At 49.8% G+C, this 121896-nt stretch overlaps 1 protein-coding gene across 2 annotated transcripts; it reads right to left on the bottom strand.

The window, feature by feature from the left end:
* Positions 1-725: 725 nt before the first annotated feature.
* On the bottom strand, positions 726-73163 carry LOC127580761 (DENN domain-containing protein 2D-like). Of its 2 annotated transcripts, XM_052034594.1 has the most exons (14): positions 73043-73163; positions 57513-57618; positions 43295-43383; positions 30631-30782; positions 28515-28627; positions 26372-26441; positions 25077-25154; positions 24671-24811; positions 21974-22122; positions 15131-15308; positions 11389-11430; positions 10304-10388; positions 6255-6491; positions 726-2923 (listed from the first exon to the last, which is right to left on the bottom strand). In XM_052034594.1, exons 3-14 carry the CDS (start codon positions 43371-43373, stop codon positions 2868-2870), a joined length of 1380 nt encoding a protein of 459 aa, XP_051890554.1. In that variant the 5' UTR covers positions 43374-43383; positions 57513-57618; positions 73043-73163; the 3' UTR covers positions 726-2867. The 2 variants fall into 2 exon arrangements, with proteins under 2 accessions (XP_051890554.1, XP_051890552.1); XM_052034592.1 differs by lacking the exons at positions 57513-57618; positions 73043-73163 and adding an exon at positions 43564-43799.
* Between the last annotated feature and the right edge of the window lie 48733 nt (positions 73164-121896).

The raw sequence follows: 121896 nt of genomic DNA, 5'->3' as shown, positions 1-121896 counted from the left end.
ACTTTTTGAATATATAATTAACTAATAACTGAATAATAATTTTTGACCCCACCCACCCTGGACATTCTTGCTTCTCCCCCCTCTCATCGGGCAGAAGATACAAAAACCTGAAAGCACGTACCTCAAGGATGGCTATCCCCAGTTATAAGACTATTGAACAGTCCCCTAGTAGGATCAGATGGACTCTTGACCTCACAATCTACCTCATGATTGGCCTTGCACCTTATTGTCTGCCGGCTTTGCACTTTCCCTGTAACTGTAACACTTCATTCTGCATTCTGTTATTGCTTTTCCCTTGTACCACCTCGGTACATGTGACAATAATAAACCAATCACCAGTTTATGAATTATGTAGGATCAGTGTCCAGGGTATTGGTATATTATTGTCACTTGTACTGAGGTACAGTGAAAAGCTTGTCTTGCATACCGATCGTACAGGGGTGGTCGCTGCAGACTCGGTGGACCGAAGGGCCTGTCTCCATGCTGCATTCATCTCTGATTCGAGAATAGGACACTGCTCCTGATAAGGTACTCCCATTATTCCTGTGGATTTAACCCTTAAGAACAGTGTTTAGCTAAACAGCAGCATTTTTACCATGCTTCACAGCGAGTTCTACCCTGAATGCATAATCTGAAATCCTGAAGTATGAGAGGAGGCAGTTCAGAACAGAGACTGAACCAGGAATTTTCCTGGACAGGACAAGATTTCCTCTTTTTTTTCCATTAACAAAAATATGCCGTGATGTTTGAATCAAGCCTTTTATTTCAAATCTCCATCTGTAATTCTCTTTACAAATATGTACAAACCAGTGTATCATGAATTAATAAAAAATTCATATTATACTCTGAAAACAAGTCAATGTTGATTGTACAACTAAAACAGTCTCATTATTTATATATAATAATTAAAAAAATCACAGCATTTTTGGAATTTGAGGAAATATCACCACAAGGCATCAGCAGCAACAAAACTGCGAGGTCACCATTTCAACAAAACTGCAAGGACCAGGCTTCAGGCTCGAGACATTCTGGCTCGTGCTCCAATTCCCACCTGCATCAGGTGGCTCAGGAAAGATTTGTATTGAAATAGCGCCTTTTCCCACCCTGGGACATCTCAAACTGCATCTCACCATTCTGACAATGAGGTGTTCTCCGAGAAATAGTTCACTCAATATCGGTGTGCTAAATGGAGTTAGCACTCGTATGTTAAACAAAATTATGAATGGAATAAAAATATTCCCAAATTTCTTAATAGAGGCCCCAGCCCCACATTAACAACACAGTAAAACACACAAAAAGAAGTTGAACCTGATTTAATTGCCCCTTAACTGCCACATTAGTTGAGATATTTGCCTTGTTCCACACATCTCTCCTCCCCCACTTTCTCTGCCCGGTTCTGAGGAAAGGTCCTGAACCTGAAACGTGAACTGTTTCTCTCTCTCTCTCCACCACTCCCCCCCCCACCCCCCCCCCCCCCCACAGGTGCTGCCTGACCTGCTGAGTCTTTCCAGCATTTTCAGTTTTTATTTCAGATTTCCAGCACCCGCACAATTTTTGACTTTTGAGAAAAAAATATTAGTGGTTTTCGCCCTGTGCTGTGTAAAAGCATTAGTGCATGGATCATGGATCCCACTGGCAGGTGCTCGCGGAGGTGAGCAGGGTGTAATGCCTCATCCCTGGGGGGATGTCACCCCCAGCAGTGCTGTACTCTGCCAGTACCGCACTGGAGTGGCAGCTCGGATTGAAGTCTCTGAGGGAGGTGTGAGTGACACCACAGTGCAAATGGGGAGGAACTAACATTTAAAAGGCAGCTCCCCAGGCTTCTGGGTAAGTGGTGCTGGGGCAGAAAGGGTGGGATTTTGTGTTGGGGTGTTGCGGTTTTCCAGCTGAACCACAGAACTTTTGGAGATCCTCACACTGTCCGTCTTCCAAGCTTCTGCCTTCGGACGTGTCCGTACCGGAGAGGGTGCAGAGGATGTTGCCTGGGATGGAGGGTTTTGGTTATGAGGACAAACTGGGCTGGCTTCCCTTGGAGCGATAGGGGGTTACCTGACAGTAAAGTTATGAGGCGCACAGGAAGGATAGAAGGTTAAGATAAAATCCCCCGTTGCAAAGATGTCTGAATCTAAGGGCCGTTGGTTTCAGGAAAAGGGGAAGAGATTTCGAGCGGATGGGAGGAAGATTTTTTCCTCACTCAGAGGGTGCTTGGACTCTGGAATGCACTATCTGAGGGGGTGCAGGAGGAAGGTACACCCACAACGTTTAAGTTGTGTCAAGGTGAGCACAGGGATCGCCAAGGCAGAGCAGGCTGCAGACCAGTGTTGGCAAATGGGACTGGTGTGGATGGGTCAGCATGGTGAGGGTGGGCTGAAGGGCCTGGTGCCATGCTGTGCTGTACCACTTTCCAAGAGTATGCTGCTCAGCTCCTGCAGTGTGGTGTCTGAACAGGACCCTGGTTTTCCTAGAAGATGATACTTGCTCCAGCTCATCAAGTCCAGAGGTTGGCTCAGGATTGGAGCAGGCACGGTAAACAGGAGCATGCAGGGAGAATCCAGCGCTTAGTCTACGTACAGCTGTCGTTGATTCCAGTTCCGCAAGAAGTCTGAGGACAGCGGACAACCACCACTGCCAATGGTATTTAAAGTCCTCCCCAATACCACATCTTCCTTTCCTCACAGTTCTTCCTGAAAATATTCCCAGTTAAATACAGGCATTAATATTTACAAGTCACCTTTTGAGGCTCTGCCTCCTTGTTTCAACACCAATTCCCTCAGTGTTGCTGGACCTGATCTTTCAGTTACAGGCAGAGGTCAGAGACCAACATCGGACGGCCCACCAGATGTCATCTGCTCTGTCGGATACGAGACTTATTTCACCTTCTTTTTGTTCTCATTGTATTCTTTTATCTTCTGTTCAAAAAACCCTGTGGAGAGAGAGAAAGTGAGAGAGAGAGAGAGAAAGTGAGAGAGAGAGAGAGAGAGAGAGAAAGTGAGAGAGAGAGAGAGAGAAAGTGAGAGAGAGAGAGAGAGAAAGTGAGAGAGAGAGAGAGAGAAAGTGAGAGAGAGAGAGAGAGAAAGTGAGAGAGAGAGAGAGAGAAAGTGAGAGAGAGAGAGAGAGAAAGTGAGAGAGAGAGAGAGAGAAAGTGAGAGAGAGAGAGAGAGAAAGTGAGAGAGAGAGAGAGAGAAAGTGAGAGAGAGAGAGAGAAAGTGAGAGAGAGAAAGTGAGAGAGAGAGAGAGAGAAAGTGAGAGAGAGAGAGAGAAAGTGAGAGAGAGAGAGAGAGAAAGTGAGAGAGAGAGAGAAAGTGAGAGAGAGAGAGAAAGTGAGAGAGAGAGAAAGTAAGAGAAAGTAAAAGAGAGAAAGTAAAAGAGAGAAAGAGAAAGTAAGAGAGAAAGTAAAGAGAGAGAAAGTAAAAGAGAGAAAGTAAAAGAGAGAGAAAGTAAGAGAGAGAAAGTAAAAGAGAGAGAAAGTAAAAGAGAGAGAAAGTAAGAGGGAGAGAGAGAGAAAGTAAAAGAGAGAGAGAAAAAGTAAAAGAGAGAGAGAAAAAGTGAGACATATATTCCTGATGTTACCATACAGTTCTGATGAAGGGTCTATGGCCTAAAACATTAACTGTTCCTTTCCACAGATGCTGCCTGACCTGCTGAGTGTTTCCAGCTTTTGGGGTTAACTGACAGAAGTATAGAAAATTATGAGAGGCATAGATAGGGTAGAGAGTGTCTTTCTCCCCCAGGGTGGGAAATATCAAATATCAGAGGCCATAGCTTTAAAGGCAAGAGGGGGAAAAGTTTAAAGGAAAGGCGTGAGGCAAGTTTTTTTTAAAAACACAGAGTGGTGGGTGCCTGGAACTTGCTGCCAGGGGAGGTGGTGGGAGCAGCTACGATAGCAATACTTGAGAATCATTTAGACAAGCACATGAGCAGGCAGGGAATGGAGGGGTGTAGACCACGTGCAGGCAGACGTGCAGTTTAAATTGGCATCAGGGTCGGCACAGACACGGTGGGCTGAAGGGCCTGTTCCCCTGCTGTTCTGTGCGCTATTTCAGATTTCCAGCATCTGAAGCTTTTTCAGAAATTGGCTTGGACCCGTTTAGGGGCTCAGATGCACCCAATGTGTCAAGAGATTAAATGACGGGCTTTACAAGGGCTCCACGGTGGGGAGAACCCGTGATGGGGAGACCGTACTTGGGCAGCGGAAGGAGATGCGCCCCAGGATAGGGGGTGTCACATTTATTCAATGAGGCCACTTATTGTCTCTTCCTTTGCTCCTGGGAATCTCTGGCCCATGACCGGTTGCAGCGGTGGAGGAGCGTCTCCGGGGAAATTGAGAGCCATGGGACACGCGTTGGGAGCACACAGAGGCCGGTGCGTGTGGTGGGAGGGAGGCGATGAATCACAAACCCCCAGCTGCCCGCCCCATTCATGGAAGAGTCGGCTGTTCCAACATTGGTCACCTCGAAACCCAGAGAGGCAGAAGGGGAGCAAGTCACCCCCTGTAAATTGCCCCATGGTGTGTGGATGAGTGGCAGAATCTGGAGAGAGCAGTTGATGGGAATGTAGGGAGGATAAAACCAGAATTACTGTGAAAGGGTTGTCGATGGTCAGTGCTGACTCATTGGGCCAAAGTGCCTGTTTTCGCACTGTGTGACTCTACGATCACTCTCCACTGACACCCCTTCCACTTTCCTGGCTCCCTGCTCTATAAATGTTCAGTACTGCCTATTGGCTCAACAGGTCTGCTGCAAATTTGATTGAGGAGTTCTCCTGAATGCATTTTAAGAATCCTGCACCTTCTACAGCCCTAACTCTGCTGCCGACCCAGTTAACGTCAGACTGGTTGGAATCCCCTACTCCTGTCTCGGTATCTTTGCATTCCCCGGAAACTTGCCTAATATCTGCACCTCGATGTCCGTCCGACTACTCGGGGGATCTATGGTTCACTCCCAGGAGATCGCTCAGGGAGCTGGGATTGCTCCCAGGAGACCTGCTGGGGAACTGGGGTTCACTTCCAACACCCCTTTTCTTTGCCCTCGCAAGTTAATTTTCCTGCCACACCATCCCCTCTGTTTCCTGAACCAGTATTGCTACAACCCCTCCAGTTATCCCTCCAGGCACAAGGGACCCCCTCCCACAAGTATACCAGCCCTGGCCCCGCTGAGCCACAGTTTGTGCAGTCTGCACTGGTCCCACTTTGCCCAGAACTTGTCCCAGCGCCCCAGGAATCTGAAGCCCTCCCTCCTGCCACACGGTTAGCACCTGGCTCCAGGAGTAATCCAGAGATCAGTGGCTTTGGGATGGAATCTGGTGTTTAATCTCATCCCTGCCTTTCCTGTAATTCTCCGAGGGACCTGAATGTTCCTTCTTCTCGTGCCATTGGTACTGATGCAGACTCACAACCTCTGGCCGTTCACCCTTCCCCCTCAACATGGCTGCAGAACTTGGCGATGTCCTCGAGATGCAACAAAACTACCCACCCACTTCCTCAGTGGCCGAAGCCCCAGCCACCAGAGGTCTCCTATTCGGCCCGTTGACTCCATGCCTTCCCTCTCCCTCCACAGACACTGCTCGACCTGCTGAGCTCCCCCCAGCGATTTGTTGTTTGCTCCATACTAATCCCAGCCCAATTCTGAGCATTAGATGGGGCGGCTTCGGGATTAGGTGGGTGTTGGATTCGACTGTTTTAAGTAGTTTCTAAGACATGTATAGTGTTTAACACACCTCAAGTGGCTGCACAAGGAATGGCCGCTTCCTAGCCTATTGGTTCGTCCATCGCATTTTCTCATTGGTTGGTTTTGATACAGGTATCTAATAGGTTTCCTGATTGGACTATTGCTAGCTAAGGAGGACCTTTTATCTCAGGTGTAAAAGCTGAGGTTTTTTGTTAACCTCTCTCTTGCTTATCTCGCTTGCTCTCTTGCCTCTCTGTCTTCCCCCCACCACCCCCCAACCCCAGCCCGAGCTCATCTTTAACTCCTCTTGTTTCGGCTCATCTCCCAGTAGTAAAGCCAGTGCCACGTGCTCTGTGACTGTTTCTTTGTTTTAAACTTTTCCAATCAAAAAAACTTGGCGAAGCGCCAAGCTGTTTTCAACTCATTCTTGGCCTCCTGAAAGAACCTGTGGATTCGAAAATAGCTGGATCCGACAGTGGGGAACAGGACAGTAAAAGTGTGGAGCCAAAGAGACAGATTACCCGAGGACTGGTGGGAGAAGGTATGGTGCACAGCCCATGGTTTGGTTCCCCACTACTCCTGCCTTACCTTCCTCAGCGAAAGGGTGTCCCTGAAGCTCCTCAACAAACAACGAGAACATCTGGGTCACCATGAAGACCTTGAGGAATCTCCGTATGGATTTGGACGTGACGGATTTCTGGAAATCCTTCTCTTGAAAAATGGTGCGGTCCCTGTTTCGCTTGAGGTGTGCAGAATAGTGGCCGACGATTTTAACAAAGAAAAGCACAAAGGTGTTTGTCACCAATTCATTCAGCTCTTTGCTGGCTGTCAGGAGAGGAATGCAGAGGCACGTTAATATCATCGCTGTGGAGTCACTGCAGGCTCACTGGGAGCCGTCGTCAGAGAGCACAAGACCATTCCCGTCCCCCGCAAGGAACATGCCGCTTCCCGATTTATCCCATCTCCACCCACAAACCTTGCTCCTGACTTGCAATGTGGTTCTAAACAGAAGCAAAGAAAACGTTGGTGGTGCTGTGGATGGTGTAGAAGGTTGCTGCAGATTACAACAGGGTATTGAGAGAATGCAGAGCTGGGCTGAGAGGTGGCAGATGGAGTTCAACCCGGATACATGTGAAGTGATACACTTCAGGAGATTGAATTTGAAGGCAGAATACAAGGTTAATGGCAGGACTCTTATCAGTGCGGAGGAACAAAGGGATCTTGGGGTCCACGTCCATAGATCCCTCAAGGTTGCCACACAGGTTGATAGGGTTGTTAAGGTGTATGGTGTGTTGGCCTTCATTAGTCAGGGTATTGAGCTGCGAGGTAATGTTGCAGCTCTATAGAACTCTGGTCAGACCACACACTTGGGAGTATTGTGTTCAGTTCTGGTCGCCTCATTATAGGAAGGATGTGGAAGCTTTAGAGAGGGTGCAGAGGAGACTTACCAGGATGTTGCCTGGATTGGAGAGCACATCTAATGAGAATAGGTTGAGCGAGCTCAGGCTTTTCTCTTTGGAGAGAAGGAGGATGAGAGGTGATTTGATAGAGGTGAACAAGATGATAAGAGGCATAGATCCAGTGGACAGTCGGAGACTTTTTACCAGGGTGACAATGGCTAACGTGAGGGGACATAATTTTAAGGTGATTGGAGGAAGGTATAAGGGGGATGTCAGAGGTAAGTTGTTGTTGTTGTTTTTTTACACAGAGAGTGGTGGGTGTGTGGAACGCACTGCCGGCAGAGGTTGTGGGGGCAGATACATTAGGGACGTTTAAGAGACTTTTAGATAGACACATGAATGATAGAGAAATGGAGGGCTATGTGGGAGGGAAGGATTCAATAGATCTTGGAGCAGGATAAAATGTCGGCACAACATTGTGGGCCCAAGGGCCTGTACTGTGCTGTAGTGTTCTATGTTGACCTCTCTTCAATAGGAACAGCTTTCATTTAGAAAACCCTTTCAACCCACTGAAATACCCCAACAATCACGAGAAGGGCCTCACACAGTGAAGGAGAGAGGCTGTCCCCAGCAGGAGAAGCAGCAGACAGGCAGCCAGAGGATACAAGTGGAGGGTGAGCAGTGAGAGGGCCAGAGGTGGTGTGACTTGCTGACGGGGTGTGCTGATGTGATCAGTCCAGGCAGTGTGGTGACAGCAGATTTAATAATATTTTGTGGGATAAATATCAGGGGAAAGAACAGGGCTCTGGACCCACAGGATGGCTTTCTCAAAGGCACAATGGGTCGTACAGCACGGATACAGGCCCTTCGGCCCACTGAATTCCTGTCAACCCATTACCCTAAATACCACATTTTTTTTTATTCTCCCCACATTCCCATCAACTCCTCCCAGATGCCTCATTACACTATGGGATTGGTGTAATGAGGCATCATTACCTTAACTAGTTCAGCACAGCATTATGGGCTGAAGGGCCTGTTTCTGTGCTGTACTCTTTTACCTTCTATGTTCACTCACCTATGCAAACTACAGAGGCTAATTAACCCACTAACCCACACATCTTTGGGATGTGGGGGGAAACCCACGCGGTCACAGGGAGAAGGTGCAAACTCCACACAGGCATCGAACCTGGGTCTCTGGCGCTGTGAAGCAGCAGCTCTACCCGCTGCGCCACTGAGCTCAGTGCTGGTGGATGTGACCTGTGTGCCCAGTCCACCAGAGTGAGGCTTTTGCCCAGTGGTACCGTCCCCACCTGGGTCAGAATGTGCTGGGATTGAACCCCCATTCCCTCCTCCCACAGTGGCCCAAGGAGCAGATTCCGCCGGTTCAGCATCGATTAGTGGGTTGACAGCCAGCAGGATACCGATTCCAGTGGACACGGGTGGTCCGGGGACAGGTGGTCAGAGACTCCCCCAGCAGAGCACCAACCCATTTATCAGCTAGTTGGAAGGAAAGTGCACAGTGTTAACCAGCCTCAAATCCTCCCAGAACCAGAGGAGATAAAACAATAGTAAACGCAAGAGGTAAACCATGATAACTCTGAAGCAGACACATGGACAAATCAATGGACAGTTGGTTCAACATCAACTAATCTGTCCTGGTGATAATTTCAAGCTTCCCGCCGGGTTCTTTCCCAGTATCCGATGCAGGCTCCACCTGATAAGGGACCAGTTCACAATCTGGTTCTTTGCTTCCAGCAGTGAATCTTTGGGGTTATTTGGTAAATACAGCACTCACATTTTTGCTTCAAGACACTTGGTTAGATTTGACTCTGAAGTCAACGATTGGAAAGGAGAGAAAGTCTGGGAAATCAGGAAACTGCAACTGAGGGAAGGCTGGGCTCGTTTCCCATGGAGCAGAGGAGGCTGAGGGGGACTGACTGAGGGACACACAGTTCTGAGGGGGCATATATCAGGGAGGTGGTGAGAAACCTTAGCAGAGGCATCTATGACTAGAGAGTGCAGGTTTAAGGTTAGAGGCAGGAGATTTAGAGGCGATCCGAGGAAGAATTTATTTCACCCAGCGGGTGTTTGCAATCTGGAACACACTTGCCCAAGGGTATGGTGAAGACAGAGCCTCTCACATCTAAGCAGCATCTGGATGAGCAGTCACAAGGCCAAAGCACAGAAGGCGACAGACTGGTGAATGGGATTATTATAGATGGGTACTTGGTCAGAATGGACTAGTGGACTGAAGGGCCAGATACCATGACTTCAAAGTTTGAGCAGAAGGCAATGCAATGAATTTTCATTTCAGTACAGTGAAAATGCGGAAGGTGAAGAGTAAAGAACATTTACTTGGAACCAGATAGTTTCAGAGGACTGTTCCCAAGAGCACAAAAGGAGACTAGAAGAAAGCACACACAACAGAACAGAGCAACTGATTTGCTTTTTCCACTCAGCGCATCCTGTGGGTGAGATCTCCCTCCCACAGTCTGGCAGCTGGAGTCAAGTCTAGGGCAGCAGAGGTGAGAACAGGGAAAGAGATGATACAGAGAAATCCAAGCTTCTTGGGGAACTTTTCAAAGGTCACGCAGAACGTTACTGGGGATCAGAGGAAACCGCGAGACCAAGACTGTGTAGCAGGGATGTCAGTGGGTTTTACTGAAGAAATGAAATAAGACCACCGTCTCTCTCACTTGTTTTACTTCAGAAGGAGGCTGAAAGCTCTGAAGAAAGACAAAGAACGTTGAGCGAGTCCGCAGGTAACTGGATGTAGGATGGAGAGGTGCAGGAAAGGTCCTGGTGTACAGGTGGGGGAGTGGGAGGGAGGGGATGGAATTAACCCCAGATCATTAACTACCAGTTAAAGCTGATTTGATTTCGGATGTGGAAACTGGAGTTGACCAACCAAAGGTCATCGGAAAGTGTGAAAACTTTGACTGCAAACCCGGATATTGATTCAGACAAGACCCAAGGCATTTGGTTCTCAAGTGCAAGAATGATCTGCAGATGTGAAGTTGGAGAGAATGAATAGGCCAAGGGGGAAAAAGCTGAAAAATCCCAAACTATGATCCGTCAGTAAGACAAGTGACATGAGACCATTAAAGAAGTATCAAGAAGGCACTGGGCCAAGTAGGAATACCCTCAAAGTAGAGGAAGTCAAAGTATTAAAGACCAGCTTCCCATTGCTTGAGGAATTGATAATATTGGAGAAAGATGAGCAACTGGCCCTCTTACACTGGCAGGTCTTCCTTTGGTTCTGCAGGGTGGTCAGGAGCTCCTTGTACAGTTTGTTGGGCAGAACTTCGTGCTCATCTCCAACCTGCAGTGAGAAAGGCTGAAGTGGTGAACTGCCCTGGATCAGCCCCCCCCCCCGCCTCGGGGACACGGTACACTGACCCTCCGGGTCGGTTCACCCACTGGAGGCCCAGGTCTGGCCGGGTGGAATCTCCCCACTGGTTTCCCGGCTAACAGATAACGTTGGATTGAGTCAGAACCCTGCACCCACCAAAAGGTCCAAACTGCTCATCGGCCTGTCACATCCCACACTGTACCGGCCACACGCGGTATCAGCTTGGGAACATTCGCTGCTGAGTTACTGTCACCCATGGCCTTGGGAAATGGCTTAATATTCTTAATTTGTACTTGACTGGACATTTTCACACCACCGTTCCCCCCCCTAATCCAATGGGGAACTTGGGCAATCCCCACCCCCCATCCAATAGGGAACTTGGTGCAATTCCCTCCTCACCATCCAATGGGGATTGGTGGAACTCCCACTCCTCCCCCTCAACTCCCCCCCCCCCCCCCCCATGAACAGACACATCTCCCCCGTCCCAACCCACAGGGTCCCATGGACACGTTCCCTATCCCACCCCTGTGAGGAAGGGCCTGCGTCGGTGCTGCAGCACTCCCCGACTCTCAGTGCGGGCCGATGTCTGTCTCCAGTTGTTCACCAGTGAGCCACCAGCGGTCGACGGGACTGGCAGCCAGCAGCCAGAACCTTCCTCATGGCTCGTCCGACTCCCAGCTCCCTGTGCCAGCTCCCGGCTCTCAGCTCCCTGTCCTAAGCTCATCGTGGCTATTGGGGCCCAAATGTAGTAAGCAGGGAGCCAAGGGCTGCAAAGAATTAACCAGACAGACCACATTCTCTCTCTCACTTACATCTCACTGTGGGTCTAACTATTGCCTGAGACCAGGCTTAATTGACCCCTCTTTCATGGAAGGGAGCAGGGATACTGGCCAAGATAGCGACCCAATTTAACAAACATTGAAACACCCGGATACCGAGATCTGCTTACAATCAGAAAACAGCTACTTACTTTTTTCAGGAACGCCCCTGTGTGCAGGTCCACCATTAAACCCTAAAACAGAAGAGCACATTTAAATTAATCAAATCAGTCAGGCCAAAGACTTCACCAGCCCTGCTCTAGCTACACAGAGCAGCTCAGTGGTGCAGTGGGTAGAGCTGCTGCCTCACAGTGCCAGAGACCCGAGTTCGATCCTGACCTTGGGCGCTGCCTGTGTGGAGTTCACAAGTTCTCCCTGTGACCATGTGGGCTCCCCCCCAACTCCACACCCGCGCCCCCCCCCCTCCAGTGTTCCGGTCACCTCCCACATCTCAAAGACGCGCGAGTAGATTAATCGGTCCTGAGAGCAGCAAAATGACAAAAAGAATCAAAGGGAAGTTGAGGGCCGTGTGGGAGACGGGGAGTTGCAGGGCTGCAGGGAAGTAAGGAAATGGGGGAGGGGACCGTTGGGATTGTTCCCCTGGGAGCTGGCACAGACCTGATGGGCCGAATGATCTCCTACTGTTGAGTGAGTTGAGTAATTAGGTACAAAAAGACGCGTCAAGACCCTGCAACCCCGGACCATCACGGTCACTGATTTATCTTTGGTTCATATGCCATTTGGCCCATCAAAGCTGTGCTGTCTCACAGACCTACCCCATCAACCCACATATTTCCCCGTAACCTATTCTCTCATGCAGGCTCCCAGGGTATTACATTGGGGGTAGTTTATAGTGGCCAGTTCATCTACCAACCCACACACCTTTGGGATACAGGGGAAGCTCACGCGGTCACAGGGAGAACGTGCAAACTCCATACAGTCAGCACCGGAGATCAGGCTGGAACCTGGGTCGCTGAAGCAGTGAGGAGGCCGTTCTACATGCAGCAGCTCTGGGCCAACCATTGAGTGGTCCCAAGCGTGGGCTTCACATGCCGGGGACGGAAGTTAGCTGGTCAGCTCACTGCAAGGGATCGGGTTTGGATTCAGTGACCCGGTAGTGCGGAGGGGCAGGGCAGTGGGGTGTCTGGGATAACAGGATGGGAGACCGTGTCTGGATAATGGGTGTCGGACAAGGCTGCTGAGAGTGGGCAGCTGGGAGTGTGGTTTGGTGGAAAACCAGGGGAGGGGTGCGGATCTGAAGGGAGACCGTGACGGGCAGAACTGATTGAAGTGAGCATGGTGGACCGATTGGAGTGTGGGGTGGGGTGGGGTGGGACTAATATAGAAATAAAACTATTTCATTGTTGTAGAATCAAAGTCGAAACTTGGTTTCCATCTGCTGTCAGGACACAATACTTAGCTGCAGTGACTAAATCCTGCCACAGGTAGGCAAGGTGGTGAAGAAGGCATTTAGCACACTCACTGCCATCGATCAGGGCACTGAGTACAGGAGTCGGGACGTCATGTTACAACGTGCAAGTTGTTGGCGAGACCACACTTGGAGTATTGTGTGCAGTTCTGGTCGCCCAGCTAGAGGAAGGATGTCACTAAGCTAGAGAGGGCGCAGAAGAGATTCACAAAGATGTTACTGGGACTGAAGAGATTAAGTTAATAGGAGAGGCTGGACCAGCTGGGGCTTTTATCCCTGGAGTGTAGGTTATAGAGGTTTATAAAATCATGAGATGCATAGATAAGGTGGACAGCCACAGTCTTTTTCCCAGGGTAGAGGAGTCTAAAGCTAAAGGGCATAGGTTTAAGGTGAGGGGGGGAAAGATTTAAGGAGCAGGTTTGTACATGGACCTGCACATAGCCGGGCCTGTATATGGACCTGCGCGTAGCAGGCGTGTACGTACATGGAATGAAAAGGATACTGGCAACTTGGATTTGAAATCTTCTAAAAACAGAGAGTAGTGTTGTGACAGGTTGGCTTTTGGACTGGAGGGAGGTGATTCACTGCATTTCCCAGGGCATCGGCGTTGGAGCCACTGCTTTTTGTTTGATCTATATTAACGACCTCCACCTGGGGGCTGCAAGTCACAATCTGAGGACGGCCCAAAACCTGTCGATACTGTGAACAGTGAGGAGGACAGAGGCAGGTCGCAGAAGGAAATAAGCAGGCTGCTGGAAGGGGCAGACACATGGCAGTGAACCTTTAATGCAGGAAAACATGAGAAAACACGTTTTGGTAGGAAGCATGAGGGGAGGCAAAATGGGATACAGGATGGAGTTCCAAAATGGTGCACAGGAGCAGAGGGACCCTGGGGGTATGTTTGCACCTGTGGATATGGCAGGGCAGGTGGTGAAAGTGGTCGATAAGGAATCTGCAGTTCTGTGGTCTGTCAGTGAAAGCATAGAGGCAGGGAAGTCACACTGAACCTTAACAAAATACTGATCTGGTCTCAACGGGACCATTGTATTCTGTTCTGGTGACCACATTATAGGAAGGATGGGCTGGTGTTTGAGATGGGCCAGAAAAGATTTATGAGAACAGTTCTTGGGATGTGGGACTGCAGTTACAAGGACTGATTGGAGAGGATGTGACTATTTCCTCTGGAGGAGAGATTTATAGGTATATAAAATATGAACTGTCAGGATAAGTGTGAACAGTGGGAGCACAGTCCTTCTGGTGGAGGGGTCGAGGATTTGAGGTCACAGGGAAGAGAATTAAGAGTGACACGAGGATTTTATTTTAACCACAGTGCAGCTGGAAGGTGGATCACACTTCCTGCAGATGTGGTGAGGGGTGGTTCCACTGTGGCCTTCCCGGAGGGAATTGGGTGGGAAAAGTTTGCAAACCCACAGGGAGAGGGCTGGGGCGTGAATCCAGTGAGCTGCTCTGGTCTGGCATGGGAACAATGGGCCAAATGGCCACATTCCATGCTGGAACCATTGTGTGACCGTGTGTGGGGGGGGGCAGGGATCTCGTTCTGGAACTGCTGGGGGACGTGATAGCGTCATAGGGGTGAGCGGGGGGGGGGGGGGGCAGTGGGAATGGGCGTGAGGATCGGCAGAGGGGGCAAACCTGGGGACAGGCGGGATGGGACCACGGAGCTCAGGGACAATGGCCCCTCTGCAGTCCCAGCAGTCCGCCAGGACCCTGCCCATCCGCACGTTCATCAGTTCCGTCCTCTGCTCTGCGCCCCTTCAAACTCTGCATAGCGTAGCAGTTAGCGCGACGCTATTACAGCGCCAGCGACCCGGGTTCAATTCCCGCCGCTGTCCATAAGGAGTTTGTACATTCTCCCCGTGTCTGCGTGGGTTTCCTCCGTGTGCTCCGGTTTCCTCCCACATTCCAAAGACGTACGGGTTAGGAAGTTGTGGGCGTGCTATGTTGGCGCCGGAAGTGTGGCGACACTGGCGGGCTGCCCCCAGACCACTCTACGCAGAAGATGCATTTCACTGTGTGTTCCGATGTACGTGTGACTAATAAAGAAATCTTATCCAATCTTTGTCCTGAAACTTCCAACTGACCACAGTGCCCCTTATCCCAATAAAAACTTGCTAATAGAGGCTTTTTCCCGTGTTCTGGATACTCTGTGAACCTAATCAATTCCTTGTACACACTTCAGGTAGATCGTCCTCTGATCCTCCACCTTCAGGAATGCAATCCCAGTCTATCTGACCTTCCCTCGTCTATCAACCCCTCAGGCCTGGGCTGTCAGCCAGGGTGAAGACACGAAGGTCCACATCTCCTCAGAATTAACCACCGTGCTCCAGGTAGTCCTCATCCAGAGGCCCCCATACCCCAACCCGCTGGAGTGTGGACCCTTCCCCCGTATGTAACGCTCACCTTTGATCCGGTTCCCCCTACCCACCGACCGGAGTCACACTCACCTCCTCGATGGGCAGCTCCTGCACCTCTTCCAGGAACTGCCTCTGCACTCCCACCATGAAAGGGGTGGGGGAGCAGACGGTGTCCAGCATCACCTTGGGCAACACGGGGATGTAAGTGTGCTGCCAGGTGAAGGGGTAGAGCAGCGCGGCCAGTCCGTGGATGCACTGAGACAGGGTGCTGTGGGAGAGCAGGGAGAACGATCCCAGTTAGTCACGCCTTCCCAGAGACAACAGCCAGAGTGGGGGAGAAGGCGAGGGGTGGGGGTGGGGGGAGAAGGCGAGGGAGAACCCGAAGGGCAGAGGAACGACCGATCACACTGCCCGACACAGGAGCCACGGTGAAGCACGTTCTCCGACACGACGGCGACAAATGCTTCACCGGCTTCTCACTCCAACTAGCTCCATCCACCGCCCGCCCATCCACACACAGCACCCGTGGCCCAGCCGCCCTCCACTGAGCACCGCCCCTCCCCCGGGACCTCTGCACCCCCATCCCACTCCCTGCACCATCTGACTCACCGCTGCCGACCCTCGCGCCCCCCTGCCATCTCTGACACTGTTCACATTGCCCACACCGCTCTGTGTCACCCTGTTCCCCATCCCCCCACCCCAACTGTGCGTCCCAACCTTGGAACCCCACACCCCCAAGCCACCCTCTGCCGACCCCCACGTCCTGCCCTCCGACCCCAACCCCGTCCCACCCTCTGCCGACCCCTACATCCTGCCCTCTGACCTCCACACATCCCCCGTCCCACCCTCTGCCGACCCCCACCTCCTGCCCTCCGAGCCCAACCCCGTCCCACCCTCTGCCGACCCCCACCTCCTGCCCTCCGAGCCCAACCCCGTCCCACCCTCTGCTGACCCCCACATCCTGCCCTCTGACCTCCACACATCCCCCGTCCCACCCTCTGCCGACCCCCACGTCCTGCTCTCCGACCCCCCCCCGTCCTGCCCTCCGATCCCCAGACACCCACCCCCCAACCCCGACTACTCTCTACAACTGCCGAACCCCAGACCCCGTCCTGGTCTGTGCTGATCCCTGCCCCATCCTCTGCTCATGCCCACACCCCGCTCTGCACCTGTGGGCACTGCCAGCCCCCACCCTCCACTGAGCTCTGCCCCAGTCTCTGAACCCTGGACCACCCGCCCCAGTCTCTAGACTCCCACCCACCTTCCTTCCACTGAACCTCGCCTTAGACACGGCCCTGGTGCACAAGAACAGACCGAACTCCCAGTGAGCCTCTCATTGCCTGGAGGTGGATGCCCACTGTCCTGCCCGCGGACGCCCACTGTCCTGCCCGCCACACAGTCACCAGGTGAGGGAAAGCACAGAGATGGAGTAACCCTGACTTGTCCCTCCCCCACACACCCTGCCTACCACACGTAGTGGCCCTTAGATCATGTCCCAGAGTAGTATCTTCTGACAGAAAGCCGTCTAATTGGCATCCAAATTCACCAGCACTTCCCAGACAGATCATTGTTTGCTGGGCAAATGGGACTAGCCTAGATGGGAACCTTGGTCGGCATGGACCAGTTGGGCTGAAGGGCCTGTTTCCGTGCCCTCTGACTCTATGCATCATTTCCACAGATTAGTTTTACTCCTTGACCTTCTGTGTCTACTGCTCTGAACGGAGTGAAGTTCATCCGGTTCAAAGCCCAATGCACTCTTCAGCCAAAAGAAATCACTTCTCCTCGTCTCCTACATTAAATTATTTTCTTAAACACTTCAATTAGATCACCCCTCAAATGTCCACAGCCAAGTAGTTGACCTTTCTAAACTCTCGAGTCACAACCTCAGTAACCCGCACAACGGTGGCATGACTGCACGTCAAAAGATGCTGGCAACAACGTACACCAGTTTCCCAAGGATTGGCCGTGCAAGTCTGGTGTCCCCGAGAGGAATTGGTCTTGCACGTTGTCAAGCTGTTTATTGGGAGCTGGGTTCTCGACTGACAGCACGTTCGCTCAACCTTTTTCAACTGCCCGCTGCAGTGACTCCCTGCCCCTCCCTGTGCTCTCTCACACTCTGGCTCCCTGTCTCCACTCCTCCCCAGAGCCCAACTGACAAACCTCGAGCCAGTCCTGTTCCGTGTGAGCTGCAAAGATTCCACAGCTGATAACTGCAAACACTGCACATAAAAACAGGTGATTCATGCTACTTCCTGTCTCTTTCTGAATGCTTGTTTTGTTCAAAAGACTTCACTTACAATAACACACAGGGAGACCATTTGGCCCATCAGGTGCATGCCGGCTCCCAGCACAGTCTCACTTCCCTCCAGCCCTGTAATCCATTCTTTCTCCCACATGGCCGTCCTCTCCCCTTTGTTTTTTTTGCCAGTCGCGCAAGGGGCTCTGTTAAACTTGCCGTACAAAGGCAAGGTGTTATCGGACATGGTAATGAGACACAAGGTTAGCTCCATACCAAAGCACCAGCCTGTCACTGAAATAATACGGTAGAAAGTTGAGGGGAACATGGGGAGAATAAAACGGGGTTAGTGCAGGATTACTGTGAAATGGGTTGATGGTTAGCATGGACTCGGTGGGCCGAAGGGCCTATTTCCGAGCTGTATGACTCTGTAAGATCTACATCCCTGGACCTGCAGTCAGGCCTGGATCCCAGAAACTGTTCTGGTTCCATCACTTCCCCTTGGATTATCTCTCATTAGACTGGCTCTACCCAGTATTTTACCGATACGTCTCCTATCTAACACGTACACCTTTTGAAAACAGCCAGCACTCTGTCTGAAATGGGTTGTTAATGTACCAGTGTCACTGGTGCCTCGCTCTTGTCTCCTGTTTCCCACTCAACAGGTTCATCCAACAACTACGTGACTTGACTTCTCCTCAACAGTGAGGTAAGAACAGGAGCAGCCAGTTTGCTCTCTGGTTGTGCTATTGCACATTGACTTCTCTCTCCAGAACACAACCGGCCCATTCCAAACCCTGCCCCATATCAAACCCTGCCTCCTCAATGACACAACATTCTCCAACAGGACAGCCTCCCCACCTATGAACTCTGCATTCCACCAACCATGGACTCTTCTTCATCCTCTCTTCCCCCATGCCTGCCTCTGGCCTGGGATCCTTTCATAGAACAGTACAGCACAGAACAGGCCCTTCGGCCCACAATGTTGTGCCCGACATAGCTAATCCCTTCTACCTACAGAATGCCCAACAGAACATACAGCACTTGAATCACTATGGCAGAGAAGGCTGCCTTTAACAATTCCCCTCTTCTTAAAAGGCTAAGCTTTTGATCAGCTACCAACATTTCTGGTGCAATGTCTACTTTCCGTTATGTGTCTCTGAAGGACCTGGGGGCCGGTGTCCTGTTCTAGGTGTGATATAGATGCCACCTGGATATAGTGAACTTGCTCACTGCTTTATGCAACGTCAGGGTCCCACCACCAGGCATACGTTCCTCCCTGCTCCCTTTCAGCATGACCACTTTGCACTAAAATGGACTTGTTTTTTGTTCTAATTGTGTTCTTTCTTGTAAAAAATTGTGCATAATTTACATTTAGTTTTTCTTGTGAATGCTGCCCATCTGATGCTGTGTCTGTGATGCTGCAAGTTTTTCATTGCATCTGTTCACACATGTACTTGTGCAGATGACAATAACCTCGACCTTGACTTTTCAAAGAGTACTGCTCCCTTCGTGACTCCCTGGTCCACTTTTCCACCCCCACCAACAACTCCCCCATCCTTCCCACATTCCCACGCAACTGCCTGATCTGCAGCACTTCCCTTCCCACTCCGTGTTCACAGTGCGGCCTCCTCTACGCTGGAAAAACTGAAGCCGACTGGGTGACCACTTTACGGGGCACCTGCGCTTGGTCCACAGCGCTGACCCAAAGCTTCCGATTGCCTGACGTATTAATTCTCCATCCCTCTCTGCCTTGTGCTCGCACACTTCTTTTTCTCGTCTGTCTTGTGTAATTTATATTCTGTGCGTTGTCTGTACCTGCCTGTGATGCTGCTGCAAGTTCTTTGTACCTGTACCTCGCCGTACTTGTGCACACGACAGTGAACTCGCCTTGGAACTCGAAAAGACTTGACCCATCAGTCTGTGGCCTCCTGTAACGTTACAACAAGGCCCAATGCAAGCCTGAGGAACAGCACCTCACCATCCACCCGGGCACCCTGCAGCCTTCTGTACTTAACATCGATTTCTTCATCTTTAGGTAACTGACTCGTTCTTTCTATCTGTATACGTGAATGACAGAAAAATAGGGGGCTATGTGGGAGGGAAGGGATAAGATGTCGGCACAACATTGTGGGCCGAAGGGCCTGTACTGTGCTGTAGTGTTCTGTGTTCTATGTTCTATGTATCACCCCTATCTGATTCTAGCATAGCTCTGTCAGAACAGCTTGACCTGCTGGGCACGTCTCACACCCATTAGCTATACATAGACAGAAACATAATGTGCTTTTAAATGCCACATTAACTCAAGCACAGCTCCAATGCCGTCTACATATTCGCCAACGCCTCCACTGTCATTGGCCGAATCACGGGTGGTGATGAGTCAGAAAACAGGAGTGAGGTACAACACCTGGTCGAGTGGTGCCGCAATAACAACCTCTAGCTTAACGTCAACAAAACCAAGGAGCTAACCGTTGACTTCAGAAAGGGGAAGTTGGGAGACCATGTGCCAGTTCTCATTGGTGGGGAGAGTCAGCAGCTTTGAATTGCGGGGCGGTAACATCTACGATGACCCGTCCTGGGCCCAGCGCATTGATGCAATCGTGAAGAAGGTGCACCAGTACCTCTGCTTTCTTAGGAGCTTAAGGAGGTTTGGCATGTCAACAAATACTCGAAGTCTACAGACGGATTGGTGAAAGTATCCTGACTGGTTGCGCCACGGCTTGGCAAGGCAATTCCAATGCACAGGAATGCAAGGGGCTGCAAGAGGTTGTGGACCCAGCCCAGTGCATCAGCACCACAGCCCTCCCAGCCATTAACAGCATCGACAGGAGGCGCTGCCTCAAGGAGACAACATCTATCATCAAGGACCCCCCACCATCCAGGTCATGCCCTCTTCTCGCTGCTCCCGTCAGGCAGGAGGTACAGAAGCCCAAAATCCCACTCCACCAGGTTCAGGAATATCTACTTCCCTACAACGATCAGGTCCTTGAACCAACCTACATAACCCTAACCCTACCTCGGCAATGGGCCACTACGGAATACCTTTTGCACTACCATGGACTTATCTTCCATTGTGTCTTTGGTTTTTTTTGCACTAAGGTCTTGCTTTTTTTTCCAACTCTATGGTATAACTTTATGCATGTTTTACGTATAATTTATAATCTGTGTGTTGTCTTTACCTAGGTGTCTGTGATGCTGCTGCAAGTTTTCCATTGTACCTGTACCTCACCGTACTTGTGCACACGACAGTAAACTCACCTTGACCCTATCAGAGGTATTTCCCATTGTCCTCCTCCTCCCTCTCCCACCTCTCCTACAGCTGAGAACTAGCTTGCTTTCTCTCTTTTTTCCCCCACAAGTTTATTCAACTAAAAGCACTACAAAAAGACATACTGTACATGCCTAACTACATCAACTATTACCATAATCACTACAACAAAAAACCATGCATATGCATAGCTACGTGAGATGCAAACTAAACTACAGCAAAACACACTACTTCAAATTAAAATACCGCTAACACTGTCTACAACACACACAATCCCCTAGGGGGCCCAGCAATCCTGGATTTCTCCCAGGGTGCCTGTGGATACCGCGTGCTCCCTCTCCAAGGACACCCGGGTGTGCACACAAGTCCGGAAGAGGGGCAGGCAGTTTGCTCAAAACAGCTGTGACAAGACTCGAACCTGCAATCTTCTGACGACTTTACATTAAAAGCCGAAGTCAGACGCCTTACCCATTGGGCCACAATGTCCCTTGCTTTCTCTCCTTCCCAGTTCTGACAACCTGAAACGTTAACTCTCTCTCTCTCTCGCTCTCTCTCTCCACTCACCGACTGTTTCTGACTATTTTCTGTTTCTTTATTTCAGGATTTTAAGTGTTGTTTTGCCATTCAGCCAGATACTCTGAGCCAAGAAAGTTGTCTACCCAGGTCTCTGGTATGGGAACTGACTAACAATCAACCACATCAAGAACCACAGACACCAACTTTTATCGATGCACCATAGAAAGCATCCTATCTGGATGTATCATGGCTTGGTACAGCAACTGCTCTGCCCAGGACCGCAAGAAACTGCAAGTTGTGGACACAGCCCAGCGCATCACAGAAACCAGCCTCCCCTCCATAGATTCTGTCTATACCTCTTGCTGCCTTGGTGAAGCAGCCATCATAATCAAAGACCCCACCCACTGGGGTCATTCTCTCTTCTCTCCTCTCCCATCAGGCAAGAGATACAGGAGCCTGAGGACACGTACCACCAGGCTCAAGGACAGCTTCTACCCCACAGTGATAAGACTATTAAACGGTTCCCTTATATGATGAGATGGACTCCTGACCTCACAAGCTACCTTGTTTGACCTTGCACTTTATTGTCTACCTGCAATGCACTTCCCTGTAGCTGTGACACTTTACTCTGTATTCTGTTGTTGTTTTTACCCTGTACTACATCAATGCACTGTGCAATGAATTGACCTGTACGATCGGTATGCAAGACAAGTTTTTCACTGTACCTTGGTACAAGTGACAATAATAAACCAATACCACTGGGCAGACACATGAAGGTGCCACTTAGCATGTGCACACTCCCCCGCTCACAGACACACACTTGCACACACCTGTACACTCATTGACACGCACACCCTATCCCCAGAATAGCGTTTACGCCTTGTGCACTGGATCTTGCTTCCCTCTCCTGTACCTGAGTTCCTCGGCCAGAAATATCACCCTCCTCTCCAGCAGCATCGATGCAAAGATGTCAATGATGTGCTTCTCTGATAGATATTTGAAGAGCGAAGCAAAGTCCACATGCTCGAGGCGGGAATCTGAGGGCCGGGTCAGTTCAATGATCTGAGGAGCAGAGGAACGAGAACCCTCAATGAACGAACAGCAGAATGACAGGAACACCCAGTAGGTCAGGAACCGGTGAAGGGTCCCGGAACTGAAACGTCAACTCTGCCTTTCCCTCCACAGACGCTGCCCGACCTGCCGAGTGTTTCCAGCAAATTTTTTTGGTTTTTATTTCAGGTTTCCCAGCATCTGCAGGGTTTTAGTTTCAGCTCCCACTGCCTCTTCGCCAAAGAGCTTCAGAATCAATGCAGCTTTGCCCCATTGACCAACGCTGTGATACACCCTCCAGTTGTCTGTTAAATGCTGTTCCAAAGGCCTTTAAGTCCCGACCTCCCCACTTTAGACAGATCCCTGCAACACTGAATCTAATTTAGTTTCTCCTCGTCATTCACATTTCTTGCTCTAACTGAATCACAAGTGTGTGGGACCCTGGATTGAAGGAGCCACAGGTTAGGGAAGGTCATTAAATTACCACCACCCTGGCAGTGAGTCCCAGCTGCTTTATACCCCACCACCTTTGAAGACTCCTGGGATACACAAGCTGCTAGAATTCTATTCCCTTGAAATGCACACTCCTGTTCCGGTGTGAGGATCTGACTTGTCCTCAGTCCGTAGGGGTTGAGCTGTTCCGCCCTGTTGCTATGGGAGCTAGAACGATGGGCCAAATGGCCTGTTGTCCCACGGGCTGACAGGCTGCACGCGCCCCCCCTCCCCACCCCCCCCCCCCCCGTTAACACCGACCATTACACAATCCGAGAGTGGGACAGAATTGGAGGCAGGATGAGGGGTGGGTGGCGGATAGTGGGGAGTGCGAGGGCTGTGGACATGTTGCAGCTAAGGCCGCCTCCGTTACAGCTTCTCCACTTGTAAAATGGCCAGCGTTAGAGACTGCCCTGGGGTTATGAAATTATACGAACAGAGAGTATTAATTAAAATGAGAATCAGTCTTCAGGAAGCGAAACCCATTCACAATTCAACTCCCACTGAAACTTTCAGGCCATTGAAACCAATCATTGGGTTTGGGGCATTCCCATTCTGTCCCATTGAACCCACACAGGGGAAGACAATGGATTCAGACGCTGGATGTATCTGGAGCAACACACAAAGTGCTGGAGGAACTCAGCAGGTCAGGCAGCATCCGTGGAGGGAAATGGACAGTCGACGTTTGGGGCCGAGACCCTTCATCAGGACTGGAGAGGAAGAGGGCAGAAGCCAGAAACAGAAGGTGGGGGGAGGGGGATGAGCACACGCAGGCAGGGGAGAGGTGAGTTCAGGTAATAGGCGAGTTAATTGATGGTCATTGAAATCTTCATGATGAGATCAGGGAAGGTGTGACGTGGCCATCTCCTGTATTAACTCATTGTTAAAGGGTGTATCCCTGCACTTAATGCACAGTTCAGGACAGGTCTGTCTTATCAATTAATAATCAGGCAGCCATCCCTCAACACTGTAACAAAAGAGAGATATTGTGGGTGTCTGGATTACGGCTGACCTGCCCCAGGCCTCAACACCTCCTCTGTGCCGGATTCCCATTGAGCTTCAGGTTCCTAGGAGTGAACATCACCAACAGCCTGTCCTGGTCAAATCACATAGATGCCACGGCCGAGAAAGCTCACCAGTGCCTCTACTTCCTCAGGAGGTTAAAGAAATTCGGTATGTTCCCTTTGACTCTCACCAACTTTTACAGATGCACCATAGAAAGCATCCTATCTGGATGCATCATGGCTTGGTACGGCAACTGCTCTGCCCAGGACTGCAAGAAACTGCAGAGAATTGTGGACACAGCCCAGCGCGTCATGGACACCAGCCTCCCCTCCTTGGACTCTGTCTTTACCTCTCGCTGCCTTGGCGAAACAGCCAGCATAATCAAAGACCCCACCCACCCGGGTCATTCTCTCTTCTCCCCTCTCTCATCAGGTAGAAGATACAGGAGCCTGAGGGCATGTACCACCAGGCTTAAGGACAGCTTCTACCCCACTGTGATAAGACTATTGAACGGTTCCCTCATGTGATGAGATGGACTATGACCTCATGATCTACCTTGTTGTGACCTTGCACCTTATTGCACTGCACTTTCCTGTAGCTGTGACACTTTACTCTGTACTGTTATTGTTTTTATCTGTAGTACATCAATGCACTCTGTACTAACTCAATGTGACTGCACTGTGTAATGAATTGACCTGTACGATTGGTTTGCAAGACAAGTTTTTAACTGTACCTCAGTACAAGTGACAATAATAAACCAATATCAACTTTTCAAGCATTTATCCACCTCCACTTCCAATGATCTGGCCGCCACAACTCTCTTGGGCAGAGCATTCCAGAGATTCCCCGCCCTCTGTGAGAAGACGACATTTCCAGCACCTCAGTTTTAAATGACCACCTCTTCACTTGGAACGGTGTGCCCCCGTTCGAGTCTGGCCTCTCCTACCAGCGGCATGTGTTGGGGACATTGGCAAACTCAACAGACTGAGGCAGCATGGAGTAAAACACAAGGCAAAACTAAGTTCCAAGCTTGACCCCCGGCCCACAATTCCTGCAAACTCACCTCTGTTCCCGATTCTGGGATGAAGCTCTTCACACAGACAGTCTTTCCTGGGGCTGGGAATGCGGCTTCCCGGAGCCCCTGCATGAAGGGGTAAATCACAGCCATGCAGATCTGCCTCCGCTTCTCCACCTCATCCAGGATCTGGGGAGAGGCACCGGGAGGGTCCGGTAAGGAACGGCGAGGGTCCAGTAAACGATGGCCCCACTCCCCAGAAATGCCTCACACCAGTCCACACACCCCAAAGACATCCTACACAACAAGTTCACACACCTGCAACCCATACACCCCACGCGCCCCCGCCTGTAGCCCCACGCCCCACGCGCCTGTAGTCCCCAACACCCCACACGGCCCCCGCCTGTAGCCCCCAACACCCCACGTGGCCCCCGCCTGTGGTCCTGAGTCCTACCTTGGAGAAGAGGCCGAAACAGCCCAGGCAGCTGATGATGCAGAAAACCTCCGGCAGCTGAGCTCCTCCCCCTCGGGGCTGCAGACAGGGAAAGCGACTCCATTACTCAGGGAAGGTTTCACCGGCTGAGAACAGCACACCTCCTCTACCACCCAGGCCAGAGTTCTCACTCCCTCTGATACACCATCTCATACTTCCTCACAGCACGGAGGACGCCATTCAGCCCACGGACTCCATGTTGGCTCACAGTATTCCCATCAATCCCTTGCCCCAGTTATTTGCCTGTAACCCATTCTCTCTCATTCAGTCCAGGTGGGGACCATAGACACCAGCACTGTGCTGATGGGCCAAATGGTCTCACTCCAGCTGTGAATTCTTTGCAACCAAGCATGGCTCAAGGAGGCAGTTCCCCACAGAGCAGAGGTGCACCACCGAGCAGTCAACACTAACCACAACCAGAGGTCAGCCACAGAATTACTAAGCCTGTTCCTCGTAAGCCTGAAGACTCTCCCACAAGTGTAATTATCTCAACCTCTACCCTGTTGCACCTCCTCAGGGATCCTGCATCTCAGTAAGGTCACCCCACCATTCTCCTGAACTCCAAAAGACAACAGACCTAAACTGTCGAGTCTTTCTTGATGGGACAACCCTCTCATCCCAGGAATTAGCCTGGAGGATCTCCTGGGGACTGCCTCCGACACTACTATATCTTTTAGGTAAGGGGACCAAAACCATGTGCAGATCACTTCTCCCAGGGTGTCTTTATAACTTAAAACACTGTCATAATTCTCATTAAATGAATAAACAAAAATTCTCTGGTCTCCTCTTAACCAGGCAAATACAATTCATAAGGATAGTTGAAGATGAATTCACACGGTCCATTCAAGATAAGTATCCCAGGATAATATCTGGATCCAGCTAACTTGTATTAGATTGGATCACATCTACTAAAATGGGATGAATTAATGATTTCATATTCAAGAAGCCTCTGGGGAATAATGACTAACGTAGATAATATTCTACCATTTGACAGAATTTCACTTTCATTTTTGAGAGTGACAGACTCGAGTCTTAAACTTCATTTGGTCTTTCGCTAGTGATTATCGACTGTAATACATGTTAATTGAATTTCCCCATCTACTTTGGTCAAGTCACCCATCCCAATTGCTTCAATTTAAGACCTTTGCTTTGGACTCGGGTTTGTCACTACTAGGAGGGGGAGCTAGGCTGGGTGGGGGTGGGGGGGGGGTTAGCAAAAAAATCTAATGAAGTCAGAGCACAGAGCCAGCCATTACCAGGAGACGTCGGCAGTACCCGAACTTTCTGCTGCCGTCCACGTTAGTCAGGACAAAGGAGAAGGTTTCGCTAAAAAAGAAACAAAAACCTTCAGTAGAGAAAGGCACAATCACTGCCCGACAGCAAGGCACATTTCTGGTTCAGCTGTAACGCAGTAAAATGACCCAAAGCTCTGGGATCTGGCTGCTCTAGTCTAAGACAAGAGGGTGTTGGTTTAAGGCGAGATGCAGGAGGTTTAGAGGGGAGCTGAGGAGAATGTTTTCACACAGAGGCTGGAGATTGGAATGAGGCGAGAGGCAGGAGGTTTAGAGGGGAGTTGAGGAGAACGTTTTCACAGAGGTTGGAGATAGGAACGCAGTGCCTGACGAGGTAGTGGAGGCAGAGACTCTCGCAACACTTAAGAAGCTTCTAGACAAGATCACAGAAGACTACAGACAAAATGTAAGTAAATGGGATCGGTACAATGGGCAACATGGGCATGATGGGGTGAAGGGCCTGTTTCTGTGCCGTGCGACTCCATGGCCACTAATGGTGCAGCGTGGAAGGGCAGTGATGCTGGGCAGCACCGAATTAGGGGAATGCAGTGATCTGGAGGGGGTGGGCAAGGGAGGGCGGAGTTAAACCACAGCGGGATTTGTGAACAAGGACCAGGATCACTGCTGGACGGGAGGCCAGGGTTGATCAGTGACCAAAGGGCTGACGGGGACGGCATGGGAGGCAGAATTTTGAATCGAGTTAGAGGACGGGAGGGACAAGGAGATCACTGAGCAGTTGACACAAACGGCAACCAGAGGTCAGCGGCGGGGATCACTGAAGCAGGGCAGGGAGGGGCAGGATGGGCAGTGAAGTGGCCATAGGAGCAGGAGGAGGCCACTCGGCACCGCAAACCTGCCCCGCCATTCAAACCAGTCGTGGCTGATCTGCCCCAGGCCTTCACCTCCTCTTCTGTGCAGATACCTGGTTGAGGGCTTATCCCAGAGTCAAATATCTCCCCCAGAGCTGCCAGAAGTCTGGCTCCAACCCAGGATGTCAGAGGAAGGGACAGAGCCCATGGCAGCGAGCTGGAGCTTATGAGACGGACGGAAGGCGATGGATTCAGACTCACTGGAAGAAACTTCACTTCATCCAGGACTGGATGTCGAGCAAACAGCCCGACATTTTTGATGAGAGAGACGTATATAAAAGGGACAGGAAGAGAACGAATTGTTGATAAGATCAAAAGAACATCCTTCTGATACAAGCCTAGGCCTCTCCACTGTCACATAAAACAGGTCGGCCAAACAGGGCTGGGATCTCTATTAGTCAGCTTTACTTTCTATCTAAAGTTGTTCTTCCTGCCCTGCGAGCATGTGTGTTGGGGCAGTGTAGAGAGAGAGCTTCACTGTGTAACTAGCATTATACCTGCCCTGGGAGTGTGTGTGTTGGGGTGGTGTACAGAGAACTTCACTGAATAACTAGTATTATACCTGCCCTGGGAGCGTGTGTGTTGGGGGTGGTGTAGAGAGAGCTTCACTGTCTAACTAGTGTTATACCTGCCCTGGGAGCGTGTGTGTTGGGGCGGTGTAGAGAGAGCTTCACTCTGTCACTCACTCTGTGAGTATTTCCCTCCATAGATGCTGACTGACCTGCTGAGTTCCTCTAGCATTGTGTGTGTTGCTTCAGATTCCAGCATCGTCAGAATCTCGCATCTTCACTCTGTAACTAGTGTCGTACCTGCCCTGGGAGTGTGTGTTGGAGTTGTGTGGAGAGGGGCTTCACTCTAAAGAACATGGTCGTACCTGCTCTGGGAGTGTGTGGGGAGAGGGGAGACACTCCCTGTGGCCTGGTGAATAAGCCTTTAAGCTGTGGTCTACTTGCCCTCGCTTGCTGACATAATTGAATCGTGACATGATTCACAAGACACAAGAAGGGCACAGGCTCAACATCCACCCCTCAGTCGACACAACTACACCTCATTGCTATTGCTGCGATGTTGCGGTGCACAGATCGCTCACCAAAGTCACAACAGCGACTACGCTTCGGGACATCCTGAGGTTGATTAAAGTTCTTTATTCCAAATATAGGCACTAGAAGCACAGGAAAAGTGAGCAATTGGTGTCACTAGAGTCGTTGCAATGAGGGGAGAATGAGATGCATACTGACCTCTCATACTCGGTGAGTGGGGCCCAGGTGTTGCCGTCGGGGAAGCAAAACAGTGGAATTGCCTTGAGTAAGCTTTCCTCCTCCTCCTTCTGAGAACGAATCAGATTCTCCCTCTGAACAGGACACAAAAAAACCCAGTCAGCAATCTGAGACGTGGTCCCCTGCAACCCCCTGAAATTGGGGCTCCTGATACTTGGGACCCACCCCCAACAAAATGGCCCCATTTGGGCACACTGGCCTTCTCCACGATACGTGGCCACCCAACAGTGCCTCCCACTGCATTGATCGGCCTCCCCAGCAATCTGAAGCTCCCCTTGATCCTCCGGGCCTCCCTCTCAACGTTAGACCACAAGCCTCTCAGAAGACACCAGGAGTTGGCCAGAAATCCTGCTGCAGGTCTCTCACCTTCTGGCTCCTCAATGACATTCCACCATCCAATGGGCTCAATAATACTGTACAATGGGATGCTCTTCACTTGCCTGAATGAACGCAACCCCCAGGAACCCTTAAGCAGCTCAACGACAGCTTCTTCCCCACTGCCATCAGGTTCTTGAACCAACCTGAAAAACCCCAACAATACCTCGGACTATACCTTCCTCAACTTGCACTAACGTCGTTATGTTTACTTTGTTTATTTTTCCCACATGTGCAAGTTAGGCAGGCACAGTAGTGTAGTGGTTAACGTGAGGCTACTACAGCGCCAGCGACCCAGGTTCAATTCCAGCCGCTGCCCGTCAGGAGTCTATACGTTCTCTCCGTGACTGCGTGGGTTTCCTCCGGGTGCTCCGGTTTCCTCCCACATTCCAAAGATGTACAGGTTAGGAAGTTGTGGGCATGCTATGTTGGCGCCGGAAGCGTGGCGACACTTGTGGGCTGCCCCCAGAACACTCTACACAAAAGATGCATTTCACTGTGTATTTTGATGTACATGTGACTAATAAAGAAATCTTATGTATAATTTATGTTAATTTTTTTATGTTAACATGTTTTGACATGTGTAATGTACTGTGCTGCCACTGCAAAAAGCTAACTTTCATGGCATATATACCCTGTGTACCTATGCCCATGGCAATAAACAAACTCATTGCTTGATTGGTTCCTTCACTTGATTCGGCCAACGTTCATTCCCTCTATCACTGCCGTGTACCATCTTCGGTGCATTTACACACCCAGGCTACTCTGACAGCTCCTTTTAAACCCGCTACCTCTACCATCAAGGAAGACGAGGGTGGCAGGTGGCTGGGACCCCCACCAACCGCAGGATCCCCTCCAAGTCATGCACCGTTGTCATTTGGAGGTCTGTCCCGTTGTCGCATTGCCAAATCCTGGAGCTGCCTGCCCATTAATTGCCCGTCCCTAACTGCCCTCGTGGAGGTGGGGGTGAGCTACCATCTGGACCACCTGCCACAGAAGGTACTCCCCCTGGTGATGAAAGCTCTATCCTGAAACATGAATAACAAAACAAATGACTATCTGGCAGTCCCCATACACTCACTACCCAGGGGCAGCGGTAGCAGCTATGGCACACTACACCCGTGATAGTCCGACGGACACCTTCACCAACATGTGGACCCTCTCTTCGCCTGGACATTGGAGGTCCCAGGACTCTAATCCCAGACCCCCACCCTCCCCCAACTCATGATTCCCAAACACCCAATGAGCAGGATGCTCTGAATGCAGACACGAGGAAGAAATGCCAGAGAGGGAGTCGAGGAAAGAACAGGCAGCATAGAGGTATTCCTCTACATTAAAACAGGCCCTGTGGTAAATACAAACCCCACCAACAATTAGTGAAGTACCAACATGAAACTAGCTTGCAAGGGTTAGATCTGTCAGCATCACCACCTACAATAAAACATACCCTAACTGAAGCTCAGACTATTTATCTGCAAAACTCAGTGTTTCTGTTACACACCAACATGTACTCTCTTAAATATTGCAAATGTTGACTGAGACTTCCGCTTTGCTCAAACCCATTTCAAAAGAATTCACACCCAGGAGGAAGTTATCGAACAATCTTCACTACACAGATTACTCAACAACACAGTCCACTTCCTCCCTCAATCAAGATGAGGGGTTGATTGACAAGCTGTGACTACGAAATGCAGGAACGTACCTTTGGAAACTGGTAAGCGATCTGTGGCTCATACACTTCTCCAGTCTTCTTTAGCGAGACAACCACCAGGTATTCAAAGAAGAACTGACCGGAATACCGGGACAAATCTTTTTCTGGCTTCCCTTCTTTCTCAGAGATGCTCCTTTCGATACCTGCTTTCGAAACACAGCTCATGTATTTGGTAAACTTCCATCGGAAACTTTTTGATTTTGCTTCTGGCATTGTCCTGGTTCTCAAGGATCTTCTATCTGACTAGGTTGCCCCAGCCTCTGCAATCTCCTGCCCGGTCTCCTAGCCTCTGCAATCTCCTGCCCAGTCTCCCAGCCTCTGCAATCTCCTGCCCTGCGCATTTCTTTTTTATAGGCAAACAACACATGGGGTTTTCCCAAACCAAGCAAGGAAATAACCCGCCTCTTTCCACAGCTATTTGTTCTTTGACCTTTGCCAACATTACTGCAGAATTAATCATTCAACAAAGTCCCAAACAGCACTCAGTTCAGGGTGAACATTCCTCCAGTGCGGAGGGTCTGAGGGAAAGAGAGCAGGTGAGGTTGGAGTGTGGGGTGTGTGTGGGGAGGGGGGAAGAGGAGGGTAGGAGGGGAAATGTGGTAGTAGGCAAGGGGAAGTGGACTAGGGATTCGGGGATTGCCATCCTCTGTCCACACATATGTAGACATCTCAGGTTATAGGGAAAAAAAAATCAGCGGGATTGCTCTATGAGCTGGCAACTTTGTTTCATCGTTTGCCAGGACTGCTTCTGCTAACTCCCTTATACAGGTTGGTATTCAGATGAAGACCCTCACCCCAAAGTAAATCCGAAACACATTTATCCACAACATCTGGAGCGCTGATCTCCCGTGAAAGACCACATTAGTAGCTGCAACGGTGAATCTTTGGAAAACAACCAGTGGACACGGCAAGATGGCAGGAGCTGGACTAGGAAGCCCTGTCATCGTCAAACCAGACGGTGCAGCTGCTGCCTCATAGCTCCAGAGACCTGGGTTCAATCCCAACCCCGGCTGCTCTTGGGGTGGAGCTTGCGTTGTTCTCCCTGTGACCGCGTGGGATCGCCCCCCGGCACTCCGGTTTCATAGAACAGTACAGCACAATACAGGCCCTTCAGCCCATAATGTTGTGCCGACCTTTAAACCTCACCTAAGACTATCTAACCCCTTCCTCCCACATATCCCTCTATTTTAAATTCCTCCATAGGCTTATCTAGTAATCTCTTGAATTTGACCAATGTCCCTGCCTCCACCACCACCCCAGGAAGTGCATTCCATACCCCAACCACTCTCTGGGTAAAAAAACCTCCCTCTGACATCCCACATCCCAAAGGGGTGCGGGTTGGTGGGTTAATTGGCTGCTGCAAATTGTCCCCTGGTGTGTAGGTGGCTGGTAGAATCTGGGGGCAGTGGATGGGAATGTGGGGAGAATAGGCTATGGGGAAAATCAGCAGGGGATAGAATTGCTCTGTAAGCGCAGACCCAATGGGTTGAATAGCCTCCTTTGGTGTTGGAAAGAAGTATGACAGGAGGCAGCGAGCCACTGTCTGTGGGCGCTGACACAGGGAAGGTTAAGAACCCACAACCTGGGACGTAGGCCAGGAAAGAGTGCCAGCACAGAGGAGTGTCTGACCATCAGCACTCCAGGGGGCACAGACACAGTCTTCTCCATTCCCCTGCCTTTCCCTTACCGGATCCTCCTTATCCAATTATAAACAGTGCGCTGGAGGCAACCCAGTGGAGTTGCAGACCTTTCACCTCAGAAGAGTTTAAATCCAACCCAGAGGGACCCCATTCTCTCTTGTTGCCTCCACTGGCTGAGTGGAGAATGTGATCGAGTGGAAGCAAGGCTCCTCAAAGAAAGTGGTCCAAGAGGGCACAAGGACGCAACCTCAGCACTAAACTCACAATCTTTCCCACCGGAGAAAGAGGAGAGAGAACACAAGAAAATAGGAGGAGGCCACTCGGCCCCTCAAACCTGCCCTGCCATTCAATATGATCTACACGGGCCTCTTCCGTGCCAGTTCCCCACAACCCTCAGCTCCTTGATCTTTCAAATATTTATCTGTCTCCACCTTAGATATATCTAACGATCTGGCCTCCACTGTCGTTGGGGGGGGTCAGAAAATTCCAGAGATTTGCTACCCTCTAAGAGAAGGAACTTCGACGCACCTTAATCTTAAATGACCAGCCCCTTATTTTCTAACTCTGTCTCCTTTTTCGTGACCCTCCCCCTACTGGAAACGTATCAACCTCCACCATGTCAGGGCCCCCTTAGGATCCTGTATTTTTCAATAAGGTCACCCTTCGTTCTTCTAAACTCCATGGAACACAGCCCCAAATTGTCCAGCCTCTCGTGATACGACAATGCTCTCATCACAGGAATTAGCCTGGTGAATCTCCTGTGGAATTAACTCCAGTGTTCCTTTTTGTTTGAGGCAAGGAGACCAAAACTGTGTACAGCATGGGACACCCTGTGAAACTGTAAGAAAACCTGCCTTTTCTTATACTCTAACCCCTTTGTAATGAAGGCCAACATGTTGTTTGTCATCTTAACTACTTGTTGACATCTGCTAATGTTTTGTGATTCATGCGGCCAAGGACCAGACCCCTTGCAAATTAAACACTGCTGCCCATGCACCAGGTTCTATTCACCCTTCACCTCTGACCAACGCTGACTCACAATTCAGCAAATGACTGATCTTATCATCCTCATTTCTTACGTTCACAGCCCCTTCCTGCCTTCACTCTTCGTCTTGGCAGGACCGTGAGGGGGTGGAAGATGTAAAGAGACTTCATGGTGACACAAGAAAGCAGAGTGTGTGGGAAGATGTAATATCTGGAGTTATCCACATTGATGTACCAAACAGACACACAGAGAGCAGTCATTCTTTGCAGATTCCCCAGCAAAGAGGGGAGTGGAGGCACAGTTGCTGAGTATATTCAGATTGTTTGGCCATTAAGGAAATGGGACTATGGATATGGGATCTGGCCCAGAGAAGGTGTTCACTGAGAGTTCGTCTGAAACAAAGATTGACGTTGAGGGACTCGGGCAAGAGCAGGTAGATGGTGTTGAAGTGTAAAATAAGCCGTGGTCCCGATGAAAGGCTGAGCAGGCTCGATGGGCCAAATGGCCTACACCTGTTCCAATTTCTGATGTCCTCTCCCTAACCTTCGGCAGCCACCTCCGATCTCCGCACCCCTCCAGTTCTTGCCCCACACGCTCTATCGCCGGCAAAGCCCTGCGCTCCCTCCTATGGTTGCCTTCTCTGTCTCTTTCATAAAGAGATAGAGAGATACAGCAGGGAGACAGGCCCTCCGCCCACTGGTGGTGGGCTCAGTGGATGCTGGAAATTGCCCTAGTGTGTGGGAGACCGGCAAAGTCTGGCATGGGGGGAGGACACAGTAGCATTGGTGTAGATGGGTCAGTACAGACTCCATGGGAACATGCTATACAATTCTAATGAACAACAGAGCAAGTCAAGGATCCAAGTGGTCTTATGAAAATAGACAGTCATTGAGATATTTTGCTCATTACAATAGTGACTACACGTCAAAGTGAGGACACAGGAGACCGCAGACGCTGCAATCTGGAGCAACAGACGATCTGCTGGAGGAACTCAGCAGGTTGAGTAGCATCTGCGGGGGAGAAGGAACTGTCAATGCTTCGGGTCGAAACCCCACGTCAGGACTGGAAATGTCGACAAATCCTTTCCCTCCCACAGACGCTGCCCGACCCACTGAGTTCCTCCAGCAGATTGTTTGACACTTTTTCTTCCCCTTTTCACTGTCTGGAATAATTTATGTAGAATATATGGATATTTATGTTGTGGGTTGTCTAAACCTACATGCCCGCAACGCCGTAGCAAGCAAATTTTTCCACTGTATCCGTATCTAACCGCACTCGTGCGCTTGACAATAAACTCGACTTGTGACTTCAAGGTGAAGCACATCTTTAGAATTCAGCCTTCCCTTCCTTCACTAACCTTCAAGTATTAAGTTTTAATCACAGGAGCTTACAGCATGAAGATATCTTCCAGAATTCCTGCCTCACTGTTTTGCCAAGTATTTTAAACCCGTGACTTCTGGGATCCAGCCCCTACTGGGGCTACAGAAACACATTCTCCTGAAGAAAGCTCATGGGTTCAGGAGCTGCTGTAAGTTTGCTGGAAATAGCTCCAGGTCCTGGCTGCAGGAACAGGTCAACACAGGGATCATCGGCACAGTGACATCTATTTCTGGAAAACTCACTGGCTGCCACGGCAACACTTCCGATATTCTGGCAGTTTCCAGCCGGTCGTAAACATTCTCAACACTGATGGACACCAGCTGTGGAAGCCGTGGGACTTTCTACTGTTGTGGGCTGCCCAGTTACCTTAGCAGCTCAGCACGGATGTCGGCTCCGGTGCTGGGAGGGGAGGGTGGGAGCTCCGTGACCCTCGGCACTGATGCCGGCTCCAGTACTGAGGGGAGGGGTGGGGGATAGAAATCCCTCGGAGATTCTTGGAGAGCGTCTAACTGTGAACTGCAAGCTCCCACACAACACCGCAACTGTTCCGCAAACCGCTCCATCCTGGTCAGGAAGTAACTCTGTTCCAATCACTAGATTCCGCACCCCCACCCCACTTACATTTGGCAGATACCCTCCCTTTCTCTCCTTCCTCCTGGTCTGTTAACGTGTCAGTGCCAAATACCACTCACTTGGCCAATTGACCGCACTCCATCTGCCCTCACAGCCAATCTCAGGATCGCTCCGCACCACGTCCCACCCTCGATCTTATGTACCCCAACACTCAACCCCATGCCCCTCCTGACCCTCTGTCCCGTCAACCCCGCATCTCCCCCCAACACGTGACCTCTCGCTCCCACAGCAATAAACCAAACTCCACAAAGCCAGTCCTATTTGGAAACCTACTCTGTTGTACAGCATAGAAACAGGCCCTTCAGCCCACCACAGCCATGTTATCCAACACTAATCCCATTTGCCCACATTAGGTCCACTTCCTTCTATGCCTTGCCTACTTGTGTCCATCTAAACATCTCTTAAATGCAATGATTGTATCTGACTCCTATATCTGAAAGCCAGCAACCCTCCATGGATGCTGTCTACACTTCTCGCTGCCTTGGTAAAGCAGACAACATAACGAAAGACCCCCACCCACCCCGGATGTTCTCCTGTCTCCCATTGGGCAAAAGATACAAAAGTCTGAAAACACGCACCACCAGTCTCAAGGACAGCTTCTATCCTGCTGTTTTAAGATGACTGAACGAACCTTTTGGACAATAAGATGGACGCTTGACCTCACAATCTACCTCAGCATGGCCCTGCACCTTACTGTCTGCCTGCACTACATTTTCTCTGTAACTGTAATACTATAATCTGCATTCTGTTATTGTTTTCCCTTGTACTGCCTCGAGGTACTGATGTGATGAAATGATCTGTATGGATGGCATGCAAAACAAAGTTTTCCACTGTATCTCTGTACATGTGACAATAATAAACTAATTTCCCATCACCTCCTTTGACAGCAGTTCCTGATATCAACCATTCTCTGCGCTAAAATAAAACTTAACCCTCAGATTCCCTTTAAAGCTCCTCCCTCCCATCTTAAAGTTCTGCCCTCTTGTTTTTGATACATCTACCACAAGGAAAATAAAGGATTATGACTATCTACCGTATCCGTGCCCCTCACAATCTTATATCTGTCCATCAGGTCCACCCCTCAGCCTCCTTTGCTCAAAGGAAAGCAAGCCCAGAATATCTAATCTCTCCTCATAATCAAAATATCCCAGAATCCAGCCACATCCTGGTGAATCTCATCTGCAACATCTTGAGTGCAATCAAATTCCTCGTGTAGTGTGGTGACCAGAATTGCACTCAACGTTCCCGAGTGCCGTCCAACCAGTGTTTTCCAAAGATGCACCATAACGCCCAGCTCTTATATTCTATGCAAAAAAACAAACTGCTGGAGGAACTCAAGTTAGTCAGGCAGCGTCTGTGGAGGGAAAGGATGCAGGGTTTTGACGCAAACTGTTGACCATCCCTCTCCCGCCGTAGATGTTGCCTGGACCCACTGAGTTCCTCCAGTTTATCTTTTGCTCCAGACCACAGTGTCTTGTGTCCCTCTTATATTCTCTGCCCTGATCTATGAAGGCAAACGTGCCAAATGGCTTCCTCATCACACTATCGACCCGTGTTACTTCTTTCAGGGATTATAGTGTCTGTCAACCCTCCTTAGTGCCCCACCATTTACTCTGTATGCTCTACACCTATTTGGCTTCCCACATGCGTCACCTCACGCTTGTGGGGATTAAATTCCATCTGCCAGTGCTCTGTCCAACTTTCCCTCCGATTTATAACCTGCTGTAGCCTTAGACAACCTTCCTCACTATCCACACCACCCGGTCATCTGCAAGCTTACTAATCATACTTTCTACATCCTCCATGAAGGCCACAAAATTCAATTCCACAAACTACTTAATCCTGTTCCGCAAACTCTTGATCGATGAGACCCTCCCCCTGACCCCCACCACCCAATTCCACACCAGAGGTGCAAACGGTAGAGCCGCTGCCTAAATCTCCATTCCATTCCCTCAAAGGCCCTTCCTAACATGCAAGACTAGGCAGGCACTATAGTGTAGCGGTTAGCGTAATGCTTTACAGCACCAGCGACCCGGGTTCAAATCCGGCCACTGTCTGTAAGGAGTTTGTACGTTCTCCCCGTGTCTGCGTGGGTTTCCTCCCACATTCCAAAGACGTACTGGTTAGGAAGTTGCGGGGCATGCTACATTGGCGCCGGAAGCGTGGTGACACTTGCGAACTGCCCCCAGAACACTCTACGCAAAAGATGCATTTCAATGTGAATAAAGAAATAATAAAGAAATCTTATTTTACCTTATTTGTTCACATCATCCAAAATAAAACAGCAAATTGCAATCAGGGGGTTCTGTTGCGGGGTCTCGACCCAGAACGTCGAGCATCCCTCTGCTTCCACAGACGCTGCCTGACCCGCCGAGCTCCTCTAGCAGTTTCATGTTTTCCAGAAATCAGGCAACTTGGGAGTTGAGCAACTTTGCTCGGTTCCTAGGTGCCCATTGGGAGAGCTGTTCCTCTCATTTCTCAGCTGGGATTTTCACCCTCCATTGCATCCTTTCCCTCCAAAATCACATCGACGAGCAAACGGCTCTCTGCAGTGACGCTTTCAGTCTCACTGGTCTGAGAAGTGACCGAACAAATTGCCCCTTTCCCCTGTAAAGGGGCCAACATTTAAATAGAATTCTTTGTCCTCACTAAGCCCTTTGACTCCCTGCGATCAACTGGTAGAGCCGCAGTCTCTCAGCGCCAGAGACCTGGGTTCCATCCTCCCCTCGGGTGCTGTCTATGTGGAGTTTGCACGTTCTCCCTGGGAACGTGCGGGTTTCCCGGGGTGCTCCGGTTTCCTCCCACAAGGACGTGCAAGTTAGTAGGTTAATGGGTCGCTATTAATTGCCCATAGTGGGTGGGTGAGTGATAAATTCTAGGGGGAAGTTGATAAGAATGTGAGGAAAATAAGATTATTGCAGGATTATGTAATGGGTGGTTGGAAGGCAGCACAGACTCGATGGGCTGAAGGGCCTGTTTCTGAGGCTAGGACTCCAGATCTTCAAAAGCGACCTCATACACGTACCTGGACTGCTTAGCCCATGGAGGTCAGGGAGCCGGGTCACTCTAAGCTTCCCCGCCAGCACTGCTGATCGCTACTGCACCTAGCGGCTGCGGTTTACTGCAGTCCCTCAAACTCTGCACTCGAGGTGAAGAGATTTCATCCGCCTTTCCTCTGGCCCACAGAGTGGCCGCAGGCTCTCACCCTTCGCGTGGACCGAAGCCGAGGCGAACCCCGCCCACGACTCGATGAGAGACACACCTTGGTCTGCCCGAGGCGTCTCTGGCCTCCAGCCACATCGCGGGAAGCCAGTGTCCACCATGTGGCAAAGAGATGCCCGCGGGTGAACTCTGGCCACCAGCCCGAGAGCTTGCATCGAAAGGGCACGCTGAAGTCCGGTGCGGCCACTGCAAAGATTCCACAGGGAAGGACCACTGACTGATGTCCGGCCGCCATTGGACACTGAGGAGCTTGGCCTGTGTGACAGCATCTCAGACACTTCACGGGTGTATCACTTAAAGAGGAAGCCCAAGTGGTCTTGACATATTGTAAGGGAACGTGTTGAATTGCTGATACAGTTAGTGCAGAGAACCACATGCACTGATTGTATTTATAATCCAGAAGAATCAGGAGCGGAATTAGGCCATTCGACCCATCATGTCTGCTCCGCCATTCAATCATGGCTGATTTCTTTTCCCCAACCCCATTCTCCTGCCTTCTCCCCGTAACCCTAACCCCCTTACCAATCAATCTCTGCCTTAAATACACCCAATGACTTGGCCTCCACAGCCCTTTGTGGCAACGAATTCCACAGATTCACCGCCCTCTGGCTGAAGAAATTCTTCCTCATCTCAGTTCTAAAGGGACGTCCCTTTATTCTGAGGCTGTGCCCTCGGATCCTCGACTCTCCTGCTAATGGAAGCCTCCTCTCCACGTCCACTCTCTCCAGGCCTTTCTGAATAAAGTGTATTCATCGAGAGGAAAAAATTTGGCATTTTCCTGCATTGCAGGCTTGCCCGAAGTGCATGCATTCAGAGACCGCATTCATATACTGACAGAAACCTCCCTAATAACCTCATGTCAGTAGCTCCTGGCTGTAGCACCACATGTATCCTGGGGGTGCTGTTCTTCACCATCTACCCAAGTCCCTCTAACCCCCTGCTCCTCAGCCGCTGGAAGTGCTGCTTACTTTGTGGAGGTCCCTTTAAGAGTTGCCTACAAAAATGGCTGGTGTGGATGTGGTGGGCCGAAGGGCCTGTTTCTGTGCTGTACGACTATCACATTTGCTGTACTGCATGCTGAGATGGGACAGAACCAGCAACACATCTATAGACACAGTGTCAAAATACGGCAGCCTCAGTTTTACACAGGAAAACCCAACAGTGCTTCATACGACCTTCAAAAAAATGTTAAGAGTTTTAAACAACAAAAAAATAATCACAGAACAATTTCTAGGCGACAGAGCTTAGAACTAGAGAGACAAAGGACTGCAGATGCTGGAACAGATGAGATTAAGGGACTGCACTCGATGCTCCAAGTGTGGCCTCCTCCACATTGGTGATACCAAACGCAGACCAGGCGACCGTTTCGCAGAACACCTGCGCTCCGTCCGTAACCGCGACCTGCATCTCCCCGTTGCCGGTCACTCCAACTCCCCCTCCCCCACTATCACTGATATGTCAGTCCTCGGCCTCCTCCGCTGCCAGGAGGATTCCAAGCGCAAACTGGAGGAACAGCACCTCATTTTCTGTCTTGGAACCTTGCAGCCTAACGGCATGAACATTGACTTCTCCCACTTTAAGTAATCCTCACCACCCCCTCCCCCCCACCACGCTTCTTCTCCTCTTCCCTTTCCTAGCCTCTTTTTTTCGACCTTTTTTCCCCTCTTTCTCTCCCTACCTTTGACCCATCCCCCCGTGGATCTGCTCCCCCCTCCTCACCCCGCACCTGCCCATCACTACCTCTCACCTGCATCTACCTATCACCACCTTGTGCCCACCCCACCTCCCCTCTTTTGTCCACCTATCACTGCTCTGCTTTTCCCTCCTATATACTGGGCTTCCCCTTTTCCTATCTTCAGTCCTGAAGAAGGATCCTGACCTGAAACGTCGACCACCTGCTTTTCTCCAATGGATGCTGCCTGGCCTGCTAAGTGCTTAGAACTGTCCACAATACTCCTGCTATAATCTGGACAGGCTCTTAGAGCAAATAGTATAACTGTTAGTTCCTCACACTCTACACAGAGCCTCGCAGAATAGTGGAATATTTTCTAGAACGGCCCATGATGTTTTAATAAACTTTGTACATGGGCCCAATTAACACACCTAGCTCTTCACTTGGAACGCACCTTTCTATTTTTAATTCCAAAAGATCTTTTTGAGCCTCGCAGTTTACCCGACCAAAATCCACTTGTTACAAATACAAACGGAAAATGCTGGAAACACTCAGTAAGTCAGGCAGCATCTGTAGAAACAAAAAACAGAGCTCGTGATTTAGCTCCTCAAACTCGTCGGGTTCCAGCCCTAAAACATGAACAGTGCTTCTCTTTCCACAGATGCAGCACGCTCTGTTGAGTGTTTCTAGCATCTTCTGTTTTTATTTCAGATTTCCAGCATCTGCAGTTTTTTTTAAAATTTCTATTTGTTACAAATTTGTTCATCTGTTTAACCAATATTCTTTCTTTCTTTGTAATTTAATGCTTCTAAATGTTTATGTTACTGCCTATCCACAGTATTATTGGGAAACTTGGATGTATCTCCAGCTCCATTATGATTAGCTGTGCCACTACATTGCCCTCTTTTACAACCAATGAGATCCACTGGACAACACAGGGGTGCAGACAGCAGAGCTGCTGCCTCACACCTCCAGTGACCTGGCTTCAGTCCTGACCTCTGACCCTGGCTGCATGGAGTTCGCACCTTCTCCCCGCGACCACGTGGGATTTCCCCTGGGCGCTCCGGTTTCCTCCCACACGCCAAAGTCGTGCGGGTTGGTAGGTTGACTGGCCGCTGGAAATGTCCCCCAGTCTCCCAGAATATCTGGGAGGAGCTGATGGAAATGGGAAACTTAGTGGCGGAATGGGACTGGTATTGGTTTATTATTGTCACGTACCGAGGTACAGTGAAAAACTTGTCTTGCATACCGATTGTACAGGTCAATTCATCACACAGTGCAGTTACACTGAGTTAGTACAGAGTGCATTGAGGTAGTACAGGTAAAAACAATAACAGTACAAAGTGTCACAGCTACAGAGGAAGTGCAGTGCAATAAGGTGCAAGGTCACAACAAGGTAGATTGTGAGGTCAGAGTCCATAGTCCGAAAACTGGCATAGACTCAATGGCCTGAACTGACTCCCACTCTCCCCGAAGGAAATATGAAATAAATACTCCACTATCCACTCAACTCACCACCAGTTCTGTACCACACGTACCCCTTCGTCCCACCTCCTCACCACTCTATCCCATCCAAACATACTCGAGACACCAGCCAACCTCCAGTCCACTGACCAACTTACCATCCAACCCCCAGTACACTGAGCGGATAACCCACTCCAGACACCACGTAGCCCCAATGCACCGACCCCTCCTGATCCCCATACACTAACCCTGCCGACCCCCAATATGCAGAAACCCGTCCCCAACAACCTCAGAGCACAGAACCCAGCCCACTCCCGATGCGCTGACCACCCCCACATCCCCAACACGCTGACCCAGCCATTCCCGATTGGCCCCCAATGCACTGAGCCACCACCTGATCCCAATGCACAGAACACACAATCCTGTGCTGACCCCTCTGATCCCCAATATGCAGAACCCCCTTGATCCCAAAGCGCTGAACTCCCCCCAACCACACCTGAAAACCCAGCCATCCCCAAGACACTGACCCCACCCAGAAACTCCCCAACCCCCACACGCTGAACCCTCCCCCCACCCCAACGCACTGACACCCCCGCATCCCCAACTCAAGACGATGAAGTCCCCTTCCCCAACACACAGACCCAACCATCCCCAAGAAGGTGACCCCCCCCAAAAAAAATACACTGACCCCCACCTCCACAACGCCAACTCTAGGATGTAGGATCCTCCCCAACCCTGACACTGAACCCCCAGACCCCAACATGCTGACCCCTCCAATCCACAATGCACAGAAAACCCCCAACACCAGGATGCTGACCCCCCCCCCCCCCAACCTTCCCAACAAGCTCAGATTACAGGACACACCATCCCCGGGACCTGAACCTGAAGAATCCCAAGACCCCACAATACCAACGTGCTGATGTCCCAACACAGAAACCCCCACCCCAAAACACTGACCCCCCAACAACCCCAGGACACAGAACCCACCATCCCCAAGAAGCTGACCCCCCAAAATCAACAATATGCCTACCCCCACATCCCCAATACACAGAAACCCACCACCCCAACACATTGGCCCCCAATGCCCCCAGAACCCCAACTATCCCCAACACATTGGCCCCAATGCCCCCAGAACCCCAACTATCCCCAACACATTGACTCCATCCATAGTCCTCCCCACACTGACCCCAACATGCTGACCCCCTACGCCATCACTCTAACTCTCCTGACCCCCGTCACACTGACCCCTCCCAACAGTGACACCCATGACCAACACACTGTCCCCCCGACCTCATCACACTGACCCCCCAAAACACTTGACCCCCCCAACCTCCAACATATTGACCTCCCCAACACAATGACATCCCCACCCCCAACACAACTGACCCCTCCCCACCACTCTCCATGCCCTGTGGCCCTGGTACCCCCACCACCACCACCACCACCACCCCATCCCCACTCACCACCCATACACCCCCACCCCATCCCCACCCACACCTTACACCCACCACCACCCATACACCCCACCCCATCACCACCCACACACCCCAACCCACACCCACCACCACCCATACACCCCCACCACATCCACCACCCACACTCCCCCAACCCACACCCACCACCCCATCCCCACCCACACCCCCCCCGGCTTGTACTCACTGAGTCTGGGGCGCTGCTGGCCGGCGTGCCAGGTCAGCCGCCTGATGCTCCGGCGGAAGGCCGACTTCAGCTGGCTCATGGTGGCCGCCCTGCAACCCGCGGAACACAAACACCCGCCGATCAGTCGGGGAGGTGAGGAGGGGGGGGGGGGATGCACCCGGGGGCGGTGATTGGTCGGCGGGGGAGGGGGAGAGCCGCTGATTGGTCGGCGGGTGGGCGGGTGCCCCTCCCTCCCGCCCCCGCGGGGCGCCGACACCCTCCGCACTCACCTGCCGGCCGCCTCGGCGTTCAGGTGCCGGGTTCCGGGCTGGGCGGCTCCCCCGCGTTGGGACAAGGGATCCGGCTCCTCCCCCGGATCGGGGCAGGACGGGGACGGGCAGAGCGGGATCTCACCCCGACACCCATGGGCTCCTGCTGAGGATTGCATGCGGGAAAATCATCCCTGGAGCATTGGGAAACGATGCGGGGAATGTGGGCTGTGCATGGATTTGACAACGAGAATTGGGATGTGCATGCAAAATGCGGAAGGGACTTTTATAATGTTACTATGCATCCTCCCCAGAACTTATCTCCAGCTCAGCTAGTGGGGCGGAGCATATGACACACAGCAGTTGATTCTGCAATCTGCCTGAAGTAGAAAATGAATTACAATATAAGGACTTTCTCTCGAAAACTATATAGGATATAGTTGCTTGTAAAAATATGTATTGGTATTGGTTTATTATTGTCACTTGTACCGAGGTACAGTGAAAAGCTTGTCCTGCAAACCGATCGGACAGGTCCATTCATTACACAGTGCAGTTACATTGGATTAGTACAGTGTGCATTGAGGTAGTACAGGTAAAAACAATAACAGTACAAAGTGTCACAGCCACAGAGAAAGTGCAGTGCAATAAGGTGCAAGGTCACAACAAGGTAGATCGTGAGCATTGAGTCTCATTTTACGGTGGCACGCTGGATTGAATTACCCAAAGTTTGCGCCTTCTCTGCTATTTTCAGGGTTTCCTCCCACATCCCGGGTTGGATGGTTGGAAATTGCTCCGGGAGTGTAGGTGAGTGGTAGAATCCAGGGGGTAGTTGAATGGGAAGGCGGGGGAGAATAAAATGGGAGGATTAGAGTAGTATTGGAGACACGGGTCTGCAGATGCTGGAGCTTGGAGCAACAAGCAGGATGCTGGAGCAACTCAGCGGGTCCAGCAGCATCTGTGGAGGGAGATGGACAGTTGAGGTTTCAGGTCGAGACCCTTCAGCTGGACTGAAAGATGGAGGGGAGATAGTATAACAAGGTGGAAGGAGAATGAGTTGGCATGGCTGACATGAACTTGATGGGCTGAAGGGCCTGTTTCTGTGCTGAATGACTGTGACGATCCACTCTGCCTGGCTCTCTTGTTGCTAATTGCAGCCGTTCTGGGTGCCAATGGACTGGGAGTTGGAGGGAAATTGGAAAGGGGGAACAGAGGAAAGGGATCTGGAGGGTGGAGAGGGGGCTTGGGGTGAAGGAGACAGGCCAGAGGAGCACATAACATCTGATTACAATGGTTGTGCACTGCAGCCAGGTGCAGTTTTTTTTAACAACTTATACCTTAACAGTTGCTCCTGGGCACTGCTAATACTGAGTAGATGTGTGTGGAGTTACTGCAGATATATCGTCCCATTATTGGAGACCCAAGCACTAAAGATCTGTGCGGACCAACTGGCTGGAGTGTTTACGGACATAGTCAACCCCTCTTCCGTGGTCTGAGATTCCCACCTGCTTCAAAAAGGCATCTACTGTACCAGTGCCCAAGAAGAGCGAGGTGACCTGCCTCAATGACTACTGTCCGGTAGTGCTTACATCAACCGTAATGAAGTGCTTTGAGGGGTTGGTTTTGGCGCGAATCAACTCCTGCCTCAGACATGACCTGAATCCGCTCCAGTTTGCCTACCGCCACAACAGGTCAACAGCAGATGCGATTTCTCTGGCTCTTCACTCTGCTTTGGACCATCTGGACAACAGGAACTCGTATGTCAGGCTGCTGTTCATCGACTACAGCTTGGCGTTCAACACAATCCTCAAGCTTCGGGACCTGGGCCTCTATACCTCCCTCTGCAACTGGATCCTCAGCTTCCTCATCAGCAGACATCAGTCAGTGAGGATTGGCAACAACGTCTCCTCCTCACTGACCATCAACACAGGTGCACCTCAAGGCTGCGTGCTTAGCCCCCGATCTATTCCCTACACACTCATGGCTGTGTGGCTACGCACAGCTTCAATGCCATATATAAATTTGCCAACTGTTGTTGTACAAACCACAGGTGGTGATGAGTCAGCGTACAGGAGCAAGATGGGACACCTCAACAACCTCTCGCTCAACACCAGTAAGACTAAAGAAATTATTGTTGAATTCAGGAAGGGGGAGGAGGGTGAACATGCGCCAGTCTACATTGGTGGATCGGCGGTGGAGAGGATCAGCAGCTTTAAATTCCTGGGCGTTAACATATTGGATGACCTGTCCTAGGCCCAGCACATCGATACGATCACAAGGAAGGCGTGCCATACTTCCCTTCAACCATTTGGTTCTTGAACCAACACATACAACCCTAATCACTACCTCAGTATAGCAACACCTTGACCACTGTTTGCAAGCATGAAAGCTCTGTTCCACTCTATAAGTATAGGCAGAGCCCTAACATCGCCCTGTTATCTATCTCCTGTCACCCGCCCCTCCAACTTTGCTGGTTTTTTTGTTCAAATGATGTTCTTTCTTGTATAACTTTTAATAATTAATATTAATTTATGTTTTTCTTGTGAATGCTGTGTATCTGATGCTATGTGCCTGTGATGCTGAGGCAAGTAAGTTTTTCACTGCACCTGTGCATACGTGTACTTGTGGATACGACAATAAACTTGACTTGGACTTTTGACTTTGAATGTTTTGCACAATTTATAAATCTTCCAGTCATACTAATGCAGGGTCTCGTTCCGAAACATCGACTGTTTATTTCCCTCCATAGATGCTGCCTGACCTGCTGAGTTCCTCCAGCATTTTGTGTGTATTGCTCCAGATTCCAGCAGTTGCAAGTTCTCTTGTGTCTGTGTGACAGGGTTTGGGCTTGCTGGCTCCCTTGAGAGCAGTGTGAGACACTGACTTGTGTGGGGGGAGGTCGGGTGTGTGTAGTGGATGCTGGGTTAGAACAGTTCAGTCAGGTATGTTACCTGGCCTGTCTCTCCTTCACCTCAAGCCTGCTCTCCACCTTCCAGATCCCTTTCCTCTGTCTCCCATTCCAATCTCCCTCCACCCCCTAGTCCATCTCCCCAGCTTCTATTTCATGTCTCTCACTCCTCTATCTCCCCCCCCCCTCCACACCCCCAGTACGGCTGCATATGTGAAGTGGGGTTATATCAAGTCAGCTCTCATCCTCCTCCTCTCCAAAGAGAAAAGCCCTAGCTCACTCAACCTATCAACCTATCTAGTTTTATATCCTACCAGCTTCTGACTTGAAACTCTTCATTGATCACGCCTTCCTCTCCCTCCCCCCCAACCAATTGGTATTCTACAGGAGGAAGTTCAACATTTCCGTTCTGCTTTGCATGAAGAAATATTTCATTGCTTCACATCCCCACCCACCCCCCGCCCCGGAATGATCTAACTCTACTTTCAAGCACTTCCCCTTTATTCTAGTCTGCCTCACCAGAGATACAATGGCAAAGCGGGTAGAGCCGCTGCTTCCCAACTCTAGAGGACCCGGGTTCGATCCTGACCTCTGGCGCCGTCCGTGTGGAGTTTGCACGTTCTCCCTCTCACCCCTCGGGTTCCCCTTCCCCTGGGCGCTCCAGTTTCCTCCCACATCCAAAGGGAGCGCGGGTCAGTGGGTTAACTAGCCCGCTGTAAATTGCCCCTGGTGTGCAGGGTGAATGGTGGAATCTGGGGGGGGGAAGTTGATGGGAACTTGGGAAGAATAAAATGGGATTAGTGTTAGAGGGTGGGTCTTCCATTGTAAGTTGCCCCAAATGTAGTAGGTGGGCAGGAAATTGGGTGGAACTTGATGGGAATGTGAGAGCGAATGGGTTAGCAGGAAATGTGGACGGAATGGGATTGGTCTGAGAGCCAGCACAGACTCTGTGGGACCGAATGGTCTCTTTCTGTGCAACGAGTAATATAGAATATGAGAAATAATTTAACTCAGGTTTTTCTTAAACTGTGCATGTGATTGCAATGATACCCACAAGTGACATTGTGCTCGGGTACATACACTGTGGTTCTGTTTGGTAAGCAATGAGAGAAGTTACGTAAAAACCGACTGTGATTAAGTAATCTGTTTTTTGATGGTTCAGAGTTCCAGAGCACCACTGGTGTTGCTGGACTTCTGGCATCTAATCCGTAGATTTCTTGAAATCTGGAAACCCTGGATTACTATTCCATTAGTGGGACAATCACAGCATACATTGTCAGCCTTGAACTTGTGCACTGAACCACACCTTCTAACGTTTCCGAGATCCGCGGGGACGATTGAATATTAAAAGTAAAATCCTTGTAATTCAAGGCTTTTTTGGTCATTGAAATGACTGTCAAGAATGGACATGTTGTATGAAACACAGGCAAACACAGGCTTTGGGGAAACCACAGGTTTTTTTTTGCTCTTTCAATTTAAGAATTTGTCATATCAAATCTGAGTGTATTCACAATCCCGGTATAGCTCTCTCTGGCACTTCATGTCCACAGGGTCTCACTTTACTTCTTACTGCCCTCTCAATCTTTTGTTCTGCCTGAACACCTGCCTCCCTGTTTCATTTTGTCTCTGTAATGCTTGCAACTCACTTCGATTTTCTCTCTCTCCCTCTAAATTTCCCAATCATTCCGACTCCCTGTCACTCTTACTGTTTGTCTCTTTCTCCCTCTACATTTTCAGATGATTGGGGTAGAATTGAAATGTGACTGCTTTCGGAGGGAACTGTTAAACACATATTAGGTGTTCTTAAGATAGATTCTGGTTATTGGGAGTGGGGGGGGGGGGGGGGTTGCCTATGCCACAGTTGCTTCCAATCCTTGTGTGCTGGTGTCCATCTGCTTCTCTCTGTCTTCACTCTCCCCTTGATACTGTATTCTTTCCTCCCGCTCTCTATTTCAAAGAGAAAACAAAAACTGCAGATGTTGAAAACCTTATCTAAGATCAGAAAAGTGCTCAGTAAGTCAGTCAGCACTTCTGGAGAGAAACACTTCAGGACAAAGAAAATTTCTCAATCACCTTCTCCAAGTCTTCAAATCACCTCAGGCTTTGGCTCCCTCTCCCTTTCACATCAATGTTCCCATATCAGCGTCACGGCAAACAAAGTAATATTCTCTCTTTCTCTTTACAGTTCGTCCATTCTATTTTTTGTTTCTCAGTCTGTGGGTTGACATTAACCCTTGAATTCCCAGGGGGTGGAAGGGTTCCATGTTGGTTTGCCAGTTTAGGTTGGCTGACCTCTTGAAGCCCCACTTTCAGAATTTGATTCCCATCCACAACCTCCTCAGAATGTATCAACAACAATACAGGTGTTCCCTGCATTACAGGAGTTGGGTTGTCTTAGAAAACGTCCAAATTGTGATTTCCCAGAACACAAAGCCATGGCATCTGCGCATGCTTCAAGTAAGGCAAGTTGAAAAAAAATCGTGTTTATTCATGTACTTTTTTTCACATCAATTCCCATGAGGGTGAATTTTATTCTGTATCTCAGACTTCTGGATTGTGATTTGGGAATTCTGTGAGTTCGAATCTGCATTACCCAAATGGCCTTAACGTGGGGATTGCCTCTATTCACCAAGTAGTTTTCATGTTCCGAAGAATTTTCTCCTGGAGATGTTCTGGAGTTTAACCTTCAGTTCTGGGAGACTCATGGACAGTGCATTGTGAAATGGGTTCGTATTGTTAGGATTTAGAAAGTTTAAGAACTGCCTGGACAAGCAATTGAATTGCCAAGGCTTAGAAGGCTGCGGACCAAGTGCTGGTAGATGGGATTAGTAGAGATGAGTACTTGACGGGGTGGGAGGAAGAGCCTGTCTCTGAGCTTTGTGACTCAATGACTGAACCCCAGCTTCGAACAAGAGGGATTGGGAGAGGCAGTTGAAGTGGGAGCCAAAAATCAAGCTACTGGAGGAACTCAGTGAGTCAGGTGGCATCTGTGAAGAGTGATCCAGGTGAAGATCCAGTCCGGATGAAGGGTCTCGGCCCAAAACGTCCCTCCACAGATGCTGCCTGACCCACTGAATTCCTCCAGCAGTCTGGTTTTTGGCTCCAGATTCCTGCATCTGCAGTCCTGACGAAGGATCTCGGCCCTTAACGTCGACTGTTTATTTCCCTTCATGGATGCTGCCTGACCTGCTGAGTTCCTCCAGCACTTTTTGTGTATAGCATCTGCAGTCTGTTGTGCCTCTAGTTGAGGTGGGGCTGGGGTTAGGTGCTGACCCACTGTTTTCCCATACCGCTGACGGTGCCTTTAAGTTGCAGACCTCCTTAAAGGTGCAGATCAGATGCCAGCTGTGGTTGCTGGGCAACTGTCCCTGACTGCTCTGGTTGCCAGGCCACTGTCCCTGCCTGCTCCAGTTGCCAGACAACCATCCCTGCCCATTCTGGTTGCCAGGCCACTGTCCCTGCCTGCTCCGGTTGCCAAGCAACTGTCCCTGCCTGCTCCGGTTGCCAGGCAACCGTCCCTGCCCACTCTGGTTGCCAGGCAACTGTCCCTGCCTGCTCCGGTTGAACCATTCGTTGATGAGTCATGGTGTAAAGCTCAGCTGAACCTCCTGTGCCACATCCTCCCTGGACCTTAAACCTGAGCCCTGTGGTTCCTGCTTCCCTTCAGTTCCTCCCTTCACTGCCTGCCTCTCCTTGTTACTTCCTCTCTTCACTTTCCACCATCTTTCCTCTCCTCCCTCCTTCTTCATCCTTTCACTCTTCTCCTCTCCACTCTTCTAACCCACCACTTACCACCACCCATATCCAACACCCCTCACTCCCTCCTTACCTCTCCTCCTTGGCTCTCCTTCTCTCGTCTACAACTCCCTGTCCTTCCTCCCCTCACTTATTACCAGACAGGGAAAGAGGCCATTTGGCCCTTCGAGTCTATGCTAGCACACAAAACAATCTCATTCCCCCACTAGTTTTTCCCGTAACCCATTCTCCCGACATTCCCGTTAACCCCACCATTTACCTACAGACTAAGAGGCAATTTACTGTGGCCAATCAACCTCCCAGTCATCACCTCTCTGGGACATGGAATGAAAGTGGAGCTTCCCGGAGGAACCACACGCAGTCTCGGGGAGAACGTGCAAGCTCCGCACAGACAGCGCCCGAGGTCAGGATCGAACCCGGGTCTCTGGAGCTGTGAGGTACTGGTTTTACTAGCTGCCCCACTGTACCGGAAAGAAAGCAGAATGGTGTCACTTATCACTGAGGCCATTGAATACAAACATAGAAGGTTATGCTTCTGTTATAAAGGGCACTGGTGAGAATCCATCTGGAGTACTGTGTACAACACTGATTGGTTTATTTAAGGAAGAATGTGAATGAGTTGGAAGCAGTTCAGAGGAAGCTTACTCGATCAATACTTGGAATGGGTGGGGTGCCTCTTGAAGAAAGGTTGGATAGGCTTGGCTTGTATCCAGCAGGGTTTAGATGAGTAAAATTCATTGAAACATGTAAGATCATGAAGGTTCTTGACAGATCAAGTGTGGTGAGGATGTTTCCTCCTACAGTTAGGAGCCACTGTTTAAAAATAAGGGATGACCCATTTAAACCCGAGGTGAAGCAAAATATTTCCTCTCGGACGGACATAAATCTTTGAAACTTTCTTTGTCAAAGGGCGGTGGAAGTAGAGTCATTGAATATTCGTGAGGCAGAGGTAGATATATTTTTGATAAATAAAGGGGTGAAAGTTAACTGGGTGGATAGGAACATGGAGTTACAATAAATCAGCACTGATCTTATTGATTGGTGGAGTCTGCTGGAGAGGCTGAGGGCCTTTCCCTTGCTCTGTCGTGCTTCTCAGACGCACTCTCTTGATCATCTCACCCCTCCCACTCCAAGGTGGCTCTCAGCCACTCCCTGCTGGCCCTGAGACCGCAGGGAAAGCCATGGGATTGCAGAGGGGGCGATGGTGGGGGGCAGTGGGAGGGAGGTTGGTGGAGGTGTGAGGAAACGGGTGAAGGGGGCGGGGAGAAAAGTGTGGAGGAAGCGAGGGTAGCAGGCACACAGGGACACCACCATCTATAAACACCCCTCTAGGTAAAGCAACAGGATGAGACTGTAATAATGTGACGCTCCTGGGTCCCCCTATTGGTACTGCCACAATCATTGGGCTCTTTATCGTTATTTAATTTCTGCAAGTATACAGGGTCTCCTGGGTTATGAATCACCTGACTTATGGAAATCAGATTTTATGCAAATTCTCCCATATATTTTTAAAACATTTTTCAAGGAAATAATAATAATAATAATAATAATATGCTTCCTGGTGAACATTGAATTCTCCCGCTGTCTGTAAGGAGCTTGTACATTCTTCTCGTGTCTGTGTGGGTTTCCTCCGGGTGCTCCGGTTTCCTCCCACATTCCAAAGATGTACGGGTTAGGAAGTTGTGGGCATGCTGTGTGGGTGCCGGAAGCGTGGCGACACTTGCGGGCTGCCCCCAGCACACTCTACGCAAAAGATGTATTTCACTGTGTGTTTCGATGTACATGTGACTAATAGAGATATCTTATTTTATTCCTGCTTCAAGGTCTTGGATCTCCTTTCCCAGTAGCTGTGTGACAGTACCTTCACCACTTGCAGTTTGGGAAGGCGGCCAATGACCACTTTCACAAGGAGGCACAGTGGCGCAACGGGTAGAGCTGCTGCCTCATAGCGCCGGAGACCCGGGTTCGATCCCGACCTCGGGCTCTGTCTTGCGGGGTTCACACCTTCTCCCCGTGACTCAGTGGGTTTTCCCCGGGTGCTCTGGTTTCCTCCCACATCCCAAAAATGTGCGGGCTGGCAGGTTAATTTGCCGCTGTAAATTACCCCAAGTGTGTCAGCGGGTGATGGAACCTGGGAGTTGATAGGAATGTGGGGGTGGGGGGGAATAAAGTGGGATCAGTGTAGGATTAGTGTGGCTGGTGGTTGATCGCTGGTGTTGGACTCGGGTGAGCTGACGGTCCTGATACTGGGCTTTTATGACTCTATGTATGTGCAGTCACCGGCTGTTTTTTGTGTTTGGGTGAACTAGTCAGAGTTCGGGCACTCCACCCAACAATCCTATTCCCCACCCCCCCCCCCCGCAAACCCGCCCCCCTCTCAACTCAACTTCCACCTCACCTTTGGTTGAGAACTTTGCTGCCTTACTGGGGCAACAAAGGTGTAACACTGCAAATGAAACCAAACCCAGGACCTGGCTCCCTGCCCGCACAGATATCTGGTTTCCGCCCTGTCCAAACAGGCTCGCAGAAATAAAAAGAGGACAGGAAAACAAATAAACTCAGATGGAACAAGGGCAGATGTGTTTCTGGGCGGGGGCAGATTTCCCTGAAGGGCTGCACACTAACCCCTCCTTCTACTTCACCTCTCAAACAGGCTGATTGGCAGGCGCCGTGAGCTCACCTCCACTCCAGGGGCATTTTACAGCAGCTGATTTACCTACCAACCTGCACGTCTTTGGGTTGTGGGAGGAAATCAGAGCACCCCGGGGGGGGGGGGGGGGAGAGGGGAAACCCACACGATCTAGGAAGGGAATGGGCACACCTTGTTAATTGGAGGGGGTTGGTCCGGCCCCAGGGGGTGAGGACGGGTGGGGCACCCCCAGGGGGAGAAAGCTACAAGGGCAACAAGGTGCTATTTGCGCATTGTGCTCCACTTCCAAAGCACATCTCCAGTGGACTCAATCACAACAAATTTCAGATGCAGAGGAAGAGGGGTTGCAATTACAGTGGGTGAATTTAGAGGGGCAGTCACGGTAGTGTAGTGGTTACCGTAACACTATTACAGCACCAGCAACCCGGGTTCAATTCTGGCCGTTGTCTGTAAGGAGTTTGTACGTTCTCCCCGTGTCTGCGTGGGTTTCCTCCGGGTGCTCCAGTTTCCTCCCACATTCCAAAGACATACGGGTTAGGAAGTTGTGGGCACGCTATGATGGCACCGGAAGCGTGGCGACACTTGTGGACTGCCCCCAGAACACTCTACGCAAACGATGCATTTCACTGTGTGCTTCAGTGTAAGTGTGACTAATAAAGAGATCTCAAGATCTTATCTTAAATGCCGAAAATGTTGAAAACACTCAGCAGGTCAGACAGCGTCTGTGGGGAGAGGAGCAGTTCATGTTTCAGGTCCAGGACCATGACCCCTTTCTGATTCTTCCCCGTCCCTCTCTGGATCTCTTCTTCTCCATCTCAGGGGCCAGACTAGCCACAAACATCCATGACCGGCCCTCAGGCTCCAACAGCTATTTTGATTATATTTCCTCCCACTCTGCCCGCCTGTAAGGACTGCATTGCACTCTCCCTGTTCCTCCGTCTCCATCACATTTGTTCCGCCGATGAGACTTGCTGCATGGGTGCCTCTGGAATGTTCTCCTTCCTGAACCATTGTTCCCCACTACCATCACGGACAGAGCCCCCTGACCGCATCTCATCTGTTTCCCACACTTTTCCTCCTTGACAGAGTCCCCTCGGTCCTTACTTTCCACCCCACCTGCCTCCACGTTAAACAGGTCATCCTTTGTATTTTCCACAAGCACCGGACACACATTCCCCTCCCCTCCCCTTTAAGCATTTCGAAGGGATTGCTTCCTGCCCTGCGTTTCCATTCCTGCCTATCATACCCTGATGTGCAGCACTTTCCCATGCAACCACTGGCAATGCATCCCTGTTCTTTCACCTTGTCCCTTCCCAGCATCCAGGGACCCAAACCGTCTTTCTAGGCGAAGCAGTGATTCACTTGCATTTCCTGCAATCGAGTGCACTGCATTCAGTGTTCACACCGCGATCACCTCTACACTGGAGAAACCAAACACGGATTGGGTGTGTCGCAGACGACCTGCGTTCAGGCTGCGGGAGTGACCCTCAGCTTCCTGTCACTTTAATTCTCCACCCCACTTCCACTCTGACCCATCGGTCTGTGGCCCCCTGCACTGTTGCAATGAGACTCGATGCAAGCTGGGGGAACATCACCTCATTTTCTATCTGGGCATCTTGCAGCCTTCTGGGCTCCATGTCGTAATTCTCCAACATTAGGTAACTCATTCTTTCTTTCTGTCTGTATTGAACTGGCCAAATCTGCCTGTCATGGTTTTGGTTCCGTTTTTTTCCTTTCTTGTATATAGTTTGATCAGCTGGGCATTTCTCACAGCCTTATTGTTAGCAACACATTACACACCCTCCTCTCGATGCTGCCGTCAGGCAGGAGGTACAGGAACCTGAAGACGCCACACCTCAAGGTTCAACAACAGCTTCTTCCCCACTGCCGTCAGGTTGTTGAACCCACCTGAGAAACCCCAACACTGCCTCGGAATATTTTTCTTCACTCTGTCAATCTTGCATTGGTGTTGGAATGTTTATGTTGTTGTTTATTTTTGAATATGTGTAAGTTATGTACAATTTATGTTAATTTTAGGTTATGTTAACTTGTGTTTGTCGTGCCTGTAATGTAATGTGCTGTTGCTGCAAAGAGCTAGTTTTTCATGGCATTTTTACCCTGCCTATGACAACGATAAACCTGAACATCACACAGACAAGGAAACTTAAATTGATTTTAACTGCTCCTCAGCATCCACCTTGGGCCCGCTGGTGTAACCCTGTCAGAGACATTCCCTTTGTTCTAACCATTCCTCCCCCACCTCCCCACTACCTAAAACAAACTTGTTTTCTCTCTTTCCCAGTGCCGATGAAGTGTCCTGGACCTGAAACGTTAACTATTTTCTCTCTCCACAGATGCTGCCTGTCCCGCTGAGTGTATCCAGCATTTCCACTTTTTATTTTAGATTTCCAGCATCTGCTGCTCTTTGAATTTCGTTCACTGTTGAATTTCGACGTGTCCAGTTCTCCTTCTCCTGGAACTGTTCCTCTGAATCCTTTCAGCTCGACATGACCTTTCTCTGTATTGTCTTCATCTCTGCATTGTTATTTTTATCTCAAGAATATATCAGAGAGGTAGGGAAGAATGCATCAGTATTTACCAAGGGACATTGAGGAGCCTCAGCATTGATAAGATGCCCCAGGATTGCCTCAGTATTAATAGAAGTGTGACAGTATTTATAGTCTCAGTTTCATCTTGTTTCTATTGCAGCCCCATTATTATCTTGTTTTGATTACAGACCCAGTGCACTGTGTTTCTATCACACACCAAGTCTCCTTCCTTTCTGTCTAGGCCCACCCGCCCCCTCCCCCCCCAACCTCACCTTAGGGTTGAGATGTCTTCACAGACCCTGTACCATCTTGTTCAAATACCAGCTTGTTTCTCTTACGGCTATAACACTTGTATCCAATGCAGATACAGAATCATCTTCAATTATTACGGTCCTCAGTACGAGCTTGTTCCCATTGCAGCCCCACTACCATCTATTACAGACCCATCACCAACTTGATTCCAATGCATCCCCAGTACTACCTTGTTTCAACAATCAACTCAGTACCTCCTAGTTTCTATTACAGCATCTGGACCATTTTTGTTACAAACCCTGGGTCAACTGGTTCCTATTATATCCTCCATGCTACCTTATGCATATTACAGAACCACCACCGCTTCTTTCTGTTGAGCCCCAACACTGCCGTGTTTTCCTTCGATCAGTTGCAACCAGTTTCTATTACAACTGGTCAACTGGCCCTTCTGGAGCCACCCTGCGTCTAATACAGCATTGACACTTCCTGTTTTCCTTCTAATACCAGCACCACTTTGTTTCACCTCTGACAACTTGTGTCTATTACAGTTCCAGTGCTGCTTGTGTTTAATACAGCCCCAATGCTATCGTATGTACATCAAAACTTCAGTATCAGTTTGTTTCTATAATGTCTCATTTCTATGACAGCCCCCAGAGTCATTTTATTCTTATTACAGAGTCAACACCACCTTATGTTCATTACAGCATTAACACCAGCTTATTTCTATGCCCCAGATCCATCCTCTGTTTCTTTTGGGATTGTCACCACCTTCTTTCTGATATTATCAGAACTCCCCGCTATCAGTTACAGCCCCAGTATTACCGTGATTGTATTATCAGCCTATGTTACTGGTACACCTGTCCTTTAGCACTTGCGCCAATCTCTCGCTGTCAGCTAAGCCAATACATCCAAGAACTGTTGGATCCCCCGGCACAGATCCTTGAAGGTTCCTGTGTGAGCTGAAATACTATCAGAGAGCAGAGCAAGAGTTTCTCTGGAGGACACGTCTCTGACCTTGGTGGGGGGGGGGGGGGGGGGGGGGGTGGGGGTGACACAGTGGCGCAGCTGGTAGAGCCGCTGCCTCTCAGCTCCAGAGACCCGGGTTCAAATCTGACCTCTGGTCCTGTCTGTGTGGAGTTTGCACCTTCTTCCTGTGACTGCAGGGGTTTCCCCCGGGCGCTCCGGTTTCCTCCCACATTCCAAAGACATGCAGGTTGGTGGGTTAATTGGCCGCTGTAAATTGCCCCTAGTGTGTAGGTGGGGGGGGGGGAGGGTGTTTATGGAAATGTTTGGAGAATAGGTCATAGGGAAAATTAGTTGGGAATGGGATTGCTCAGTGAGCCGGCGTAGATTCGATGGGCCAAAATAGACTCTTATGTTGTAAAGAAATATAGAAATATGGATACATTGTCTGTAAGTTAGTGGTTATACTGAGTGGCTGCTAGACCAGGAAGAGGCCAGATCTCCAGGGGTCTGGAGTCACATATAGACAGCTAGGTCAGGACAGCAGATTCCTTCTCATCCCCACAACAGTGAGCCAGAGATCAATCCAGTGGTATCAGGATTATTGTTATTAAGGCTAAGATGGGCACAGAAAAACCAGATGGAACATAATCCTGAAAAATACGTTGGGAGGAATACTAAGGCTGGGGGGATACCCAATGAATGGTCAAATTCCAGGGTGTATGGAGGAACAGTGGGACCTTGGTGTACATGTCCATTTATCATTTTTACCCAGAGTACTTACTCAGCCTTTAAGCTGCCAGCTCAAAGGGTAGGACCCAGGAACCTGCCGCTCAATTGCTTTCAGTCTGACAACATGGGCACACGATACCAGAAGAACAAAAACGCAACTTGCCAAAACTAAGCAGCCGGATGAATCCCGACGTCCTCTGGATTCTGGGATGTGATGCAATCCCAGGAGGTAGCTCCCGATGAAACGAGTGCAGACCGTACGGTTTCACCTAAGGACCAACGAGACCAGAGTTAGAAAGGCCTCTCACGGAAGGAGCCCTTGGATTTGGACTTTACAGAATAAATGAAAATCAAAAACAAAACTGCAGACGTTGGAAATCTGAAATAAAAGGCAAAACGCTGGAAACACTCAGGGGGTCAGGAAGCAGCTGCGGAGAGAGAAACAGAGTTGAAGGAGAGAAACAATGTTGAAGGATCTCCAGCCTGAAGCATTCGCTCTGTTTCTCTCTCCAGCAGATGCTGCCTGACCTTCTGAGTGTTTCCAGTACTGTGTTTTGCTACTTGCAGAGGAAATATTTGCAGGCTGAAGTGAACAGTCGATGCAGAGTGCACAGGGCTCACTACAAATTAGGTCAACCTTTCAGCCGAGCAAGCTACGCGCTTGTGGTGTGTGATGGATATGAACTACCCTTAGCGTGGTGTGTTCACTAACAGCGAAAGACCAGTTGATTCATTATTTCCCAAATGGTGTACAAGTCTAAAAGTAATTAAAAAAAGAGCTGTGGTCAGCCCTGTGCATGTGTCTGCTCTCAGTGCGTTCTCCTGTGCAACGACAGCACACAGAGGAACATTTTGCTGCAGTCTGGGTTTCCCCTTTTTACTGCCATCCCTTCTGCATCTTTAGCAGACTTGGAATGCAAATTCAGTCGAGCGAGTTCCTGGAGGGTGAGAAGCAGATGATTGTTGACAGTTTTATTAAGTCCAGTGTTGAGGCTCGGGCAGGAGGAGGATCTCAAACTATTCTCACCTTTATCTGAATTGGTTTACCCACTTCCCTTTTCCCCCCAGGCTGTCAGCCTCCTGAATACCCTGGAGAAAGTTTCAGACAAATGCCAGGTCAAAAGCCCTGGTTTTCACAACAGCGTATAAGAACCTTGGCTGCTGCTGAACATGTTTATACATTTAGTGCAACATACTGAGTTCGGTATTTTCTTTGTCCAGCTTGATTTTGCACTCACCCTGCACTAATTTTGTATTCTGTATGTACTGTTTTTTGCACTACCTGTACTTGCACAATTATTTTTGTCTGCGTTTATTGTATGTCCTCTGTTGTGTGAGTCTGGGAGTAACGACATTTCGTTCCTCCATGTGTTTTTATAGCATCTGGGTGAATGACAATAAGGCATAACTTGAACTTGAACTTAACCCCTGATGCAAAAAAAGGTCTCTCGAACTCCACCCCAACAGATCTCAGAGCACCCGCAGCCTTTGATGAAGTGACCCTGGGCTTAGAATATTAAACAAAGAACAGTACAGAACAGGATCAGGCCCTTCGGCCCACCATGTCTGTGCTGACCATGATACTGATTTAAACTAATCCCGTCTTCCGTCTCCCACTATTCCCTGCCTGTTCATGTGCTCGTCTAAATGCCTCATAAATGTTGTTGTTGTATCTGCTTCCACCACTTTCCCTGGGAGCGGGTTCCAAGCACCCTCTACTCTGTGTAAAAAAAACTTGCCAAACACATCTCCTTTAAACTTTCCCCCCTCACCTTAAATATAGACTGTGTAGTTTGTGACATTTACACACTGGGGAAGAGATTCTGACTGTCTACTTGGGGGTGGCACGGTAGTGTAGCGGTTAGCATGACGCTATTACAGCACCAGAGACCCAGGTTCAATTCCCGCCGCCATCTGTAAGGAGTTTGCACGTTCTCCCCGTGTGTCAGCGTGGGTTTCCTCCGGGTGCTCCGGTTTCCTCCCACATTCCAAAGACGTATGGGTTAGGAAGTTGTGGGCATGCTACGCTGGTGCCGGAAGTGTGGTGACACTTGCAGACTGCCCCCAGAACCTTCTATACAAAGATGCATTTCACTGTGTTTCGATGTACATGTGACTAATAATGAAATCTTATAAATGGGAAAACACACAATCACAACTGCAGACTAAATCTTGGAGACAGGAAAATTCTACTTGGGGTAGAGGGGGTTCAAGCAGATCAGTTCCTGGATGGGAGGGATTGTTCCATGAAGAACACAATAAAATAGGAGCAGGAGTAGGCCACCAGGTTTATCCAAGACTGCCCCATCATTTAATGTGATTGTGGTTGATCTATGCTGGCCTCAGCTCCTCTTCTGTACCAGTTCCACATGACCCTCAACTCCTACACCTAGATCAGCCGTAGATCAGAACACTCTACGCAAAGATGCATTTCACTGTGTGGTTCAATGTACTTGTGACTAATAAAGAAATCTTATCTTATCCACTCCCCCACTACATTTTCCTGTAACCTTTCCTCCCCATGTCCTTATCAATTTTACCGCCTTCTGGCAAAGCCGCTGCCTCGCAGCTCCAGAGACTCAGATTCAATCCTGACTTCAGGTGCTGCCTGTGTGGAGTTTGCACATTCTCCCTGTGGGTTTTCTTCCCCCCCCCCCCCACCCCCCCCCGGCCGCTCCGGTTTCCTCCCGCATCCCAAAGGCATCGAGGCTGGTGGGTTAATTGCCCACTGTAAATTGTCCCCAGTGTGTGGGTGAGGGGTAGATTCCTGTGGCTCCCTTCCCCCACCTTTATGACCTGCCCATCTCTTCCCCTCTCCTCCCCCATCCTTTATTCCCTGGTCCACTGCCCTCTCCGACCGGATTCCTTCCTCTTCAGCCCTTTGCCTCTTCTACCTGTCACCTCTCAGCTTATTACATCTTCTCCCCCTCCCCCACCCACCTCCCTTCCCCCCTCTCACCTGGACTCACCCCTCCCCTGCCTGCATGTGCTCCTCCCTCTCCCCGCACCTTCCTATTCTGGCTTCTGCCCTCTTCCTCTCCAGTCCTGATGAAGGGTGTCGGCCCGAAACATCGACTGTTTATGTCCCTCCACAGATGCTGCCTGACCTGCTGAGGTCCTCCAGCACTTTCTGTGTGTTGCTCCAGATTCCAGCATCTGCAGAATTTCTTGCACCTCCGTAGGCACTTGAAGGTCAGCATGGACTTGATGGGCCAAAGAGACTGTTTTCATGATATGCCTCTATGTGACTCAGTGACCTACAGTAGTGGCTCTATACAGTGGCCAATTTACAGCCGACCAACCCATGTTCTTTGGGATAGAACATAGAACAGTACAGCACAGAACAGGCCCTTCAGCCCACAATGTCGTGCTGACATAGCTTATCCCTCCTACCTACAGAATGCCCATATCTCTCCATTTTCCTCTCATTCATGTGCCTATGTGGGATGAAACCGCAGTACCCAGGGGAAAGCCACACAAGCTCCACACGGAGAGCACCCAAGATCAGGATTGAACCCAGGTCATAGAGACAAAGCACAGAAATAGGCCCCCTGACATACCCTGACAATGCCAACTATCACGTCCCCACCCTTACTAATCCCATTTACCAGCACTTGGTCTGCAGCCTTTGTTGTTGTGGTGGTTCAAATGCTCACCGGGATACTTAAATGTTGTGAGAGTCTCCGCCTCGACTGCCCTGTCAGGCAGTGCGTTCCAGGTTCCAACAACCCTCTGGATGAAAAAACATCTTCCTTGTGTCACCTCTAAACTTCCTACCTTAAACCTGTTCCCTCTGGTTAAATACACATCTGCTACGTGGCAAGGTTTCCTACTCTATCCATGCCCCTCATAATTTTGTCTCCTTTATTGTCCCCCTCCTCTGCCTTCTCCTCTCTGAGCAAAACAAGTCCAATTTCTCCTCACACTCCATCTCAGGCGAGGTCCTGGTGACTCTCCTCTTCACCCTCTCCAGAGCAATCGCATCCTTTCCATACCATGGTGGCCAAAACTGCACCCAATATTCCAGATGTTACCTCACCGATGTTTTGTTCAGCTGTGCTATAACTTCCCTCCTCCTATTAACTATGCCCCGGCTAATGAAGTCTGGCATCACGTATACCTTCTTCACCACCTTTTCTACCTGTGGTGTCACCATCAAGGATCTTTGGGCTTGTACACCAAGGTCTCTCTGCTCCTCAATACTCCCTAGGGCTCTAACGTCTTTGGTTTATGTCCTACCCTCATTTAACCTCACAAAATGTATCACTTCTCACTTACCAAGATTAAATTCCATCTGTCATCACTCCACCCAACTCACCACTGATCCATATCTTTCTGTAGCCTAAGTACACCTTCCTCACTATCAACAACATCACTAGGTTTTGTGTAATCTGAAAACTTATTAATTATATCTGCTACATTGACATCCGTTAACGTACATAGCAAACAGTAAAAGTATCAGTACTGATCACTGTGATTCACCCCTGATGACAGGCTTCCAATTGCTAAAGCAACCCTCCTCCAACACCCACTGTCTCCTACCTCCAAGCTAATTTTGGATCCAATTTGACAACTTACCTTGGATCCCATGAGCTCTAACCTTTTGGATCAGCCTTCCGTGTGGGACCTTGTCAAAAGCCTTACTGAAGTCCACATAGACCACTGCACTTTTCTCAATTATGTACATATTTGCATCTTTGAAACAAATAAATTAGTCAGATAGGAAGCAAAGCTTTGGTGACTACAGATAGAGCCATAGAGTCATGCAGCGCGGAAACAGGCCCTTCTGCCCAACTGGTCTATGCTAACCAACATGTCTATCCAAGCTAGTCCCATTTGTCTAAGGTCTGTAACGGGCACCACTCTCTGGCTACCCTCTTGCTATTAATATCTTATAAAAATGCATTGCCATTCTCCTTCATCTGATCTGCCAGTGATATTTCATGGCCCCTCTTTGCCCTCCTAATTTCTTTCTTAAGCACCCGCCTACTCTCTCAATGCTCAGTCGTTGAGATGTTTTCAACGATCCATACCTTCTATATGCGTTATTTTTAAAAATTTAATCGAACCTTCCATGTCCCTTGACATCCAGAGTACGTTGGACTTCTTGCCTTTCATCCTTATGGGAACATGTTGGCCCTGATTCACTTTTAAAAGACTCCCACTTGCAGGCTGCTACCTCACCAATGTTTTATGCAGCTGTGTCATAACTTCCCTGCTCTTACATTCTATGCCCCGCCTTATGAAATAACTATTGTTAGTCGACTTTTGACAGGTCCTATCTAACGAGGTTGAAATCAGCCAATTCAGAACCTTAATTTTCAGACCATGCTCATCACTTTCCATAATTACCTTGGAACTTACAGAGTTATAGGGTCTTCTTTATTGGGAGACCACAGTCAGTGTGGATCGGTAATAACATCTCCTCCTCGCTGACAATCAACACAGTTGCTCCTCAAGGATGTGTACTTAGCCCACTGCTCTACTCTCTCTACATTCATGACTGCGTGACTAGGCACAGCTCAAAGGCCATCTATAAATTCGCCAATGACACCACAATTGTTGGCAGAATCTCAGATGGCGATGAGGAGGTGTAGAGGAGTGAGATAGATCGGCTGGTTGTGTGGTGTCGCAACAACAACCTCACACTCAAATTCAGCAAGACCAAGGAATTGATTGTGGACTTTGGGAAGGGGAAGTCAGAACACACACCAGTCCTCATTGAGGGTCAGCGGTGGAAAGGGTGAGCAGCTTCAAGTTCCTGGGCGTCAACATCTCAGAGGATCTATCTTGGACCCAACACATTGATGCAATCATGAAGAAGGCACGCCAGCAGCTCTACTTCATTAGGAGTTTGAGGAGATTTGATATGTCACCAAAGGCTCTTGCAAATTTCTACAGATGTACAGTGGAGAGCATTCTAACTGGTTGCATCACTTCCTGGTATGGAGGTTCCAAGGTGCAGGATTGAAAGAGGCTGCAGAGGGTTGTAGACTCAGCCAGCTCTATCACAGACCCAACCCTCCCCATCATCAAGGACATATTCAAAAGGCGGTGTCTTAAGAAGGCAGCATCCATCATTAAGGACCCTCACCACCCGGGACATGCCCTCTTCTCGTTACTACAATCAGGGAGGAGGTACAGGAGCCTGAAGACCCACACTCAACATTTCAGGAACAGCTTCTTCCCCTCCACCATCAGATTTCTGAACAGTCCATGAACCCATGAACACTACCTTGTTATTCCTCTTTTGCACTCTTTATTTGTTTTTGTAACTTATAGTAACTTTTATATCTTTATGTCTTACACTGTACTGCTGCTACAAAACAATAAATTTCACGCCATATGTCAGTGATAATAAACCTGATTCTGATTCTGATTATAGTCCTTATCTCCAAAACGCTCACTGGAGCTGAGAGCAGCTGCATCACCGCCTGACACGGAGGTGGTGTGCGAGGGAGCTGTTGTTGATTTAACCTGAAGCTGAACATCCTTTGCTGAGAAATGCAATGTTTGCCTTAACACGTTGCACCGCAGGCAGACGTTAAAGTGGAAATGAAAGCCACTGGTATTTGGCCGCGCTCCTGTCCCACTTGGGGTTAAACTGGTTCCTCCCTCCCCTTCAAGCCCATTGGTTGTAACTATAGCTCGTGTTTTTTGAGCAGGTGAGAGGGACTCACAGGAAGGTGGGGGTCCCACGTACAGCTTTCCACCTCCTGTGAAGTCATTAAGACCGGATTTTTCCCTGGGGCTCCACTTGGAGGCAGTTCTGCTGTCAACGGGACAAAAAGCAAACTGCTGGAGGAACTCAGCAGTTCAGGCAGCGTCTGTGGAGGCTGAGGGATGGTCCACGCTTTGGGTCGAGACCATGCACCAGGATGAAATTGGAATTGGAATTGGTTTATTATTGTCACATGTACTGAGCTACAGTGAAAAACTTAGTTTTGCACAGCATCCATACAGATCATTTCTAGACATAAGTACATCGAGGTAGTAGAAAGGATAACAGAATGCGGAATACTATTGCCTTTCCCCGGAGACTGTAGAGGGGAGATAGCCCGGATAAGCAGGTGCTGGGGAGGGGTGAGGCAGGAGCTGGTGGGCGATAGGTTGGGCTCAGGTGAGGACGGGGATGATGGGTAGGTGGAACTATGTAGGGGAGGGGGAGAGGTGGAGTTGGGGGTCCGTGGCTGGAGGGTGGTAGATGGAGACGTACAAGGAGAGAGAAAACAAAAGTTGTAAGTGGATCTGAGTCGAGATGAGACCCAGAAAGGTTGGTCATCTCGGTGGGCAGGCACGGTAGTGTAGCGGTTAGCATAACACTTTGCAGTGCCAGTGACCCAGGTTCAATTCCGGCCAGTGTCTGTAAGGAGTTTATGTGTTCTCCCCGTGTCTGCTTGGGTTTCCTCCGGGTGCTCCGGTTTCCTCCCACATTCCAAAGACGTACGGATTAGGAAGTTGTGGGCATGCTATGTTGGCGCAGGAAGTGTTGGCAACACTTGTGGGCTGCCCCCAGAACACTCTACGCAAAAGATGCATTTCACTGTGTGTTTTGATGTACATGTGACTAATAAAGATCTTATCCTATCTTATCTTCCATGTAGGTCAAGATCATAGAAGCATGCAGCACGGAATCAGGCCCTTCAGCCCACAGAGTCTGTGCTGACCATCAAGAACCCATTTATATTAATCATCCGCTGATCCTATTTTATTCTCCCCACACATCCATCATCTCCCCTCAGATTCTACCATTCACCTACACTAGGGGCAACTTACAGTGGCAATTAACCTACCAACTCACATGCCTGTGGGAGGAAACCAGAGCACCCAGTGGGAAACCCACACGGTCACAGGGAGAACGTGCAAACTCCACATGGACAGGATCGAACCTGGGTCACTGGGGGTGTGAGACAGAGGTGTTAACAACTGGAAGGAGACCTTGGACCGTCCACACCACGGGCTTCTCTCCCATCCCAGGCTCCTCTTCTCCACCTCAACTACCTATGAGCTTTTCCCTCTTTCCATCCACCCTCATGACCTCCCAATCCCCCTCCCCTCCTTCCCACTCTGCCCTGAGCTGCCCTCTCACTTTGTAGGCTGCACCAGGCAGTGTCTGCAGGGATATGTCAACAGCAGTTCAGGCTGACATCAGACGCAGCGGAGTACTGAACTACAGCTGAATCTAAACGGGTTGTGGTCGCCACACAAAACACCGGCTGCTCAAACCACCTGATGCTTGGGAGGTCCACAGTGGCGCAGCAGTACAGCCACCGCCTCACAGCTCCAGTGACCTGGGTTCAATCGTGAGCTCGGGCGCTGTCTGTGTGGAGTTTGCACCTTCTCCCTGTGACCCCCGGGTTCTCCAGTTTACTCCCACATCCCAAAGGGTTGGTGAGTTAATTGGCCGCTATAAATTGCCCCTAGTGTGTAGGTGAGGGGTAGAATCTGGTAGGAGTTGATGGGAAAGTAGGGAGAATAAAATGGGTTAGAGTGGGATTAATGCAAAAACAGGTGTGTGGTGGGCAGAGAGGACGATGGGCTGAAGGGCCTGTTTCAGTGCTGTATGACTCTTTGGTTCTTGTAAGTGATCCTTGTAAGTGATTGCATTATTTCCTGTGTTACATTAGTGAGCATATTTCAAAAATACTTTAATTGGTTTACCACAGATTTGAGAAGTATGATATAAGGGTACATTGAACATGGAAAAGTACTGCACAGGAACAGGCCATTTGGCCCACAATGTCTGTACCGAACTCAACGTCAAATTAAAGTAAATCTCTTCTGCCTGCACATGATCCACATCCTTCCATTCCCTGTACATTCACGTGTCTATCTAAAAGCTTCTTAAACACCACTATCCAATCTGCTTCCACCTCTACCCTTGGCAGCCCAAGCCCCCACCACTCTGTATGTAAAAAGACTTGCCTGGCAAATCTCCTTTAAACGTTCCCCTTTCACCTTTAAATCTATGTTGTCTGCTATTTGACGTTCCTACCCTGGGGGAAAAAATCTCTGAATATCTACCCTATCGATGCCTCTCATCATTTTATACACTTCCATCAGATTGGCCCTCAGCCTCCGACACTCGAGAGAAAACAATCCAAGTTTGTCCAACCTCTCCTTTCAGCTATTACTCTCTAATCCAGGCAACATCATGGTGAACCCCTTCTGCACCCTCCCCAAAGCCTCCACATCTTTCCTGTAATGGGGTGACCAGAACTCACATGGTGCTCTAACTGAGGCCTGATCAAAGTTTTATACAGCTGCAACGTGACTTGCCAACTTTTATACTCAATGCCCCGACCGATGAAGGCAAGCATGCCGTATGCCTTCTTTACCACCCTATCCACCTGTGTAGCCACTTTCAGGGGGCTATGGACTTGTACCCCGAGATCCCTCTGTATGTCAATGCTCCTAGGGGCCCTGTCATTTATAAAAGAAGAAAATACTGGGAACACTCAGCAGTTTCAGGCTGCGTTTCTAGTTTCCTGCATCTGTAGGTTTTTGATCTTCATTTACTGTGACTTAAATTTTTTGCTCTCTGCAAACCGACTCGGTCATCTTGCAGCTTGCCATTGGAACAGTTCTGTTCCCATCCACTTATTTGAGCTACACCCTGATTAATCTATCAGTTGGGGGTCACAGTGGCGCAGCGGGCAGAGCCACTGCCTCACAGCGCCAGAGACCCGGGTTCGATCCCGACCTCCGGTCTGGGTGGAATTTGCGCGTTCTCCCTGTGACCGTGTGGGTTTCCCCCGGATACTCCGGTTTCCTGCCACATCCCAAAGACATGCCATTTGATGGGTTAATTGGCCGCTGTAAATTGGTGCTAATGTGAAGGTGTGTGGTGGAACCTGGGGGGAGTTGATGGGAATGTGGGGAGAATGAAATGGGTCAGAGTGGGACTAATGCAAAAACAGGTGTTAGGTGGGCAGAAGCAGACTCAGTGGGCCAAAGGGCTTGTTTCTGTGATATGTGACTCCCTGGTTCACTGACTCTATGTTATTCCTGCCTTGCAGTGGCCCCTGAGAAGACCTCGCATCAATTGCGTCAATAGTGTTTTGCTTTCTGCAAACCTGCTTGGTGGCTTTCCCACGATGAAACGCAAGTTTTGCTTCCACCCACCTTTTTTTGAGCTACACTCTAATTAATTTAGGGGAAATTCTCTCAGGTTGTTACTTGTTTCATTTTCTCTTCACTTTCAATTAGAATGTCACTGACTTGTATCTCTCTATATCACTTGCAAATCCAGAACACTGAGATCACGCAGTCAGTATGTAAGTCAGGGAAACAAAAAGAAAACACGATGCTTTTAAATTTCAGGCCAAACTGGTGGGAGCAACAACAATACCTGAATGGTTGTTATCACGGTGCACTTGAGTTTGGACAAAGGGCAAAGTGGGCCAGGGAATGGCGGATGGGATTTAACTCAGACCAGTATTGTGTCATGCGTTTTGGGAAGTTAAACTAGGGCAGGACTTACACAGTAAATGGCAGGGCTCTGGGGAGTGTTGTAGAACAGACAGACCTAGGAGCACAAGTACATAGTTCCCTGAAAGTGGTGACACTGGTAGACAAGGTGGTGATGAATGCACATAAGACATACTTGCCTTCATTGGATGGGACATTCAGTGCACGAGGGACGTCATGTTACAGCCGTGGTGAGATGGTGCCTGGAATATTATTGGAATACTACAGGACGGTTGTGATTAAGCTGGAAAGGGTGCAGAACCAACTAACAAGGATCTTGACTGGAGGGCTTGAGTTATAAGGGACTGTTTTTCTTGGAGTGTAGGAAGCTGAAGGGTGACCTTATAGAGGTTTATAAAATCATGAGGGGCATAGGTAAGGTGGATGGTCACTCTCTTTTTCCCAGGGGGTAAGGGGAGTCTAAAACTGGCAGGCGTAGGTTGAAGGTGAGAGGGGAAAGATTTAAAGAGGATCTAAATTTAAATTTAAAATTTTTTTTTATTTACAGCATGGTAACAGGCCCTTCCGGCCCAACGAGTCCATGCCACCTATTTTAAACCCCAAATTAACCTACCGGTATGTCTTTTAGAATGTGGGAGGAAACCGGAGCACCCGGAGGAACCCCACGCAGACACGGGAGAACGTACAAGCTCCTTAAAGACAGCGATGGGAATCGAACCCCGATCACTGGCGCAGTAATAGGGTGGCGCTAACCGCTACGCTACCGTGTAGCAAGTTTTTCACACAAAGGGTGGTGGGTATAAGGACTGAGCTGCCAGAAGAAGTGGTAGACAAGGGGACAACTACAAAGTTTAAGATACATTTGGATGGGTTTGTGGATTGGAAAGGTTTAGAGGGACATGGGCCAAATGTAAGCAAAGTGGGACTAGCTCAGGAAGGCACGTTGGTCAGCATCGATGAGAAAGCCAAATGGTCTGTTTTTGTGCTGTATAACTCGATAATAATATCATAATACTTGCAGATAAGGATCACAGGCCACAGGAACAACGGTAAGAGCAATAAGTATAAACGCTGGGTATTTCAGACATGGAAATATAGTTCAGGCTAAATGCAAATATGAGCATCTGGGCAGTCTCCAACCCGGAGGCACCAACATCAAATTCTCAAACTTCCAGTAACCCCTCCTCCTCTTTCCGCTTTCTCTCCCATCCTGATCCACCCGGCCCCCCCCCCCCACCGTCAACCCCCCTCTATCCCCTGCCCCCACCCTCTCTGCCTGCCCATCGCCCACACAAACTCCTCCCACCGGTTCCCCTCCCCCACCTCCCTCCCTTTAGTCCACGTTCCACCTCTACGTCCTATCAGATTCCATCTTCTTCAGCCGTTTGTCACCTTCACCTGTCACCTCCCAGTTTCTACATCATTCCCACTCTCCCCCCTCCTCCATCTGCCTACCAGCCCCCTCACCCGGATCCACCTATCACCTGCCGGCTCCTGCTCCGCCCCTTCCCTCCACCTCTGTCTACTGGCTACCTCCCCTCTATCTTGCGGTCCGGGCGGAGGGCCTCGACCCGAAAAGTCGACTGTCCGTTTCACTCCACAGGTGCTGCCTGACCCGCTGAGTTCCTCCAGTGCTTTGTGTGTTGCACGGAAATCTCAATCCTGAAGGGACGTGACGGGGGAGATGTCCAGATGTTTCCGCAGGTGGAAGAGCCTCAGACAGGGGGACGTAGGTACAAGATTAGTGGGCGTCATTTAAAACTGAGGTGCGCATCTTCTCGCAGAAGGTGGCGAATCTCTGGAATTCTCTGCCCTGGAGGTTTGTCCCTGCGGATATCTGACGAGGAAGATGATGCATTTTTGAAGGATCAGGGAATGGAAGGCTATGAGGAACTGGCTCGGAAGCCTGTGGTAGATTTGCTGTGGGACAGGTTTAATGGGCCAAGAATCCTACTCCTGCTCCTAGCTTGCATGGAATATCTGTACTATTATTGTTTTTACCTGTACTACATCAACGCACTCTGTACTAACCCAATGTAACTGCACTGTGTAATGAATTGACCTGTACGATCAGTATGCAAGACAAGTTTTTCACTGTACCTTGGTACAAGTGACAATAATAAACCAATATCAATAGAACAGTACAGCACAGGAACAGGCCCTTCGGCCCACAATATCTGTGCCGAACGTGATGCCAAATTAAATTAAATCTCTTCTGCTTGCATACTGTCTTAATGTAATATTTAATACTCAGTTCACGAGCAAAAGGTCCAGGAAGCACACAAGTAGTAGCGGTGAAATTTGTGTACAAGTCACAATAAGAGGGATCAGTGATTTATCCCATTATAGGCTGACAGGAATGTGTTCCTGAGAACCGTTGGTGAACTGAACTGTTGGTAAGTTGGAAATGAGCAACGGTGCATGGGAGAGGGTGACAGAAGTGGCTGCAGTGGGAGATCAGCCCCCAGCCGACTGAGTGAGTGATGGAGTGATTCTGCTTGGAGCTCGTAGCTCTGCTTGGCTCACGGGGAGAGGGAGCTGGGGAGAGAAAGCATGCGGAAATGCCCCAATCCCACCCGGCAGAAGATACCTGCAAACAGGGGATGAGCAGCTGGCAAACCCATCCCCATCCCCATCCCCATCCCCATCTCTATCCCCATCCTCATCCATCCCGCAGGTCTCCTTCATGCTTGTTTGAACGTACGGGGTGTCTCCTTGTTGGGGGTTTGTAACCCGGGGAGGACCTACAGAAGGACAACATTTCAAAGTGTTTCTCGACACATGGTGAGGCCCACTGCTTCAGCAAGGGTGGAGCAGGGTGGATGAAAATGGGATCCTCAGCCTGCAGTTAGCCGAGGGCTTCCAGACTGCTGAGGTGGAGATGGCCGAGAGCTTCAAATTCCCGGCTGGTAAACATCACCAACAATTTGTCCTGGTCCAACCACATGGACGCCACTGCCAAGAAAGCTCACCAGCCCTCTCCTTCCTCAGAAGGCTAAGGAAATTCGGCATGTCCCCGATGACTCTAACCAATTTTTACAGATACACCACAGAAAGCACCTTATCCAGATGCATGAAAAACACAATGATGCTGGAGGAACTCAGCAGGCCAGTCGCCATCCGTGGAGAAAAGCAGACAGTCAACTTTTCGGGTCAGGACCCTTCTTCAGGGTCCAGGTACATCACAACTCGGTATGGCAAGTGCTCTGCCCGAGACCGCAAGAAATTGCAGAGAGTTGTGGACACAGCCCAGCACATCACACAAACCAGCCTCCCCTCCACTGACTCTGTCCACACTTCCCGCTGCCTTGGGAAAGCAGACAGCATAATCAAAGACCCCTCCCACCCCGGTCATTCTCTCTTCTCCCCCCTCCTATCGGGCAGAAGATACCAAAGCGTGAGAGCATGTACTGACAGGCTCAAGGACAGCTTCTATCCCGCTGTTATCAGACTCTTGTAGGAGCCTCTCATCCACTAAAAGACGAACTCTTGATCTCCCAATCTACCTTGTCGTAGCCCTTGCACTTTATCTGCCTACCTGCACTGCACTTTCTCTGTAACTGTAATACTATCTTCTGCATTCTGTTCTCCTTTTTATTACCTCGATGTACTTATACATGACATGACCTGTCTGAATGACAGGCAAACAAAAGCTTTTTGCTGTATCTCGGTACGCGTGACAATAATAAACCAATAAACCAAGTGGAGAGATAGGTGTCCTAGACGTCACTCCTGACGTTCTTCACTCCTTTGGTGTCCCTCGAGGTTGAGGGCTCCTCCCCTTCCCACTCCAGATTTGCGAGTTCTGGGGTGGCAGATGAGGTTGATGTGGGAGCCACTGACTCTTCGCCAGACGGGGTAGGAGGTGGCTGGTGAGGATGGGACAGTGGGGAAAGTTTGTCGGTCGCCCTCCGCCCCAGGTGTCCGCGCACTCCGAGGTTCTGGAGCGGCACCTCACCCATTCCTTCCGGCAGTCGCGGGATGTGGATTCCCAGGGGCCATCGGGTGGGGCTGGGAACTCGGGGAGGTTCCGTGTACATCCTTGAATCTTTCCCTCTGTCCTCCCGGTATCCCGGACAGGGGCTTGGGAGGTCCTGGGAAACACACGCCAGCAGAGGGCCAAGGAACGTGAAGGGCGGAGGCTTCCTCCCGATTCTCCTGACCCCTTGCCCGTCTGGAGCAGACGCTGAACTGCCTCCAACGGTTTCACATAACCCTCATTCAGTGGCGTTCACAGAGCTGCCTCTTACTTGGCAGTGCGGACAACCTGGGCTGTGTCCCAGGGACGCTGAGAAGCTGCAGAATCCAGAGCAACACACAGTCTTGCTGGAGGAACTCCGTGGGTAGAACAGCATCGGTGGGGTGAGGGGAAGAAATGCTGACAATTCCTTTCGCCTCCACAGATGCTGCTCGAGCTGCTGATTCCTCTGGCTGATTGTCTGTCCCTCCAGGTTATTTTGTGGCCTCCCATCTAACCCTAGCCCAGTCCCCACCCAGCAGGAAGGCACAAGGGGCGGCAGACACTGGAATCTGGAGCCGCTCACACACGAAGCGCAGGAGGAACTCGGCGGGTCGGGCAGCGTCTGTGGTGGGAAACAGACAGTGGATGGTTTGGGTCGAGACCCTTCGTCTGGGCACCCAGCTGAAGGGCCTCGACCCGAATCATTGACTGTCCCTTCCCCTCCACAGATGCTGCCTGATCTGCTGAGTCCCTCCAGCGCTTTGTATGTGGCTAGCAGGAGCGAAGTCTGGTGAGACCCTTGCACCTGGGGAGTGGTACTGTCTGTGTGTGCTTTCTCTGACACTCCCGCGAGCCTTGTCTTGCAATACGCAATGTTGCACAGAAACAGAAAATGCTAAATATCTCATCAGGTCAGGCGGCATCTGTGTGAAGGGTTACAGAGCTGAAACATTAACTGATTCTCTTTCCACAGTTACTGCCTGACCTGCTGAATTTTGTTCACCAGCACTTTCTGTTTTTGCTTCAGATTTCCGGCATCTGCAGTTTCTTTTTGACCCCAATTTAGCACCTGAAGAGTGACTGAAATGAGACCTAAGGCCGTGGGTTAGTAAACAGTAGAGCTCACGTTTTTTTCTGCTCTGCTTTGCAAGATGGCTGTTTCTTCTAACCCCGGGCTTGAAGCATCTAATTTTAAGCCTGGTTCTCAGGTTGGTGGCTACGTTCTGGTTTCGTTTCCTGCCACACCAAGAGGGGCTGCTAACAGAGGGAGAGAAGAAAGAAAATGTAATAGAATAGGTTACCTCAACGGCGATCGACCCACTGGTCAGTGAGCTGCGGACTGTCCCGGCGATGGACCCACTCGCTGTTTGACATAGGCTGTGACGATAACGAATCGGTTCCCCTCCCTGCCTTCTCTCTCACTCCCAGTTTCTCTTCCTGTTCTGTCATCAGTTTGCTTGTTATGTGGTTGCATGTTTCTATACCGAGTCTGAACAGATGGCTCTGGTACTAGTGCTCCGACCCTGTGAGGACTTCCCTGTTCTCTTTTACCTTTAACACTATCCCTTCTTCTCAGGCATCCAAGTGACCTCCGTCCATTTTTCTGCCCCTTTATTGTTTTAGGATCAGAGGAACCCTTGGCCCAGGAGGGATGCCTTTTGGCTCAGCAAACCAGCTCTTGTTCCCATCATCTTGTGGGTTACATCACACATCTACACACCCCGGGACCTTAAAGGCAAAGAGAGCTTCTACTTCCAGCTCCCTCCCCAGCAGCGAGCAGCTCTGGGTGAGAGGAAAAAAAAGACAATTTGCCCATCTCCCTGTAACCATGGTCCCTGTTTATTTACCTCTCTGGGGGAGCAAGCTTTTCCAATCCACTCTATCCGGGCTTCTGGTAAGTTTAAACATCAAATAGATTGGCCCCCTGCTGCCTCTGTTTCCTAGAATTGGCCATCAATGGTCCTCCCCCAGAGCTGGGATCGGGAGCCTGGGAATGTTCTTGGCAACCAGTTCTGTGCCTTCTCTACTGCTATCGCATTGGCTGGGCTCCCTTGACACATCTGCTCCTCTGCTGATCCTACCAAATCCTTGAAATCTCCCTTTGTGTTTCCTTGACGTCTCCCTCCGCAAACATCCCCCATTTTGTTCATCCTCAGAGTCTGCCATTCACAGTGATCTCACACCCTCCACCTGAGGCACGGTAGTGTAGCGGTTAGCTTAACGCTTTACAGCGCCAGTGACCCGGGTTCAATTCGGCCACTGTCTGTAAGGAGTTTGTACGTTCTCCCCGTGTGTCTGCATGGGTTTCCTCCGGGTGCTCCGGTTTCCTCCCACATTCCAAAGATGTACAGGTTAGGAAGTTGCGGGCGTGCTAAGTTGGCGCCGGAAGTGTGGCAACACTTGCGGGCTGCCCCCAGAACACTCTACGCAAAAGATGCATTTCACTGTGTGTTTCGATGTACATGTGACTAATAAAGATCTGATCTGATCTGATCTGATCTGATCTTATCTTATCTTATCTTATGAATGCTGTCTCCTCCAGTCCTGATGCGGTGTCTCAGCCAGATCCATTGACAATTCCTTTCCACACCACAGCTGCTGCCCGACCCACTGACTTGCTCCAGCAGATTGATTGTTCTCCTCTCCTCCCATCTTGGTTGACCTCTGTCATTCACAGAGAAACTCGATTGCATCTCATCCATTTCCCAGGTCTCTTCTCCCACCTCCTCCCCTCCTGGACAGAGCGAGGCAGGAGGTCCCCCGGCTGACACTCCCCACCCCACCCCACCAGCCTCTGCATTTCAACAGATCTGCCACCTTTGATGAGATTCCACTGCAGAACGCAGATTCCCCCCTCTTCCCCTTTCAGCATTGTGGAGGCTGTTCCGTCACGACTCCCTGGTCCCCTTTTGTGATTCAGCAGCCACTCCCGTTACCTGTGCAACACCTTTTCCCTTCCCACCGTCCAGGGACCCAAACAGTCCTTCCAGGTGAAGCAGCACTTCTTCCAGTCCAGTGCATCTGGTGTTCATGATGTGGTCTCCTCTGCCCTGGGGGAACCGAAACCCCGACTGGGTGACCACTTTGCAGAGTATCTTTGTTCAGTCCACAGGGGTGACCTGCTGCCTATCATTTTAATTTGGTTGGTTTCTTATTGTCACATGTCCTGAGATGCAGTGAAAAACTTCTGTTTTGCATGCCATCCAGGCAGATCATTTCGTACTTCCTCCTTACATTGAGGTGGTCCAGAAGGTTAAAAAACAAACAGAATGCAGAATATCCTGTTACAGTTACAGAGAAAGTGCAGTGCAGGTAGACAAATAAAGAGCAAGGGCCACAGCAAGGTAGATCAAGAGATCAAGAGATCATCTTCATGGTACGATAGATTTGTTCAAGAGTCTCATAACAGTGGGATAGAAGCTGTTCTTGAGCGCGTTGGTAAGTGTTCCCAGGCTTTTGTCTCTTCTGCTCAGCGGGAGGGGGGAGAAGAGAGCATGACCAGGGTGGGAGGGATGCTCGATTAGGTCGTCTGCTTTCCCGAGACAGCGGGAAGTGTAGATGGAGTCAATGGGGGGAGGTTGGTTCGTGTGGTGGACCACAGGTTGTGTCCACAACTCTCTGCAGTTTCTTGCAGTTGCAGGCAGAGCAGTTGCCATACCAGATAGAATGCTTTCTATGGTGCATCTGTACAAATTGGTGAGGGTCATTGGGGTAGAAGATACAGGAGCCTGAGGGCACGTACCACCAGGCCTAAGGACAGCTTCTACCCCACTGTGATAAGACGATTGAACAGTTCTCTTATACGATCAGATGGACTCTGACCTCACGATCTACCTTGTTGTGACCTTGCGCCTTATTGCACTGCACTTTCTCTGTAGCTGTGACACTTTACTGTGCACTGTTATTGTTTTTACCTCAATGCACTCTGTACTAACTTGATGTAACTGCACTGTGTAATGAGTTGACCTGTACGATCGGTATGCAAGACAAGTGTTTCACTGTACATCAGCACAAGTGACAATAATAAACCAATACCAATACATGCTCCCACTCCGAACTTCTGTCTGTGTCCTCCTCCTGTTCCAACGAAGCCCGGTGTTACCTCGGGGACAGCACCTCACCTTCCACCTGGGAAGGCTGCAGCCTTCAGGAGTCAACATCAGATTCCACAATTACAGGCGACGTGTTTTCCCTGTCTGTATCAGAATCGGCCGGTTCTGCTGCAAGGTCGATCCCCCTGTGATATTACTGCACTGTTCTCTCTCCACAGAGGCAGCCTGATGTGTTGGGCAGCCGCCTTGAAGGATAAGGTACAGCAGCAATACCTCAACAGTTGTTATTACAGGGCACTTGAGTTTGGACAATGTGGCCAAAGGCAGTGGTGGATGGAATTTGACTCAGACGAATACCATGTTGTGCATTTTGATCAGCTAAACTAGGGCAGGACTTACACAGTAAATGGCAGGGCTCTGGGGAGTGTTGTAGACCTCAGAGCACAAGTACATAGTTCCCTGAAAGAGGTGACACTGGTAGACAAGGGTGGTGATGAAGGCACATAAGGCACACTTGCCTTCATTGGATGGGACATTCAGGACAAGATAAGATATTGTTATTAGTCACACGTACATCGAAACACACAGTGAAATGCATCTTGTAGGATTAATGTGGGATTGGTGTAAGTGGGTTGGCACTGATTTGGTGGGCTGAAAGGCCCGTTTCCGTGTGTCTGACGTTATGGCTGGTCTCTCGCACACTCCAGTGTACCCGTGCAATCATCGCCAGCGTACTGTCACTGGCTGACTGAGGCTGGGGCTCAACGCCATCCAGGACAAACCCGTACAAGTAATTGGCACCCAATCGACCTCCTTGACGTTCAGTCCCTTCACCACTGGCCGACCCTCCGACGGTGCACAAAATCAGGGGAGTTGATAGGAACGTGAGGCTTCGTTGTTTGATGGTCAGCACACGCTGGTCGAATGGCCTGTTCCTGTGCTGTGTGACTCTAGATGCACTGAAGTCCCACACTACCAGGTTCAAGAACAGCTTTTTTTTCACCAAAATGAACTTTATTCATCATAAAAAACAAACTATGTACAACAATAAACCAGTGCAAACCTTTACATTTGTGTAAGGATCAATCATTAGTGTTACCTTTTTTTAAATTAAAAAAGCCACAGCACCGATGCCACTCGTGTGGCTCCCTGGGGTGATACCCCAATTCTATATTCACATTACATAAGGGGCTTCCTCGCCTGACCCCACCCCTCCCTCTCCTGTGGCAGAAGAACCCTAAAGTGTGGTCCTTCCCCACTGAGCCCTTGCATTGGCCGCACCCAGCTTCAGTGTGTCCCTCAGCACGTACTCCTGCAGCCTGGAATGTGGCAGTCGGCAGCATTCCTCTACGGACGCCTCTCAGTGCTGGGAGACCAAGAAGTTTCGGGCAGACCAAAGGGCGTCTTTCACCGAGTTGATGACCTTCCACAGCAGTTGATATCAGTCTCTGTGTGTGTCCCCGGAAACAGCCCGTAGATCAAAGAATCCTCTGTTACGCAGCTGTTGGGGATGAAAACAGCTACTTCCCTTCAACCATTCAGTTCTTGAACCGACCGGTACAACCCTATTCGCTACCTCAGTACAGCAACACTGTGACTACTTTACATACAATGGACTTTATCTTTTTTTGTTCTAGTTGTGTCTTTTCTTGTATAATTTTATATAATTGGCCATTAATTTACATTTTTCCTGTGAATATTGTGTCTCTAATGCTATGTGCCTGTGATGCTGCAGCAAGTAACTTTTCCATTGTACCTGTGCAGACATGTATTTGTGGAGATGACAATAAACTCAACTTTGACTGCAGCAACTTGTCAAAGTTTCTTCAACAGCAGTCGCCAAACCGGCGACCTCTGCTGGAAGGAGCTCTGGCGACAGGCACTGGGGAACACCACCACCTGCTGGTTCCCCTCCAGGTCGAGCACCGTCCTGAATTGAAGTGCAGAGCTGTTTGAAATGCTTCCGGAAGTGACGGCTTCCCGGCAGAGGTGTACTCAGCTCTGTGGGAGTGGAGGGGCGCAGACGTGCTGGAGGTGTACAGCGCTGTGCTTCTGGCTGGCAGCGTGTCGGACTCCACGAGGAAGGGCACCATTACCCTCATCGACAAGCAGAAGGGGGAGATCAGGAACTGGAGACCCATCTCACTGTTGAACGTGGACTGTAAGATCCTGTCCGAGGCCATCGCCGACCAGGTCGAGTCTGCTCTGGGACAGGTGATCCACCCGGACCAAACCTGTGCTGTACCTGGCAGGAAAATTTCTGACAGCCTTGCGCTGCTCAGGGGTACCATCGCCTACGTGCAGGACAGAGGGGTGGATGCCTGCCTGGTCAGCTTGGAGCAGGAGAAGGCCTTCGACAGGATATCCCACACATACATGCTGGATGTGTTCTCCAAAATGGGTTTTGGGGAGGGATTCTGAAATTGGATCCAGTTGCTCTACAAAGATCTCCATAGAGCAGTCCAAATCAATGGGTGGGAGACAGATAGTTTCCCCGTCAAGTCTGGAGTCAGGCAGGGTTGTCCACTCTCCCCTGTCTTGTCTGTGGGCTGCATAGAACCCTTTGCCGAATCCATCAGGAAGGACGAGAGCACAAGAGGGGTGACGTTGCCAGGCAGTGGAGGCACACAAGTCAAAACCTCCCTGTACGTGGACGACGTCACCGTCTTCTACTCGGACCCACAGTCAGTTCGCAGATTGATCAGCATCTGTGACCAGTTCGAGTTGGCATCAGGGGCCAGAGTCAACCGCAGGAAGAGCGGGGCCATGCTCTTTGGTAACTGGCCCGACTGATCCAATGTCCCCTTCACCGTCAGGTCCAACTACCTGAAGGTGCTGGGGATCTGGTTTGGAGGGGCTGGGGTGCGTAACAAGAATTGGCTGGGGCAGATTGGGAAGTTCAAACAAAAACTAGGTCTGTGGAAATTGCTTTCTCTGGCAGTAACTGGGAAGAACTTGGTCGGAAGGTGTGATGTGCTCTCAGGGCTGCTGTACCTGGCGCAGGTGTGGCCTGTTCCCCGCTCCTCTGCCTCGGTAATCACCTGGGACGTCTTCCAGTGTATCTGGGGGTCTGAGATGGAGCGAGTCCGACGGGTCACGTTACACAAGTCCCCAGAGAATGGGGGCAGAAGTGTACCCAACGTTGTCCTCATCCTGATGACCACCTTCGTGTGTGGCTCTATCAGTCAGTGTGTGGATCCAAAGTACATGGGCACCAAGTGTCACTATGTGCGGAGGTTCTACCTGTCCTCGATGTTGTGGAAGATTGGCCTGGCCCCGTTACCGCACAACGTCCCCCTCAGCTGGACATTGCCACACTACCTGTCCTGTGTGTAAGAGTTCTTCCAAGCAAACACCTTTGACCACAAGCCCATGAGGCAGCAGTCAGCACTGAATGTCCTGCAGGCACTGAGGGACAGAGACACCATGGATTCTGTGGGTTTGTTCCCTGAGCAAATGGTCCAAACCATATGGCAGAGCGCCTCATCGCCAGAGGATGTGGAGACGGATGCGAGGGTCTGTCCCCCGGTTCATCCCCAGCAGCTGCATGACAAAGGACTCTTTGATCTCCGGGCTGTCCCGGGGACACACACGGAGACAGACATCAAGTGCTGCTGGAAGGTCATCAACTCGGTGAAGGACGCCCTTTGGTCTGCCCGAAACTTGTTGGTCTCTCAGCACAGCGAGATGTCCATAAGGGAATGCTGCTGACTGGCACAGTCCCAGCTGCAGGAGTCTGTGCTGAGGGACACACTGACGCTCGGTGCAGCCAATGCTAAGGCTCTGTGGGGAAAGACCACAGTCTGGGCTCCTTCCACTACCGCACATGGAGGGGCAGAGGTGGGTGGGGAAGCCCCTTGAACAATGAAAGGGTGCATCACCCCGGGGCCACATGAGTGGCAATGGTGCTGTGCTTGTGTGTTTTTTTTCCTCTAAGTCTTACCCAGCTGAATGGAACTAACATGAAAGTTAAGATTTTTGTATTTTGCACTGTGTTCTTCCTTTGCATATATTATGAATAAAGTTTATCTTTGTAAAAATAGCTGGAACCCTCCTTCCCCCTCAAAGAGTCATGGACTTATAGACCCGTACAGCATAGAAACAGGCCCTTCAGCCCAACTCATCCCTGCCAACCATGATGCCTTTCCGTGCCAATCCCATTTTCCCACATTGCCTATATCCCTCTACTCCTTTCCCATCCATGTACCTGTCCAAATGCCTTTTAAATGTCGTAATTGTATCTGCCTCTAACACCTGCTCTGGGAGCTCGTTCCACATACGCACCACCCCTCCGTGTGAAAGAGTCCCCTTTAAATCTCTCCCCTCCCACCTTAAACCTTTGCCCTCTAGTTATAGACTCCCCCTACCCTGCAATAAAGACTCTGACCATAAATCCCCGTCCATATCAGTGTCCAGTCACGGTGGTGTAACAGTTAGAATAACGCTTTACAGCGCCAGTGACCCGGGTTCAATTCCCGCCGCTGTCTGTAAGGAGTTTGTAAGTTCTCCCCATGTGACTGCGTGGGTTTCCTCCGGGTGCTCCAGTTTCCTCCCACATTCCAAAGACGTACCGGTTAGGAAGTTGTGGGCATGCTACGTTGGCACTGGAAGTGTGGTGACACTTGCGGGCTGCCCCCAGAACACTACGCAAAAGATGCATTTCACTGTGTTTCGATGTATGTGTCACTAATAAAGAAATCTTAAATCTTGTCATCATCACTCAGTGCAGTTAGCCTAGTGTTACGTTCCTCACAGTGTTTACAACACACTGTTCGTGTTTCATCTCCAAACATCATGTCCATGATACATTTGAGAGGATATTACACAGACTCTGCTCACAAGGTCCCCAGGCAATAGTCTTCCTTCAGGCCCAGTTCACTGTCTGTGGTGAAGTAGCCCTTACAATGAAGATCTCGTGTCCCTCAGCCTCCGCCTTGCCTCAGGGGAAGGGATGTCAGCGGAGAGGTGAGCTCGGGAGCCATGGGGTTGGAGATGTCGGGGTGGGAAGAGTGGCAGAGCAGCAGGATTGGGGGGGGGGGGGGTGAGTTGGGGAGACGGTGGGTGGTGACTGACACAAAAGGCAAAGTAGATCCTTCCTGGAAAGAGCTGGGGGCTAGGTCTCTGTAGTAACAGCTCGAGTGTTGTTAGCCTGGGCCACATATCACCATACTGGTTAAGTGTGCAAGGTAGATAGGTTGAATGAGCTAGGGCCTCTCTCTTTGGAGGGGAGGAGGATGAGAGGTGAATTGATAGAGGTGCACAAGATGATAAGAGGCATAGATCGAGTGGACAGTCAGAGAATTTTTCTCAGGGCAACAATGGCTAACATGATGGGACATAATTTTAAGGTGATTGGAGGAAGGTATAAGGGGGATATCAGGGGTAAGTTGTTGTTGTTTTGTTTGTTTTTTTTTTACACACAGAGTGGTGGGTGTGTGGAATGCACTGCCGGCAGAGGTCATTAGGGGGCAGATACATTAGGGCCATTTAAGAGACTTAGATAGACACATGAATGATAGAGAAATGAAGAGTTAGATAGATCTTAAAGCAGGATAAGATGTCGGCACAACATTGTGGGCCGAAGGGCCTGTACTATTCTGTAGTGTTCTATGTTCTATTTCATTAAGGGACAGTGTCTGTACTCTCTACACTGGGTGTTTCAGTACGGGACAGTGTCTGTACTCTCTACACTGGGGGTTTCAGTATAAGACACTGTCTGTACTCTACATTGGGGGTTTCAGTACAGGCCAGTGTCTGTACCCTCCAGACTTGTGGTATCAGTACTGGACAGTGTCTGTACTCTCTACATTGGCCCTGTTTCCATGCTGTAGAACACTATGACTCTTTGCTCATGCACCCAGTCCTCTTGTACTAAAGGCCAACATCTCACTTGATCTGTAGTCACTAGCTGACCTGCTGATGGCCTTTGGTGACGTATGAGAGGCACTCAGGTCCCTTTGAACAGAGTTGTACAGCACGGAATCAGGCCCTTTGGCCCAACTCATCCATGCTAACTGCATTTCCCAGCGAGTTAGTCCCATCTGCCCACGTTTGACCCACAGCCCTCTAAACCCCTCCTATCCATGTACTTTTCTAGATGGTTTTTAAATGTTGCTAATGTGCCTGCCTCAACCACTGTTTCTGGCAGCTCGTTCCAAATACGCACCACCCTTTCCATGAAGAAGCTGCCCCTGATGTCCCCTTTAAATCTCTCACCTCTGATCTTAAACCTATGCCCTCCTGTTTTTTTAGCACCTCTTCCCTGGGAAAAAGACTATGCATTTACACCCTGTCTGTGCCCCTCATGATCTTATATACCCCTATCAGGTCACCCCTCAATCTCCTACGTTCCAGGGAATAAAGTCCTAGTCTACACAACCTCTCCTTGTAACTCAGGCCCCCAAATTTTTTCTGAACTCTTTCTAGTTTAATAACATCTTTCCTATAACAGGGTGACCAAAACTACACAATACTCCACGTGCAGCCTCACTAACATCTGATATAACTGCAACGTAACTTCCCAACTCCTATACTGAGTGCTCCGACTGATGAAGACCAGCATGCCAAATGTCTTCTTCACCGCCCTATCTACCTGTGATGCTGCTTTCAGCGAACTATTCACTTGCACTCCTAGGTCCCTCTGTTCCCAGGGCCCTACCATTCACTGTACAAGTCCTACCCTGGTTTGATCTCCCAAAATGCAATACCTCACATTTATCTGGATTGAAAACCATTTGCCAATCCTCAGCCCACATACCAAGCTGACCAAGATTCCCTGTAATTTTTCGTATCCTTCTATGCTATCTACAGCACCACCTATTTTAGTATCATCCACAAGATACTACATCAACATCACCCAATCTGTCACCTGTTGAAGGAGGTCAGCATTGGAGGAGATGGGCCAAAGGGCCCCTTTCTGTGCTGCATCCTGTCTTCCTGCTCTGTGCACCACATTTCACCACTTTATAGTCCATCCACCATTCCGCCCCTTTCACCAAGCCCATCTACATCCCCTTGAAGCCTGGTTACATCCCCTTCCTTACTCACAGCCCCGCCTGGATTTGTATCGCCAGCAAACTACGACTTTTAGTCCTCTCAGCCAAATCATTGACGTAGATTGTGCATCAGACACTGATCCCTGTGGTAACCCACCAGTCACAGCCTGCCCTGCCATGAAGGAGTTGTTATTCAGACACATTCTTTTCTAGTTGTTAACTATCTCCCATATATGGCCCCCAGTTCTGTGTCCCCTAACTTTGTTGACCATCCCCTGCGTGGAACCTTGTGGAAAAATCCAAATCCACTGGTCCCCCCTCATCTACTCTATCAGGCATATCCTCAAAGAACTCCGATAGATTAACCAAACGTGATTTCCCACTCAAATTCATGTCATCTCTGCGCATCCATGTAATTATTTTCTACGTTATGTCCTATATTTTCCACGTTATGTCCTATATTTTCCCTGCTATAAATGTTCTGCTAACCTAGAACATACAGCACAGTACAGGCCCTTTTTATCCTGCTCTAAGATCTATCTAACTCTTCCCTCCCATATAACCCTCCATTTCTCTATCATTCATGTGTCTATCTAAGAGTATCTTAAACGTCCCTAATGTATCTGCCCCCACAACCTCTGCTGGCAGTGTGTTCCACACACCCACCACTCTGGGGAAAAAAAAACTTACCTCTGATGGTCAGTGGTTCCTTGTTTCCTCTCTCCCTCCTTTCTTATGCAGTGGAGTCTGATTGGTTCCCTTCCAAATGGTAGGAACCATTCCAGAATCTACAGAACTTCGGAAGATGATAACCAGTGCATCGACGACATCCACAACCATCTCTTTCAAAACTCTGGGACGTAGAACAGAGAGACCTAGGGTCGTTCTCTGAAAGTGGTGACACAGGTAGACAGGGTGGTGAAGGCGGCATTTGGCACACTTACCTCCATTGGACAGGGCACTGAGTGCAGGAGTTGGGACGTCACGTCACAACTGTACAAGACATTGGTGAGACCGCGCTTGGAGTAACGTGTGCAGTTCTGGTCGCCCAGCTACAGGAAGGATGTCATTTAGCTGGGAAGGGGGCAGGAAAGATTCACAGGAACATTACCAGGACTAGAGAGGGCTTGAGTTATAAGGAGAGACTGGACAGGCTGGGACATTCTTCCCTGGAGCATAGGATGCTTTGGGGTGACCTTTCAAAGGTATATAAAATAGAGTCAGAGCACTACAGCACAGAAACAGGCCCTTTGACCCATTTACTACATGCCAACCTGATCTCCTGCCTAGTCCTATCTACCTGCACCCAGACGGTATCCCTCCAAATCCCTCCCATCCATGGACTATCCAAACTTCTAAGTGTTACCATTGAACCCACATCCACCACTTCCGCTGGCAGCCCGTTCCACACTCGCACCACCCTCTGAGTGAAGATGTTTCCCCTCAGATTCCCCTTAAATATTTCACCTTTCACCCTAAATCTATGTCCTCTAGTTCTAATCTCACCCAACCTCAAAAAACCTGCATGCATTCACTCTATCTATACCCCTCAATTCTGTATACCTCTATAAGATCTCCCCTCATTCTCCTGCACTCCAGGGAATAAAGTCCTAACCTATTCAACCTTTCCCTATAACTCAGGTCCTCAAGTCCCAGCAATATCCTTGTAAATTTTCTCTGCACTCTTTCAAGCTTGTTGATACCTTTCCTGTAGGTAGGTGACCAGAACTGCACACAACACTCCAAATTCGGCCTCACCAACATCTTGTACAACTTCAACATAACATCCCAACTCCTGTACTCAAGGCCCTGATTTATGAGGGCCAAAATGCCAAAAGCTCTCTTTAAAACCCTATCTACCTTTGATGCCACTTTCAAGGAACTATGGATCTGGATTCCCAGGTCCCTTTGTTCTACCACACACCTCAGAGCCCTACTACCATTCACTGTGTAAGTCTTACCCTGGTTTGTCCTCCCAAAGTGCATCACCTCACATTTGTCTGCATTAAATTCCAGCCGCCATTTTTCAGTCCATTTTCCTAGCTGGTCAAGATCACGCTGGAAGCTTTGATAGCCTTCCTCGCTGTCCACTACGCCCCCAATCTTGGTGTCATCTGCAAATTTGCTGATCCAGTTTACCACATTATCACCTAAATCATTAACTCATCTCAACAACAGACCCAGCACCGATCCCTGCAGGACTTTGGGACTTTGTCAAAGGCTTTGCTAAAATCCATGCAGACATCGTCCACCACCTTTCCCTCATCGACCTTCTTGGTAACCTCCTCGAAAAACTCTAAGATTGGTTAGCTATGACCCACCACACACAAAGCCATGTTGACTATCCCTAATCAGGCCCTGTCTGTCCAAGTACTTATACAGTACATCCAAGTACTTAGAATACCTTCCAATAATTTATCCACGACTGACGTCAGGCTCACTGGCCTATAATTTCCTGGCTTTTTCTAAGAGCCTTTCTTAGACAACTGAACAACATTAGCTGTCCTCCAGTCCTCTGGCACCTCACCTGCGGCTAAGGACATTTTAAGTATCTCTGCCAGGGCCCCTGCAATTTCTGCACTAGCCTCCCACAAGGTCCGAGGGGACACCTCATCAGGCCCTGGGGATTTATCCACCTTCACTCGCCTCAAGGCAGCCAGCACTTCCCCTTCCATAATCCAGATACGGTCCATGATCTCACTACTCTTTTGCCTCCGTTCCATAGTCTCTGTATCTGTCTCCAGAGTAAATATGGATGCAAAAAATTCATCTAAGATCTCCCGTTTCTCTCAGCTCCACGCGTAGATGACCACGCTGATCTTCAAGAGGACTAATTTTCTTCTTTGTTACCCTTTTGCTCTTACTATAGCTCTAGAAACCCTTGGGATTCTCTTTCCCCTTGTCTGCCAGAGCAACCTCATGTCTTCTTTTGGCCTTCCTGATTTTTCTCTCTCAAGTGTTCTCTTGCATTTCTTATAGTCCAAGCACCTCAATTGATCCTAACAGCCTGTATCTGATATATGCCTCCTTTTTCTTTACCAGGGCCTCAATATCCCTCGATAACCAAGGTTCCCTAAACCTGTTGGCCTTGCCTTTTATCCTAACAGGAACATACAGATTCTGTACTCTCAATATTTCATTCTTGAAGGCCTCCCACTTACCAAGCATCTCTTTGCCGGAAAACAACCTGTCCCAATGCACGCCTGCCAGATCCCTCCTGATGCTGTCAGAATTGGCCTTCCTCCAGTTTAGAATCTTAACCCTAGGACCAGTCCTATCCTGTCCATAATTATCTTGGAACTAATGGAATTATGATCACTAGATCCAAAGGGGTCCCCAACACTCACTTCTGTCACCTGCCTTGTCTCGTTCCCTAACAGGAGATTCAGTATCGTATTCTCTATAGTTGGTACCTCTACATAGTGATTAAGGAAACTTTCCCGAACACATTTGACAGACTCTATCCCATCCAATCCCTTTACAGTATGGGAGTCCCAGTCAATATGTGGAAAGTTAAAACCTACTACCACAACCTCATTTTTCTTGCAAATGTCTGCTGTCTGTCTCTCTACAAGTTTGTCCCTCTAAATCTCGCTGACTATCGGGAGGTCTATAATATAGTCCCGTTAACATGGTCGTCCCTTTCTTATTCCTCAGTTCCACCTATATTGCCTCAGTAGCCGATCCCTCCAGTATGTCCTCTCTGAGCACTGCCGTGACATTTTCCCTGATCAGTCATGCCACCCCTCCCCCCTTTATACCTCTCTCCATCATGTCTAAAACAACAAAACCCCGGAACATTGAGCTGCCAGTCCTGCCTCACCTGCAACCAAGTCTCACTAATGGCTACAACATCATACTTCCAAGTGCTGATCCATGCTCTAAGTTCATCTGCCTCACCTACAATACTGTGTTGAAACAGACGCACCTCAGAACACTAGTCCCACCACGCTCATCAACCAGTTGATTACCATCTCTGCTTGTAGGCTTAACATCTACTTTCCCCACAGCCCCTTCACTTGCTGCCCTGCCACACGCAGTCAGCAGGGAGCTGCAGCTGGATGAACTTCTCGCAGGTGTAGTCCTCGGGGGACGCCGGACTTCCCACATCCGACAAGAGGAACACACCACTGCCCCGACTGCCATTTCACTGCCCTGTGGAACAAGAAAAAGACCTTACCCGAACCTCACCTTAGCCTCCGCTCACCGAAGCCTCCTGAACTAAAGCCGAATCAAATGATAACAGAATAAAATAAAAACCTTACCTGTTCTTGCCTATGCCTTCTCTCTGAAGCCTTTTATCCTAAAGAGCTGCTTTCACTCTCCAAACCTGGGCCACTTTCTCCGCCTCCACTTCTTCACTCTGAAGCCTCTTGAGGCAAAGTCTCAACCCCCGCACCCTCAACACTTCGCCGGCTCCCCCAGAACTGAATTCCACCCCCCTCACCCACCCCAGCTTCAGAAACGTTTCAGTAAATCTGCTTCTGCATGTTCAGATTTAGGAAAATAAATTTCAGCTCGATGATTTAAACGAAGGTGAAATTGGACAATTTTTGCTCTTCCATGAATTGTAAGGAACTGTTTCCTTCAGGCACTGTTCCTGAGGGGAATGGAGAAGTTGAATGGTCCCAGTCCTTTCCCCCAGGGTAGAGAGTCTAAAACTAGAGGGCATAGGCTTAAGGTGAGAGGGGAATGATTTAAAGGGGACTTTTTCACACCAAGGGTGGTGGGTGTATGGAACGAGCTGCTAGAAGTGGTAGAGGCGGGTACAATTACAATTTTTAAAAGATATTGAAACAGGTCAATGGATGGGAAAGGTTCAGGGAGATATGGGCCAACTCAGACAAATGGGACTAGATAAGATTTCTTTATTAGTCACGTGTACATCGAAACACACAGTAAAATGCATCTTTTGCGTAGAGTGTTCTGGGGGCAGCCCGCAAGTGTTGCCACACTTCCAGCGCCAACATAGCATGCCCACAACTTCCTAACCCGTACGTCTTTGGAATGTGGGAGGAAACCGGAGCACCCGGAGATCAGATGGGCAAGCCTGTCGGCATGGATGAGTTGGACCGAAGGGCCTGTTTCCGTGCTGTGTAACCCTAGGATTCCACAACTCTAGAACATCAGGTCCTTGGGATTCAGTAGTTTTTAGGCTCATTGGCTCTCTTGTTAACTGATACTATCTGCTTTCACTTCCTCATTTGCAAGGAGCCTTGGCTTTGCCAGTGTCGCTGGGAGAAAATCAGGGTATTGCATGAGGAGGGACTGTCACAGGATTATGGGTGCTGAACTGTGTGCTAACATCACCACCTGCAGGCCACTCGCTTCATTACAAGCAGTGAGCTCCTTCAGTGAAGGAAGAGCCACAGACACCAGAGGCCAATAGAGCTCTTCTGTTCATTGTTTCCCTGTCTGTCATGCAGAGAACCTAGGTACTCTATCGTCTCTGCACTGAGCTTTTATCTAATTTCAAAAATAAACCTTATTCGTAAAGATATACACAGGAAATACAATACAAGGCAGCATCCATGGAGAAAAGAAGGCTGTCAACATTGACTGCCTGCTTTTCTCCACAGATGCTGCCTGGCCTGCTGAGTTCCTCCAGCACCTTCGTGTTTTTCATCTAGGTTCCAGCATCTACAGTCCTGCGTTCCTCAAACACAATATGATCATTCCACGGAGCAAATAATCTGCTGGAGGGACTCAGCAGGTCGAGCAGCCTCTGCAGGAGGGGAAGGGAATTGTCTACGTTTCGGGTCATAATCCCGCACCAGGACCCCTTCCCCCCCCACAGACGCTGCTCGACCCGCTGAGTCCCTCCACAGATTGTCTGTTTCTCCGGATTCCAGTCTCTTTGTGCTCCCACAATCAATATAAGTCGGTCTTCACGTTCGTTGCGTCACTAAACCAAAATATTCTGTTTACCATACACCAATACCACTCATGTGAAAAAAGCTGCAGATGCTGGAAATCTAAAACAAAAATCGGAAAACATTGGAAATACTTAGCAGGTCAGGCTACATCAGCAGCTGCTCCTGTCCAGCCGCCTGTCACTTCTGCGGCCAGGAGGAGATGGTGTACCATGTGTACCTGGAGTGCGAGAGGTTGCAGCCCCTCTTTGCGCATCTGAAGGGGCTGCTGCTCGAGCTCTGGATGCACTTCAGCCCGACGCTGCTGATCTACGGTCACCCGGTGCGGCAGAGGGGTGGGTCGCGTGGGGGATCTCCTGGTGGGTCTTCTACTGGGCCTGGCCAAGCTGGCCATCCACGGGGCCAGGCAGCGGGCAGCCGAGGGTTCCAGCCAGTCTGTCCGCCTGCCTGTCTTCCGGGCTTACGTGCGCACGCGGGTGTCCTTGGAGAGGGAGCACAGTCTCCACAGGCACCCTGGTTGATTTCTGCACTCGGTGGGCCCCTCAGGGGATCACGTGTCTCATGGATGGTGAGAATGCGATTCTTCTCTGAAATGTTGCGTGGTGCATGTAGTGGGTGTTGCGTTGCGTGTGTGTTAACGTTATTTTGCTGTATTTATGTAGCTGCTTAGTTTGTGTATTAGCTGTAGAGTTTTGTCACTGGTTGTCCTTTTGTAGTGCTTTTAGTTAATAGACTTTTATATTGAAAGAAAAAAAGTAGTTGCTCCAGTTTCCCTTCCCAAAGCTGTGGCCTGGCTGATGAGTATTTCCAGCATTTTCTGTTTTCACTGTAGAATGCCACTCAAGTGGCCTCTTTCAGTGATACGCCTGTGAGGTGTTTGAGTGGCCAAGGATTCTAGACTGAAGCCCTTTACATCGACTGCACCCAACGTCAGTGCGTCCCTCACCACGTACTGTGCCGGTCGGCAGCATCCCCTCAGGGGCATCTCCCTGCACTGGAAAAGCAGCGAGTTCTGCGCAGACCAGAGAGCGCCTTTCACCGAGCTGATGACCTTCCAGTGGCAGTTAATGTCTGCCTCGGTGTGTGTCCCTGGGAACAGCCATGGGTCGGAGTCCCCTGTTACGGAGCTGCTCGGGATGAACATTGACGAGGGCCCTCGCATCCTCATGCAGAGCTTCTTTGCAAATGTGCAGTCCGCAAGGAGGTGGGTGATTGTCTTGTCCACTTTGCAACTGCCGAGGGCAGGATGTGTGTTGGGAGTGAGACTCCGACTGTACGGGAAGGACCTGACCGGGAGGGCCCCTCTCACCACCAGCCAAGCGAGGCTTTGGAGCTTGTCGGTGAGTTCTGCTGATGAGGTATTCTCCCAGGTGGGTTTGAGAGTCTGCTCAGGGAACCATCCCACTAGATGCACCGTGTCCTTCTCCCGGAGGGCCTTCCCTTGCCTGATGGACTTGTGGTCAAAGGTGTTTCCTGCGTAAATTCTTCATCAGGATAGTTTCTTAATCTCAGGGAAGGGAAGCCTGCTCTTTGTCATCTGGCCCAGGAGTGGGTGGGTCCCAGTAACATCCCTGAGAGTCCTTCTGCAAGGCACATCCGTGTGAAAGCCGGGCAGGAAGGATGACCCTTCCAGGGGTCGGGATATCACATACCGGAATTTGTTCAGGAGCCCGCACTGTCTGCGGTGCACAAGGCTGTTAACACGTAGATCTGCCGGCCAGCTGCAGGGATTAGATCGGGTGTCAGGGAACACTGATCTCCACGTTCTCCTGCTAATTCATCTTGCTTTTCCATTTGCTTCACTCAAATGTCTGCAACCTTGGCAGTTTTTACTTCAGTGTTTGAGGGAACTTCCATTATCGGAGACTAAAATTCCAATCAAAGCCACGCGCAAGTGACAAACTGTGCCATCGGAGTCTGAAGCATCCCTGCTGTAAATAATCCACGGCCACATCATCAGACCACAGGAGACAGTCCGATCACTGCCCGTCACCAACCCCACCTGTGTCCACGCTCCGACCCCACCAGTGGGAACGGTCAACACTGTCATTTTTTTTGTGTTGGTTGGATTTGTACTGTTAAAGTGACAGCTGGAACTCAGCAGTGTACGGCCCTCTTCAGCAACAGACCAACTGTGCCATGACATCTCCAACCTGGGAAAGGAACTGTTTCGGCGGTGCAAGTCTCATTCCTTGACGTGGCAGAGACCGAAAAGAGGGTGCAATTCTCTTCTTCATTTTATGTTTCTTTTTGCCTCACTGATCTTTTCCCCCTCTGTGGCTTTCAACCGAACTTATATCTCACTCTGCATCTCCTGGGGATGCCTTTGATGTTCTGATGGAAAGTCGGGTTCAGATTCGGATCCAGCTTAGTTCACTGTCACGTACACCTGGGTGCAATAAAATTCCTTGCTCGCGTGAAGCTCTGAGTAAACGCGATACGTGGTAATAATAAATACAATGACGAGGTTATAACAACAGAATGGTGCAAAGGTTGTAGAACAACCTGAAATAGTGCAAGAAGAACTGTTAAAGTGACAATAATAACAGAACATTGGAGAGAGGTAGGGACAAGAGCCTAAGGGTGTGGCAGCACCATCGGGAAGAGGGTGTGAAAGGGAGGGTTGGTTCAGGAGTCTGATAGCAGTGGGGAAGAAGTTGTTCCTGAGTCTGGACGTCTGGACTTCCAAGCTCCTGTATCTTCTCCCGGGAGGTAGCAGAGAGAGGCGGGGAATGGCCGGGGTGGCAGGGAACCTCAGCGATGCCGTCAGCCTTCCTGATGCAACGCGCCGTGAAGATGGAACAGGTTGAGCAGAAACGCAAGAAGATAGGAGCAGGAGGAGGCCACTCGGCCCCTCAGGCCCATCCTGTCATTCCGTCTGATCATGGCTGATCTCTGCTGGCCTCAGCTCTTCTACTCTGCCATTTGCCTGTCACCTTCGTAAAGAATGAAAAAAACACGAAGATGCTGGAGGAACTCAGCAGGCCGGGCAGCATCCGTGGAGAAAAGCAGGCGGTCAACGTTAAACGCCTGGCCTGTTGATTTCCTCCAGCGTCATCGTGTTTTTCATCTAGATTCCAGCATCTGCAGTCCTTTGTTTCCCCATTGCCTTCAGTTCCTCGACCTTTCAAATAATTAAATCAATCTAATAATCTGGCCTTCGCCACCCTTGGGTGGGGGCAGAGAATTCCGGAGGTTCACCACACTCAGGGAAGAAATTTCTCTGCACCTCAGTTTTAAATGACCAGCCCCTGATTTTGCTCCTTGGTCGTGACTCCCATTTCATCACACGAACATCAACAGTTTCTCTCCCCATGGATGCTGCCTGCCCTGCACCCTCTCTGCTTTTAACTGCAGTTCCGCTGATGATGTTACCCTCAGCAGTCTGGGGCAAGTTACTGACTGTGGCAATTCAATTTTTATCCAGTTGCCCGTGGGGATGCTCTCAACCAAGGTGAGTGCCCTTGGGACCTTTCAGGAAGAGGGTTTACCCCCAGGAGAGGCTCGCTGCTCTGTCAGGCAGGAAGTACAGAAGCCTGAGGTCCCACACCACCAGGTTCAGTAATAGCTACTTCCCTTCAACCATTCGGTTCTTGAACCAACCAGCACAACCCTAATCACTTACCGCAGTATAGGTTGTGAAACGGATTCGGGGTCTCAGAAGGCAAGGACTCTGAACACAGTCTGGAGATGAATGATTTATTTTCAAAAGACGAACATGAGAAAATGGCAACGGGGATAACACACACACTCACGCACATGGTTTATAGCAAGCGTGGGAAAGTCACAACAGGGGTAAAATACACACACACACTCGAGGAAAAACAATCCGATACCCGCCACCCCTTGGCTCAGTGCAGACGCAGCTCTGTGCTACTGGGGACACTAATGAAAATGCTCCCAACCCTTATAACAGTGCACCCCTTACCAACAATTTCTCCAGTGCCGTTTCACAGCACTCAGCCTGGAGCAAAGCAGGGTCATCCCTCAGAGACAAAAAAAAGAAAGAGCTGAGCACATGTGGCACTCTTTATAGTGCTGGAGGGCTGGGGGGTCCAGCCCAGGTAATTTACAAAGGCCAATGGCCTGGTGCCAGCAAGGACTAATCGATTACAAAGGCCAATGGTCAGGTGTGCACTGATGGGTGGGGTGAGGCCAAACCTTGATTGGCAGTGGTGTGGCTTCCAACCAGGTAGGGGCAGTGCTGTCATGTGACAGTCACGACCCTCCACAATACAGTATAGCAACACTATGGACCACCTCTTGCACTACCACGGATTTTTTTGTGGTTGTGTCTTTGTTTCTCTTTGGCAATGAGGTCTTGTTTTTGTGAAGCCTTGTTTTACACTGTTTGGTTTAAGTTATGCATAGTTTATGTTCCGTGTGTCGCCTGCAGTGTTGCTGCAAGCAATAGTGGGAGGTTCATGAACAAGGGGAGGTAGCTGACAGATTAGGGGGGGGGCGGTCATTTGGAACTGAGGTGCCTAGGAATTTCTCCCTGGAGGGGGTGGGGAGTCTCTGGAATTCTCCACTCTGCAGCTGCGCAGAAGCTGGACTGTCGTGGGTGAAAGGGAGAGCAGGCGCAGAAGAGGAGATGAGGCCTGGGGCAGATCAGCCACGGTCGTATTGAATGGTGGGGCAGACTTGAGGGGCCGAGTGGCCTCCTCCTATTCCTATTTGTATATATACACCCGGGTCCCTCTGTTCTTGCAACACATCTTTAGTCCACTGTATAAGTGCATATAAAATCCTGTTGGACATAGATAGGGTGGATGGTCAGAGTCTGTTTCCAATGGTGGGGGGGGGGGGGGGTCTAAAACTAGAAGGCATGGGTTTAAGGTGAGAGGCATCTGGACAGGTACTTGAATGAGCAGGGCACAGAGGGAGGCACAAGAGACTGCAGACACTGGAATCTGGAGCCACACGCAATCTGTTGGAGGGACTCAGCGGGTCAGGCAGCATCTGATGTCCTCCAGCGCTTTGTGTGTAGAGGTATAGAGGTGTATGTAATTAATGCAGGCAAGTAGGATTAGTATAGATGGGATAGTATAGGACAGATAGATATACAGTGCGCTTCCCTGTGGCTGTGACACTTTACTCTGTATGCTGCTGTTGCTTTGCCCTGTACTGCCTCAGTGCACTGTGTGGTGAGTTGATCTGTACGAGTGGTATGCAGGGCAGTTTTTCACTGTACCTCGGTACAAGTGACAATAATAAACCAATGCCAATACCAATACTATACCCTCTAGTTTTAGACTTCCCTTCTCTGGAGAAAAGACTGTGACAACCTACCTTACCTACACTCCTCTTGGTCTTATAAACCTCTATAAGAGTCACTAATAATTCTTGGCCATTATTTTACAGGGTTGTGAATTTTAGGAATTTTCTTTATCAGAGGGCTCTGGCTGCTCAGTTATTGAGAATATCCAAGCCCTGAGGTGGGTCGACTGTTGGACTTGAAGGCAGAAGGGGTAAGAGGAGTAGGGAGCATCTGCCGTGAGCTTCCAGGATCCTACTGAGTGGAATGGTGGTCAGTATGGATGCTGTGGGCCGAAGGGCCTGTATCTATGCTGTACAGCTCTGTCACTCTGCTGTCTCTTCCTGTCAATATACATACATAGGACATAGAACACAGAACACTACAGCACAGTACAGGCCCTTCAGTCCACAATGTTGTGCTGACATTTCATCCTGCTCTAAGATCTATCTAACTCTTCCCTCCCACATAGCCCTCCATTTCTCTATCATTCATGTGTCTATCTAAGAGTCTCTTAAATGTCCCTAATGTATCTGCCCCCACAACCCCTGCAGGCAGTGCGTTCCACACACCCACCACTCTCTGTGTAAAAAACCTACCCCTGACATCTCCCTTATACCTTCCTCCAATCACCTTAAAATTATGCCCCCTCGTGTTAGCCATTGTTGCCCTGGGAAAAAGTCTCTGACTATCCACTCGATCTCTGCCTCTTATCATCTTGTGCACCTCTATCAAATCACCTCTCATCCTCCTTCTCTCCAAAGAAAAGCCTGAGCTCACTCTACCTATCCTCATTAGACATGCTCTCCAATCCAGGCAACATTCTGGTAAATCTCCTCTGCAACCTCTCTAAAGCCTCCACATCCTTCCTATAATGAGGCGACCAGAACTGAACACGATACTCCAAGTGTGGTCTAACCAGAATTCTATAGAGCTGCAACATCACCTCACGGCTCTTGAACTCAATACCCTAACTAATGAAGGTCAACGCTCCATATGCCTTATTAACAACCCTATCGACCTGCGTGGCAACCTTGAGGGATCTATGGACGTGGACCCCAAGATCCCTCTGTTCCTCCACTGCTAAGATTCCTGCCATTAACCTTGTATTCTGCCTTCCAATTTGATCTCCTGAAGTGTATCACTTCACACTTATCCGGGTTGAACTCCATCTGCCACTTCTCAGCCCAGCTCTGCATTCTATCAATATCCTGTTGTAATCTGCAACAACCTTCTACACTGTCCACAACACCACCAACCTTTGTATCATCAGCAAACTTATGAACCCACCCTTCCACATCCTCATCCAAGTCATTTATAAAATCACACTGTTTCGCTGTGTACGGGTTGACCTCCCGCTAGCCTGCCCAGTCCCTGCTATCGTCCTCCCTGATTATCATGGCAGGGTCAAAACGGGGAGCAGGAACCGGGACCCCGGCGGGTTTAGAGGGAGCTGGGGAAATGCAGCCTTGGTGGGTTTGGAGGGAACGTGGGAACCGGGGCCCCGGTGGGTTAAAGAGAGCAGGAACTGGGGTTCCAGTCAGCTGGGTGCTGAACCAAAAGGATTTCTGAATAATCCCTAGCAGATTATTGGAGTTTTACTGTGTCCAATTCTTATTTCCGGACTATGGGAAACTATGAGGCCATATAAGCTAACTTACTCACTGATACATTCCGCAAAAGGCAAGGCAAACCTGTGAAGCCCATTGCAAACAGCCTTCTGTTACAAGGAACCTGTCGACCGTCACCCCTCTCTTCCAATAACACAGGACTGCAGATGGTGGAAGTATTGCAGACAATGTTGGAAAGACCCAACCGGTCAGGCTGCGACTGTGGAGAGGGAGACAAGGTCGATGCAGGTCACTGGCCCTTCATCCATTCATGTGGGCTGCTGTGGAGAAGAAGAAAGGCATCACAGGGCCTTGACTCAGTTGACCAGGAGGACAGCAAGGGACACAGTATGCTGTGGCTCCCCAGAGGGAAGATGATGGTTGTAGTGGATGCCATGGTAACAGGGAGGGGGAGTAAACAGCTTCAGGGTGAGGAACAATTCCATACAGTCTGCTGCAGGTAGAGTCAGAGTGAGAGGTCTCTTCAAACAGCTTGAAGGAACTTTAGAGAGGGGCAGGGGGGAGAGAGAGGGAGGGGGGAGAGAAAGGGACAGAGGGAAGGAGTGTGAGAGAGATGGAGGGAGAGAGAGTGGGAGGGAGAGGGGAGAGGGAGGGAGAGAGAGTGGGAGGGAGAGAGAGTGGGAGGGAGGGAGAGAGGAGAGGGAGGGAGAGAGAGTGGGAGGGAGGGAGAAGAGGGAGGGAGAAAGAGGGAGGGGGGAGAAGGAGAGGGAGGGGGAGGGAGAGGGACAGGGAGGGAGTGTGTGTGAGAGAGAGGGAGGGAGTGGGAGAGAGGGAGGGAGGGAGAGGGAGTCTTCAGTCATTGTGGTCCATGTTGAAACCGACACCATAAAAATGAGTAGTTGAGAGGTCCTCTTTGGAGTTGGGGGTTCAGTTAGAAACGGGATGTCCAGGGTCATTAACCGGGACTCCTTCCTCAGCCTGGTGCAGATTGGCACATGGGGAAGCAGATGTGAACATCTGGCTGACAGAGCCACATGAGGAAAGGTGGGTTTTGTTTGATAGGAGGCTGGAGCGGTTCTGGACCTGGACACTGGGTCATTGCTGTAGGTCCCAACATGTGGTCAGGAGGGCTTTACCCCAGTAAACCCCAGGCATGGGTGAGAGGGAGCAGGAAAAGGTGAGGCTGGTAACAGGTCACAGGGTGGGCGAGGGTCAGGAGTGGTTCCTCAGCCGCAGCAGCTGAAGGGAAAATCAAAGACATAAAGTCACGAACCAACGGAGGGAACCAGACTACCGGAAGGATGTGAACGAACTGGGGAATTTCCAGAGGAGATCTACGAGGAGGTTCCCTGGGACGGAGGGTTGTGGTGCTGAGGATGGGGCTGCTTTCTTTAGAGCAGAGGAAACTGAGGGGAGATTTAACTGAGGTTTATTAAATGAATTTAAGGTGCAGGAGGAAACAGATGGACTTGTCTCCCCTGCAGGAAGGCCAAAAACACTGCGATGCAGGGTTGAGGTCAATTGGTGGGAGGAATTAAGAATTAAAACAAAACATTGGAAGCCGCTAGGAGGAGATATGTATCGGTGTGACGTTGGATTGTGCCTTCTGTAGCTGCTATGTGTGAATTCCTTTCAGGTTGCTGGGGTTGCTATTCGCTACAGAATGTGTGCCCTGTGGTTAAGTATACAATGTAGGTTGCTCAGTTCAACTTAGAGAGTCAACCCCTTTTATAAATGTGTTCCTCTGAAGCTCCTAATGCAGCTGAGTTTACGTTAGACTCCACTGTAACAAGGAGCCTCTGTTTTCTACACGGAGCGCGGTGGGTTCCTGGAACGTGCTGCCAGGGATGGCGGTGGAGGCAGATACAATGGAGGCGTTAGCTAGGCTCGTGAATGTGCAGAGAATGGGGGGATATGGACGTGGTGCAGGGAGAAGGCATTAGTTTAGTTAGGCATTTAGTTACTGGTTTAATTAGTTCAGCACAACATTGTGGGCCGAAGGGCCTGTTCCTGTGCTGTACTGTTCTATCTGTCCATCATCGCTGGGCTCCACCTATCACCTACCAGCCCCTGTCGCACCCCACCCTCTCACTTCCATGTACCGGCTATCTCCCCTCTACCAGCTCTCCACCATAGGCTCCCTGCTGGAGTGGCGATGTAACAGAACACATGACTGGCGGAACTGGACAGCGTGTGGTGAAGACGGGGGTGTTTTAATGTTCACGCGGATTGGGGTAAGCAAGCTAGCTCATGCTTACGTGGTGAGTTTCCGGCCTGTGTACAAGTTAGTTTTCTCCAGCGGTGGGTCTGGTACCACCAAGGGTGTGGCCTACTGAGGCCTAGTGCCACATGACGAGCTTGATTTTGTTAATAATCTGAAGGTCATAGAGTTCTACAGCACAGAAACAACTTGCCCATGGTGCTTATCTGAATAAGTCCCGCTTGCCTGCATTTGACCCATATCCCTCCGAACCTTTCCTATCCATGTATCTGTCCAAGTGTCTCTTGATCGTTGTCATCGCCACTGCTCTGGCAGCTCGCTCCACATACCCACGACCTCTCTGTGTGAAAAACCTGCCCCCTCAGCTCCCCTTTAAATCTTTGCCCTCTCACCTCTAACCTCTGCCCTCTAGTTTTGGAATCCCCCCCCCCCACCCTTCCCCTGGGGAAGGAGACGGTGACCATTCACTTGACCTATGCCCCTCATGATTTGATAGACCTCAATCAGGTCACCACTCAACAAAGTCCCCCGTTGCTCCAGGGAAAACAGTCCCAGCCTATCCAGTGTCTCCTTGTAATTCAAACCCTCCAGTCCTGGCTACACCCTTGTCTGTGAACATGTCCTCGAGTCAGAGAACCATAACCTGTAGAAGCAGACCCCTCCTGCCCACCTTGCCATTCCAAATGTGATGGCCATCTATGCTAATCCCACTTGCCTACACTGGACCCATAACCCTCTACACTTTTCCTTTTTTACACTTTCAGATGATACCAAGATTGGTGGAGTTGGTGAAAATTTACAGACGATACCGAGACTGGTGGGGTTGTGAGTAGTGTAGAGGACTGGCGACAGACACAGCTGGATATAGATCAGTTGCAGATGTGGGCAGAGAAATGGCAGATGGAGTTTAACCCAGACAAATGTGACATGTTGCATCTTGGTGGGCCTAATGTCAAAAGGCAGTACACTCTTAGGGGGAAGATCCTTAACAGTATTGAAGAGCAGAGAGACCTTGGGGTGCAAGTCCATGACTCATTGCAAGTGGCTACACAGGTAGATAGGGTGGTTAAGAAGGCTTATGGAATGTTTGCATTTATTAATCAGGGTATTGAGTACAGGAGTCAAGAAGTTATGATGCATCTCTATAAAACTCTGGTTAGGCCGCATTTAGAGTATTGCATGCAGTTCTGGTCACCTCACTATAGGAAGGATGTTGAGGCTTTAGAGAGGGTGCAGAGGATGTTTACTAGGATGCTGCCTGGATTAGAGGGCATGTGCTGTCAGGAGAGGCTGGACAAACTTGGGCTCTTTTCTCTGGAGCGGCAGAGGCTGAGGGGTGATCCGTTGGAAGCGTATAAAATTATGAGGAGTATAGGTAGGGTGGACAAGCGATATCTTTTCCCATTATTGAGCGATCCAATACCAGAGGGCATGAATTCTAGGTGAGAGGGGGTAGGTTCAGAAGAGACGTGAGGGGTACGTTTTTTACTGGGAGAGTGGTAGATGCCTGGATGCCTGATAGGGTGGTGGAGGCAAACTCACTGGGGGCTTTTAAGAGGGGCTTGGATGGGCACATGAATGAGAGGGAAATGGAGAGATATGGGCATTCTGTAGGTAGGAGGGATTAGCTATGTCAGCACAACATTGTGGGCCGAAGGGCCTTTTCTGTGCTGTACTGTTCTGTGTTCTACGTTCTATGTCTCTGCACAACTGCCTTTGAAATGCTGTAATTATGTCTTCCCCTACCATTTCCTCTGAGAGCTTGTTCCATCTAACCACTACTCCCTGTGTGGAAGAATCTACCCCTCCTCAAATCTCCTTTAAATGTCTCCCCTCTCACCTTAAACTTGTGCCCACTAGTTCCAGACTCCCCAGGCGTGGAAAAAAGACTCTGACACTCTATCCTGTCTACCCCCCCTCATAGCTTTAGGATTACTCTAATAGCAATTGCAACGTGATCAAGTCCAGCACGAAGAAGAAACATGAAGCAGCAACTGAGATCTTGGCAGGACAGGCTTCTCTGCAATGAGGCGGAGACGGATCACAGTAAACTGGGCTAATTTGATAATAAGTCAGTGGGAGGTATTTAAGAAAGAATTTACTGTGTGACAGAACCAGTTTATAAAGCTACCGGCAAGAGCTCCAGTTTTGAAACAAAAAATTGTGGGTGTAAAGGCTTGAGGAGCAAGATGGAACCAATGGGAAATTTTTAAGTTTTAAAAATGATTTTAATTAAATTAAAATCTTAATTTTTGCGAATATCCTTGTGACTTATAGAGAAACTATGATCAATAAAGAACAGTGCTGTGTAGTTGAGAATTGGCTTAACTTGGTGTATTGCAATGTTGTGCTTATTTCAGTGTGTTTTATTATTCATGGGGATCTTTGACTCCTGAATTTTCAAGTGGATGTCTGATTGGGATAGTGGATGAACAAATATTGTATCGGTATTGGTATTGGTTTATTATTGTCACTCGTACCAACGTACAGTGAAAAACTTGCATACCGATCGTACAGGTCAATTCATTACACAGTGCAGTTTCATTGAGGTAGTACAGAGTTCGTTGATGTAGTACAGGTAAAAACAATAACAGTACAGAGTAAAGTGTCACAGCTACAGAGAAAGTGCAGTGCAATAAGGTGCAAGGTCACAACAAGGTAGGTCGTGAAGTCAGAGTCCATCTTATCGTATAAGGGAACCGTTCAATAGTCTTATCACAGTGGGGTAGAAGCTGTCCTTAAGTCTGGTGGTACGTGCCCTCAGGCTCCTGTATCTTCTACCTGATGGAAGAGGAGAGAAGAGAGAATGACCCGGGTGGGTGGGGTCTTTGATTATGCTGGCTGCTTCACCAAGATAGCGAGAGGTAAAGACAGAGTCCAAGGAGGGGATGCTGGTGTCCGTGAGGCTTTGTCAGTGAGAGCACTGTGCTCACACCACTACAACAGGCACACCATAGTCCTTACACCCATGAGTTCAGGGAAAGGCCTGTGCTCGACTTACATTCACAGAAAGATCAGTGGTCATGGTTGGGACACTGGTGAACTCACAGAGCTCACACCCGACTGCAGTCGGAGAGTCATTTAGCACAGAAACAGGCCCTTCAGCCCATTGAGTCCATGCCGACCATCAAGCAGCCATTGGTGCTAATCCCATTTTATTCTCCCCACATTCCCATCGACTCCCCCCAGATTAGAGCACTCACCTACCCATTAAGGGCAGTTTACTGTGACCAATTCACCTACTGTTATTTTCCCAATAACCCATGTTATCTTCCCCATATTTCCATTAACTGCCCAAGGTTTTACCACTCATCCATACATTAGGGGGAATTTACAGAGTTCAAGTTTATCGTCATAGGCATACACACCTGGGGTATGAATGCCATGCAAATTGCGGCAGTAGCACGGTACGTTACATTACATTGTGCCTTTGGGAAGTGGGAGGAATCGGGAGCCCCTGCAGGAAGCCACGTGACCTGGTGGGTTTCCACTGTGGCTCTGGAGGTCAGGATTGAACCCAGGGCACTGGAGCAGTGAGGGAGCAGGTCTCTCGGCTGTGTGGCTGCGGTGCACTCAGTGTTTGCACATGTGTGCTCAGGAGTGCTTGGTGTTCACATGTGTTTAGGGAATACATATTGTCAACACGTGTTCAGGATATGCACGTTGCTGACGTGTGTTCAGGTGTACATAGTGCTCACATGTGTTTAGTGCTAACATGTGTGTTCAGGGAATGCACATTGCTCATTCAGTGTTCACTCTTGTAAGTTCTGCCCTGATGTTTACACTGAGCCATCAGTCAGGGACGGGACAGCCAGTTGTGGCAGTAACTCTGCATCTAACACACCCATCTCTTCACCTGCCTTCCTGCCTTCAACCCTGGAGTGGGTAGTTGACTGACTTCTCATGCTGCCGAACTCTGCTCAACTCCAAGGCAGGCTGCTTCCGCAAGCCTGGAGAAGTGGAACAGTAATTGATAAACACACACACATCAACAAAACCGAGTCTCTGATGGCTGTGACAGGGTCACTGTGCCGGGTCACGCTGTTGTGTATTTAGAGGGTGAGTGATGTAATCCCCTCGATGGGACACGTCCAAGTGGTGCACCGGGCCAGAAACTATCCCCCAGTACGACACGCAATGCCAAAAGCCTATTGTAATTCCGCCGACAAAGTTCAACTGGATGTCTGGGTTTGCAGTCAGATTTTGGTAAAGAACTTATTGGGTGGTCTCCCAGTCTCAGACCATTCCTACTGTGACACTGGGCTGGGTCACGGGTGGAGTTAAGTCCTGGCTGTGAGATCATGGATGAGACTGATCCAGGATAGTGTCCCCTGTGGGGACGTGGGGTGGGTCAGAGGTGTGATGTGTCCCATATAGGACAGATCACGAGAGGGACAAGTCCTGCATTTGGTCGGTCATGGGTGTGAGTGATCCTGTGTGGGGCAGATCATTGATGGGATGTTTGACCTTGTGGGCTGACTCATGGATGGAGCTGTTCCTGTCTGCAATTACCCCCGTATGTATTACATACGGGTGGATCCAATCCCACGTGGGGTTAGACTTGGATGGGTTGGGATTTTGAGCGCAATGGGGTGGGCTTCATCCAGGATGAGCTGTGTCTTGTGTAATCGGTCCTCGAGATTCTAGACCTGGATGTGATTAATTCAGGGTGGGGCCTCTTCTGGATTTGGCTAGTCCTGGATTTGTTCCCAGTGGGTTTCTGAGGAGATCCCGTCAAAACGTACAAAGGACAGGCAGGATTCAGGGAGGATGTCTCCCCTGGCTGAGGATTCTTGGACCTTGGGGGACAGTCGGAGAGGAGATTGCTTGTGACGGAGATGAGGGGAAATCCCAGAGAGTAGCGAATCTTTAGAATTCTTCCTTGGGAGGCTAAAGAAATTTGCATGTCCCCTTGGACCCTCATCAATTTTTACCGATGCACCAGAGAAAGCATCCTATCTGGATGCATCATGGCTTGGTACGGCAACTGCTCTGCCCGGGACCGCAAGAAACTGCAGAGAGTTGTGGACACAGCCCAGCGCATCATGGAAACCAGCCTCCCCTCCATGGACTCTGTCTTTACCTCTCGCTGCCTTGGTGAAGCAGCCAGCATAATCAAAGACCCCACCCACCTGGGTCATTCTCTCTTCTCTCCTCTCCCATCAGGCAGAAGGTACAGGAGCCTGAGGGCACATACCGCCAGGCTCAAGGACAGCTTCTACCCCACTGTGATAAGACTATTGAACGGTTCCCTTATACGATGAGATGGAGCCTTACCTCACAATCTACCTTGTTGTAACCTTTGCACCTTATTATCTACCTGCACTGCACTTCCCTGTACCTGCGACACTTTACTCTGTATTCTGTTGTTGTTTTACCCTATTGTTTTACCTTCTAATACTCGTATTTTCTTTAACCAATAATCTAGTAGTGACTTCATCCGCAAATGTTTCATAACATTGCTTCATAACAAAGCATCCTATTCGGATGCATCACGGCTTGGTTTGGCAACTGCTCTGCCCAGGACCACAAGAAACTGCAGAGAATTATGGACACAGCCCAGCACATTACGGAAACCAGCCTCCCCTCCGTGGACTCTGTCTGTACCTCTCGCTGCCTCGGTAAAGCAGCCAGCATAATCAAAGACCCCATCCACCCTGGACATTCTCTCATCTCCCCCCTCCCATCGGGCAGAAGATACAAATGCCTGAAAGCATGTACCACCAGGCTCAAGGACAGCTTCTATCCCACTGTTATAAGACTATTGAGCAGTCCCCTAGAACAATAAGATGGCCTCTTGACCTCACAATCTACCTCATCGTGGCCCTTGCACCTTATTGTCTACCTGCACTGCACTTACTCTGTAACTGTCACACTTTATTCTGCATTCTGTTATTGCTTTCCTGGTCTCTTATTTCCTCTCAACACGACTGCCCTGAGCTGCAAATGACGTTCCCTACTTGCCCCTGTACGGAGCCGCCATGCACATTGTACCCTCAGGCCCAGTGGTCAGTGCAGGGAGAACAAAGCTGCAAATCCCGCACCCCTGCTGCAGGGTGTGTTCCAATGAAATGGGGGGGGGGGGGGGACAGGGGTGGTCACAGATCGAATGCAGGATCAAGAATGCAGGCGGAGAGTTGGCCCTTCAACAAGGCAGGAGATTAGGAATGAGCTGTCCCAGTGCGAAGGAAGGAGTGGCAGCGCGCTCCTGTTACGGTGGGGTCCACTGCACTGCAGTCCTGTCAGATATTACACAGTCCATTTATGGTGCCGTGATCTCACTGCTTGTGTTTACTGTCTCACTGTGTGTGTGCGTGCGTGTGTGTGTGTGTGTGCGTGTGTGTGTGTTTGTGTGTGTGTGTGTGTGCGCGCGCGCGCGCGCGTGTTTTCCCTTTTGCAATGACACCACTTTAAAAGCACTTCTGTGATTAGAATATGCTGGTGAGGTGAAGATGGGTTTGCCAATGCAAGTTATAGATCCCCGCCGTCACACAGCTGGAGACAGGCCCGTCAGCTCACCCCGTCCTTGCTAATTAAGGTGCCCACCTGATGGTCCCATTTGCCCATGTTTGGCCCGTATCCCCCTAAACCTTTCCTGTCCACATGCCTGTCCGAGCATCCTTTAAATGTTGTGAAGTTCTTGCTCTTCGAACATTGCGCTGCAGCCCTCTGCGGTTACAGCTCCGCTAACCCCCACAGCATGAGCGCTCCAGGTGCAACATCTCATGAACCTGGAAGAACTCAGGGGGTCAGGCAGCATCCGTGGAGGCAGAGGGATGGTCGATGTTTCGGGGCGAGACCCTGGACCAGGACTGAGTGCGTGGAGGGGAGATCGGCAGTATAAAGAGGTGAGGGGGAGGGGTGAAGCAGGGGTTGGCGGGTGATAGGTGGGTCCAGGTGAGGAGGGAGATGATTGACAGATGGGGGGAAGAGGTGGAGTCTGGAGACAGAGGCCGGAGGGTGATAGGTGGATCCAGGTGAGGAGGGAGATGATGGGTAGATGGGAGGGAGGGGCAGAGGTGAAGACAAGAGGCTGGAACTTGATACGGAAGGAAGGTGATTGTGTCTCCATCTCACGAACAAAGTCATTAACCCAAAATGTTGGTCCTGTTTCCTCCTCCACTGATGCTGCTTGACCAGTTGACCCCTTTCTGTATTTTACTTCAAAGTCCTTCACACACCCGTTGCCTTACAGCAGACTCCGGTTATGTTATCACACCCTCCTGTCACACGTCCCCGCGTTGCATGACAATCCATCCACATTACCACACAACCTTTCATTCCCAGTTCTGACGAAGGGTTGCAGACCGTTTCTCTCCCCACAGGTGCTGCCTGACCTGCTGAGTTTCTGCGGCACTTTCTGTTTTTTATTTCGGATTTCCAGCATCTGCAGTTGTTTTGATTTTCAACCTAAACGGAGCATCTTGTATTATAACGGGAATGGGAGGGGCTGTGTAATATAAGCAGGAAATACTCAGCAGGTCAGGCAGCAGCTGTGGGGAGAGAAACAGTGTTAATGTCTCAGTTTGATGACCCTTCACGTAGTACTGTATCTGGAACCTGACTTTGTTTCATTATTTTCAAAAGCTTACAAGAGTGTTTTACGCTCCCAGTTACAACAACCATGCTGTCAATGGGGATTCCATCTACAAGATATACTTCAGCAAGGTACCTGTCCTCCCCGCCATCGAGGACATCTTCAAGAGGCGGTGCCTCAAGAAGGCGGCATCCATCATTAAGGACCCTCACCATCTGGGACATGCCCTCTTCACGTTACCACCATCGGGGAGGAGGTATAGGAGCTTGAAGACCCACACTCAGTGTTTCAGGAACAGCTTCTTCCCCTCCGCCGTCAGATTTCCGAACGGTCCATGAACCCACAAACACTACCTCGTTATTCCTCTTTTGCTCTATTTACTTATTTTTGTAACTTACACTAATTTTTATGCCTTGCACTGTACTGCTGCCGCAAAACAACAAATTTCACAACACGTCAGTGATAATGAACCTGATTCTGATTCTGTAAGAACAGCTTTCAAACTTGGCATCCTCTGTAAACGAGCAGTTAAGTTTTCCCCAGTGTCTGACCAAAGTCCCGAAGACTGCTTATCTGGTCATGATCTCACCGCAGGTGTTGGGGATCTTACTGTGCGTGTATCGGCTGCTTTCCCTACAGCTATGGCAACACTTTGAAAGGACTGGGGGAAGGCGTTCAGGTGTCCAGATGAGGTGCAGATCAGAACATAGACATGAGTTCTTCCTCTTCATTAACCATTGAAGAAGAATCATCGGCTGAATTTAGTCCCCCTATTGTACAATAATATCACAATGAAGTTGGGGTCTTGAGTTTGTAATTGGTCTGGTAGCAGAACTGGTAAGTTAGTTTATTATTGTCACATGTACCGAGGTACAGTGAAAATTTTGTCTTACATACTGTTCACACAGATCAATACATCGCACAGTGCATTGTGCATTGAAGTAGTTAGCTACTATGGGCTTGGCTCCTCAAAGGTACATTGCAAAGTGTGTTCTGAAGCTTTTGCTGAGAGATGGCACCGTGCCCTTTGTTTGGCTGGAGAATTGCCACTGCATTATCCACCCCTTTGGACGACTTGAGAAGATCAAAGCGAAATCATGACAGGACTGGAGTACCACAGGGTGATAAGCATCCCCATGACGTGGAGGTGTCAAGGTCCCTGATCTGTTTACCTGTAACAGCACTCAGCACGTCCATGTATGAACTCCCCCATTAGTTCCGATCACCAGCTGTTCTGTAACAGGTGGCAGATAATAACTATAACACATTCACGACTATCTAACAAGCCCCACTCATTCCCTGATACCCCTTCACCTGAGCCCGAGCAAGCTCCAAGGTCAGACTGAACAGGTGGTGAGGAGGTTTCTTCATGTTTGCATGAGTTTGTGACATTGAATTCCACTTATCTGTGTTGGTTTGAGAGTCTAGCTTTCATTCCGCAGTTCTTTAATCTACGGCTCGAGTTCAGGAAGAGCCTGTTCCACAATTCCCAATCTGATCCTCAGATTCCTTTAAGCATCCTTGCTCCACATTGCTCGATTCCCTTCCTTAACTTAAAACTATTGATGTGCGTTAACCTTGGCCGTTTGGTGGAATGAATTCCAGATGTTCACCACATCTGTGTGAAAAAAGGGGTTCCTGATCTCATTCCAAAACAGCCTACGCCTTACTTTAAAATTATACTTCCTTATACATGGCACCCCATCAGACAAAATTTATCGACCCTATTAAAAGTCCTTATTATTTTAAATATCGCAATTGGATCAACCGTCGAGTTTCTAGACTCAGGCGAATTGTTGGTACATGTGACTTGGCTGCCTTAGATGGAACCTTAAGTAGTAGCTCGCTGTGTTAGGAACTTGGATCCTTTGACAGAAAATATTAATGGTAAAAGACGCAATCCCGACCTCGGGTGCTCCCAGCGTAGAGCTTGCACGTTCTCCCTGTGACTGCATGGGTTTCCCCCGGGTGCTCCGGTTTCACCCCAAAGACGTGCGTGTTGGTAGGTTAATCAGCCGCTGTAGGTTGGCCCTAGTGTGTAGGTGAGTGAGGGGTGTTGATGACTTTGTGACTGCAGAAATGTTGTCTGTCCGCTTGTTTTGGGATATTAAACACCAGCCTCATCAGTTAACTTGTGTCTAATTATAAGGGAAGCCACTTTCCTTCAGCCAGCTCGTTCCATAACACAGAGGTGTCAACGTTCTAAAGATCTCCCATTAAATCCAGCTGTTTCCAGCTATTTTACATCTGTGAATATGGGCCATGCTGACTTCTTAAGGTTGTATTCTTTCATAGAGTCTTAGAGACAAACAGGCCCGCTGATTCCGTGACAACCATCAACCACCTCATCTCATTTTATGTTCCCCACATTCCCCTCAACTCCAACCCACCAACCCACACGTCTTTGGTTTGTGGGAGGAAACCGGAGCTCCCGGGGTGCAGGTGATGGGGGGGGGGGGTGGAACCCACCTGAGGTCAGGATTGAACCCGGGTCTCTGGCACGACTGCGCCGCCCCACTAATTGTGAATTGGTTTGGCAGGAAAGTGGTTGGAGGTGCAGGGAGTGTGAGCAGTGTGTAGGTGGGCCGTCAGTCTGGCTCTCACTCCAGCTGCATCGTGACCGGCCCTTTACAGAGCGCCATTTTCGGCCAATCAGAATCAGCGAAAGCAGGTTGGCCTGTGAGCCAACAACAACTGGTGAGTATCCTGCTGGCGATGGATTGTGGGAGCCGTATTATATCCTCGTCAGTTAAACAAATTTGACGGCAGAAAAGAAATGCATTACCAGCATGAAAATCTCACCAAATGTAAGGACGTGACATTAGTGACTGGCACTAAAACACCAGGGAAATTGTTTGCTCTGTCTTAATATGACTTTCAATGTACACGTTTGTTTTGGAATTTTTAGCTCTGTATACCTATTTTTTCATCGTGATATATCATTCACTGTACACCATTAAATCAGCATACATTGTTAAATCATTGCCACTGTATGCTGTTAGGTTATACAGTACATTGTGTTAACATGCACCATTATATTAAAATGCATTAAGACAATTCCACGTTCCTTATCAACACTATTTGCAAGGATGATCCCAGGACTGAAACACTTGATGTACGAGGAGCATTTGATGTCTCTGGGCCTGTACTCGATGGAGTTCAGAAGGATGGTTGTGGGGGGGGGGGGGGGGATTGTTATTGAAACCTACCCGATACTGAAAGGCCTGGAAAGAGTGGACGTGGAGAGGACGTTTCCACTAGCAGGAGAGTCTGGGATCCGAGGGCACAGCTTCAAAATAAAGGGACGTCCCTTTAAAACTGAGATGAGGAGGAATCTCTTCAGCCAGAGGGTGGTGAATCTGTGGAATTCGTTGCCACGGAGGGCTGCGCAGGCCAAGTCACTGGGTGTATTTAAGGCAGAGATTGAGAGATTCTTGATTGGTAAGTGATGTTAAGGGTTATGGGGAGAAGGCAAGAAAATGGGGTTGAAAAAAATCAGCCATGATTGAATGATGGAGTAGACTCGATGGGCTGAATGGCCCAATTCTGCTCCTATATCTCATGGTCTTTTATGGTCTTATGGTTTATACACCACGACGTACACGGTTTACTGCCAGTATTACAGCCATACTCCTTAACAAATGTATCTGTCTCCAACATATTGTACATTGATAACAGCTGAAATTACACCTTTCTCGTTTCAGATCTCGCCCCGGTTCCTGACTGCTGATGTGGAAATATCATTGGGCCGAGCCATTAACTCTGTTTCTCTCTCCAGTGCTGCTGCCTGACCTGCAGAGTGTTTCCAGCATTCTCTGTATTCGTTGCATTGCCAGTCACCATTGGATCGGGGCATGCTGACCACCAGGGCTGGCACTGCACTGGAGGGGTCGGGAGCACTGGGTGGGATAAGGTGGAGCTGTGCGGATTGGACGAGGGGGAGAGTTAGATGGGATGGGGGGGGGGGTTAGGTGCAGTTAGCTATGGCAGGCTGGGGTGGAGGTGGTTGTTTTGGGTGTGAGGTGGGGATGGTTTGGTTGGGGGGGGAGTGGGGAAAGTGTGAGGAGATGGGGTGATGAGGGAAGTTTGCACTACAAGCAGCCGGTGGGTATGAGCTGGATCGATGGTGTTGGGGTGGGGTGTTGTTAGGGTGGGGGTGATGTGGGGGGTGGGGTTGGTGTTGGGGTGGGGGTGGTGTAGGAGTGGTGTTGGAGTGGGTTTAGGGCTGGGGGTGGTTTTGGGTGGGGGTTGTGTTGGGATGGGTTTGGGCTGGGGTGGTTTGGGGTGGGGGGTGGTGCTGTGGTGGGAGTGGGGCTGGGGGTGGATTGTGGATAGGGGTGGGGGTGGGTATCGTGTAGGGGTGGGGGTGGAATGGGGTGGTTTTGGGGTGGGGTGGGGTGATGTTGGGTTAGGCGTGGGTCTGGGGGTGGGTCTGAGGGTGGGGGTGGGGTTTAGGGTGGTGTTGGGGTGGGGCGGGGCGGTTTGGGGGTGGGGGTGAGGTAGTGTTGGGGCGGGTGTGGGTCTGGGGGTGGGGGTGGGGGTGGGGGTGAGGGTAGTGTTGGGGCGGGTGTGGGTCTGGGGGTGGGGGTGGGGGTGAGGGTGAGGGTGGTTTTGGGGTGGGGGTGGGGTGGTGTTGAGTTGGGGTGGGGGTGAGGTTGGTGTTGGGGTTGGGGTTGGGGTGGGGCTTGGGGGTGGGGGTGGTGTTGGGGTGGGGTGGGGTGGGGTGAGGGTGGTGTTGGGGGTGGGGTGGGGGTGGTGAGTTGTGGCTCGGTATGGCAGAGAGAGCTGGGTGTGGTGGGATGGGGCCGGATTTCACGAGCTTGCATTGAAGCTGATCAGTCGGGGAAGGCATCATGGGGCGGGCCTGGGTGTGGTGAGTTGGGGTGGGCACGGGGGTAGGGTGGGTGGGACTGCATGAGGAGATGGGTGAGTGTGGGGTGCGTGGGCTGGGTACGCTGGACTTGAGCTGGGTGTGGTGTATGAGGCTTTGTCGGAAGTTCTAGGCTGCACGCAGCGGGTTTAGGTTGGATGTGGTGAATTATGCTGACGTCAGGAGTGGTTTCTCTAAGGACCACTGGAGCAGACGTCGTGAAGATTCCTGAGTTGGATGGGCTGGCCTGTAATTTGTAGCTGACAAGGATTATCAATGGTGCCAATGAGAAGTGGGTGCCAACTGACTTCAGTGGAAGAGAAAAATCACAGAATTCCATTGAATGAGTCAAATATAAACTGTCAGGACTGCAGAGCACATTCCCAACCTGCTAAACATCCTTGAGAAGAAGCAGAATGAGTGAAAAGAAGCAGCCTTTCTCTGAGCAGATGTCTCCAGTGTTTGAGGCCCCCCCATCTCCCTGTTAACTGTAGACAGGCCAAGACCACCAGTAAATATATGGTGGTTGTAAATAGTCAATTAGGATGTTCAGGAATGTGTTCTTTACCAGAAGATTGGTTGGAATGTGAACCTTGTTGATCAAAGGATGATGTCATCTCCTTGAGAGTCATCTCATTGCAGGGAAACAGGCCCATCGGCCCATCGATTCCCTGCTGTCTATCAAGCTTCCATTTACACTAATCCTACCCCAATCCCATTTTAATTCCCTGGTTTGTCCTATTTCGTGGGATGCGGGAGAGAAGTGGAGTACCTGTAGCAATCCATGTGGTTGGGGGGAGAGCGTGAGAGCTCCGCACAGACAGCATCCGAGGTGGGGATTGAACCCAGGTTCCTGGTGCTGTGAGGCAGCGGCTCTACCCTCTGCTCCAGCCTTGTTCACTGAAGGAGAGTGACATCGCAGAACCGGCAGGAATATCTTAGGGAAAGTTGGATAAGCGCAAGGGAGAAAGGAACGTGGAACGCAGGACATCGAACAGTACAGCACAGGAACAGGACCTTCAGCCCACAATGTCTGCGCCGGACACGATGCCAAATTAAACTAAATCCCTTCTGCCTGCACATGACCCATATCCCTCCATTCCCTGCATATTCATGTGTCTATCAGTCTCTTAAATGCCACTATCGTAGCTGCTTCCACCACTCCCCCTGGCAGCCAGTTCCAGGCACCCACCACTCACTGTGTAAAAAACCTGCCCCGCACATCTCCCTTAAACTTTCTCCCTCTCACCTTAAATGCACGTCCTCCAGCATTTGACATTTCTACCCTGGGTAAAAGATTCTGTCTACCCCATCTATGCCTCTCACAATTTTCTAAACTTCTATCAGGTCTTCCCCCAGCCTCCGACACCCGAGAGAAAACAACCCAGGTTTGTCCAACCTCTCCTTTTAGCTCGTACACTCTAATCCAGGCAACATCCTGGTGAACCTCCTCCGCACCTTCTCCAAGACCTCCGCGTTCTTCTTGCAATGGAGAAACCAGAATTGAATGCAATACTCCAAGCACGGCCGAACCAAACTTTTATAAGTTATCTTTATTAGTCACATGTACGTTGAAACACACAGTGAAATGCGTCGTTTTGCGTGGAGTGTTCTGGGGGCAGCCCGCAAGTGTTGCCACGCTTCTGGCGCCAACATAGCATGCCCGCAACTTCCTAACCCGTACGTCTTTGGAATGTGGTGCTGTAAAGCGTTACACTAACCGCTACACTACTGTGCCTGCCCATATGGCTGCAACATGACTTCCTGGCTCTTAATGCCCCGATCAATGAAGGCAAGCATGCTGTATGCCTTCTTTTCCACCCTATCTACTTGTGTGGTCTCTTTCAGGGAGCCATATGCTTGGATGCCAAGATCCCTGTGTGGATTATCACAGTGAGGTGGGAGCTGGAGTGGATGAGTTTGCTGTCGAGTTTGCTGCTTATTTGTGGCACATTGTATACTCAACTATCCTGCTGCACATTAACGATCAGACACCCTCTAAGAGCGGGACCTGCCCATGACTGACTGTTGTTGTAACCTGACCCGGTACCCTCCAACCCCTCTGAGCTCACTTCTCGCAATGACCAGAGGACGTCCCGCCAGCTTCCAGACTTGGTCCGATCGTGTCTGCTCCAACCTGGCCCCTTCACTGCGTTTACTCGGGGTTCTCACAGTTACACGACACGGAAGCAGGCCCTTCGGCCCACCGAGTCCCTGCCGATTATCGAGCACCCATTTACCCCAATCCTGCACCAGTCCCGCTTTTGATTTTGAGCAAGGAACCTTGAACAAACATCCAACGTTACTCCGGGATCATTCGCCATCCTGTCCCAACGTGCAATGTTATTGCCTCATCGTGAGGTGAGTTATGCCCTTAGCGGAGGGCAGGGGGTGGTGTGGGGTGGTGCTGGAGTGGGTATCTGAGGGGCCTGGTGTGATTGGCTCAGGTTTGCCGGGCACAGCTGGTTACTGGAAAGGCAAACTCTTTGTTCTACCATTGAGGAGGACAGGGAAGAGGTGGGATTGTAGGACGTTCTGGGACTACTGACAACATCCTCAGGGACAGTGGTCACCAGGCAAAGTGCCCAACACTGATATTTCGGAGAAGGGGAGGCCTCAGAGTCCGCACCAACCATCATTCTCAATGATCCCTTTTATTCTCCCCACATTCCCATCAACTCCCCCAGATTCTACCAGCAACCCACACGCTAAGGGCGACATAGCAGACAATTAACCCACCAATCTGCACGTCTTTGGGATGTGGGAGGTAGCTAGAGCAGCCAAAGAAACTCATGCAGTTGCGGGGAGAAGGAGCTAACTCCGCGCAGACGGCGCCCGAGGTCAGGATCGAACCCGGGAGTCTCTGGAGCTGTGAGGCAGTGGCCCTACCCGCTCCGCCACTGTGCCTCCTGAGCCTCAGGGTCCACAGTTTTGGCAGCACGATTTCAGGCCCAACAACAGGACTAAGTGATGCCCTAGCAATCTCTCCAGCTGGCTGTGATATCATGGCAGCTGGACCAAGCCCATTGTAATGTAAAGGGTCAAGACACCAGAGTAAAGGCAGACCTTCCTCGAGCGAACTGTACAGAGCAATAATGAAATGGGTTGGAAAGCGTGGGGAGAGTGATGTGCTTTCTTAAAAAGCAAAGCATTGTTGAAATAGTTTAAAAAGACAGCTCAACCTCTCTCTCCTCCTAAATTTTTAGGCATAACCGCTGCCTGCTTCTCATTTTGAGTGATTAAAAACATATTTCTGTGTTGTGTAACCCCAGTGAACCAATTGGATTTGACCCCCACTGACACAGAGAATGAATTGACAAATTCCAGACGGCTCGATGTTTACCCAACGCAGAGTGACTGACGCTGAGCTAGGTGTGTTGTATTCCCTCAGCAACCTCCTTCCCCCATTCCCATTTCTGCTTTCACAGAGCCTTTCTGCCCATCTAGACCTTGCCAGCAATCATCCTCCATGCAAAGCTCTCCCCTTAAACCTTGTCGAAGCTATTAACGCTTCGCCTCTTCCTCTCTCCATCAGCACGTGCACGCCTGGATTTCTCTGTGTGTTGGGGGAGGGGGTTCCACATTCCAACTGCTCCCCCGTCGAATGGGTCTCAAGATCGGCTGCAGGACTGAAACTTCACTGAGGGAGTGCGTACGGAGAGGTGCTTAAATGGCAACCGTCTCAAACTCAGAATTGGTGAGTGGGTCTCGGGAGACTTCATGCACACAATGTTAAGCTCCGGGAGAGAAAAGGCTCCTTCGGGCTGAAAGAAAAGATTTACTTGGGCCTTGGGCACGAGCGGTAAATAACTGATCCAGAGGAAGGTCACAGCCAGCGTCAAGACTTGGAAACCAAGGCTGCTGCAGAACTTTGACCTTTCCTGCATTTGATCCATAAGCTTTGTTGGCCTTCATTAGTCGAGGTACTGAGTTCAAGATCCACGAGGTGATGTTGCAGCTCTATAGAATTCTGGTCAGACCACACTTGGAGTATTGTGTTCAGTTCTGGTTGCCTCATTATAGAAAGGATGTGGAAGCTTTAGAGAGGGTGCAGAAGAGATTTACCAGGATGTTGCCTGGATTGGAGAGCATGTCTTATGAGGATAGGTTGAGCGAGCGAGGGCTTTTCTCTTTGGGGAGAAGGAGGATGAGAGGGGACTTGATAGAGGTGCACAAGATGATAAGAGGCATAGATCGAGTGGACAGTAGGAGACTTTTTCCCAGGGCGACAATGGCTAACACCAGGGGACATAATTTTAAGGTGATTGGAGGAAGGTATAAGGGGGATGTCAGGGGTAAGTTTTTACACAGAGTGGTGGGTGCGTGGAACGCACTGCCGGCAGAGATTGTGGAGGCAGATACATTAGGGACATTTAAGGGACTCTCAGATAGACACATGAATGATAGAAAAATAGGGGGCTATGTGGGAGGGAAGGGTTAGATAGATCTTAGAGCAGGATAAGATGTCGGCACTACATTGTGGGCCGAAGGGCCTATACCGTGCTGTAGTGTTCTATGTTCTATGTTCCATATCATGCCAAACATCACAACGGTATCAACTGTGCCCCAGCAGGTGTGAGGAGCCGTGGGGTGGGGGAAGGAACAGCAGAGAGTGTGCCACCTCTACAGGAGAACACTCAGTGGTGAGCCACTCCCCATGCACTGAGGCACGATTCGCCCACTGAAGCTCACATACTGAAGGCAGGGTTAAGTCACATGACGGATGACAGCTGCGAGAGATCGATGTCCTTTCCTTTGGCCGCGCTCACAACCAGCGAGAAGAACCATTGGGCAGCTGGAAATGGAGCCTTTGGCAATTGCATTCAGGATCCCATTATTTCACCAGTTGGAAAGCTGAGTGTGAAGAGGATTTATGAGGATGTTGCCAGGACTCGAGTTATAGGGAGAGGCTGGGCAGGCTAGGACTTCTGTTCCTTGGAGCATAGGAGACTAAGGAGTGACCTGTACAAACTCAAGAGGGGCATAGATAGGGTGAATGCACTCAGTCGTTTTCCCAGGGGAAGGGAATCAAAAACCAGAGGGTTTAAGATTTAAAAGGGACGTGAGGGGCAACTTCTTCACGCGGAGGGTGGTTCATGTATAGAATGAGCTGCCAGGGGAAGTGGCAGAGGCGGGTACAATAACAACATTTAAAAGCCACTTGGACAGGTAGATGGATAGGAAAGGTTTAGAGGGATATGGGCCAAATGCGGGCAAATGGACTGGCTTAGGTGGGCATCTTGGTCGGCATGGACCAGTTGGGCCAAAGAGTCAGAATCAGAATCGGGTTTATTACCACTGACGTATGTCGTGAAATTTGTTTTGTGGCAGCAGTGCAGTGCACGACATAAAAATTACCATAAGTTACAAAAATAAATAAATAATGCAAAAGAGGAATAACGAGGTAGTGTTCATTGGTTCACGGACAGCTCAGAAATCTGATGGCGGATGGGAATTCCCACCCACCTGCACGCTAAGGGGAATTTACAGCAGCCAGTTAACCCACCGACCTGCATGCCTTTGGGATGTGGGAGGAAACTGGAGCAGCCGGAAGAAACCCACTTGATCACAAGGAGAACGTGCAAACTCCGCACAGACAGCGCCTGGGGTCAGGAACGAACCCAGGTCTCTGGCGGTGTGAGGCAGCAGCGCTACTACACGCCCGTCGCAAGGAAATACAGAAGGAGCACTTTGGAGGCCTCCTTGATCAAGACAAGCTTGCTACCCAGCAGGATGTCAGTGATGGCAACTTGCCGCTCTAGGCCTCGTTCCATTGCTAATTGGTTGGTAATTGGCTTATTATTGTCACATGCACCAAGATACATTGAAAAGCTTTTGTTTGCATGCTATCCAGACAGATCAAGGTAGTCCAAAAGGGAAAATAAAGAATGCAGAATATCATGTTAAAGTTACAGAGAAAGTGCAGTGCAGGCAGACAAGCAGAGTGCAAGGGCCATGACAGGGTAGATTGAGAGATCAAGAGTTCATTTTTCTCACAGAAGACGTCCAGTCAAGAATCTTGTAACAGCAGGATAGAAGCTGTCCTTGAGCCTGGTGGTACGTGTTCTCAAAACTTTTTTATCTTCTGCCCGATGGGGTGGGGGAGAAGAGAGAATGACGAGGTGGGAGGGGTCCTTGATTATGCTGTCTGCTTTCCTGAGGCAGCAGGAAGTGTAGACAGAGTCCACGGAGGGGAGGCTGGTTTTGTGATGTGTTGAGGTGTGTTCACAACTCTCTGCAGTTTCTTGAGGTCCTGGGCAGAGCAGTTGTCATACCAAGCCGTGATGCATCCAGATAGGACGTTTTCTATGGTGCATCTGCAAAAATTACCGCCGGTCATCAGGACATGCCGAATTTCCCTAGCCTTCTGAGGAAGTGGAGGCGCTGGTGTGCTTTCTTGGCCGTAGCTGAGCCTTGGCATCGAGGGTCAGGCCATCTTGGGAGTGACAGGGGGTTCCACAAGCAGTAAGTTCCTATTTAAGCACACAACAAGCAAGGGTGGTCAACACTGGCACCAAGCCCTGACCAACAACAAAAAGAACTCACATCCTAAGTCGATAACCCGAATGGTGGAAGTTGACCGAGATGAACTTTGACCTCTCCTCACTCAGCAGTTCCTTTGTCCTTTCTGCTACCCTATTGTTTGTAGCTGTTGACTTCACCTTCCTATGTCACTGTTCTTGGCTTTGGAGCAAGGTGGACACACATCAAAGTCACTGTTGCATCACCAGGAGTCCCAGAGCTGCTGTAAACAAAGAGAAAATAATCTTTATTGGTTGAGCAATAGAACATTCTGGCAAAGCAGAAACAGGAGCTGGTTCCGTCTGATGTAACTCTGATATCAAAGAAATCTTGGCTTGGGTTGAAGTGATCTGTAATGGGAATTAGGAGTGTCTCTAAGTGATTGGAGTGGGCTTTAATGTTGCACAAGGTTTCCATTAGAAGTTTACTGTCCTGGATAGTGACTGATTTAGTCATAAATTCACACACAAGGTCCAGCACATACCAGGAGGAGCTGCTCATGTGCAGAGTGAAGCATTTGCCTCACAAATTGATGGCACAATGCCATTCGCTAAAGATAGACCAAAGTAGGCACCATTTCACCAGTGGGAGGCCAGTGTTTTAAGCGATGACCTTTCATATACAACCATCCCTCTGTTAAACCAGTGGAAATCCAAAACATCGAGGAACTAAGGTGAGTTCTACAGAAGAAAGGTAGTGGTTTCACAGACGTTGATAACCCACCAACATCCTGTGACTCCCAGTTTCACTCTACACAATGTTAGCTCATGCATTCAAAGCCAACCTGACCTCAGCCTATGGGCAGCCCATCGCTCCCCATCCAACCATAACCTACTCGGATCCCATCCAACCTAATTCGCCCAATCTAATTACTCTAGCCCATCCCACCTACCCCACCAACTCCAACTGAACCCTCCTCATCCAACCCTACCCTATCTCCTTCTCTCCACCCAATCCAACCTCAGCCCTGCTCAATCCACCGTCACGTACGCAAGGAGCAATTTACAACAGCCAGTTAACCCACCGACCCAAGGGTCTTTGTGAGGTGAGAGGAAACCGGAGAACCTAGGAGAAAACCCATGTGGTGACAGGGAGAACGTGCAAACTCCACACCGGCAGCACCTGCGGTCAGGTTTGAACCCAAGCCTCTGGTGCCGCGAGGCAGTGGACCTACCCGCTGCGCCACTGTTCAACCTGTGATACCAGCGAAGATAAACAATACGTATCATTTGGTGTGGGAAGTTCTCTTGTGAGCTTGGGCTGGGTCAGATCTGTGTATTACCCAACATGGGAGTTTTGCTGTTTAATACTCGAACTCAAGACTTAAGGTAAAAGGGGGAAAGAATTAAAAAGGAACCGAGGCGCAACTTCTTCATGCAGAGGGTGGTGTGTATATGGAATGAGCTGCCGGAGAAAGCACCTGAGGACAGGTACAATAACAACATTTAAAAGACATTTCGACAGTTGCATGGATAGGAAAGGATTAGAGGGATATTGGCCAAATGCGTGCAACTGGGACGAGCTCAGATAGGCACCTTGGTCGGCATGGGGTGAGTTGGGCCGAGTGGCCTGTTTCTGTGCTGTATTACTCTATGACTTAAGAGAAATAAAGAGCCTTGAAAGTGATTCTTCACCCAGGGTATCATCTCCCTTCAAAAGACCATAAGATATAGGAGCAGAATTAGGCAATTTGGTCCATCGAGTCTGCTCTGCTATTCATGGTGCTGATTTTTTTTCTCTTCAACCCCATTCTCCAGCCTTCTCCCCATAACCCTTGACCCCATTACCAATCAAGAACCAATCACCTCTGCTTAAATGCACCCAATGACTTGGCCTCCCGTCGCCCTCTGTGGCAACGAATTCCACAGATTCATTGCCCTCTGGCAGGAGAAATTCCTCCTCATCTCAGTTCTAAAGGGACGTCCCTTTATTCTGGGGCTGTGCCCTCGGATCCTTGACGCTTCTGCCAATGGAAACATCCTCTCCACGTCCAGTCTATCCAGGCCCTTCAGTACTCGATGGGATTCAATGAGATCCCTCCTTCTGAACCTGATTGAGTACAGACCCCAGAGCATCAAATGTCTTCCTTCATGCTTCTGAGTAGGGGATAGTCTGTAACAGAAAATCATGAGGAAGAATTAGAAGAGCTCGTCGCAGTTTCAGCGACAATGCCCTGATCGACCAAAGTGATTGCTTTAAACACTGAGCAGTCAAAGGAAAGGACCACAGCACCTCTTCCTTTAGTGCCAGGCCAGAGTAGTGAGAACGGCTCCAGGGTCAGTGGTGTGTTCAGCTTGTGAGTGTGGCAGTTCTGGGAGACCTCCAGCCTCCTGATAACTACATCTGCACGAGGTGCATCCAGCTGCAGCTCCTTACAGTCCGTGTTAGAGAACTGGAGCCGCAGCTAGATGACCTTCGGCTCCTACGGGATAACGAGGAGTACCTAGATAAGGAGCTACAGGGAGGCAGGCACTCCGAAGCCTCAGGAGGCAAGTAGCTGGGTGACTGTCAGGAGAAGGACTGAGAATAAGCAGGTAGTGCAGAATACCCCTGTGGTCGTTCCCCTCAATAACAGGTATACCACTTTGGATACTGTTGGTGGGGGGTGGGGGGGGGGATCCTACCAGGGGAAAGCTGGCAGTGACCAGGTCTCTGGCACTGAGCCTGGTTGTGTGGTGCAGAAGGGAAGGGGGGAGAAGAGGAGAGTGGTAGTGATAGGGGATTCCATAGCAAGGGGGGGGGCGGACAGGAGCTTCTGTGGACGTGAAAGAGACTCCCGGCTGGTATGTTGCCTCCCCGGTGCCAGGGTCAGGGATGTCTCGGATTGGGTCCTCAGCATTCTGAAGGGGGAGGGTGAACAGCCAGAGGTCATGATACATATTGGTACCAATGACATAGGTAGGAAAAGAGCTGAGGTCCTGAAGAGGGAATATAGGGAGTTAAGTAGGAAGCAGAAAAGCAGGACCTCAAGGGTAGTGATCTCTGGGTTGCTGCCTGTGCCACGTGCCAGTGAGGGTAAGAATAGGTTGATTTGGCAAATGAATGCGTGGCTGAGGAATTGGTGCAGGGGGCAGGGTTTCCGATTTGTTAATCATTGGGATCTCTTCTGGGGAAGGTATGATCGGTACATAAGGGATGGGTTACTCCTGAACTGGAGGGGAACCAATATCCTTGTGGGCAAGTTTGCTAGAACTGTTGGGGAGGGCTTAAACTAGTTTGGCAGGGGGATGGGAAGCAGAGTGATAGGTCAGAGGTAGGAGCATTTAGTGTACAAGTAGATGCAGAGTGTAGAAAGACTGTGAGGAAGGATAGGCAGTTGAAAGGGCAAAATTGCAGTCAGTTGGATGGGCTGAGGTGTGTCTACTTTGATGCTTGAAGTATCAGGAACAAGGCTGATGAACTAAGAGCATGGGTAAGTATGTGGAACTATGATGATGTGGCCATTACAGAAGACTTGGCTGTTGCAAGGGCAGGAATGGCTGCCAGATATTCCGGGCTTTTAGATGTTTTCAAAAGGGACAGGGGCGGAGGGAAAAGAGGTGGGGGAGTGGCTTTGCTGATCAGGGACAGTATCACAGCTGTAGGAAGGGAGGATGTCCTGGAGGGATCATCCACTGAGTCAGTGTGTGTGGATGTCAGAAACAGGAAGGGAGTGATCACTCTATTGGGAGTATTCTACAGATCCCCCAATAGCAGCAGAGACACTGAGGAGCAGATCGGGAGGCAGATTTTGGAGAGGTGGCAAAAATAACAGGATTGTTGTCATGCGTGATTTTAACTTCCCTAATATTGATTGGCACCTCCTTAGTGTAAAAGGGGATAGATGGGGCGGAATTTGTTAGGTGTGTCCAGGAAGCATTTCTGACAGTAGGTAGACAGGCCGGCTAGAGGAAAGGCCATACTGGACCTGGTACTGGCAATGACCCTGATCAGCTTTCAGATCTCTCGATGGGGAGAGCATTTTGGAGATAGTGAACATACTCCTTGACCTTTACCATAGCCTTGGAGAGGGATAGGAGCAGACGATATGGGAAAGTATTTAACTAGGGGAGGGGGAATTATGATGCTATTAGGCAGGGACTTGGGAGAGTAAACTGGGAATAGATGTTCTTGGGAAGTGCACAATGAAATATGGAGGTTGTTTAGAGAGTACTTGCGTGGGGTTCTGGATAGGTTTGTCCCATTGAGGCAGGGTAAGGATGGTAGAGTGAAGGAACCGTGGTTGACAAGATGTAGAGTATCTTGTCAAGAGGAAGAAAGAAGCTTACCTGAGGCTTAGAAAGCATGGATCAAACAGGGCTCTGGAGAATTACAAGGTAGCCAGGAGGGAGCTTAAGAACGGATTTAGGAGAGCTAAAAGGGGGCATGAGAAGTCCTTGGCAAGTAGGATCAAGGAAGCCCCAAGGCATTCTACACATATGTGAAGAATAGGAGGATGACTAGAGTGAGGGTAGGACCGATCAGGGATAAAAGAGGAAATATATACCTGGATTCAGAAGAGGTAGGGGACGTCCTTAATGAATACTTTGCTTCAGTATTTACCAGAGAGAGAGACCTTGACGTTTGTGAGGATGGCGTACGACAGGCTGATACGCTCGGGCATGTCAATGTGAGGAAAGAGGATGTGCTGGAACTTTTGACAAACATCAGGATAGATAAGTCACCGGGGCCGGACGGGATATATCCAAGGTTATTACGGGAAGTGAGGGAAGAGATTGCTGCGCCTTTGACGATGATCTTTGCATCTTCACTGGCCACAGGAGTAGTGCCAGATGATTGGAAGGTGGCAAATGTTGTTCCTTTGTTTAAGAAAGGGAGTAGGGATAACCTTGGGAATTACAGAGCAGTGAGTCTTACCTCAGTGGTGGGCAAATTACCAAAAAGATTCTTAGAGACAGGATTTATGGGCATTTAGAGAAGCATAGGCTGATTAGGGACAGTCAGCATAGCTTTGTGAGGGGCAGGTCGTGCCCCACGAGCCTGATTGAATTCTTTGAGGATGTGACAAAGCACATTGATGAAGGTAGAGCAGTGGATGTGGTGTACATGGATTTTAGTAAGGTGTTTGATAAGGTTCCTCATGGAAGGCTCATTCAGGAAGTCAGGAGGCATGGGATCCAAGGAAACTTGTCTGTGTGGATTCAGAATTGGCTCGCCCATAGAAGACAGAGGGTGGTGGTAGATGGAGCATATTCTGCCTGGAGGTTGGTGACCAGTGGTGTTCCACAGGGATCTGTTCTGGGACCCCTGCTCTTCG

The sequence above is a fragment of the Pristis pectinata genome, chromosome 20, assembly GCF_009764475.1.
Source record: "Pristis pectinata isolate sPriPec2 chromosome 20, sPriPec2.1.pri, whole genome shotgun sequence".
NCBI lineage: Eukaryota > Metazoa > Chordata > Chondrichthyes > Rhinopristiformes > Pristidae > Pristis > Pristis pectinata.
Note: the sequence above shows the minus strand (reverse complement) of the source record. Positions and strands in the feature narration are given on the sequence as shown.

Bases quoted from the DNA above. Each gene is read 5' to 3' on its own strand.
- LOC127580761 (XM_052034592.1), bottom strand. From the start codon at position 43,721: ATGCAATCCTCAGCAGGAGCCCATGGGTGTCGGGGTGAGATCCCGCTC. The intron at 30,783-43,294 runs GTGAGTACAAGC...TTTCGAAAGCAG, and splicing joins CCAGCAGCGCCCCAGACTCA to GTATCGAAAGGAGCATCTCT. The intron at 6,492-10,303 runs GTAAGAGGGCCA...CTCTCCTGACAG, and splicing joins CCAAAGGAAGACCTGCCAGT to CCAGCAAAGAGCTGAATGAA.